The sequence below is a fragment of the Juglans microcarpa x Juglans regia genome, chromosome 6D, assembly GCF_004785595.1.
Source record: "Juglans microcarpa x Juglans regia isolate MS1-56 chromosome 6D, Jm3101_v1.0, whole genome shotgun sequence".
In the NCBI taxonomy this organism is placed as follows: domain Eukaryota; kingdom Viridiplantae; phylum Streptophyta; class Magnoliopsida; order Fagales; family Juglandaceae; genus Juglans; species Juglans microcarpa x Juglans regia.
In genome coordinates, this window is record NC_054604.1 from 1,496,453 (window position 1) to 1,639,006 (window position 142,554).

Consider the following 142,554-nt stretch of genomic DNA (forward strand, 5'->3'; position numbering starts at 1 on the left):
CTTGTGCAAGGCAACTAGAAACAAGATTACCTCCCGGGGTTGAACTGGTGATATTATAAAATTATTTCCCCTTTAGTAGCAGCACCTGTACATGAAGCTTTTGAAGGCTCATTCATCTTTCTTATCAAAGGAATGAAATGGTGCTTTAGATTACCTTTCAGCTGATAACCCTTTTTTTTTTTTTTTTTTTTTTTTTATGTAAACATATACTTCCTTCATTAATAACAAAGATCAGTCATTACAAAGTTTTTCCACAAGAATCTCATTAGCTATTTCTACAGGACTATCCTCAATCCATACCTTTTCATCGCCAACAATAAGAGCTAATCTTGCTAACTTGTGTGCAGTGGTGTTAGCCTCTCTATACACAAAACGTACATCCCAACTCAATCTCCCATTCATGATTTTCCTCACATCATCAATAATACAACCATATTCAGCCCCTATCTCTTCCCCACTCTTAGTAGCATTCACTATTAATAAAGAGTCTCCTTCCAATAATACATCTGAAAATCCCATTTCACTACAAAAGGTTACTGCCCTCCTTAATCCCAGGGCTTCGGCTACATTTGGGTTACTGTTATGAGCAAATCTAGAGCAGAGGCACGCAAGGGTCTCCCCGTTTGACTCCCGGACAACCACACCAATTCCCACGCAATTGTTCTTTGCATCCACAGCAGCATCCCAGTTGGCTTTTATCACTATTCCACCTGGTTTTTCCCATTTAGTCACACTCCTATCAATATTGCTTCTCACCTGGTTTGCCTGTAGTTGGTCCTGGGCCATCTTGTATTCAGCTAGTCCCTGCATTGCAGCACAAAGAATAACTTTCGGGTGATCAAATTTTTTTTCATACAGCAGTGAGTTTCCTCATGATACAAGCTACCATTTCCACCTCATCTACTTTAAGAGCAGCATTGAGTTTCCCCCACAATCTGAAACACCCCATTTATGCACTGGATTGTTGCCTTCAGCCCACACATCTGAGGCAGCTGGGCAACTCCATACGGCATGCATAGTTGATTCAGGTTCCCTCTCACATATTGGACATTTATCAGACTCGGTGATCTGTTTTTTGTACAGATTTTGTTTTGTGGGCAGCAAATTATAAGCTGCCCTCCACAAGAAGTGCTTCACCACATTTGGGACATTTAAACCCCATATCAACTTCCATCCATTCTCAGCTTTATTTCCCCTTGAAGTTTTCCCTTTTCTCTTCCTCATATCTTCATGTTCTAGATGATAAGCACTCTTAACGGAGAACTTCTCAACTTTTGAGCATCCCCATACCAATCTGTCTATTGATCCCCATTTACTCAAAGGAATCCCACAAATGATTTCAGCTTCCTCCCCATTAAAAGTGTAAAAAATAAGATCTTTTTTCCACACGCCTTCTTCGGTATCAATAAGCTGCTGCACTTTTGCATCAACAGGCAGATTGTTAATTATTGATTGTACACAGTGGGAGGTTTTAGTCGGTAGCCATTTATCCCTCCAAACACTTATATTACTACCATCTCCCACTCTCCACAAAAGCCCCTTTTTAAGTAACCCCAATGAAGACCACAAGTTTCGCCATATAAAGGATGACCCATACCCTAGATTAGTATCAACAATTCCCACCTTCTTAAAATACTTCTCTTTCATAATCTTTGCCACTAAGGAATCAGGTTGTTTTAACAATCTCCAGCATTGCTTTGCAAGCATTGCCTTGTTAAAACACTCAAAATCTCGGAAGCCCAAACCTCCATTACTTTTTTATTCTCCCATGTTAAACCAACTTCTCCATTGAATCTTCTTTTCATTTTGTTTATGGCCCCACCAGAATCTTGTCAATAGGGATGCTATTTCCTTGCAAAGTATTTGTGGAAGTCTGAAAACACTCATAGAAAAAGTAGGGATTGCTTGAACCACTGCTTTCAATAGAATCTCTTTTCCTGCCTGTGAAAGGAAGGAGTTCTTCCAGCTGCTCAATTTTGTCCACACCCTTTCCTTCAAACTCCTGAAAGTATTGTATTTTGATCTACCTATCATGATTGGGAGACCAAGATATCTTTCAAAACTTCCACATATAGAAACCCCAGCTGCCCTCTGAATAATTGCTCTAGAAGCTCCAGGAGTATTTGAGCTAAAAAAGATGGAAGTTTTCTGCATATTAAGGCTTTGGCCCGAGGCTTGTTCATACTTTTTCAATAGATTTTTAATTCTCATCCACTCCCCTATCTTTGCTCTTCCAAAAATTACACAGTCGTCAGCAAAAAGTAGGTGGCTGATTCTAGTTCCCCCTCTTGAAACATTCACTCCTCTTATTTCCCCTCTAGCATCAGCTGCATTAACCAACGAACTTAACCCTTCTGCACAAAGGATAAATAAGTAGGGGAAATAGGATCCCCTTGTCTTATTCCCCTTGTGGGTTTCAACATTTTCCCGGGCTCCCCATTAACAAGGATTGAGTAGGTCACTGAAGTAGTGCACCTCATAATCAGAGATACCCATCTATCCCCAAATCCCAATTTTCTCATGACTTCCTCCAAATATCTCCACTCTATCCTATCGTAGGCTTTTGACATATCTAACTTGAGAGCCATGCTACCAATTTTACCTTTTTGTCTTGTCTTCATCGTGTGCAAGGATTCATAAGCTATCATCACATTGTCCTTGATAAGCCTTTCCGATATAAATGCAATTTGGTTGCTGGAAATGATAGCAAGCAGTACCTTCTTTAGCCTGTTGGCAAGTATCTTAGAAGCAAGCTTGTATAACACATTACATAAGCTAATAGGACAGAATTCACTTGGAGCAGAGGGGTTTTTAACTTTTGGGATCAGAGCTAAAAAAGTATTATTCACACCTTCATTCAATGCTCACTCCCCATTTAGAAAATTCAACACAGCCCTACTTACCTCCTCCCCCACTGTGCTCCAATAGGCTTGATAAAAACAAGCGCCATAACCGTCAGGACCCGGGGATTTCGGAGATCCCATATGTTTCAGTGCTTCCTCCACCTCAGGCTTTGTAAATTCCTTCTGTAGCTCTATATTCATCTCCTCAATTACTCTCGATTCTATCTCCTTCAGACACTCCTCAATAGCTTCTGAAGTTGGTTATGTTAAGCAGAAAATTGACCTGAAGTAATCATAAAAAACCTCTTCAATCCCTTCTTTATCTGTCACCATGCTCCCATCAGCATTTCTAATCTCCTTTATCTGATTCTTTTTTCTCCTTTGAGTAGTACATGAGTGGAAAAATTTTGTGTTTTTTTACCCAATTGATACCATGTTTTCTTAGCTCTTTGTCGCCATTTTAGATCTTCTTGTTCCAATACAGACCCCATCTCCTCTTGTAACAATCTAATTAGTTCAGCATTATGTGGCCCTTCATTTTCTTGTTCTCTTTTCAACCTTTCAGTTTTCTGGTTCAGCAACAAAACAACCTCTTTATCTTTTGATTTACTCCATCTAATTAAATCTCCTTTACACCCATTCAGCTTTCTTTGGATATTCCTAACTGGATTTGGATCTAATTCAGTCCTCCTCCACGCCCTTTCTATCACACAAACTCCCTCCTCATCTCTTATCCATTTTGCTTCAAATCTAAACACCCTTCTTTTCTTCTTATTCACATAATATTGTTGTCTCAAATCAAGCATTAAAGCCATATGGTCTGATTGAGCTACTGTCAGTGCTTCCACCACTCTATCACAAAAAGTTTCAGACCATTGGAGGTTAGCAACAGCCCTGTCAAGTCTCTTCTTGGTAAAGGTGCTATCCATATGCTTGTTACTCCATGTGTATTTGTTACCCTTCCACCCCAAGTCAAAAAGACTATTATCTTCCAAGACTTTCCTAAAATCAACCATCTGAGCCTCTGGCCTAGGTCTGCCACCCATTTTTTCATTTTGACACAAAATCTCATTAAAATCTCCTATTACACACCATAACATATCGCTAGAAGAATTTAATAAAGACAATAAATTCCATGTGTTTCTCCTTTTACTAACCTCAGGATGTCCGTAGAACCCAGTGAGCAGCCACGGCATCTTCTTCTCTTCACACATGACCATAGCATTGATATGGTGTTGAGAGTAATTGAGTATCTCACATCCTTTTCCCTGCACCACAGCAATGCCAAACCCCCTTTTCTCCCCAGCGAATCAACAACAAAGCATCATTCCCATCCCAATCTCCTCCTAATTCCCTCAACATTACAAGCAGCTAGTTTAGTTTTCATCAAGAAGACTATATTGGGTTTCTTGTCCTTCACCAACAGGAGAAGGTTTTGAACTGTCCGAGGGTTTCCAAGCCCCTAGCAATTCCAACTGAGAATTTTCATTGTTGTTGGTGGGGCTGACTTGCAGCCTCCACCAAAATCGCATCATTTTTTGAAGCCCCATTTTCCATGTGTACTTTTCCTTTTTTCAATTCTCCCTTGCTGCCATCTTCTGGTTTCTCACTTCTCAATTTACGTTTACCCCCCATAACTGACTCTCCTACATCCTTCTTAACCGCCACTTTGGCCCTGCATTTCCACCTCCTCCTCTCCTCTCCCCCATAATTTTCAGCTGATAACTCTTGTTTGCAACAGCTGAGTACTATATCTACCTTAGTGAGTTTATCAATAACCCAATAAGAAGACTTGATTTTGACTTGGCTACTTGGCATTTTTGTCACCAAGGTAGCAAATTTATAAGGTATACTGTTTTTTATGCCAGTTAGATCAGAAAAAAAAGAAGGATAAACACTATTTATCATCATCCTTGATTTGATATAAAAAAACTACGTATTATTTTTTTTATTTACATCAAGAGAACTGCACATATATAAAGAGATTATACAAAGTAAACCCACAAATTGATATGGTTTTATGAGATCCGTTAAATCTACTTTACGATAAAAGTAACTTTATAATCTGCTATATCACATTAAGCCACATCAGTTTGTGAATTTACTGTTGTGTAATTTCTTTGTGTCTTACATCAATTATCGTTAAAAAATAATTGCCATGGAAAAACAACCTCAAGGCTGCTGAGGTTTGACTAAAATATTGCATTGTCAATTGAGCTTTTGCTCCAGACGCATCATAGAAAGATCTGAGAAACGTATATACAAGATCCAATTACATCAAAGGTAAGGCTACTACTCATATATGACTGGTGAACTAAACATTGATCAAATTCTGGATCCACGCATTCCCAAAACACGTTTCTAATTACAGGAGTTCCTCACAAAATACTAGTCTCCATTTATATAGAATATGAAGCTTGAATCAACTCCAGCTTTCTTTACTTTCGGGCAATTCGGACACCATATATACCCTCCGAGGCCCTCTCAACCCCAAAAACACACTCATCTCCAGGTTGAATGCCATTCGCCTTGCTAAAAGCTTCCCATCCACTCGTCAAAATTGTGAAACCAGACCTCTCATGGTAGAGGACTGGCCATAGTCTCATTGCTGGATCTTGCAGGAACACGACCCTCCTTTCCATTCTTCCTTTTCCATGATAAGAAGATGGCAGACATGTGGGCAACTCCTGCATTGAAGGAGGTGAAAGAAGTCAGAATGGAGAAAAAAATCCAACCCCAACTCCCATGTAGCAAATCACGTTCTCATATGGTTGAGGAACCTAAGTCAAGCACAACTCATCTACTAGAACAATCATGCTAATCAGGAAATGCAATGAATCCCAACTCATCCCCAGACTCACATGAACATTCAACATTTCCTCACTTTACATTCGAACTAGTCATTAATGGTCGGCTTCATTTATACACTTTCAGCATGTTGACCTTGGTTAATGGGGAGTTTCGGGGAAGACCTATAAAACAAGGTAAAAGGGCTAGGTCACTCCCATCCCTTCATTTATAAGAGTTCTTCTATTTGCAAGTTGGTGTGGAAGTGAATATTCCACACCATTTACATGGCAAGTTTTGATTAGCGAGAAATTTGATTTTTAAACTTCTCTTGTAAATCAAATCATACCAAGTCAACAATGCGGAGGTTGTATTTTTCACACCGGCCTAAATTTTTCCATTTATAAATGTAGACTCTATTTTATTTTCAATTATTACACCAAATCAATTTATACTTGATATAACTTAAATCAGTAATAGAACACACAATACACAAACAAATAGAGATACATTTGTACATATATGTTAAACTATATACTACTCTATAAGTAAACAAATACATCCACAGACACAGACTCTACAATCAATGCCATGGAATAAAATCTAGCTTTTAAATCTTCCAAATTAATTTCGAGATACTGTGCCACCAAATAAGTCTTTTGACCATTTCATTTATCCATTACATGGTTCTGTCAAACTAGTATAAGGAATAACATAAAAGGATACAATTGCATGGTGCACTCTCACCAGCAAATGGAATGACATTATTGAGGAATTAATAACCACATCGCTACTGCAACATGAAACAATATTGTTGATTGAGAGAAATTTGTGGTTGATATTAAAGACTGCAAAAAATAATTTCTTTTTTGAAAAGTAAAATTATTTTTTATTGAATAAAATACAAGACTCCAAAAAATGATAACTTAATAGGCTAAGGAGAACTTACAAGAAAACATTGGCTTTCTTTGGCCACCAAACAGGAGAGACAGGCTGTATATGTTGAGGAAGTTCCAACTGAGTCAACAAGTTCAACTTTTGCCACTCGATATTTCTCTCTTGCAATCATATCAGAACTTGGACTGTGACCTTGATTGATCATCTTTGAATCATTCGCTGTATTTGAAACGAAAAAGAAAGGGATGAGCATGCCAATACATACACTTAGCTTTAAAACAGGCAGTGACTGCTTAATTAACAATAATGAAACTTGAGTCCTAGACCACATGTTTCTTGAATTATCTTCTAATGACTGCATAAATCTGAAGTCATGTTCAGAGGCACTTCTTAAATTATTTGATATTTCCATTAATTTCACTGTTAAACTTAGCAAACAATTGGTTTACGTATCAAACGGAATCTATTGAACGACCACCATTAACATTGCCCCAACAAGCATGGTTAGAAACTTAGAATACAGCAATTGTGAAGTACACAAACGAGTCTGATAGTCATGCATTTCAGAGGTAACGGGAACATCCACAAGCTCAGACATCCCCTTAAATTCCTGTTTAGCACTTGAAAAACCGTCAATGAGTGAAGTATTCTCCTTAGGGGACAAGGCCACCTGATTGTTTTCTGACATTGACTCTGAGAGGTCTCCTAGTACAAAACAAATAAAATGAAGGAACAGAGCATAAATGAAACAATAAAACAAGCATGATAGCAATAAATCTCCACAAGAGAACAATTAGAAGCAACTAACTTGACACTGCAGCCCCTGATCCCTCTGCAATTTGGCACTTTGTAATTCCTTTAATTGGTATGTCAGAGATGTTCTCCTTATTTCCTTCAAGTCTCATGGCAGATGTGGTCAAGAGATGCGCAGACCTCGTATTTTTGCAAGAATTTTTACCAGAAGCGGATGCCTTCTTACTGATTTCTTTGGAGCAATGACTTTTCTCAATCGTTTCAAAGTCCAAAGCATCTGTAGCTGCTACTCCACTCACTATCCCTTTGGCCGCTGGGTCTTTGACAACAAAGCAGGTTTTCATTTGAGAGTTCAGTGATATATCAGTATCATAAGGAAACCTTCCATCTTTGACTGCAGCTTTGCTGGTAACATCAGCACCTGAGTTGTTCCACGTTTCAAAGTTAAACAAGTCAAACACAGGATTTCTGTCATACCCTTGGTTGTCTCGCAAGTCTCGGTTGATTAGGTAAAATGGCTCTTCAGTATATTCTGCTTTGGACAAATGTTTGGCCCCTCCATTGCTACTATCACAATGCAGCATATCTTCAGGGGCTCTTAGTATTTCTTCCACATCATTCGGTTCACATTGGCTTTGATGTATTACTGCTTCTGACAAAGACATAGCAGAGGTGCTTGAAGCTTGTTTATTCATCGAACCTTCATTTTTGTGGCATTGGTCATGTTTGGAAGCTGAATTCCCATTAATACTAGCTCTTTTCTTCACATTACTGTTCTCAGGAAAATCTACTTTTTCACACCCAGTTGTATTGAAAATCTTAACAACAAAGCCTGATCCCATAACATAATCAAACACCAAAAAATTTCCAACCTCCAGCCCATGGTCTAATGCAAAGGAACCCCATCCTCGTTCAAAAGCGAGTGAACCATTAAGATTTGATAATGCTACATTCCATTGCCGCCCACTTGAGTCCTCAAGAAAGGTTTCTTGATCAACCAATGATGATACCGTAGCAGCAAACTTTGGAGGCAAAAACTGCAATGGAATGATAGCTTAGAAAGGACATAAAAGTAGTTCATTGGAGTAAAGAACTAAGCATCACTAGGAAGACAAAGTTCTAAAGCATGTCAGAGTCTCAGAGAAGCCTGTTTAGACCCCAAATCAATTTTAGAGAAATAAATAAATAAAGGTATATGCTATAGAAAACATATCAAAAGTTAAGTCTCTATGAATAAGGTTCTTGCATTTTTGCATTATTAATCATGCTTTTGACAGCACTGTAGTCCTTTTGACAGAAAGGAAGGTGGAGTTCAACCATTGTACCCAAATTACTGATAGAAATACTTACCTTCAACCCAAATCCAGAGAACAAAATAAAATAAAATAAAAAATTGAAAAAAAAAATACACAAATTTACAGTATGATGCACTTGGAATAAAGGATAAATAAGGAACTATGAATATTTTTGAAAGGCATCATTCAAGAAATTTCAACAGGATGCAACCACAAAACATAAGATAAATTGAAAGGAAACAGAAAGTAAAATGAAAATAAAGTACCTTGCTGCCTTAAAAAAATAACATTTAGGAAAAAAAAGATTGGCTCTTTGCAACTCAAAGAGAAGAAAGGGAGAGAGGGCAGGGAGTTAGTGGCTACTAAGTCAATAGGATCAGACCCACAAAGTTACTGGATGGGATAAACCTCTCCATAGAACAACCCAATAACGAACTTATCATAGAAAGTTTTGATTTTTGATTGGCACCGGGTGCCCAGAACAAAGTCCCAACTAATCTTGGGCGTGCACAGGCCCTCAACAAGGAATTTTCCGCAAGTGCACCTCGGGTAATTCAAGGGGAAATACCCCCAGCCCAATGGCCCCTAGAAATTGTTTGCATCGAAAGGTTTGAACCTTAGATATGGAGGGAGCATACCACCAAGACCAACGCTCTTACGACTTGAGCCAACCCTTACATGTTTATTATCATAGAAAATTAGGAGTGTATTATTGATCAGACTGCATTCATGGGAATAATGGATCATCTTAATCACATCAAGAACTTTAAATGCAGCAAGACAGGCCTCTCACGTATAAAAATTATGATTCTTAGTTTCAAGCAGCTGTCGATACAAATCAAAATTTCAGACAAGAATCAAACAATAGAATGAAAAAATCCACAATGCATAGACGCAACAATAAACCTATAGAGTGGCTCATATAGAGGAAAAAACCCAAATTCTACTGTACCAAGATTTTCAAAAACTGATCATCAATCATGACTGGAAAGAACACTACTAAGTAAGCTGCAGGTCAGTCATAGTAACCCTACAAAAAAATGCAAGCAGCACAACGAAAGCAAGCATACTCATGCTGTAATGAAGGTAAAAGCGAAAGCAATTAACATATACAGTGGCTTAGATAGAGGAAAATAACCAAATGCTACCATACCAAGACTTTTGAAAACTGATGGCCAATCATGACTTTGAAAAAAGCGGTAGCTCCAATCGTTGAGTTTTTCTTCCTCTGATGAACCAGCAAACATTTCTGGGTGCACTCCTTACAAGCTTCTGCCTTGCAACCCATTGCCCCTACTTTCCTGGCCACTTGCTCCACTGAAAAACTTATTTTGTTTTGACAAGGAAAGAAAATTGATTTGGAAGAAGGGAAACACAAACCAAGAAATCCTCACCAAGGAAAATTTGGAAAATTGATACGAGGAAAAGCCTTTAGTGGCATATTGGCAATCATGCAACCATAGTTAACATGAACATAGATTACAGAATTGACAGACCAGGGAATCTATTTAATATAAGTAACCAGTTTATGATACCAGTAGATTGCATCTTGAAAAGACCACACTAGTGTATTTATAAGCCCCAATATCTAACACTTCCCAAAGCTGGAACTTCATGCTTTTTTTTATTGGTAAACAATATTTTATTTATCATAAGAATAGGCAAGAGCCAAGTACACGGGACATATACAAGAGCAATGCTCCAATGCCTATGCATGATATTATGGTGATACAAGAATTTCATGAATGTTCATGCCATTAAAATCAATTACAATTGACCAATGGAACAAAAGTGTTAAAAAAAGAAAGTTCTAAGCTCATCCATTGAATGCTCATGATCTTCAAAGCTTTTCTCATTCCTCTCCCTCAAAAGACACCACCATAGGAAAATTGGAACCATCTTCCATATTGCTGCAATTTAGGAAGTGCCCCCCCCCCCCCCCCCCCCCCCCCCCCCCCCCCCCCCCCCCCCCCCCCCCCCCCCGGCCCCCGCACGCAAAGACAACACCAATTCATGACAGATTTAAGTTGTCTAACATGAGGATTCCTCAAGGAAGCTGTCCATACAAAGAATGTTGCCTTTAGGGGGGCCAGCTATGGTTACTTGAGTCAACCCTGGTTTTTTATCGATTGATACGATGCCATTTGATCCAACACCATTTACAGGTTATACAAATCAAGCTACCAAGCTAATGGCTAATGAGATGCAGAAAAGGATTAAAAAAAATACAAATGCCATATGCTTCACGTAGAAAATAAGAAACACGTGCTGGCAAAGTATATACTGAATCCGTTCCCAACCATATATTGTCACTATATGCGATGTGTAGCATGTGTCTCAACTAAGGAGGGGAAGAAGAGCGTATGCCAATAGAGATCAGTGACAGAACATTATCAGTTCTGTCGTGTAGAGAGTTCCTATGCTTCAAGGATATTGGTAACGGTGCCTTACTACCATTGCAGGGGCTGAATTTTTTGTAAGCTACACTGCAGTTGAATATGATAAATAATCGCTAAATGAATCACAATTCCACCATCAAATAACAGATCAAAGGCAAAAAGTATGATGCTTCCACATAATACCTGCAAAGTTCAAGTTCTAAAAACTACCTAAGACTTTTGCAACTATAAAATACCAGCAGAAAAAACCTAAAGTCAATGCATTAAGATACTCTACCTCATGGACCAGAGAGATTTATCACCTAAACAGTACCATAAAGAATAAAAACTCAAACTCGATCAAAAAATATTAATCAAGTTTAAAGAGACATTCTTTCACAAAAAAGGCAAATTTAAACGCACTATATTAGATTGTAATCTTGAGAAATAATATGTGCAATACAAAAAAATGAAACTTGGGTTTAAAGTCGCGCTCTTTGTGATTGTGACCGACTCTAGTCGATTTTCAGAGTCCAACAACGAACCACATTAACTAGTTTTAAGCACATTTCCGCTATAAAGCCCACGAATATGATTGATGAAACACTCGACTTCACGCCAAAATTTTTAGTTGAAACCCCAATCAGACGATAAAGAAAGACAAAAGAAAACGAGAAGCAGATGTGATTACTTTAATTGCTCTCGGGGTATGCAGGAATTTGCTCCTCTGCTTCGTTTACGTGAAAGCGTCTGTTGGAATTACACCACGGAGGCCCCCATGCCAATTCCCAAAAGACACTCGAGTTTCAACTCTGTAGCTTTCAAGGTTTCCTTTTATGGCGGGATTTTTTTCCCGGTACTGTTCTCGATAAAGGTTTCCTCTTCGATCACTGCCATTGCTTTTCAATGAAATGAAGAGACAGGAAGATGGAAAGATTGATAAGCTTTTGGGTTCCTTCAGAGTGTTCACCAACTTATTCAACATCTACCTCGATTGTTAAGAGCACTGGCATTCAATTCAAAAATATGCCTCATTGCCTCGTGGTTATTGTAATATTATTTTTTAATATTATAATTATTTAAAAATTTAAAAAAATTATAATAATAATATGAGATAAAATAAAATAAAATAAAATAATTTCACAATCAAAAGAGTCAATTGCTGCATTAAAGTAATTAAAAGGAAGAAGATCAACCGTTGAGTTACAGTAAATCTAAACAGAGGGTCATATTTGGCGTTGTACTGTTCATAGACAAATAATTATTTTATTCCAAATATGTCTCCCTCCAATTACTCCAATTTTATTTCTCTTGTGAATATGCTTTTGAAGTCTAGAAAAATTATTAATTAATATATGATTAATATAATTATAAAATATAAAAATAAATTTATAAAAAAATATTATTATTAAAAAAATAATATTTTATTATTATTTTATCTAATAAATAAATAATTCAATACGGGATAATACCTAGGATGACAAAAGTAAAAGATGAATCACGTGGTTTTAGGCAAATCTCACTTTTGTCTTTTGTTAGATCATTGTCAATACTCTTCGAGGGAGAAACAAGAATAAGAAGATTTTCAACTAGCAATACATTGAGATTCATCAGGCAAATTGGGTGATTAGATCACACAAAGTCTATCAAATAAGCAACCAATTTCACAACTTTAATATTTATTCAAGTCAAAAGACCAACATAAAATTTTGAAAATTCTGAACTCAAAGCTCATGACCAAAGGCCAAAGAACCAAAAAGTTGTTAGTATGTACCTCATTAGATTTGGATAGTCTATTTTTTTAAAACATGATATACCCCATGCGTAGTATTTTAAACCATATAGGAATTGTATGATAGGTCCCAACACAGTTATACAAATGCTAAAGTGAATTGTTTTCTTCTCGGGTGAGAAAGTACCGCACAGTTTGGATAAATATGATTTTTGATGTCTTTCATTGATAATTTTTGGCTATTTAAATAAGCAAAGCCCCGTACAAGAATATCGAAATAAAAGGAGAACTAGTAGCTAACAACTGGAACTCAAATACACATAAAAATAGAGCATGCAAATCTACATAAAAACAGAGCATAACTACGAAAATAAACATAACGTAAAACTGTCAACTACTGATGACCCATTCCACTTCTGCACATTAAGCCATGACCCAGTCCACGCTACTTGCATGCCGCGCACATTCAAGCATCACTCTTTGATACTTGGGTTCGGCTTTGGTTTCTCTTAGACTTACGTGGCTTGTCAATACTCCCCATATTAAGTGGATCTTGTCCTCAAGGTCCACAGTTGGGAACATTTGCAGCAGCTTTTTCGTCTAGCCAATTGTTGGTGGACCTGGACCCATTGGAAGGTCGTTCGCTATTGGTATAGGTGCAGCTTCAAAAGTACCATATCGCCGATTTCGAACAAAACATCCCTCCTCAGTTGGTGGCTCTTCGGTGACATCTTCACAGATAATGTTGTCGTTGCCATCGTATCCTTCCAGCATGAGTAGTTGTGACCCTTGACACCGGTGAACCACAGTAAAATGCTCATTACAATTAAAACATAGACCTTGAGCTCACCTCTGCTGCATTTCATCCCAAGTTAGTCGTCGAACAGGAGCTGTAGGTGCGGCTGGTGATGCTCGAGTTGCTGGTAGAAGATCTAACGAGGCTCTCATTGGTGGTGGAGGATGTACACATGTCCCTTGTCTCGATAGTTGATCATTTTTCATTTGCGCGAAGCTGATTACCTCCTTTAACGTCTGGGGTTTAAACATTTGGATACCATTCGAAATTTCTGACTTCAGACCACCCATAAATGTCCCAACCGGTGCCTTCTAAGTCCATCCTCGTACCTTGTTGCCCAAACGTTCGAATTCACACTGGTAATCACGTAGAGAACCTGCCTGTCTAATTCATAAAAGTGTCTCGTCAAAATCTTCGCACTCCGAAGGCCCAAAACGGGCCTAGAGTTCCTCTTCAAAATTTGCCCAAGAAAGATCACATCCTTTATCTCGAAATGTCTTGCGAATCCACTGCCACCGTTGATTGGCCTATCCTTCCAAGTGGTAGGAGGCCAACAAAACCTTCTGGGTCTCGAAGGTATTTTGGAACTCAAAAAATTAGTTCACACGATTGAACCACTCTATCGGATCATCTCCTGAGAATCAAGGAAATTTAAGCTTCATTGTTTTGGAGGATACAACCAGCCGTCCTCCATTGTTGCCTTCTCGATGATAGTTGCCATGGTTGGGGTTCTCCTGGTTTGCAAGCAAAACATCGGAGAGACGGTTGAGAGTTTCTTCCACATGACGAAGCCTGTCAGCCATGCCGAGCTCCATCCTGTATAACCCATCTTGAACTCCACCGAGCCCAGCCTCCAAATGCTCAATACGTTCTTTATTGGTTCCCATAAATAACCTGGGTCTAAGGCCAATGATAGGTCCCAACACAGATATTCAGATGCTAAAGTGAATTGTTTTCTCTTTGGGTGAGAAAGTATCGCATAGTTTGGATAAATATGATTTTTGATGCCTTTCATTGATAACTTTTGACTGCTTAAATAAGCAAAGTCACGTACAAGAATATCGAAATAAAAGAGGAACTAGTAGTTAACAATTGGAACTCAAACACACGTAAAAGCAGAGCATGCAAATATACATAAAAACAAAGCATAACTACGGAAATAAACATGACGTAAAACTCTCAACTACTGATGACCCATTTCACTTCTGCACGTTAAGCCACGACCCAGTCCACACTACATGCATGCCGCGTACATTCAAGCCTCACTCTTTGATACTTGGGTTCGGCTTTGGTTTCTCTTAGACTTACATGGCTTATTATTGTTTTCCATAACTAAAAGTTTCCTAAACTATTTTCTCCATTTTATTTAGAATTTTCACTATGATCTACCCTAGGGGTATCAAATCTTGTTGATGGATTGTGTCAAGACATGTATATTATATTATATGGGTCAACCTTAATCCGATCCGTTAAGCTTATGATGTTAAAATGTTAAACCCTAACACGACCTATTAACATAACGGGTCGTGTCGTACCAACTTGTTTTGACCCGTTTATGTAAATGAGTTAAACAAACCCAAAATTAACCTGTTTAATTTAATTATGTTTGGTATAATTTTATATAAATATTAAAATTACAATATCTATAAAAAAAATATAAAACTAACTACAAGTCTAAAATTACAATCCAAACAATAAAAATATCAAAATTAAAATCCTAATAATTTACTTTTAGGTATAATAGTATAATTGTAATTTTAACTTTCTTAACGGGTCAACCCGTTTTGACCCAAACATGTTAAAGCTAAATCCTAATCCACTTTTATCGTATCGTATTTATATTATGTTAACGAGTCGTCTCATATATTGACACTCCTAATCTATCCCTTCTTTAGAGCCAATTGGAATTACAAGTTGAATGAGCTCTGCCAAAAAGCCCAAAGCCTCCTTCTCAAAGGCCATGGAGCCCCAAAACCACCCTCTCCTCCCTAAAAAAAAAAGATATAATAAACACAAAATATTTTTTACAACATATTTTATATTATGTATTATGAAAAATATTGTAAAGAGTGTAGTGTGTATTACTACTCATCTATTAATCTAAATTCTAAATCCCGAACCTCTGGAGGCTCTTGATCCCGCCGCAGCTGACCTTAAAAGTGGGACTTGCACCATCTCATCCCATTAATTTAATCAAATAAAAAGATTACATTTTTTTTTCCCATATGGGAAATATAATAACTGCATAATTTTGTAGAATTTGAGGGTTACAATTACGATAGGAGTGTTTTGATTGGAAGGATATAACGACTTTTCCAAAGCAACCTTAAAAAAGCAGTCAAAGGGCAACGTTTGAAAGTCAAAAACTTTAATTTTGATAGGATAAATACAATAAATACGGAGAAATGTAACGAACAAAGAATCAAATTTCAAATAAAACAAAAGAAGAAGAACAAAATAATCTGCGTCTCTCTGATGTTTGATGAAGGTTAGGTTTTGATAACAGGCTGCCACACCCAACCAACCCAACACACACTTCGGAGACTCCTTCAAAGAATTTTCTTTGGGGCCTCTTTTGTTAGTTCAAACGTCCAATAATTCTACTTTAGTGTTTGTGGTACACGGGACCCACCACTTTCTGGGTCTCTCTCTCTCTCTCTCTCTGTTCATCTTCACCTTCACTGCTGCTTTCATATATCCCAAAATCCTAACAAGGATTGGAGTCCTTTGGTGAGAGAAAAAGAGTGGAACAAGAGAGTGACCGAAATGTTTGATAACTATCATCAACTTGCTGCTAAACCCTCTTACCAAGATTCCCTTAAGGTTCTGGAGGCTGATATTCAGCATGCCAATATGCTGTAAGTTCTCTCTCTCTCTCTCTCTCTCTCTCTCTCTCTCTCTCTCTGCCGGTGGTTTCTTAGTTCGATTTGCAAGTGGGGATTGTTCTGGGTGCTAATGAGATTTTGTGGTTTGATGTTGGTTCAATCTTCCATTATATATTACTTTTTTTAAAAAAAAGAAAAGAAAAACACTCTACACTATCGAGGCTGACACTTTGAGAAGATCGGATAATCAGGAAATCTTTAATAGGTCACACTTTAATATATTTTTTTGGCCCCTTCGTTCCTTTCGTTTTGGACTTTCTATTTTCCCTTTTCTTAGTGATACGGAATTGCCACACACATTTAATGCATTTTTGGATCAAAATTGAGTCAATTTGAGTATACGTCGAATGTGTGTCTCATGCCTGTTCGTTATTCCTATTAGCCATGCTTTTTGTGTTGTGTGAATCTGCGGATTTCAACCTTTATGAAAATAACTGGCATGCCTACAAGAAAATGTTTAATTCTTCTGTTTATTATTGTGAAGAAGGTTTGGCTCCGCTTAGATTTATTGTAAATTATTTTCTTTCTGGTCACAAGTGGTTGGTCTCTGTAGACAATGGTTTAGGTCTGCAAAAATCTGTGATGGCAATTGCTGCATGAAGCGTACGCCCAAACCCATTTCACATTTAAAAGTTGTATCATGAAGAAGGTGGAAATCATGACCTCATTTCTTCTTTTCATTGTGCAGATTTATTGTTCTTTGTTATGATACTATTCTGAATTTGCAATTTCTCAAGAATACATTATTGAATTAGTAGACCAAGATATGGTTGGTCAATTAACATGGTCTTTGATTGGTTTGAATTTCATTATTAATGCAGGGCAGCTTCTATTCCAAGAGGCAAAGGCGGTGCCTGCCTTCAAATGAAATTGGTCTACAATCATTTGGCACCCATTTTACTGTTTTTGCTTCAGTGGATGGATTGCTCATGTACTTGTCTACTTTCAAGTTATTTAAACCTTTTTCACATAATTGTATATAAGGTTAATTTCCACTTCCCTGTTTATACATTACTACTGCCAATTAGATGGTTCTACGCACATACACACACGCTTGTGTATAAATATATATAATGTAAATTTGTTTTTTTTTCCTTAAATTTTGCATATTTTTTTAAAATCATTTTTTAGGTGCGTTCTGATGGTAAGCCAAATATCTCTTCATGTGGAAGGAGAGCTACCGTTACAGAATTCTACGGTATGTAAATTATAGTCAATTCCTTTTCCTTTTTCTACCATGATTTGTAATAAGGACCCATGCAAAGCATACATGGTAGAAAACTGCTGCATTTGTCTGCTCAAATTTGAATTAGTTCTTTTTTACTGTCACATTTACTAGCATCCTTTAAGGATTTCTTTGAATTTATACAAGCGTTGCAACCCCTGTGCGTTTTAATAATTATTGCATCACTTAAAAAAATTTCAAGAATTTATAATTGAACCTTTGTATTAGTTTGATGCTATGATATGAGTTCTATTGTTCTTACAATTGATGTTTCTTCCAAATTGTTCGTTTCAAAGACACCTATGTGTTTTTAGAAATTACGTGTGAATTTTTTAGAATGATTTTAATATTAATATGCTGTTTTTTTACCACTTATAAAGGGAATTGCATAATCTTCCTGAACAGACTTCTTTCTTCACTATATCTCTTGTTTATGATGCATCCTGAACAGACTTCACTGTAACTGCAGCTGTTATATTACCATCTCTTCAGCGTCTCAATGGTGACTTGTCAGAGTTGGATGTTACTCAAGAGGAAGGTAGCTCCATTCAGATGGTAGTGAGGAAGAAATTGGAAAAGAAGAGAATGATTCCAGATGTCGACTTGGAGAGAGAAGATGAGTGTGGGATCTGCTTGGAGTCTTGCACTAAAATGGTTGTGCCAAACTGCTGCCATGCCATGTGCATCAACTGTTACCGTGACTGGTATTTATGATCTTATAATTTTCATCCTCTCATTTTCAATTAGCTCCATGTTGATTTGTGATGACAAAGTGAAGCCCTAATTATTAACAGTTGGTACCTTTGCTTTTCTTTTCTATATGTTATAGGAATACAAGGTCAGAATCTTGCCCTTTTTGCCGTGGAAGTTTAAAGAGAGTGAATTCAGGAGACTTGTGGGTTCTGACATGCAGTGGCGATGTGGTTGACACTCAAACTGTGTTAAAGGAGGATATTTTGCGCTTCAATCTTTACATAAAGGACCTACCTAGGGATATCCCAGATGCTCTGTTCTTAATGTACTATGAGTACTTATTTTAATCTGAAAGGCATGAAGAATGAACGATGCACAGAAAGAGAAAAAAACTGTTGACCACCACCTGTAAAGTGCCTGGTGAGATTTTCACATCGAAAATTTTATTTAACTTGATATTTGAGTAGAGCAATGTACATCCTTTGTATAAAGACCCAATAATTTTCGAAATTGCACTTCTTCCAGCATGAGGATTAAGCGGTTGGTGCTGTCTCTTGTGATTTCTGGCATTACCCTTATTTGCATAGCAAACATGTTCTGATCTAATCTCACCTTTTTTTCAATGGTTGATGGTCAAATGATCTTTGCAAGTAGAGCCCCACTTCATGACACGAGCAGGAACCAGCTTGTTAAAGTGCAGAGGCATGTAGTTCGCACATTCTCTAGTGCGTTTTGCGCATTATTTTATTTTTTCTCAAGAGAAATAAACTTCATTGATAACCAAGGTCTTAATAAAAATTACAAAAGAACACAAAACTCGAGGTCTACTTAACAATGATTAATTACAAAGTGAGGAGAATCCTTGCCGCTGTGAAAATCCAGTAGACATGGTTGGATTTTGATCAAGGGTATGATTCCATAAACATTTTTGGAAGCTGCCCATTGCGCAATTGTATGCGCATCGATTCGGAGAATGATATATTTTTTTTGCTTTCCAGCTCTCAAATTTCTCTAGCATTAATTTCATGTCTCTTATAGTGCCCTCTAGAATCCAGTCTTGAAGACTTTTAATCTTCTTGTAACGCTGATACGGTTCTCTCGGAGTCTCCCCCTATTATGATATTTTTTAAGTTTTTGGCTTGGGCTTCATGTACTCCTATGAATGCTGTCATAGCTTCACCTTGGTTTGGATTACAGCTTCCTGAATGCTCTACTCTGATGAATACAATTTCTCCACTTTGTTCTGGTACTGCCATGTGGTCTAACAGCAACTGCCATCTGCGCATTATAAAAGATTGTACCTGTAGTTATAATCAGTTTAAAATTGTAAACAGAGCAAGTAGAAATAAAGATAAGCTGCATAATCTGTTTGTTTTTTTCTTTGGTTCTTTTCCTTTTGGGGGGAGCATAGCCCGTGTGTGCTTCATCTTGATTGATCCGTACCATTTTCTCCGTTTGGAGGGAGAGTAGACTGCAACTACCTTAGCGGGCATAAAAATGGTGCAGATTATGCAAATGGGATAAAAACAAAGAATAATGGTAGGCAGTGCTTTAAGATATAGAAAGGCGATCCTTCCTGGAAAGATTAACCACGAGAGACATTGATGGAGATCGGTTTATTGGATTTAAATTTGTTTCAATCGTGCAGATAACCATTCATAATCGCCCCTTGTACTGCAAAGGAAACATCTATAGTCCCGCTGCCACTCGCTCTGCATTGTGATAGAATAGCAGTCTCTTGTTCGTGCAGTATATTTTTTGAAGACTTGGGCATATACTTTCTATATTCTTCCTAGAAAATGGATTTGTTGTGGTAATCAAGGCAAAAGAATTATTATTCCGAAAAATCTAGCTGAGTTCATTTTGCTTTTTGCAGGGTACACGTGATAAGAAATGACCCCAAGAGGTACTAGAAGGAAAAAAAGAAGTTGATAGAAAGTAGTTGAGAAGTTAATTTACATCACAGCCTACAAACTTCTTGCAATTCTTGTGGAAACAATATTGCCATCTAAGCTGGATGATAGCACTTTGCTTTCTTTTTCACTAGGTCAAGTGTCCACCCATTTGGAGGTTTATCCAAAACCCAAATAGCATGGTTGCCAAGATTTTTAAAGAGAAATATTTCAGATCTGCCACATTCCTAGAAGCAAAACTGGGTCATAGTCCATCTCTTATTTGGCGAAGTGTTTGGAATGCAGTGGACCTGTTGAAAGAGGGATTTAGATGGAGGGTGGGTGATGGAAAAAATATCAAGATCTGGGGGCAAAAATGGCTACCTACTCCTGTTACTTTCAGCATTCAATCTCCAATTTCAGTTTTGGACCATGAGGCAAGAGTTTGTGATCTTATGAAGGGTAGTGGAGAGTAGAATGAGTCGTTAATTGAAAGTATTTTTAATAAGGAAGAAGCTGTATTAATTTGCAGTATTCCCTTAGGTAAAATGATTGTGGAAGACAAGCTGATTTGGAGTCATGATGAAAAAGGCCAATTTTCAGTGAAGAGTGCTTATTTGTTAGAGTTTAACAGAAAAATGGCTATATTAGGTGAAACATCAGGTGAAGGAGAAGTGGACAAAAGATGGAGAAGTATTTGGGATCTGAAGGTTCCAGGGAAAGTCAAACATTTCATGTGGAGAGCAGGAAATGAGACACTAGCCACTAGAAGGAATCTGCTACTCAGGAAAATTACTGATGAATCAATTTGTCCTATTTGCAAACAGGAGGAGGAAACTGTTTTGCATGTTTTATGGCAGTGCCCAGCTGCTAGTGATGTTTGGTCTGTTTTCAGCATTCCAATTCAAAAGTGGAGAAAGGATGAAGGAGATTTGTTGTCTCTGTGGGAGAAGCTACTGGGAAAGGTGGATAAAACTGAGTTGGGTGAGATAGCTACTGTAATGAGGTGTCTTTGGCTGAGGAGAAATGAATATTGTTATGAAGGTTTGTTCAAAAGTCCTAGTCAAGTGCTAAGAACAGCAAAGGAAGGTCTTCATGATTTTCAAATGGCACAACAGAAGCTGCTAGTAAATAGACAAGGCAACAATTCAGAGAGAAGGAATCAAGCATGGAAGAGACCAAGAGAGAACTATGTCAAGGTCAATTGGGATGCAGCAATGGATCTAAAAGGAAGGAAGATAGGGTTAGGAGTTATAATTAGAGATGAAGAAGGGGAACCGTTGGTTGCAGTTGAAGGCCAACAGAGTAATGTCGATCACCCAGCAGTTGCTGAAAGCTATGCTTTGTGGAAGGCAATGGAAATATGCAGGGATTTGAAGATGGAGAGAATGATCTTTGAAGGGGATGCTCAACTGATAGTAAAGGCAGTGAATAGCCATGAAGAGGATAGATCGGTATATGGGAGCATTGTTGAAGCTGCTAAGAAGTTACTGTGCCTGTGGAAAGACTGGAGTGTAGAGTTTGTGTACAGAAATGCAAATGAGGTAGCACACACTTTAGCAAAGGAAGCTTTACATCTAGACACAGATTTAGTTTGGATAGAAGAGATACCAAATTGTATTAGGAATATCATTGAGAAAGAGAGAACTTGTAATGAGTGATCTTGTTTGATTACAGTAATGAATACAGAAGTTCATTTTCAAAAAAAAAAAAATGTCCACCCATTTCTTTTTCTTTTTTTCTTTTTTGTATAAGAAATTAGCAAATTTCATTAAAAAAGGAAAAGATGATACATGAGAAGGGAGTGTGATTCCCCAACAAACACTTCAATACAATAATCACAATGCAAAAGTAATAGAAAAAAGGAAATAAAACGGGTTTTAGGACCAATTTCTTGGTCCTCACCCATGCCTTACAAAGAGGACACCATCTTAAAAGATGGTTTTTAAGTAAGCCACAGTTGGAAGCAGTGTAAGCTGTGGGTGCACTGCAGTTTGTTGTCTTGAGATATTTTTTGGAAAGATCCGTATTCCATTTTTCAAGATCGTCGGTTAGGAAAAACGATAATATAGTAAAAAACGGGCATCGAATGGACTGATCTGCAGTGGATCATCTGTCTTTCTACACCTCTGTAGTGGAGCATGGAGGCCATGCATCGACAGTTGGGAGGTAAGGTGGGGCAAATCTGGAAGATCGTGAGGTGGGAAATCTACTGGTACGACACATGTAGCCGACATAGTCGATCCGTAATCCCTTTTTCAAAGTGCCATCCATTTCATTTGGGTGTTATGTGACCCAAGAAAAAACATTTTGCAGAGGTTTCAATGAAGACTCATTTGTCTACCTAGTTTATAGAACAATGAGGTACCAAGTACAAATTAAGGTTAATACCTTGATCAGTGGTCGAGTGGTGGTCCCCTTGATGGTTATGGCACAAAAGATCTGCCAACCCCATGTTACTTGTCATTATGAATCTAGCACCAAACCAATGAAAGTTCAAATTTTTAGGTGCTCGCCATAATGGTAATGGACTGAGAGGTCGATTCCCCAACTACCGATTCTTGGTATTGTCCTTGTTCCGAGGCCATGTCTACTATAAGTCTATATATATGTTGTTCTTGTCTTATCCCCAGATAAGTTATTTCCTTGGAGAATTACAGGAGAGGATATCCACGCCATCTTATATGTTCTTAACAAAATCTTCCCAAAACAACTACTCCTACGGCCACTTACATGTCAATCTTGGATATTGTTTTGATTTCCCTATCAATCAACTTAATGAGAAGCATCCCCTACACATGCATTTAGAACTTGCAGGCTAAGGCTTTCTGATGGCTGATTTAACAAAGCTGCTAGCAGACCAATCCATCATGTTACCAATACTTAAAATGATCTAACATTCTAAATTTTGGAGAGAAGTAATTAATGTACGTGAGCAAAACTTCTGGCATAATATTTATGATGGCATTCTGTCATACATATTTCCAACTACAACACCGGCTTTTGAAATCACAGCAAGAAGCAATAATGTTATTCAACCGGAAAAATGGTAAAAATGGTTCAACCAACTCTGCGTTTCCTATCCAACAGGTGACTGAAGGGAGGGTGAGTAAGTGTTCCATTAAGGAACATGTTTGAAACCACCTTGTACATAGCTTCAGTAAGGTGAACGCCATCCCAGTTAATGTATTGTGCAGGGTTTTTGCAGGCAGCGGCAGAAGGCGTGCCGCATGTGCTGAAGATGTCAAAGTTGTAGGGTTCCCCAGTTCCACAACAGGCTTTCAACTTCTCCTGGAAACCGTATTTGCTTGGATTCCTCATGACAGTCAGGTAGGCACTCCAGTAATCGGCGTAGGTGATGACAGCATGAGGAAACTGCCTCCTGAGTTGCTGCAACTTTGCCTGGAGGACTAGGTTGTGGGTGTAACTCTGGTTGTTTACGCTCTTCACACATCCTATATCGTCCCTGTCATCTTCAGGAGCCAGATACATGGCCAGCGGCAGGCACCCCGTTAATGGAAAACCTTGTACCACAACATATTTTGCACCCTTCTTCAGCAATGACTGCAAACCAATAACCTCATGACTTCATTGGGTCGGTCATTAATGAATCCAAATCATGCATTTTTATTCAGTGAAATGTCTATGAAAACGTTAACTAAAGAAGGAAAATGCCACTGTAGATCATGTCTAAGCAACTTCTCTCTTTATCATTTATTTCTTCCTGTTACAATAATAGGCCGTTATTTATGAAGTGCATACGCGAGGATATAGCAATGTTAACTAAGCAAATGTACCCTTATAACGGCACAGGACACGCAATATAGCAATCTTAATTGAGCACACCCTTAAGGCATGTCCTGGCCGCAAAGGACACGCAAAAATTTAAAGTCCTATTTGGACACACATATGCTTTCATCCTATTTCATTATTATAATTTTTTCTAAATTTCTATATAAAATATAATAAATAATTTAATTTTTTCAAATCTCAAAATAATAATAATATTAAAAAATAATATTCTAATAATATTTTATTTAACTCATCTAAAATCATCTAATCTTATCTCATTTCATCTCATCATCTAAACAGAGATGTTTATTGGGGCAAATTTTATTTTTTAACGGCGACTTATCCGCCTCAAAAGGTGCAAATTACTCTCTCTGACTCGGTACTCGGTGGAGACCGGAGGCTTCTTTTTGAAAATGCCACAGTGGTGTACGATCAAGATCCAGAAATTAAGCAGGAGAGATTGGTAGGCAAAGACAGGACTCACAACTAAGAAATTTTATTTTTTTATCTAAAAAATATGCTGGACTTGCATAATTGTAAATGTGTTTTGGATTATTTTATAGAAAAATACTTTAATTATAAAAAAATTATATAAAAATAAATCTATAAAATAACATGTATTGATGTGATACGTTATATTATAAAAATATTTTTATTATAAAATAAATTTAATAGATTACATAAAATCATATCACTTTTACTTTCATGTAATCTAATTCCTTTAATTTGCATCTATAACACTTCTCTGCTTTGTGTATGAAGCTGTTGATCTTATCTCGTTCATCGGACGTGTTAATAAAATCTAGAAACCGTAGTAATTTATCTAAATAATTACCATGCACAATTAATAGACTTAAGGCTTTCTAAGTACCATTTGGAAAAAGAAATAAAGAAAAGCAGGCCATAGATTATTCATATACTAGAAGCTGGAAATCCCATCTACATGTTGTTACCTGCAAAAACTGGGTGAAGCTAGCGATTGAAAGCTTTAGGATGGTGTCATCTGGTATGGAAGATCCAACGCAGTATGCATAGTCATTGACTCCGATTTCACCAACCCAGACCAGCGCATCCTCAAATGCTGCTTTGCAATCTGATGTTCCTTTTAACTTTTTACAGTACCCCCGACTCTCCAAGAACCTCTCAAACCAAAGGAGCTGGGTTTCGATAGATTCAGGGGTTATGTCGAGGGTGACGTTCTTCTTCACATAGAATGCATGCTTTATTGCTGTGGAACCAGCAACAGCAAAATTCACACCGGAAGTCGTAGCATTCCCCTGTTTAAGGTTTCGGTAAGGTGGCAAGTAAGGCAAGGACAGAGTTTCAGCCACAAAGTCGATCACCAGCCGGCCATCGGAGTACCGGTTGGTGGGGTGGTGAAAGAAGGTGCTTCCATATGGAGGGTTCGACACGTGGCCAAAACCAGTCGGGCCGGTGATGGATTTCGTGTTGCCGGTGTCGGTGAACGAGTCGCCGAAGGCGTAGATCTTCTTGAAGGGACCCGGCGGTTTTGTTACAGTTGCAGCAGAAGATGGAGCAGCGAGGATGAAAATGGTGGTGAAGATGAATAGGCTGGAATAGGAGGAAGACACGTAGTGAGAAGGCATTTTATTTCTCATTTCTCAAGGCTTCGATCGAGCGAGCTTTATTTTTGTTTGGCCCTTATTTCTAGCACAAGGTGGCGTTGGCGTGGCCTATATTATTTGGGGACCTCTTGTACCTATTTATTAGGCTACAATTAATTCTCAATTTAATCGATCACTAATACCATTATATATGCATGGAATATAACATTAAAAAGCTGTAAAAAGATTATGTACATTAAATTATAAGCAAAACGATTAATGTAACAAAAAATGTGTTTGACGATCTTGAATTCTTTGATTTCTATTTTATAATCGAGTAATGCTAGTTTTGATTCTAGAATCATACGTGTTGATATGACACGTATATTACTAGTCACGTTAGTTGGTGAGATTAAAAATGATAAAATTTAGATTTGATAATTTTTCTAAGAATAATGGGCTTCCAAATTTATTTTGATTTCAACTACGTAAATAATATCTTATCAAAATAATCTTACAAACTAATATATCTTGAATCTTGACGTAAGATATTAGATTTATTTTATAATAACAATAACTTTTCAGTATCAAACTACTTTAATTTATAAATTCAATTTTATAAGATTTTACTAAGAACCTAAATTTAATGTCTCAAGTCAAGTTAGACCAAATATTTGGCATTGATTTAAGCGGCCTAGCTCTCAAAGAATGCATTGTATATGTGATTTTTAATGTCAATCAACATAGAGTAGTTTGATTTGTGATTTTATATATTAAAGTATATACAATTATGAGTCAACCACTCATCCCCTACAAAATCGGTTTTCAGTTTCAGAATCAATGCGCCTATTTATCTAGCGTTAGGACACGTGGTGAGAGTAAATACTAAAAGCCAATAGCAGCTAGCCACATGACTACTCACACCTTTCAGGCACCACTCCAATTATATTATTAGGGAGGCGAGAGTTGGTTGAGAGGAAAGAAAAAAATGAATGCATAAATAAATAAATAAAGTAGATTTTAGTTGAGGCCTTAAATGAGCAATGTCCCACACCAACTCTCTCTCTATCTTTTGATGCAATATTTTTAACATTTTTTTAATACATAATTAATACTTTTGCAATCAATTCTTAATAAGAATTTCTTATTAAGTAAATCATTTTAAAATTTAGAGATATATAATACTATAAATAAAATTTCTTTTTTAATAATACTATAAACACTCTGTGCAGGATTCCAGACTCTAAAATGAAAGCGAATTATTTGTTCAGAGGAGTCTGACGAAACACTTTGTTTTAAAATACCACAATAACCAATATTAAAAGCATCTGTTTCAACAATTTTAAAAGAATCAGTAGTAAAAATGCCAAGATACGGAAAAATTTTGATATGTCTTGATCTGTTTAACACTGTTAGTGTGAACTTTTGACCAAACAGGAAGATTTTTCTGTAGTCGTTGAAATAAATGATGGTTCTACTCCCACAGCTGAGAGCTCCTGTTGATTGATTTTACTTTATTTTATTTTATTTTATTTTACAAGTATTTTTAATAGAGTGAAAATAACACCTAATATGGGTGGTTCAATTTATCACTGGATGTCATATAAAATGAACATGCTTTCTTCAATAGAGTGAAAATACCACCTCATCTGTATAAATGAAATAGCCCCCTACACTCGTGTCAATTTTAAGGATAGTAGTGGGCACACTGATTCAAAGAATGCTGCTCCTACCGCCAGGGTATAGGCGGCTCAGCTCATTGTTCGACAGAGTGCACACATCAGTTTTACGAATTTATTTGTGGTACAAGTTAGGGCATATATGCAATGAGAAGATAAATACAGTGAGGGACCTTGAATTGCAAAACAACAGCAAAGCCAAAAATAGACAATGAGAATTTGATAAAATAAAACCCAGAAAAAAAAAAAAAAAAAAAAAAAAAAAAAAAACGAGAAACAGTCAGAAAATGGCGTTTTGGTAGACTAGAAGTGCCATGACGGCATTTTTTGCCATTCCAGTAACAAACCAACCAAGCCCTTAGCCCCCTCCTCCCTTCCCAAAACAACCCACCACCATGGGGTTTATTATATAATGTATAAAGTTACAAATCCTTGGAACAGTGATTCCTAGAATTCTAGGGCTTCTAGAGCAAAAATATTTACACAGGCTGCTGAAGAGTGGCATCATTTCAGCTTCCACTTCCAAGTCCCAGCCACCCCAGCCTCATCTCTAGTTACAGATCACCAAAAGGAAGATGCTGATCATTCCCAGCCTGAGCCTGGGTGTACTGGATGGTCAAACATACAAGCTTGCCCAAACTTGCAAATGCCATAGCGACTAAATTGTTCACAAATATTATGATCCTGTATTTCAGAGAACAAGAGCATGAAAGTAACTAATCAAGGCAAAGAAAGCATATGGTAACCTTTCCAAGAGCAGAACAAATGTTTAAAATTATATGAGATATTTCCCATAGTTAATAATAATCATAAAAAAAACAATAGTTTATCTGCAAGCTTTTTAACAATGGAACTACTTCCCAAGTTTTTAATTTCATTAAGAAAGCACAGCCCAGAAGAATAAACTTACAGGTCTCAAAGGAAGACCCGTGTCACTGAGAGCCCATGGGGGTGACTTCACGATCCTATCCTTAGGGTGGTGATATCTGCAATTCAATTTAAACTTACAAGCCCCAGTTTTTATGAAACGGCTGCACTCAGGTTGGCCAGGTCGTTCTGGATATTCATCAACTTGAATCTGGTCCTCATGGTACATATAGACGTTGGCTTCAGCCAGTGTTGGATGCATACTCATTTCAGGAATATATACAGGAGCCTTAACAATCCACAAACAGGTAAAATTAATAGGATTCCCCTGCTAGGTCTCGTCTACATGTCATCTATTCAGGTATTAGCAAAAGAAAAGAAATCGCAAAAAAGCATAAGCAGCACAAGACTAGGAACAGCCATAGATTTACCAGACTTTCTCGAAACAGAAGCAAATACATAATTGATCCTTATTTGTTACCTAGCTTTTAAATTCTACAGTAATAAGGCATTTGGAAGTTGGAACCCCTGTAATATAGCATCTTTCATCTGTTCCAGTTGCCCTAGAATCTGTCTTCTGTCAACCCGAAGATCAAAATTAATGATTATGTCAAGGGAAAATGTATCCTTTTTGACAACACAATAAAGAAAAAAAAGAAATGTTTGGTCTACACATAAATCTTACACAGTAAAATTTACACACTGATGTGGTTTATGTGATCCATCATATTGTAAAGCTCTTTTTATTGTAAAGTAAATCTGAGGAATTAAATTAAACCACTTTAGTGGGTAAATTTTCTTGTGTAAAATTTGTGTGGAGACCTAACACTTCTCAAGAAAAAATACCCTCCTGTCTGAGGGCACTTACGGAATTTTAAAATTGTGATATGTGAGATAACCGAGGGGCACAATTGACCTAAAACTGAGTCACTTGAGGAATTTGCCTAATCAACCTTCAACCATTTCACCCATGACACACTTTTTTCATCCAGATGTAAACACTGCTTTTTTTTAATAGGTGACTGCTCTTACTTGTAAAGATGCGCTATTTCTTATTCAAAATCTAAGACAACATCCCATAAGAAGCTAAGTCAAATAAAGCTAACAAATGCCGAGGTAGCCTAGAAGTTTAAATGAAAAGACATCATCAGTAAAAATAAATACATGATCTTGTCAAAAGAACCAGGATTTAAAGAGTTTAGAGTCTATTGAAGTTCCATGACAAGAAACAAATCCAATGCCTCCGAAAGGATTAAAAACCAAAGCAAATAATTTGGGCACTGATTATAGGACAAAAATGAACCAGAAAGACGGAGAAATTGCAAGGACCATATACTTAGATTTTAGGTTTACCGGCCAAAGAAAGAAGATAAAAATACTTCATTTTAAAATATTGACATACAGGATCTCACGTGAAATTTACTTTCTTTTTACTAGATAAGAGTAATGAGAGGTACAAAAAACCAAGGTACCTGATAGCCATAACGATTTTGAGGAGGAATGCCGTGCAAAGGTGAAAGCTCCATTGGTACAAGGGGAGTAGTTACATTCAATGTCCTAGGTGGAGACGAGGATGACATTGATGATTGGGAAGCAACTGATGCAGCAGATCCACCATCATCCTCCTGATCCACGGCCAAAGGATCAGGATGATTAAACCAGCAGTTTGCCCCATACTTGCAGGAGCCAGTAGACATGTAGAAGGGGCACTCTTTCGCTCCCTAAGATGAATTAAAACATTGTCAATTAATCAGACCACTAAGACAAAAAAGAGGGGTAACAGAAGTCTCACAAAGAAATTAGAGGTTGAGAATAGAACATAGAAATATCATATAATATGGACACAAAGATTTGTCAAGAAATTATAATTAAGACAGTTGTAATACTGGTCTAATTGGCAAGTCCAGAAAGTTCAACTCTAGAACTGCGGTTCCTGAAGCTTTGCCTTTTGTGTGTTTGTGTTTACAAGCTCTTCCGTACTTGCACACCCCTGACGTCAAGTAACTCTGAAACAGAGCACAAGATGATGAAAACCATCATTAATGCATCATTCACAAAGCACAGAGTCAAAATGAGGTACAAAAAGAGACTAAATGTAAAAGTCACCAAAGAATCTGTTTGTAGGCAATGTTACCCTTTCAAAAAGGAGAAAGTACTATAACCAAAAAAAAAAAAAACAATGTTACAGAAAAGGCTAAATACTCCAATCCATATTAGTTATACCACAATGTTACATAGAAGCTGTAATCTTCCTTCTTTACACACATGGGCAGTGTTAGTAACAATTCATCCAGGCATTGTGCAAACTATCTCGAGTAAGGTACAAAGGATGACTAATATGACAATATTTTTCCATCAATCGAGTTCATCTTGGGCCATAGATAATCAGTGAGATATATTTGAAATATCACTTGGAAAATGCATGAAAAATAAAATGCATGCTAGGGGGAAACTGCTAAAACTGTAGCCTGCAAAGATGTCAGTTAGAGAGACCATGATAATAAAATAAGACCTTGCATTCTGTCTGGCCTGGCCTCTCTGTGGATTCGCCTGGTCCCTTCACCTTCTCCTCGACAACCTTCAAATCAATAAAATTGAAACACCCAATGACAATAGTCTCAAACAAGAAACTAGAGCTTGAGACTGGAACATAGAAATATCATATAACATGGACACAAAGATTTGTCAAAAAATTATAATTAAGGCAGATGCCATACTGGTCTGATTGGCAAGTCCAAAGAGTTAGGCTCCAGAACTGCGGTTCCTGAAGCTTTGTTCTTTGTGTGTTTGTATCTACAAGCTCTTCCATACTTGCACACCCCTGACGTCAAGTACCTCTGAAACAGAGCACAAGAAAAGAACCATAAGATGATGAAAACCATCATTAATGCATCATTCACAAAGCACATAGTCAAAATGAGGTACAAAAAGAGACTAAATGTAAAAGTCACCAAAGAATCTGTTTGTAGGAAATGTTACCCTTTCAAAAAGGAGAATGTACTTTAACAAAAAAAAAAAAAAAAAACAATGTTACAGAAAGTGGCTAAATACTCCAATCCATATTAGTTATACCACAATGTTACATAGAAGCTGTAATCTTCCTTCTTTACACACATGGGCAGTGTTAGTAACAATTCATCCAGGCATTGTGCAAACTATCTTGAGTCAGGTGCAAAGGAAGACTAATATGATAATATTTTTCCATCAATCGAGTCTATCTTGGGCCATAGATAATCAGTGAAATATATTTGAAATATCACTTAGAAAATGCATGAAAGATACAATCTATGCTAGCGGAAAAATTCTGCTAAAACTGTAGCCTGCAAAGCTGTCAGTTACAGAGACCATGACAGTAGAAATAAGACCTTGCATTCTGTCTGGCCTGGCCTCTCTGTGGATTTGCCTGGTCCCTTCACCTTCTGCTTAACAACCTTCAAATCAATAAAATTGAACCACCCCAATCAGTGAAATATATTTGAAATATCACACAGAGAAAATGCATGAAAGATACGATCCATGCTAGCGGAAAAATTCTGCTAAAACTGTAGCCTGCAAAGCTGTCAGTTACAGAGACCATGATAGTAGAAATAAGACCTTGCATTCTGTCTGGCCAGGCCTCTCTGTGGATTTGCCTGGTTTCTTCACCTTCTCCTTAACAACCTTCAAATCAATAAAATTGAACCACCCAAATCAATGAAATATATGTGAAATATCACAGAGAATATGCATGAAAGATACGATCCATGCTAGCGGAAAAATTCTGCTAAAACTGTAGCCTGCAAAGCTGTCAGTTACAGAGACCATGATAGTAGAAATAAGACCTTGCATTCTGTCTGGCCTGCCCTCTCTGTGGATTTGCCTGGTTCCTTGACCTTCTCCTTAACAACCTTCAAATCAATAAAATTGAACCGCCCAATGAAAAAGATTTAGTAACAAAAAAAAAATGTTATCATATGATGCCAACAAAATTAGATGCTTGAAAGAAAAACACACAAAGCACCAACTGCCTGTTCTGTTCGACTGAAATATTCCTGAATGAGAGAGAGAGAGAGAGAGATCATTGATTGATGGAACTACTTTCCTTCCAAACGAAGCTCAAATCAAAGTTTTGAATACTGTTTCGGTGGCCGTTTCGGTTAAGACATTGGAATGAAATATTTCGGTACTGGTACCGTTTCGGGTACAATTTCGGGATAGTCTATATATAATAAATTAATCATATATGTATAAATTATATTTCAAAATAACATTAATGCAAGTCTTAAAAATTTAAAACACATTTATAAAACTCAATAATACTTCTAAGTTCTCAATCCAACTATTTAAAAAAATAATTACTCATCTTCATCACGAAAAGGGAAGTAGGGATTTGATTTTCAGTCCTTGAGAAAAGGGGATTAAAAAAAGTTAAGAAAATAGTCTTCAAATGTGAGAATTCGAGTGAAAATTATAAAAAAGTTAGAATTTTTACATTAATTACAAAAAAATAATAATTTCAGCCGGTACACCGAAAACCGGCCGATATTGACCGAAACGTACCGGTACGGCTGGTATTTGACCCAGTACGAAACCCCTATCTCACCCATATCAATTACTATCTGGTACGGCCGGTACCGGTACGATATTCAAAACATTGGCTCAAACACATAATACCATATCAAAACCAAGCTACCACAATCCATAGTATCACAACAATAACATTATTTCCCTCTCTACCACGGTACTATTTTTCCCTCGAATATTTTTTTTTTATTGGTAAACAAAATTTTATTGATAATTGGGTTAGGCAATAACCCAAGTACATGTGATATATACAAGCACATCACCTATGATTAATTTCCCTCAAATATTAAGCCTTTTTTTCTTTTTCGTTTTTTTTTTTTTTTTTTGGAAAGGGGGGGGGGGTGTTAGTATATAAGGTAAGTCAAACCTCATCTCTAAAAAAAAAACATGCAATATACGATGCATGTTAACAAAAACATTAATGTTAAAACCGTAGCCTGGAAAGATGTCAGTTAAAGACCATGATAGGAGTAAAAAGAACCTTGCATTCTGTTTGGCCTGGCATCGCCATGGATTCTTCCTTTTTCTTCACCTTCTCCATCATAACAGCCTTTGAATTGATAAAATAAAATAAAAAAAACCCAAAATGGTTAGCACCACAAAAAAATCCTATCATACAAAGCCAACAAAATTTGATGTTTGAAAGAAAAACACACAAAGCACTGCGTGTACATTTTGACTGAAATATTCCCAATTCATTGAGAGAGAGAGAGAGAACATCTATTAATAAAATATATCTGAAGTGGGAAAAATAAAATTCACTTAAAGCAGAAATCCGTCCAAACTTCTCAGAAACTACTTTCCATCAAAACCACTTAAAAAAATTAAAAAAAAAAAAAATCCATCAAAACTATCAAAGCTCTAACAAAAGATACCCTAAAAACAAAAACCGACCAACCACAACTCAAACTAATAAACCTAGGTTTAACCCCCAATATTGAGTCCTCAAATCCAACCTCTATTTATAGTAAATTTCAATGTCTAGCATTTATCTAGACTATTTTTACACTAAAGCCCTCGTTCTCCATCTAAAACATATAAAAAATTCTTAGATAGGTAATGATTATTGATTACCTATCATATAAAATGGAACTCATAACTTTAACAACTACAGCTAAGGAGAACGGTGTTACCCTTCTTTTCTCCAAACCCGGTACATTCCTCTCACAGAATCCCCATAAACACGGAGTTTCAGATATCCATAACAAAAACTAGGTTTCTTCTTTGCTGAAACAAAACTTGGACAAATATATACGTAAAAACATGAATAAACATCTACAAATACACAAATACAATACATATAAACATACAGATACTTTTACACATCCATAACACCCACCCACACCCACATATAGAAATAGATGTACATCTGAATATACCTTGTTTTTCCTTCTCAAGGGGCTATTAAACTTATTGGATCCAAACCCACTCGCCCCAGTCTTGAGGCTCCGATACTGATGGCTTTCGGTGAAAGCACCACCATTTCTCTCACCCCTCTCCTCAATCACAGTTTCATTCTCATTCCAATTATCATCTGTTACGATCCAGGGGACTTGAAGGTTTGTATTATCATCCCAACCGTTGCATTCGCTCCCACCGCCCATCTCTTCTTCCCAATTCGAAGGCCCATTCTCTTTCTCACCCTCCAGCACTTCTTCGGCCTCTTTCAAATCCCAGTTCCCCGCTTTCTCATCCTCTTGCTTCAGAACCGGTTCTGATACCTCTTTGAAATCCAGGTGCTGAAGCTTTTCCTGGATGAGCAGTGTGTGCTCATCTGCTGGGTGATCGGGATCAGACAGTGCACGATCGAGCTCATGACTAGGGATTGGAGGCGATTGAAAACCTGATTCCCAGCCCGTGTTGTTGGAATCGGCAATGAGTTTTAATCCAGACAGTCCCATCCTCCCTCTACATTTAGAATCCTAAATTCACAGGAAAAGAGAAAGGGGGCAGAGTGCCAGAGTGTGCGTTAGATAGAAAAACAGTTTCTGTGCGGAAAGGTGGTTTTTTAAGTTCTGACTAAGAAAGGAGAAATGTCTTTTGAGATCCCAAAAATAAAAATACAGAAAGGGGAAATGTCTTAACGTTTTCAATGTTGTATGCTTGTACATGTACAGGTTAAGCTAACACCGGTACATTCTCTCTCAAACCCTCCCTCTCAACCTCTCCTTCCTACTCCTTCCTCCTCTTGCTGTCTCTGCTCCACCTTTGGTCCTCAACATTTTGTTTTCTTGAATTTTCAAGAACAATGACAATAATGTCTGATCTATAGCATTTGAGCCAACACTGTACTACATGCATGCTGGCACTGAAAAACGTATAGACATTTGAACTTCATTCACCATACAAGCTACACGTGAGTCTCATGTGCTCTATGTCCCAAACCTACAACGACAACATGCATCGCGTTGTTTGATACATTAGCTACTGCTAGGGATGGCAATATGTGACATGACTTGGAAACCCAACATGAATATGATATGGAATTAGCAGATTTGGGTTTTGATATAAATGGATTCATGTTAAAACGGGTTGACCCTAAGACATGATTATAAACGGGTCAATAATGCGGGGGTTGGTATATAAGTCAAACCTCATCTCTGAAAAAATACATGCAATGTGTGATGCATGTTAACAAAAGCAATAATGTTAAAACCATAGCCTGGAAGGATGTCAGTAAAAGACCATGATAGAGTAATAAGAACCTTGCATTCTGTTTGGCCTGGCAACACCATGGATTCTTCCTTTTCCTTCACCTTCTCCAAAACAGCCTTTGAATTGATAAAATAAAATAAAGAAACCCAAAGACAAATGGTTAGGACCAAAAACAAAAATCCTATCATACAAAGCCAACAAAATTTGATGTTTGAAAGAAAAACACACAAAGCACCAACTGCATGTTCATTTTGACTGGAATATTCCCAATCCATTGAGAGAGAGAGAGAGAAAGAGATACAGAACATCTATTACTGAAATATATCTGAAGTAGGAAAAATAAAATTCACTTAAAAGCAGAAATCCAAACAAACTTGTCAGAAACACAGAGTTTCACATATACATAAACACAGAGTTTCACATATCCATAAACACAGAGTTTCACATATCCATAAACAAGATGATGAAAACCATCATTAATGCATCATTCACAAAGCACATAGTCAAAATGAGGTACAAAAAGAGACTAAATGTAAAAGTCACCAAAGAATCTGTTTGTAGGAAATGTTACCCTTTCAAAAAGGAAAAAGTACTTTAACAAAAAAAAAAAAAAATGTTACAGAAAGTGGCTAAATACTCCAATCCATATTAGTTATACCACAATGTTACATAGAAGCTGTAATCTTCTTCTTTACACACATGGGCAGTGTTAGTAACAATTCATCCAGGCATTGTGAAAACTATCTTGAGTCAGGGGCAAAGGATGACTAATATGATAATATTTTTCCATCAATAGAGTCCATCTTGGGCCATAGATAATCAGTGAAATATATTTGAAATATCACTTAGAAAATGCCTGAAAAATACTGTCCACAGACTCGCCCCTGTTCCTATATATGCAACACCAATCTGCGATGATCACCCTACGTTTCTTCAAATTGTTGATTGTGAGTAGGGGTGATAAACGGTCCAGTCGGACCGACCGTTTCGGTCCGGTCGGTCTCGGTCCACGTTTTAGAGGATCGAAAAGTTTCGGTCCGGACCAAATGAAAAATAAAAATAAAAAAAATATTTTATATATATTATTTATATAATAATTGTCCAATTAACAATAAAAAATTTTAAATATGTTATTAACATTTGTTAATATTCTATAAATTAAATAATATATAATATCAATTAGTTAATTATATAGTAATTATATAAATTAATAATATAATTTTCATCTAATTTATTATCATTGACCATATAAAATATTTTTTTATTGAGTTTGATACATAATCCACATTAATAAGTCACTTAATTTAATTTAGTATTTTAAATAATTTTTTTTATTAATTATTTAAAAAAAAAAAAAAAGGCCAGACAGAATGGACCGAACGGACTGATAGCTATCGGTCCGGTCCGGTCCCTATGAGTGTTCAATCTGGTCCGGTCCCGGACCGGACCATTTGTACCCCTAATTGTGAGGATCTTACCCAAGGAAGTTGTCCACACAAAGAATGTTGCTTTGGGAGGCGCCTTATGTCTCCAAAGCCTTCTCCATCGAAACTAAATATTGGGCTCTTATGTGAGACTTATAAAAAGAGCGAACCGAGAATGAACCTTTACTTGCGGGTATCCACCACAACATATCTTCTTGCTAATTGCTCAGTTTTATCGAGTACAAAAGGCTGAAAAAGTCTTCAAAGATGCTCATTTCCCAATTTTGTGCCGCCCGACTAAAATTGATATTCCATTGGATTTGCTCCTCTGATATCACATGACTTCAGCCACTGAAATATCTTTGGCACTTGCAATCCGGAAAAGTGAAGGAAATAAATACTTTAGAGCACTGTTACCACACAAAATATCACTCCAAAATTTAATCTTGGAACCCTCACCCACAAGAACTCTTGTGTGTTGAGTAAAGACCCCCCATCCTCTTCTTCTATGTTTTCACAACCCCACTCAATAAGCCCCTCTCACTTCCTTAGTACACCATCCCCCCATAAGCCTTCATATTTGCTCTCAATCACCATCTTCCATAAGGCTTCTGGTTTCTTATTGTATCTCCATAACCATTTTTCAAGTAATGCCCAATTAAAAATTCTCATATTTCTAATACCCAAACCACCATTGGAGATAGGGCAACATATCTTCTCCCACTTGACTAGGTGGAATTTTAACTCCTCACCCACTCCACTCCACTAGAAATCATATTGAAGTTTCTCAATTCGAAATGCCACACTTGCTGTGATAGGGAATAGAGACAAAAAGTAAGTTGGTAGATTAGATAATGTACTCTCGATCAAGGTAATCCTACCACCTTTCGACAGATACATTCTCTTCTATCCTACCAGTCTCTGCTCTATTTTCTCAATCATTGTGTCCCATAATAAGACGCTCTTGAGGCAGCCCCCAACAGGAGTCCAAGATAAGTCATAGGAAGAGAAACGATCTTACACCCAAGAGTGCTAGCCAATTCTCTTATATGATGAACACCACCAATTGGCACCATCTCTAATTTGATGAACACTACCAATTGGCACCATCTCTAATTTGTCAAAATTCACTTTCAACTCGGCTTCAAAACAAAGAAGAAGGGCCTTCAGTGCTCAAATCTGGTTATGATCTGCCTCACAAAAGATAAGTGTGCCATCTACAAATAACAAATGAGAAATATTAATAATTCCCTTATCCGGGGTTCCAATCGAGAAGCCAGTCATGAAACTAATGTTAACCAATGCTGAGGTCATTCTGCTTAGCGCCTTCATCACAATAACAAAAAATAATGGAGACAAAGGTCTCCTTGTTAGGCTCGGCATCGCATGGCTATGCCCAGGAGGGTGATAGATTTATTGTCTTGTTGGCAAGGGATTAGGGGCAATCGCCAGATCGAAACTGTATGGAAGATGGTGCCTTTATGTTTCAAGAATAGGGAATGCTCTCCGGATGGTTTTAGGGCTTTTTTCTTTCATACTTTGTTGCTTTGGGTTTCTTCTATTATATTGAATGGAACGAGTCTAGACAACTTTTATGCTACTCTCCGTAGAACTTAGTTTTGTAATTAGGCTCTTTCCTATATACTTCATGTGTACTCGGGATTTGCCTATTTACGTGGATCAATAAAGTCTCTTTTATCGATATAAAAAAAATTTAAAAAAAAAAAAAAAAAAAAAAAAAAAAAAAAAAAAAAACCTTGTGCGCTATTAAAAAAGCCAGTTGGGCTTCCGTTTATCAAAAATGAGAATTTCACTGTTGATATGCACTTGCAGATCCACGATTGCCACCTCTCCTCAAAACCACACCTCCCAAGAAAGTAAAGAAGAAAATCTCAATTAACGTGATCGTACTCCTTCTCCATGTCTAGCTTGCAGATGATCCCTGCAGTGCCAGCTTTTAGTCTGCTATCAAGGCATTCATTGGCAATAAGAACAATGTCTAAAATCTGTCTACCCTTTACAAAAGCATTTTGGGGTTTTGTAATTATCTTCCCCAATACCTCACCTAGATGATTCACAAGCACCTTGGAAATTATCTTATATACCCCATTTACTAAACTAATAGGCCGAAACTCCCTAATCTCCGCAACCCCAACCTTCTTTGGAATCAATGCGAGAAAAGTGGCGTTAAGGCTTTTCTCAAATTTTCTAACTGAGAAAAGCTCCTAAAACACTCTCATAAGATCATCCTTTTAACACTTCCCAGCATGTTTGAAAGAAACCCATAGAAAAACCATCAAGACCCGGTGCCTTGTCTTTAACTATTTTCCTCACTACTTCGTAAACTTTCGCCTCCTTGAAATGCCTCTCCAGCCGACAAACATCATGCAACCCAATGGAGTCAAAACCAAGCCCATCAAGTGTAGGCCGCCATCCCACCTGCTAGGTAAGTAACTGCTCAAAGAAATCAACTACATGATTGTGAATCATCTGCTCTTCCTTACAATCAACACCATCAATTTTCAGCATCTCAATGTTGTTGGTTCTCCTGTGAGAGTTAGCTATTCTGTGGAAGAACTTCATGTTTCGATCTCCTTCCTTTAACCACAATGCTCTTGATTTTTTACATGAAGAAGTCTCTTCTAATAAAAAATCCTCTCAAGATTTGCGACCAACACTGTCTTCCGAGCTAATTCTTCCTGTCTAAGAGTCTAATCCTCTTGTACCCTCTCTAACTCCTGGATCTCCATCACCTTGTTTTTCTTGTGTTCCCCTATATCACCAAACGATATCATGTTCCAAAGCTTTAAATCTCTTTTTACAGCTTTCAATTTACTCGCGAGGAGTACCCTATATCAAATATGAGGACCACCACTGTCTAACCTTGTCCACAAAGCCTTCAGATTTCAGCCACATATTTTTAAATTTGAAATACCGACACCTTCTTTGGAGACCACCACAATCCAGCATGATAGGCCAATGATCCGAACAAAGACGAGGCATTCTCTTTTGCCATACATCCGGAAAATGACTCTCATTCTGGTGATATTAAGAATCTATCCAGTCGAGACCACGTCTGATTATTAGACCACATAAAATAACCCCCTGCTAGTGGCAGATCCACTAAGTTCAAATCAAAGATGCACTCTGAGAATTCTGTCATTGCTGGCCGCACTTTTCTATTTCCAGAACATTCACTTGGAAATCTTATGACATTAAAATCTCCACCAATGCACCATGGAAGGTCCCACCAGCTATGTACTTCAGCTAATTCTTCCCACAGTAGTCTTCTATTGTTGTCTAAGTTTGGTCCGTATACACCTGCAAAAGCCCACAAAAAGTTATCTGTCACGCTCTTAAAGGAGCATGCTACCGTGAACACCCCTATAAATTCCTCCCTTTTCTCCACCACCCGTCTATCCCCACATCACCAAAACACCTCCTGACGCCCCATTAGATGCCAAATACACCCAATCCACGTGTACACAACTCTATAAACTTCACACAATTCTTCTAATAATTAATTTCAGCTTTCTCTCCTGTAAACAAACAATGTCCGCCTTCCACTCACGAAGCAAGTTTCTTATTTGGAGACGCTTATTGGCCTCGTTGAGCCTGCAAACATTCCACGATACAATTTTGGGTTTCATTGGGGGGAGGCCAAACCCTTCTCTTGACCTGTCCCTGCTGGAACTATCCTCATAATTCATCGAGCATGTTAACCTCTTAAGCTCTCGCTGTTTTTTTGAGTCAGCTTTCCTATGTTGTTGATGCCCCACTTCAATGGCGGCAAGCAGAGCCATAAATTGTTCCTCGAAGCCTTCACACTCCATCCCCACACATTGTCGTATTTCCTTCACCTTGTGAAATACCAGTCTGAAACACTAGATTGAACTGGTAACATATAATTAAGCGAGATAGGCTCACCCACTCTGAATACCATCAGCAAATCTTGTGTCTCTTCCGTAAAAAAATTTTCACCCACCCCAACAGGCCCACTGAGCACTTGGATGAGTCTCTGTGAATTATCTTCTTCAGAAAAAGGCAGTTCTTCATTGCCAAATTGGGAAAGGTAATCTGAACACACCTCCAAATTTTCCTCTGAGTGTTCATCCACCACAGAATCGTCGAGGAGCCGTGTTTGGGAGTTTGCCATAGTATACCCTTCTCCCCCGCATCCCATCAGCGCTTTCTAGCCACCACTCGATAAGGTTGTACAAGAACCAAGAAAACCGGCTAACTCCAACTCAGACCGGCTGCCGGAACACAAAACCGGCCGAAACCGACAAAGAACCAGTCAGTGTGCAGCAGGAATATATGAAAACTGTTGTCGGCCGATTCGGCACCCGTTTGAACAGGAAAAAAACCACTAATAACCCCCCTTCTTCTTCCCCGCGTCTTCTTCTTCCTAAGTTCACGCCGTTCCCTTGTCTGTAACTTTCTTCTAAACTCCCATGGTAGACGACGGCGCCACACGGCATCCCTCCTCCTTCACAGAAGACGTTGATGGTAGACCAAAGATCGCGCTGACGCACGTCGAGACGGATATGATCGGTTTTCTCTCCCAACGACCGGTTTCAGCCGATTCAATAGACTCATGGCAGACGTCAGTGGGGTCTCGGTTTGGCATCGAAACCGACACCGAACCCATCAGTATACAGCCCTACCACTCGACAATGAAACACCACACGAAGGTGTAGGAATGCCCACTGGATGCTCCACTGTCGTTTTCTGGACACAGCATGTACTGACCACCTACTGACTGTTCCACCGCAGTCACAGGCGTCTTCTGTGTCCTTGTCGATGGATCCTTCATCGTCCGCTTGCTTCGTGTCAAGTTTTCTAGTGGATCGAGCCCCTTTACGCCGTTGGATGGATCCCTTTGGCATTCTCTCCACACAGGTTGGGTTCTTCCGTCATGCTGCCCCAAGGCCAAGGCCCAACCCGTAAGCCCACTTAACTTCAGTGAAATATATTTGAAATATCACTTAAAAAATGCATGAAAGATACGATGCATGCTAGGGAGAAAATTCTGCTAAAACTGTAGCTTGCAAAGATGTCAGTTACAAAGACCATAATAGTAGGAAAAAGACCTTGCATTCTGCCTGGCCTAGCCTCTCTGTGGATTCGCCCAGTTCCTTCACCTTCTCCTCAACAACCTTCAAAACAACAGGATTGAACCGCCCAAAGACAATAGTCTTGAAAAGGAAATTAGAGGTTGAGACTAGAACGTAGAAATATCATATAACATGGACACAAATATTTGTCAAGAAATTATAATTAAGACAGATGCCATACTGGTCTCATTGGCAAGTCCAGAGAGTTAGGCTCTAGAACTGCGGTTCTTGAAGTTTTGCTCCTTGTGTGTTTGTATCTACAAGCTCTTCCGTATTTGCACACCCCTGACGTTAAGTAACTCTGAAACAGAGCACAAGAAAAGAACCACAAGACGATGAAAACCATCATTAACGCATCATTCACAAAGCACAGTCAAAATGAGGTACAAAAAAAGATTAAGGTGCCGTTTGGTTAGTGAGTTGAGATGAGATGAGTTGAGATGAAAGTTAAAAATTGAATAAAATATTGTCAGAATATATTTTTTAATATTATTATTGTTTTGAGATTTAAAAAAATTGAATTGTTTATTATATTTTCTGTAAGAATTTGAAAAAGTTGTAATGATGAGATTAGATGAAACACTTTTACTATCCAAATAGGGCAAAAATGTAAAAGTCAACAAAAACCTGTTTGTAGGAAATGTTGGCCTTTCAAAACGAGAAAGTACTCTAACAAAACAAAACAATGTTACAGAAAGTGGCTAAATACTCCAATCCAAATTAGTTATTCCACAATGTTACACAGAAGATGTAATCTTCCTTCTTTACACACATCGGCAGTGTTAGTAACAATTCCTCCAGGAATTATGCAAAGTATCTTGAGTCAGGTGCAAAGGATGACTAATATGATAATAATTTTCCATCAATCGGGTCTATCTTGGGCCATAGATAATCAGTGAAATATATTTGAAATATCACTTAAGCCTCATTTGGTTATGTAGTTCAGATGAGATGGGATGACATGTTTTGTTGAAAGTTGAATAAAATATTGTTATAATATAATTTTTTTAATATAATTTTTGTTTTGAGATTTGAAAAAATTGAATTGTTTATTATATTTTGTGTGAGAGTTTGAGAAAGTTGTAATGATTATATGAGATAAGAAGAGATAGTGTGATTTTGTGTAACCAAATCAGCCCTAGAAAATGCATGAAAGATACGATGCATGCTAGGGGAAAAATTCTGCTAAAACTGTAGCCTGCAAAGATGTCAGTTACAGAGACGATGATAGTAGAAATAAGACCTTGCATTCTGTCTGGCCTGGCCTCTCTGTGGATTCGCCCGGTTCCTTCACCTTCTCCTCAACAACCTTCAAATCAATTAAATTGAACCACCCAATGACAATAGGCTCAAAAAAGAAATTAGAGCTTGAGATTGGAACATAGAAATATCATATAACATGGACACAAAGATTTGTCAAGAAATTATAATTAAGACAGATGCCATACTGGTCTCATTGGCAAGTCCAGAGAGTTAGGCTCTAGAACTGCGGTTCCTGAAGCTTTGCTCCTAGTGTGTTTGTGTCTACAAGCACTTCCTTCCCAATTCGAAGGCCCATTCACTTTCTCACCCTCCAGCACTTTGTCGGCCTCTTTCAAATCCCAGTTCCCAGCTTTCCCATCCTCTTGCTTCAGAACCGGTTCTGATACCTCTTTGAAATCCAGGTGCTGAAGATTTTCCTCGATGACCAGTGTACGCTCATCTGCTGGGCGATCGGGATTAGACGGTGCACGATCGAGCTCAGGATTAGGGATTGGTGACGATTGAAAACCAGATCCCCTGCCTGTGTTGTTGGAATCGGCAACGAGATTTGATCCAGACTGTCCCATTTCTCCCTCTACATTTCGAACCCTAGATTCGCAGGAAAATAAAAAGGGGCCAGAGTGCCAGAGCGTGCGTTAGATAGAACAACAGTTTCTGTGCGAGAGTTAGCTTTTTTAATTCCTTCCTGATTAAGAAAAGAGAAATGTCTTTTGAGATCCCAAAAAATAAAAATTACAGAAAGTAGAAGTGTAACGTTTTGAATGTTGTATACTTGTACATGTACAGGTTAAGCTAAAACTGGTACATTCTCTCTCTAACCCTCCCTCTCTACCTCCCCTCCCTCCTCTTGCTGTCTCTCTGGCTCCACCTTTGGTCCTCTTAACGCTTTGTTTTCTTGAATTTTCAAGAACAATGACAATGACGTTTGAGCCAACACTGTACTGCATCCATGCTGGCACTCAAAAACGTAGTGACGTTTGAGCTTCATTCACTGTAAAAGCGACACGTGAATCTCACGTGCTCTGTGTCGGTGTGTCCCCACTTCTACAACGACGATATGCATCGAGCTGTTTGATTCGTTAGCTACAGCCTACTGCACTCAGCATTGTCGTTCAATAACAAAGCTAAATCCTAGAACGAGTCACGCAATTATCAGACTTCATTTACCTCCTAAACTTATCCCAATTTATTTTAATTTATAATTATAATTTTTTTAAATTTTAATATAAAATATAATAAATAATTCAATTTTTTTAAATTTTAAAATAATAATAATATTAAAAAATAATATTTTAATATTTTAACTCAATTTAACTTAATTTAATTCAACATCTAAACTCAACCTTAATCAATACTCCGCAGGCCGGCAGCATTTATATCTGGCGTACTGCTGGTCGGGGGCGCAAACATAAAGGGCCATTCAGTATTTTCAAGTGCAAAGGTCCTGTTAGCAGGCGTCCAGTTTTTACCGCTAGCAAACTTTTAGTTGGATTTTTTTTATAATTTTTTTTAAATAATTTTTTTAACATTTTTAATCATTAAAAAAAATAATTTTAATAACTTTCTTAATTAATAAATAAATAAATTAAAAAATATTAAAATACATGAACGATAAGATTGAGAGAACAAACACATAAGACCATTTAACATTTTCCTTATGCAAGGATACTGCTAGCGGCCGCTTAGTCTTTATTGCTAGGCATATTGTTAGTTGAAACTTTTTTTTTTATATATTATTTTAAACATTTTTTAACATCCTTAATTATTAAAAAAATACACAACTTCACTAATAATCACTTCATCAATTATTAAGTAAAAATAATTAAAATATATGAATAGTACAATTGAGGGAGCAAACTATGGGACCATTTAGCAAAGAATGTTGCTAGCGGGTTGCCAAGCCTTTATTATTGGGCGTACTGCTAGTTGGTTTTTTTTTTTGTGATTTTCTATTCAACATTTTTTTAACATTCTTAATTGTTAAGGAAAAAAAAACAACTTTACTAATAGTCATTTTTTTAATTATTAAATAAAAAGATTTTTAAAAAAATGCATGAGCGGTAAAATTGAGGGACCAAAGTTGAGACCATTTAGCATTTTCCTTGTGTAAGGATGTTGCTAGCGAGCTGCCCAGCTTTTACTTCTAAGCATACCGCTTGTTGAAACTTTTTTTTTTTTGTAATTTTATTTTAAACATTTTTAACATCCTTAATTATTAAGAAAAATAAAAAAATAATAATAATTTTACTAATAGTCACTTTCTTAATTATTAAGTAAAAGTAAATAAAAAATATTAAAATGTATGAGCGGTAAGATTGAGTGAGCAAGCTCATAAGACCATTTAGTATTTTCCTTGTGTAAGGATGCTACTAGCGGGCCACCTCGCCTTTACTACTAAGCGTACCGCTTATTGAAACTTTTTTTTTTTTGTGATTTTATTTTAAACATTGTTTAACATCTTTAATTATTAAGAAAAAAAATGCACAACTTCGCTAATATTCATTTTCTTAATCATTAAATAAAAAAAGTTAAAAATGCATGAACGGTAAGATTGAGGGGACAAACTCATGGGGCTATTTAGCATTTTACTTGTACAAGGATGCTGCTAGCGAGCCACCCAACCTTTACCGTTGGGCGTATCGCTAGTTGGTTTTGTTTTTTCTTTGGTGATTTTCTATTGAACATTTTTTTAACATTCTTAATCGTTAAGAAAAAAAAATAAACAACTTCACTAATAGTCATTTATTTAATCATTAAGTAAAAAAATTTTAAAAAAATTAAAATGCATGAGCAATAAGATTCAGTGGGCAAATTCATGGGATCATTTAGCATTTTTCTTGTGCAAAGATGTTGCTAGCGGGCAGCCAAGCCTTTACCGCTAGGCATACTGCTAGTTGAAACTTTTTTATTTTTTATTTTTTGTGATTTTCTTTTAAATATTTTTTTAACATCTTTAATCATTAAGAGAAAATAGAAAAAAAATGCATAACTTCACTAATAACCATTTTTTTAATTATTAAGTAAAAAAAATTAAAATACATCAGCAATAAGATTGGGTGGCCAAACTCATGAGACCATTTAGTATTTTCCTCATGCAAGGATGCTGCTAGCAGGCCCCTAAGCCTTTACCACTGGACATGCCACTAGTTGAAACTTTTTTTTTTTTTGTATTTTATTTAAAACATTTCTTTAACATTCTTAGTCATTAAAAAAAATATACAACTTTACTAATAGTTACTTTTTTAATCATTAAATAAAAAAATTAAAATACATAAGCGGTAAGATTGATGGGGCAAACTCATGGGGCCATTTAGCATTTTACTTGTGCAAGGATGCGGCTAGCGGGCTGCCCAGCCATTATTGCTGGGCGTACCGCTAGTTGAAATTTATTTATTTATTGTGATTTTCTGTTGAATATTTTTTTAACATTTTTAATCATTTTGAAAAAAATTAAAAAAATAAAATATACAACTATACTAATAATCATTTCATTAATTATTAAGTAAAAAAATTTAAAAAATAAAATAAAATGCATAAGCAGTAAGATTGAGGGGGCAAGTTCATAGAGCTATTTAACATTTTCTTTGCAGCAGGCCTTTCAACCTTCATCGTTGGGCATACCACTAGTTGAAACTTTCTTATTTTGTTTTTGTGATTTTCTTTTAAATATTTTTTTAACGTCCTTAACCTTTAAATACAACAAATTAAAATGTATAAGTAGTAAGATTGAGAGGGCAAGTTCACGGAGCTATTTAACATTTTCTTTGCAGCAGGCCGTCCAACCTTCATCATTGGGCATACCACTAGTTGAAACTTTCTTATTTTCTTTTTGTGATTTTCTTTTAAATATTTTTTTAACGTCTTTAATCATTAAGTACAACAAATTAAAATGTATAAGCAGTAAGATTGAGGGGGCAAATTCATGGGGTCGTTTAGCATTTTCCTTGTGCAAAGATGCTGCTAGCAGGTCATCCAACCTTTACTGCTGGGCGTACTGCTTGTTGAAACTTTTTTTTGTGATTCTATTTTAAACATTTGTAAATATCATTAATCATTGAGAAATAAATACACAACTTCACTAATAGTCAGTTCCTTAATCATTAAGTTAAAAAATTAAAAAATAAAATAAAATGAATGAGCAGTAAGATTGAGGAGGCAAACTCATGGAGCCATTTAGCATTTTCCTTGTGCAAGGATGCTGCTAACGGGCTGCTTTGCTGTTGGGCGTACCGTTAGTTGAAACTTTTATTTTTGTAATTTTCTTTTAAACATTTTTTTAACTCAGTTAATTATTAAGAAAAAAAAATACACAACTTCATTAATAGTCAATTTATTAATCATAACTAAAAAAAATTAACAAAATTGCATGAGCGGTACAATTGAGGGGAGAATTCATAGGGCCATTTAGCATTTTCCTTGTGCAAAGATGTTAGCAGGATGCCCAACCTTTACCATTGGGTGTACTGCTAATTGAAACTTTTTTTTTTTTATGATTTTCTTTTAAACATTTTTTAACATCCTTAATTATCAAGAAAAAGTTAAAAAAATATATAACTTCGTTGATAGTCACTTCTTTAATCATTAAGTACAAAAAATTAAAAATAAAATGTATGAGTAGCAAGATTGAAGGGGCAAACTCATGGGACCATTTAGCATTTTCCTTATGCAAGGATGCTGCTAGCGGGCCGCCTAGCCTTTACCGTTGGCCGTACTGCTAGTTGAAACTTTTTTTTTGTGATTTTATTTTAAATATTTTTTTAACATCCTTAATCATTAAAAATAAATAATAAAAAAAGTACACAATTTCACTAATAGTCACTTTCTTAATAATTAAGTAAAACAAATTAAAATGCATGAGCCTTAAGATTAAGGAGGCAAACTCATGGGATTATTTAGCATTTTCCTTGTACAAGGATGCTGCAAGTGGGCCAACCCAGCCTTTACTATTGGGCGTACGGCTAATTGAAACTTGTTATTTCTATTTTTTTTATTTTCTTTTAAACATTTTTTAAACATTCTTAATCATTAAGAAAAATTAATAAAAATACACTATTTCATTAATAGTCATTTCCTTAATTATTAAGTAAAAATAAATTAAAATGCATGAGTGGTAAGATAGGTAGAGCAAACTCATGAGGTCATTTAGCATTTTTCTTGTGCAAGGATATTGCTAGTGGGCCGTCCAACCTTTACTGTTGGGCATACCACTAGTGGAAACTTTTTTTTTTGTGATTTTCTTTTAAATACTTTTTTAACTTCCTTAATCATTAAAAAAATAATAAAAAATACAAAAAATTTTTAATAGCCACTTCCTTAATTATTAAATAAAATAAATAATAAAATACTATAAATTTGTACTAACTGTAAACGCTGAATGGCTACTAGCACCTAGGATGGGCTTCGACTGCGACAAAGTCGGAGTGCCCACCTCCGACTTCGACTGGGGTCAGAAGTCAACACCAGCTCCAACTTCAACTCCGATTGAAAAAATAAGTTAAAAAGATAAGTATTGTAAAAAAAATCTAAAATACTGTAAAAAAAAATAAGTTAAAAAGCTAAAGCTAAATCAAACTACAAATCCATCAAATTGCAAACCATAAATTTAAATTTAAAACTACAAATCACAATAAATTTAAATTTACAGCACCAAAATATTGAATAATGTCATAAATTTCATTCAAATGTAAAATAGCCACAATGACCAATGCCCCACATCAGTCTTGGACAGTCCATGCATTTGAATCGATGACTTGATAGTGATTTCCAATTTTCCTGCATGAAGTTTTAACTTTTATTGATCAGATGTACTATATTTTTTTTAGTCATTTAACTATAGACTTTTAAACCATCAGCCAAGACTCCAAGTAATATTATGAACTCGCCTCCACCTCTAACTCTGATGAGTTTCGCATGATGGTAATTATCCCATGGTGCGTCGGTCTCAGAGTCTCAGTCATCCAAAATTAGTCTGGGATTCACAGATAAGTCTATAAAATCATATAAATTGTAAATTAAATAATGAAAATACTAAAATTATGTAAATAATCATTGAAAATCATAAAGTTACATGATTCAATCATGTAGCTCTTGGCATCAACAATATTTATTCCAATGGGCGTTGAACTTAACTAGTTTTGCGTGCAAACAAGGGCATCGGCGGTAGTTGGAGATAATGAACTCTGATAAGCATCGAAGACACAACCTCCGGTGCTAAACGTCGACTCAGAGACAACCGTAGTGATAGGAATGGCTAGCACATCTCGAGTTATTTGGAAAAGAATTGGAAACTTTGTGGAATTAACATTCTATCAAGTTAATAAATGAAATGTATTATTAGGTGCCTCGACATCTTCCATCAAATAACACTCAACCTTAGATATACACAGTATAATATTCATCAATGTACGAATTTGATGACACCGCCACACCAATGGTGATGAAAGAGCTGCATTTATGTCATCTAAGAAAGATGTCGAGCTGGTCGGGGATGAGAAGCTACGACTACTACTTGTTGGAGTAGGCTGACCATTGTTGTTGTAGTGGTTATATAAGTCATCAATATCATTTCTCAGCTCTCTAATAAACTTTTCAGCCTTCTCTTCCTTGAGAACGTCCCTAATCCAAAATTCTATAATTTCCAACTTATATCAGGTGTCAAGGATTGCAGCCACAAATAATAAGCTATTTATCTTCTTAATATTCCCTCAATATTGATCATATTTGGATTGCATCCTCGTAACCATAGCAAATAACAATCCCACAGTGTCAGCACAACTCTGTTTCAAGTGGTCATGAAGCCTCGAGAGCTCGTCAAAGAAGAAATTTGCAGTACAATATTTGGATCCAAATAGTCGTTGGTTCTTTAGGTTAATTGAGGCCTAATGCAATGGCCCTTTTTGATCAAATTATGAAGAATGAGCACTTTATGCATGTGGAGCAGGTTGACAAATCCTACTAACCCTTTACAATTTGTTTGGTTCATTGCTAAAAGCTTTCATTATAGAGTAGAAGGGAGGGAAAAAAATTTGAGCAAAAGAGGATTAACAAATTTGTCATGTACTCAGCAACATTTCACAATTCACAATTTCATTTTCACAAATACCTTCCATGCATACGCAGGTGCCATTTTACAGTGTTTCACTCTATTGTAATCCATTTCATTTTACATTTACAAGCAACCCAACATGCCAACGGCCAACAATCAACAATTACACCCAAAACAACTAATTTCAAGCAACCCAACATCATGGCAAAAAAGAAAAATTGTGAAAATTAATTAATATATGGCTCGAAGTCTTGGAGTCGGACTACACTTGTGAGTTGCGGCATCGCAAAGGCTGAACAATGTAGACGACGACAAACGAGAACGGAGGCTCAGAGAGGGAACAAAGAACAGAGAAGTGAAAAGATTCAGAGGAGATATTCAGAAGAATGGAAAGTGAGTGAGGGGAAGAAAGAAGAAGGAAGAAAGGGAGGTCTTGCATTTTGGACCCTCGTGTGAAGAAACGACGTCGTTCCACTAATTCAGATGTAAAACAATGTTGCTTTACGTTTGATTTTTTTTTAAAAAAAAAAGTCAAATTTTGGAGTTCGGCGTCCGACAGTCATTCTCGGAATCACTCCGACTCCAACTCCGCATTCCAATTATTCTGACTCTGTCAAAGTCAAAATCAGAGTGGAAGTCGAACATAATTAGAGTGGGGTGGAAAGTCACAGCCCTACTAGCACCACCCTTCTTCTCTTTGTCTTAGGATTTAAACCTTTGCTACTTTCTTATTCCTGCCGTTCGTATTTTTTATTACTCTCTTCTTATTCTTATTTGGAAGAACATTTCGGGTTTTGCAAAGACAAAGTGAAACAATATCACTATTTGTTTTTTACTCTAAATTAAAATAATCCTTCCATCTGGATGGTGCTAATTCTATGCATCGTTAAGCTAACCTACTGTAGATGGACAAAATGATCATTTTGAGTCAATATAAAAGAGTAGTGATAGCTAAAATCTATTTTGACAACTTTAAATACAATAATATTTTTTATTAAATTTAAACACATCAAATCAAAATAAAATTTAAAATAATATTATTTTATTATATAATTGTATACAAATTGTTATTTAGGGGTAAGTTTATCATTTCTTATAAAAGAAAACTAAGAATCAAACTTATGTATTTTGAATTCAATGTTGTTGCTCGGCCACCGAGTATTTATAGTCGGGCGTGCTCTACAGTGCATTTGTATATTTTTATTATTATTTTTTTCATATTTTTTAATTTTTTTTTAAAAAATATAAAAATACACTAATAGTCATTTTTTTAATCATTAATAAGAAAAATTAAAATTATTACAATTATGAGTGATCAATACGAAGGGCAAACTAATATTTTTCCTTTCAAAAATCCGATTTTTTTTTCTCAATAGTACAAAACCCTAGAACCAAATGAGTATTTAACTCCAAATGAAACTATATATATATACTTTCCATCAATAGAGGAGGCAATGACTGGAATTGACTTCAACTATCTTCTTACCAAATGATCATTATGATAATAATGTATTAGATAAACGAGTTAGTCGAGGTGACACATCAGTTATAAAATTTTATTCAAAACTATTATTATTACAGTTCCGATTTGAATCGGTCTGGTTGTTGTTGAGGCTTTAACAGACACTAATAGTATTTTGCCAGGTCACATTTTCCACATAAACAAGAAGAGGTGCATCACACTAGATCAACGAATTCTGCAGAAACAAAACCCATAAGCCCCAATTGTTCCTCTCGTTCCTCGACCTCAACCTCATCACCTCAATCTTCTCTTGCCGCTGTTGCCCACCACCTCTCTGTCACCCTCCAGTAATTTCGCCTTTGCCCACCATCTTCGATGCCCACCATCCTCTCTGTCGTTTGCTATGCTTGTTCATGGCTAACATTAAACTCTTTTTCACTTCATTAAAAAATAAATATTGGCCTCAATGATCCTTTTGCTTCTTACTTTTCCTGTAATCATATCTGCTTTATAGAACTTTTAAATAAAGCCCATTCAAATTTACAATAAATGTTATGGTTCTTTATGTTAGAGTTACATCATTTGGATGATGACCCCAATCAGTTTCTCTTGCTCTAGGATTGGAATTTGAAGCTTAGCTTTGCCTAAAGAATGGAGATTTTCTGGATTTCTTTTTGTTTCTTTTTTCCTGCACTCATTCTTGCCATACTTGCTCCCATTTCAATTGCACAACTGACTTGAAGCGAAACTCGAGTTCTTTTCCAAGTTCAGAAGCTTCTTGAGTACCCTAAAGCTCTTTAGGGGTGACAAATTGGACCAATTTCTATTTCCTCCCTCCCTCACCTTCTCTTAGGATTGTCTACTCAAACAATCGTCTAACTGAATTGTTTATTGTTGAAAACAAAAGCTCCCCTTCTCACAGCCCAAAACATGATTATGGGGAATTTGTTGTTTCTTAGCAAACTCTGCCTGAAAGGTTCTCCATTGATCCTTTCTTCACTATTCTAACAAATCTTTCAAACTTGAAAGTGTTGTCACTTGTTTCCTTGGGTTTGTGGGGTTCGTTGCCAGCCAAGATCAAACGGTTTTGGTCTCTATATTAGCTCGAATTTTCTCTATGGAGAGATTCCTTCATCAGTTGCTTCATTGAAAAGTCTGAGAAGTGTTGTTTTGGCAGATAATTTGTTCAATGGGAGAGGATGGAGGGGATGAGGGATGGGTCACTGTGCATGATCTCCTGCAGTGGGGGCACATGGTAGCTAAGGTGAGAAGCCTACGTGGCACTCACCCATTGAATGGTTGTTATTTGGAGAATAATAGCCTGACCGGCCAGAAGATTAACTCTTACTATTATTAAAAAGTGTGTTGCTAAAGGCAACCGAGCCGCGCACCCTTTAGGGAATCGCCACACACATTAGCCAATTTATTTATTAAAAAACAAGCCCTATTATTTTGCTCTAAGCTACTGGCTAATTTCTCTACAGCTTTCTTTCCATCTATCCATCACTGATTTTTCCCTCTCTTACTTGCACTTTCTCGCATTTTTCCCATTTTAATTTTCTTTTTCTTTGCCATATACACACAAGAAAAGAAAAATAAAAAGCAATTCCTCAAACCAAACAGCCCCAAAAATCTTTGAAATTCTCAAAACCTCCTTTTGTTTTTGTCACATTCTTTCGTCGCTTCCAAAAACTTTGCCTTCTTCACCGCCATTGCTCATAGTTTTCTTTGAAGTTGAGTCTTTTGTGGACTTTATCTTCCATTTTCTACTAAGAGTTAGCTCAAATCCGAGCTCAAACTTTCACTAAATTGAACTTCGAGGATATGTGAATACAAGTGTTGAATTACAGTGATTTTTTGTGTTCTTGGTGGAGGCAACGTGTAAAGGAGTTAGTGTACAAACAATTTGATGCATTGGGAGTGATGGAGGGTAGGGTTTTGTTAGCGAAACTTGAAGCTTGATGTCGCCCTCGGAGAAGATGAGTGTTGGCCAGTCTAAGCCGGGCCCCGTGGAGAGGGACATTGAGTTGGTAACCGTGGGGGATGGGGTCGTCGATGGAGAAGACAATAGCAATTGGAGAGAAGCCTCAGACGTCGTTATCTTTGGCAATTGTGGGGGCATTGCATTCGTTGATGGAGAAGACTTGAGAATTTCAGAAAAAACATAGACAAAGACTCGTGGGGACAAGAGGCCTCTACACTTGTGTTTGAAGCAAAATCGAAATGGCATCGTTTTTTTATTAATGCCATGTCGGATGCGATGCCGTGAGGGTTTCTCAGGCCGGTTGCATTCATCATTTTTGTATTAAAAAAGTCAATTGAATCTGCTTCAAATTAAATCAGACCCCATCACAATCGACACTAACCCTTTAAATCGAATTTGTAGATGATGTGAAGTCCTAGGCATTGCTTAGTTATAATTGATGGTGCTGCTAGAGCCACAGAAGAAATGTACCGAAGATTTTGCCGACTGCAAGAAGTTTTTTTGTTTTTTATTGTGTTTCTTTTAAATATTTTTTAAACCCCTTAAACATTTAAAAAAAAATCACAAATTCTTTAAAAAGTATTTCCTTAATCATTAAGTAAATAAAAAAAAAAATCGATAAAAATTTTCGGTGTATATTTTCTGTGGAAGTAATGTTTTCCTTGATAGAAACCACAATTACAACTAGGAAAATCAAGACACCTTCTGTATATAGGGGGGATTCAAAGAGGGAGTAACTTGTAGGGAGGGCTCATTATTTGGGAGAAGATATTTTGTCTGCATTCGGAATCAGATAGGGCTGTTACAACTTTCGACAAACTCTGAAGACAAACCATTTCATCTCAACCTTGCTTTATTTTTCCTCCACCCAGAAGTCCCAGGAGTCCGTTTACCATAGAGTTCAAGGTAATACAGATACAATGTTTGATTGGGAAAAAGAAAAAGAAAAGAGGATAATACTAAGTACAACCGTGGAGTGTGCAAGCGTTACATAATTCTTTTGAAAAATAGTGAAGTTTACTAATAAAATTAATTTTTTTTAAATGGATCCTATATTTACTCAATTTTTTCAAAAAGACTGAGCGACGTTTACATACCCCACGTCTAAAAATATCATTTCTAAAAAAAAAAAAAAAGAGAGAGAGAGAGAGAGGGACCTGTTATAAAAACAAATAAATAAACAGAGTGGAACCTTAACTTGCAACAAGAAAGCCTAAAAAATCATTCGACCAGAGGAAAAATTGAAAACTAAGAAAAATAAATATGAAATGACATTTTTTTTATAAGAAATAAGAAATGAGATTTTGATAGATTAAAAATTTAAAAGAGCTATGAGGGCTTTTTTGGCATTGCAATTTGCAGTTACCAAATCTGCTCAGCCCCCTTTAAAAAACAACCCCATTCTCGTTTTGTTACATAAAATATGAGCTTACAAATCCTTGGTACTGTGATTCTGTGAATGCTAACATTGCTAGGGCCTCTAGTGCAAAATTTTTTTTACAGAGTCTGCAGGAGATTGGAATCGCTTCCGCTTTGACTTCCAGCCTCCCCAGCCTTGTCATAAGAAAGATGCTGATCAACTCCAGTCATTGGTGAAGAAACTGGGTGTATTGGATGGTCAAATTTACAAGCTGGCCCGTACTTGCAAATGCCATAGCTACTATAATATGCACAGATATTCTGATCCTGGATTTCAAAGACAACAAATCATGAGAACAACAACTCGGGCAAAGGAAGTACATGAGAACCTTTCCAGAGCAACGAAATATTAGATGCAATACCAAAAAACATCCCTTTGATGTTAAAAATAATAAATTGGTTGATGATCAGTTGGTTTTGGCTCCACATCAGGGAAAGCAAATAAGAAAACCCGAAACTACTTCCCACGTTTTTACATTCTTTAAAAAAGCACGGCCCAGAAGAATAAACTTACAGGTCTCAAAGGAAGACCTTTGTCACTGAGAGTGCATGGGGGTGACTTCACAATCCTATCCTTAGGGTGGTGATATTTGCAATTTGATTTAAACTTGCAATCCCCAGTTTTTAAGAAATAACCGCACTCAGGTTGGCCAGGTCGTTCTGGATATTCTTCAACTTGAATCTGCTGCTGATGGTGCATATAGACATTAGGTTCGGCCGCTGCTGGGCTCACAACATAGGCGACAGGAAAATTCGTACTCCTTTCAGATGGATATACAGGAACCTTAACAATCCACAAAAAAAGTAAAATTAATAGGATTCTCCTAGTAGTTCTTATCTACACATCTACCATAACCAGTTTTCGATAGGCAAATGTAGCCACAAGAGTAACATCTTCCATAATCAATTACTTATAACAAGAAAAAAAAGGAACCATTTAGAAGGTAACCTAGCCAGCCATGAGGCACAAAGCATAAACCACGCTTAAATAGATAAATATAGTGTTGTTACCATGGTGTAAAAAGAGCCTAAAACAGCCGTTGATCTACCAGATTTTCTAACTATAGAATGGCAAATATTAAATTGATAATTCTTCCCTTACCAAAAATTTAAATTATCGTTCAAGTAAATTTTCTTCCATACCAAAAAAAAAAAAAGATTAATTCTCAAGTAGTACGGCATTTGGAACCCTTGATATATTCCTCAGTTTAGGATATAATATAGCACTTCTTTATATGTTCCAACTACCATTGAATGCCAACCCCAGTCAAACTCAGGTTCGGCCATTTAATTTCATGAATTACATTAAGAAAAGATATATTTTGATAGGTGTTTAAGGAAACAAATATGGGTAAATACCCTCTGAGCCTGCAGTCACTTTGTTTTTATAAGTGTGATTTATGAGGTGCCAAAGGGGCAGCCTCAAAACTGAACTTTGCTCAAGTCACTTGAGGAATTTGCCCAACAAGCATCTCTGAACATAACATGCACTAATCATATGTAATACAGACAGTTTGCTCTATCCTCCGAAGAACCATGATTTTAAGAATTTTACATCCCATTTGAAGTAAAAGAAAACCATCCATTTGTAGTAAAAGAAAGACTGATACATGGGATTTTTTTACGGTTTCATAATAGATAAGAAATCAAATGTCTCTGCAGCAATGAAAAACCAAAGAAAATACCCTGGGCACTGATCGCAGGACAAATGACGGGGAAATTGCAAGGATACTATACTTACATATTAGGTTTACAGACAATAATTACTAAAAATATAAGGTACCTGATACCCATTCCATTCTGGATTTTTGGGAGGAACCCTGCGCGTTGGTGAAAGAACCATTGGTACAAAGGCAGCAGTTTCATTCAATGGCCTAGGTGAGGACCAGGATCTCATCGATGATTGGGAAGAACCCAATGTAGCAGATCCACCATTACCATATCCGGAAGGATTATTGCTTCCTCCCACGGCTGTAGGGTCAGGATGATTAAACTTGCAGTTTGCACCATACTTGCAGGAGCCAGTACGCATGTAGTAGGGGCACTCTTTTTCTTCCTGTGATGAATTAAAACATTAACTGCTCCACTAAACCATAAAAAAGAAAAATCTCAGAAAGAAAGTAGAGTTTGAGACGTATGAGATGGATATACAAAGATTTTCCAAGTTAGGAAATTAAAGCAATACCGGTCGGATTGGCAAACCCAGAAAGTTAAAATCTAAAAGAATGGTTCCTGAAGTGTTGCCTCTTGTGTGATTGTATCTACACGCATTTCCGTACTTGCACCCCCCTGAACTCAAGTAATACTGAAACAAAGCTCAAGGGAAGAATTATAAGATGGAAAAAACGGTTATTAGTACATCATGCACATTGCACATAATCAAACATAGGGCACATGAGAGAAAAAATAAAATGCTAACTTAAAAAAAATATATATTTCTGTTCTTTAAAAAAGGATGGTAATTTAATTAATACAACATATGCACATGTAGGTGTGGCATGTATCTTAAGTTTATCACAATCTTATAGGTCAGCTGTGATCTTGATTCTTGACACATCAGCAACATTATTAACAATTTCCTTTTTTTTAACAAGGAGTCGTCCCCAAAATCGTGCAATCGCAACATGCCTTTAAACCCGTTAAACCCCAGACCCGTGTAACGTTATTAACAATTCAAGATCATAACAATGCACGTTATTAACAATTCAAGATCATAACAACGCTGAAGAACATGATAACAACAATAACAACCTTGCATTCCGTCTGGCCTGGCTTCTCTGAGGGTTCTTCCCTCTCCTTCACCTTCTCCCTAACAGCCTTCCAATGGATAAATCAAAACAACCAAAGACAAAAAGTTAGAACAAACAAAAAATTCCAATCACACGAGGCCAACACAATCGACGTTTGAAAGCAAAACAAACAAAGTGCCCACTGCCCATTCATTGAGAGAGAGAGAGAGAGAGAGAGAGAGAGAGAGAGAGAGAGAGTAATCCCATCTATTGATAAAATATAACTGAAGTAGGAATAATAAAATCCACTTAAAGCAAAATAAATAAATACAAACGTTTCAGAAACTATTTTCCATCGAACAAGCAAAGCTCTAACAAAAGTTGTTACACAAAAACAAAACGAACCACAATCCAAAAAATCCCAACAATAATACCACTCACCCACCCACCCACCCAAACACACACATGTACATATAAGAATGGAGATTTACCTGGTTTTTCCTTCTCACAGGGTGATTGAACTTGCAATTGGATCCAAACTTACACGTCCCAGTCTTGAGGTAAAAGGCGCAATCTTCGGCCTCGAGCCGCACGGGGTACTGATACTGAATCATTTCGGTAACAGTAATACCATTTCTCTCACCCGTATCCTCCACCTCATCACCTTCTGCTAGTACGAGCTTGTCAATCACAATTTCATTCTCACTCCCATTATCATCCCAACCGTTGCATTCGCTCTCACCGCCCTTCTCTTCTTCCCAATTCGAATCTCCCTTCCGTTTCTCATCCTCCTGCCCTTCCTGGGCCTCTTTAAAATCGCAGTTCCCATCTTTCTCAGCCTCTTCCTTCGGCAACGGCTCTGATATATCCTTCAAATTAAGTTGCTGAAGCTTTCCAAGGGTGACCAGTGTGACCTCCTCTGGCGTATGATTGGGATCAGACGGTGCATGATCGAGATAGGGATTAGGAGAAAGTGAAGACTGAAAACCAGATTCGGCGTCTTTGTTGTTGGAATTGGGAACGTAGATTGATTCAGAGGCTTCCATCCTATCTCCACATTTCAAAACCCTAAATTCGCAGAACCAAAAGGTTTGAGAAAGCCAGCCGGAAAAGGGGGAAGGAGAAAGGTATCGTGCGAAAGAAAAGGTATATAACTTTTGCGTGGTATGTATGTATGTATGTATGTAGTCATTCCTACGTTATTGATATTATTATTATTATTATTATTAAAGTCTTTAATGATTTTGATAAGAAAAAACAAGAATAAATTGTTGAAAGTGAGCCTCCGATCAGATTCGTTAAAGTTAAAATGATATTTTTTTATGAATGTAAGAGAAATTTAATTTTTGATTATTTTATTCACATAAATCTCTATATTAGAATAGTTATTTTTTTATTATATAATAATAAAATAATATAAGATGAATTTGATTTTGATTATTCACATCAAATGTCCATATTAGATTATATATTTATTCATTATATAATAATTAATAATTAATAATTTTAAAAATATTTAATTTTTTAAATTATTAATTTATTTTATTTTATCATTTTTTACTATTTTACTTATTATATATTAATTAATAATCATATTTTTATTAAATTAATATATCACTAACTCAAATTAATATACCAATTGTGATAAAATATGTGATAGAAAAAAAAGAAAAAAGAAATAATTAATAAAATATATATTTGATGTATGTACAATAACCTTTAAAATTTAAAAACAATTTTAAAAATTACTGTAGTTAAATTCTAAATAAATTTAACTAATAATGAGAGTGCTGCAATGTCTCCAAAAAATTATTGGGCCATTGAAATTTTGCACTGAGAAGAAACATGGGCGGTAGAATCTTTATACCATTCATGCATTGCTAATGCCATGGATAGCATTTTTTCATTAAATTAGAAGAGCATGATCCCTGAGTGAAGTGAAACATCTCATTATAACTATTTTTTTTTTACCACTATGATGCATAAAATGAATAATAAAAGAGGTGTGAGATCAATAAATTTGTCTTCACCCATTCTCCAGAAAGAAAGAGTTGTCTGTCCTTGTTTGTTTTCGCAGATCAAATACAATAAATTGAGATAAAAGTTAAAAGTTGAATAAAATATTGTTAAAATATATTTTTTTAATATTATTTTTATTTTAAGATTTGAAAATTTTGAATTATTTATTTTATTTTGTGTGAAATTTTAAAAAAGTTGTAATAATAAAATAAGATGAGAATAATTATGAAAAACAAATGATGCCAAATGACAGTTTTTTATAATTTGTAGAAAAGTTGTGCTACACATAAACCTCACACCCCTACACACCATTTAAAAACATATTTTTTATCCTCATAAATTCATATAATTTATGAGGATAAAAAGGTAAAATCATATATTTTTAAGTGGTGTGCAGGATGTAGAGCTTATGTCTAAAATTTTTCTTTATTGAATGAATCATGGTACAACTAATGGAATCAAGGGTTGGTTGTTTTGCGTTTTGGACTTCAATTCATTACTCGAATCACGGTTCAATCTCATATACGTCTATATATATATATATATATATATATATATTGACGAATTAGCCTTAGGCCCTTAAATGTTAACAATCTACAGAAAGCTAAGATGAGATCATTAAAGCTGATGACATGTATGAGGGCTGGCGCTGGGCATTAGCGCATGGATTGGATTTTCTGGATGAATCATTGAAGTCTCTATAAGAAGCATGAAAGCAACAGCATAGCCCGTACGAGGAAATTAGAATCCGACGGTCATTAAACAAGGATGCTGAACATCCAAGCAATTGCTCTGGTTACAAGTGAATAATAATTTGGTCCAATGAAGACCCAGGCAAACAGAATTGGTAGTAGCTCTGAATAGCAATTACAAGGAAATCCTAAATATCCTCTAACCTAGTCCTAAATTCCATCAATTGAACAACAGGTTATGTGACAATCACAAATTACATCTCTTCCATTCAAATTATCCCCTTCCCTTCTTTGCTGAATGACCGGTCTTCCGCTTGTGGCGACTGAAATCTGACACAAATCGGAATGTCTGCCCACAGCCTGTCTCGCCACACACGTAAGGGCGAGCACCTGTATGAACCCTAATGTGTTCAGTGCGAGCCCATGCCCACTTGAATGTCATCTTGCAGCCCTTCCAAGGGCACTTAAGGGGGCGATCATCCATGTGAACTCGACGGTGCTGCACCAGATATTTATGCGAGAAGAACTTCTTTCCACAACCCTTGACTGGACAGATGTTTCTTTTATGCCAGGTGAGCTCTTGTTTTGAGCCAAAACTCATGGTGCACCCCTCAATGTCGCACAGGAATTCTGCTTCCTCCCCTGCCTTTGCATTATTGTTCCCAGCCAGAGTCTTCACAGCTGAAGCATTCTTCTTAACCTTTTTCCTACTTGTTTGCTGCTTCTCTTTTGCTCTGGCTTCAGACTCTTTTTGGAGCTTTGGGGTTCTCTTCCTAAGGCGTGTGCTAGGTCCGCCTTCTATGCTCTCTTTAACATATAGACCAAACTGGCTAGCATCCTGGTGAGATTGATTATTCCGACGCCGAGAAGTCTGTTGTTTCATTTGCTTAGGGGTCCCCTTTTTCATTACCTGACAAGTCACCTGTTTTGTAGCCCAAGAAGGCCCTTGTTTAAGAAGGAGTGGGGTCTCTTTCTTCACGTTCTCACGAGTCCCCAGTTTCGTTTGCTTGTTTCTTATAATCCTCCGGTGCTGCTGATAAGAATTGCTGTCCAGTGGAATATTTGAAACCAAATCTTCTCTCTCAATTCCTTTGGCTTCCTTGATTTTAGGAACCCTCCTGTGCTGCTGATGTGGAATATCTCCAAATGAATCATCCATAGCTCCATCTTCTCTCTCAATGCATTTGGCTTGATTCCTAGAAAGCCTCCTAATCTGCAGATCAGAATTAACCTCCAGGGAATCATCAGAAAACTCTTCTTTCTCAATTTTGCTTCTACCAATCCTCCTATCATGCTGATGAAGATTATTTCCTAGTGAACCGTCTGAAATTGCATATTCTTTCTCAAAAAATTTGGGTCGCTTGCCACTACAAATCCTTCTACGCTGCTGATGACAACTATGCTCCAGTGAATCATCTGAAACAGCATCATCCTCTCTCTCATCAGAATAGGCTTCCTTACTTTTAGAGGTCCTCCTTTGTGGCTGACGAGAATTAAACTTCAATGAATCATCTGAAACTGCATCATCTCTCTCCATGGATTTAGCTGGCTTGCCTCTAAGGGTCCTCCTATGCTTCTGGTGAGAATTATCTTCTACTGAATAATCTGAAACTGCATCTTCTTGACCAACACATTTGGCTTTTTTGGTAGTTCCACTTTCTACCGTCATCTTTCTCTTCCTACTATACTTTCTAGTAACCATGGTCACCTCACTTTTGGGGTTGCTTTCTGATATTCTCTCAAGCTTCTCATCTGGAATGGTCCTAGTTCGGAAGCTTCTATCTTCTTTTTCTTCTTCTTCATAGTCAGGATCCCCTTTTGCTAAAAGGGGATGAACCTGATGCGACATCCAGACTTTTCCACACCATTTCCCTGACACGAATTTTTTCTGCCTGCCAGACCTCCTGCAGACATTACGTTTTCTGGGCGAGCTAGATGGAGAACTACGACCAAATGCATTATATATAACAAAATTGTAAGGCATCTGCTTACTATAAAGAGTAGAGTGGCTGAGGTTGGCACTGTAAAACAGATTAATCCCCAGCTTTACAGCCCAATCCCCATTCCCATGAATAGCTTCCTGACTATTAAGAGCTGACCGGATCCTATTCTCATCCTCTTTGGTGGCATTCCTGAATGTTGTATTGTTCCAGTGACAATCAATTCCCAACTCTTCTCCAAGCAACTTTGCTTCAGCCTCTATCTTGGCATACTCTGCATATGTCATTTCCAAATACTTTTGAGGATCAGTAGTTGGCAGATGATAACTCAGAACTATATATGGGAAACACTAACGACAATAATCTTTTCAGAGACCAATAAAGCTATTGATGATTGTCCACAGAAAATTATATCCAAAATGAAATTTACTGTGGTAACAGACTCACTTGACCATACAAAAGAGATGACACCCATAACCTAGTAGAGATCTATCTCTTCAATCTAGGAACAGCTTGCTTTCTAGAAGAAATGAACATCAGTGTATCGCCGAGTGAAAGTTATATACTTTACAAAGTAAAAACTTCTCGTATTTCCTATGTTTATAATTAATCTGATCTCAACCCTCAACCCCAAAATAGGCATAATAGTTCATCTCTGCTCTTTTTCCCCTTACCTTTGGCTTTTCATTACAATATAAAGTTAATAAAGCATGTTGAAATGCAAGGACAAATACAAAAAAGTAGAATGGTAAAATGAAAAAAAAAAAAAAAAAAGAGCCCTGAGTCAATAAAGACAGAAAATTGACTCATGGACACATTTCGATACATGTTATGAATGAAGAATTGTAAGAGCATTTACCTGGATGACAAAGGAGCAATATATGTACTCCTCCTATTGGGCGGAGTTGCTGTTCTACTTCTACAGCATGCTCGAGACAGAAGACATGCATTCTAGAAGAGTCTTCGTCCGATCTTGGAGCTAATGACATGTTTGCATTCTCTATTGGTGCAATTGCCTTGCCAAACATAGTTTTCTCAGCATCATGGACATGTGGAGAATGATCTGAATTATTATGCCATATTGTCATTGGATCACTAAATGTACCCACAAATCCATTTAATTTTATGGAAGTAGGATCATCGGTTTTAAACTCAACAGAATGGTCAGAAGTTCGATGATTTCCATCATTGAGATTGGTGCCTCTACGTCCATGTTGAGAATAACAATCAAAAGTATGGGGAGAATGGGTTTCCTCCACACCACCGTTTCCAGATAATGAGAGGCTGAAAACCCCAGTTGCATTATGGGGGCAGTCTTGCATAGGAGGGAAACCAGAGTTATCACCCCGATGCATACTTTCTGATAAACAATTCGTCGACTTAGTTTCATCAGCGGATGTAGGAAAATCTGGTTCAGACTGATCCTCCTCAGAGTCGGATGAATTCCCGTAATTTAAAGCTAGTAAGCCAAGAGCAGAAGTATCTCTCCGTGATTCAGAATTTGAAACTGCTTTATAACTTTGATCTGCCATCTGAATTTGGTAATCAGCAGATTGAAGAGGAACATCACAATAACCACGGGGTACAATTTTCTCCATCCGCTCTGCATATAGAAACAGAGACACAAAAATTTCCAAAGAGAATCATCTTTGAGGAAAACGGGAACAATATAAAGAAATCCTTTGCAAAAGTAAATGAATGAATTATATGCAGGCTACAGGCAAAACTTAGCAACTGGGATAATTGTATTAAGCTTCAGATGCGATTATAACAAGTACTTGTGTCAAAATATAATAAGTTAAATTTATAATAAACAACATCAGACGATCACTTCACTGGTCATCAAAATGAGAGATTTGAAGACCTAAAATGAGTCTTTCCAAGTTGTATTAGATTTTTTTTTTTAAATCGGTAAATAAAAACTTAATTGATGAAAATTATAGGCATAGGCCAAGTACACGGGACCCGAGTTGTCTTAGTTAGAAGGAGAAATCCCACATCAAAACCTCACATAACCATAAATTACAACCATCATCTTGAATGGAGGACTTGTGACCTCTACACCCCCACACCAAATTCTTTTGATACCAATTGATTACTTAGACATATGCAAGAGGAAAAGGTTTTTGCAATAAGACCACTATATTTGTTCTCCATTTAACAAGCTCCACAACCATTATTGGTTTCCACCCAAATACTTCAATCTTTCATTCTATCCCCTAGCATGAAACACAATTTTGCTCCTTCTTATAAAAGTTCAAGGAAAAAAGAAAAAGATTTCAACTTGTTCCTCACTACATGAATGCCAAAATGGTTTACTTTAAAAAAAAAGTTTACTACACCATACATGAATGCCATCTACATATCTACGGGTGTGTGTGTGTGTGTGTGTGTGTGTGGTAAAAGGGGGATACAACTAGAGCTGTTACCAATTTCTAAACTACAAGGGCAAATGAGTCAAATCCAAGAAACGAAAGGCAGATTCCTGCGGCTATCATCAGGGGAAGAGAGATTAAGGCCCTGTTTGGCAACAGAGATGAGATGAGATAATCTTGTCTCAAAACTTCTCACAATTTCCTTCTCAAACATCCCTAAAACACAACAATTTCAAATTTTCAACTTTTCATCTAATCATTACCTAATCATTATCCAAACACAAAACCCTATACAACTTTCCTAAACTTCCAAACAAAACACAAAAAACAACATGATCTCAAATTTCAAAACAAAAATTATATTCAAACAATTTTTTAATTTTATAATATTTTCATTCGACTTTTTCTTTCTCATTTCCCAAAACCCAATAAAACATCTTAGTTTAAACTATTTTACTACTATTCACAGAATTTTCACAATTTATTATCTCATCTCATTACCTAAGCATGCCCTAAGCAATACAAGAAATTTCAACCAATGAAAACCCAAAAGAAGAGCTAAGTAAATGCGAAAAATGATTTTAGGAGCACAATGGTATTTTTTAGCATAAAAGCACCAATTATTAATTGAACAAAGATAATGGCACATGAGGGGGTGGAGAAAAGAATGACACATGGGAAAAAATTCAACCCACCAATCCCAGTACTGGCCAGGCTTATCCAAGAAAAGCCTCAACATCTTCACTCTCAACCCAAAAGAAAAGCAAGAAGACCCATTGACCAGGAAATGATTAGAGTAGTCTCACCGTAACCACACAGACACAACCCAAATAAAAAAAACTAGTTAAGGAATTTTGAAAACGCCGGACATCTCACTCAAAAGGCACATGTTGGTCATAGATACCATGTCCAGTACACAGATCTGAGCTTAACAACCAACAGAATACAAAGAAATCTCTAGGCAGCCACAATGTAAGACCATGTGAAAGAAGAAAATTTTGCAATAGAAGAGATTTCACAAAAAACCTACCTGTACCAGTATTCTGATCAGAAGTAATTGCATCCACACCAGCGATGGTATACCCATCACCAGTTATTCCAGAACCTGCAACCCAATCACTAAAGAAGCTACAATCAGCTGACATAAGGTATCTAGATGCTGGTTCTGTGGGTTGAATGATGGCGACACAAGCAAAGCTTAGAATTCCACATGTGACGCACGAAAACAGTCTCTGATCTGACAACCCATCACATTGAATTGTACTTCCTCTTTCACTGTCTCTATTCAGTATCTTAGAATTCGAGGAGCATATATTACTAAACCTGCTTAATGAGGATAATCTGTTCCTCTCGTACACAGAGACAAAATTTCTTTTCACCGGAACAAAACCTTTCATTTGCCCGATTCCCTGGTTCTTGTCTAGCACAAGATCATCAGAAACTAGACTCGAGGATTTCATGTTCACAACTTCCTTAGAACTGCATAAACCAGGGGTCGAGCTGGGGTTTACCCTTAACTGGGATCCAACACGTAATTTCGAACAAACAGATATGTCAGAAGAACTTTGTGGAAGAAGTACAACTGAAGACCCTTTTCCAAGAATGTAAAGCAGGTCGTTATTCTGTGCCACGCTCTGCACAAATAGCTCTTTAACTACCGTTTCTCCTTCACCTTTTTTCTTATCCTTCAGTCGAGAACTTCGTGGTTCATTGATGCCCACAGGTATTCTACATGGAGAAAATAAGAAAAGTAAGGGGGGGCTATAGAATGCAACCAAAATTTTCTTTTCAATCTAGTGTACATCTAGCATCTTGTTACACAATGTTGGAAACCTTTGTGGCACACTGAAGAATTCTCACCAGGAATTAATGTACTCTAAACTACAAGGAAGAACAATACAGCAATGGGAAGCATGAACAAAAAAGATACCAAAACGATGAATCGACAAAAAATAGTAGATTTTATCAGAAAGTAGTGTAAAGCCCTAACGTGATCAGATTGAGAAGGCATTATGGGGGAAAGGCTGAAAACACAGCTGGAAGATGAAACTGATTATTTTAAAATGAGAAGAAAAGTATACATGGTTGATAAAACAAACCTTGAACATAACGCCAGTGCAAGATCATAAAGTAACTGAAAATGAGACACCATGGGAGGATAATTGATAGAAGCTCTTCGGATAGCAGCATCTTTGGCGACCCTCAACCATTCAGGAGTTGCAATATTAGCTGCCTCCCCACAATTAAATCCTAAATGGAAAAGGTCAAAGGTTTGAAATAGGTCTTCTTAATAAAGAACTGCAACAACAGTTGTCATTATAATCACAACCTAAAACTAATGTAATAAATTGCAAGGCATCTCACCGTGACTGAACCCTGTATGATAGGCTCTCGGAAAAGTGACAACAAATTCCCCAGCATTTTGCACTAACCTAATTTGAAGCAACTGAAAGAGTAAGAGATACATAGCTGCATTCATGCCACTCAAGATACTGGATACATTTCACGAGCAACTGTAATAAAGGATTATGAAGGATGCAGATAATATTTTCTGGTGCAACTAATGATTCACCCTTGCTGATGAGAGAAAAATGAGAAGAAAAATCGGTTATATGAACCTATTTTTAAAAATATTAAGCGCTAACGAGCCCTGGAATGACTAAGTTCCCGTGGAAGAGCATATGGCAGACGAAAACTCCTTCAAAAGCAGCTTTTTTTGTTTGGACAACATCCTTGGATAAGATTCTTACTACAGATAATCTGAGGAAACGACAGATAACTGTGCTGGATTGGTGTTGTATGTGTAAAAAGCATGGGGAATCAGTAGATCATCTGCTTTTACACTGTGAGGTGGCCAGGTTCATGTGGGATGATTTTTTCTCAACAATTGGATTATCTTGGGTCATGCCTCTTAGATTGGTGGATTTCCTAGCAAGCTAGAGAGGACTCCATGGCAATTCAAAGGTAGCGGCAATTTGGAGAATGGTCCCAATATGTATGTGTTGGTGTATTTGGATGGAGAGAAATGCCAGAAGCTTCTAAGATCAAGAGAGATCTATGGATGAGCTAAAAGTTTTCTTTCTCAAGTCATTGTTTTTATGGGCGGGGCCATAGTTTGTAACGGGCCAAGGGTCCATGACCTTCTACTTTCTATTGTAACCTCTAGTTAGGTGTTCTCTATGTATACTTCCTGTGTACTTGGGCTTTGCCTATTTCTATTAATAAAACTTCTTGATTACCTATCAAAAAAAAAATTTAAAACTATGTATCCTCTTTCAACCATTATTTCAACTCTTATATCAATCAGGTTGAATTGCTTACTATAGGAATCAGATCAAAAGTAATTCCTTAACCAGTAACATTATCAGCTCTGCTAACAACTAAAAGCGGTCCACACTTTGATTTTCAATCTAAGGGTGTTCAAAGAAAGCTGAAACGGAACATTGAGAAGCAGAGCAGGACATAAATGAAGAGCTCACCTGCAACATGGCACCCCTGCACTAATAAATACTTCAGGAGACATCACTGTGGTCTTTTCCCCAAGAATAGAAAAGGTAACTAATCAAGGACCAATGAAAATAAGATTAGTATACCACGATGGTATAGAGAACATAAAATCAACGATTATACTCTCAGTATGCAGGAACAATTTAACCAACTTGAGCCCCACAAAGACGGGTAGCAAATAAATAGTGATCTCTTTGTCAATCCACAGCCTTTAAAGTGTTGTTCATCAGTCATAAACAACGAGATGCAACAATATTCAATGAAACTCAACAAAACAAAAACAGGGGAGGCTCAACTATAATAGTACTATGAACTAAATAACTCACTGCATCCCCTGAACTCACCAAGAGGATTGACTTCTCCTCCATAGCCATGAACTCTGACCACCTCCTCGAATGCAACCGCAGCTTCTCTCGGCACGCCATACCAGGTCTTCCCGGCCCCCATATGCAAGTAGTTCAAGCTGTGTAGGTCGTGATCCTCCACGTGCCAAGCAAACCAGCTAAACATCATAGCTACGTACAACATCGGGGATGTAACCCCGGAATCTCCTCCTTCATGAACCTCAACAAAGACCCATTTGACCTGGACACCCCTCTCATATTCCAAGCGGTCTCGCCGAGGCTCAGACCCTCCCACCCTGCCTCCCTGCTCTTCTTCGGACTAAACGGCACGAAAGCCGACCCGGGCATGTCATTGGCGTACTCAACGGAAAAGGGCTTGTCCACGGTGGCTTTCCAATAAAGGGTTTCGATTTCCAGAGCCGAAGGGGAAGTCCCTCTCTTGGGACATTTCTTCAGGTAGCTCTTCTCGAAGGCCTTGGCTTTAGCCTCGAAATCTTGAAACGTATAGTACTCGCCGCTCTGCCACACGGGCCTCTGCACGGGACGGGGCCTCCTCGGGCAGAACCCGATCTGCTGCTGCCGGGTGGTGAATGTGGGCAGGGTTTTGGGGTTGGAGCCAGGGTTCCGGGCGGCGAGGGACCGGTTGAGATTGGCAATTGCTGTCTTCTTCGGGGAGGAAGGTACTGGGGGAACGATTTTGCAGATTCCGAACTTGGAAGCCTCCTTCTCGATCTTGAAAATGTAGGAAATCGGATCTTGGAACTCTGCTAGAGTGGGGTGGTACTCTGGGGCCAAAGGTAGGGTTTTGAGCCATGAAAGCACCTCGTGAGTAGCCTCCGAGGCTCCCATTAATAGGAAACAGAAGTGGAATTCTTAGGTTGAGAGAGATTTTGGTCTCTCATACACATTCAGAACCACCCACAAATCCCATCCATATTCAAAGAAGAAGAAAGCAGAGAGAAGCTATTCAGATTCTCTATGCTCTTCATTTCTTCTTTTCTTTTGCTCTCTCTCTTTATATATATATATATATATATAATATTTATATATGTAAGAGAGAAATTGGTTTCCTCTGTTTTTTAATGGGACATACAGAGGAGTGAGAATGGTGAAAATTTTGTGAGGGTGGGCAGAGGAGTTGGTGACTGTGACTGTGACTCTGACTGTGGCTGTGATTGCGAGTGTGTGCGAGTATACAGCCATTTCAATGAGCAGGGGCTTTCATTCTCAGGGTGGCTTTTCCCAACGGAACGGCCCAACTCCTTGTACATGACTGTCTTTTCCCACACATTTACATAGTGATGCACATACATCTACAAAATAATTCTATAAATTATCGTATTTTCATCTTAAATTAATATATTTTTATTTAATTTATTATATCTATTTTATAATATAAATAATTTTACAATTTGATGATAGTATCAAACCACGTTAATTTTTATACAATACTTTTGTAATTAGAGTATTTCATAAATGCCATTTCTATTTTCCTTACTTTTTCAAAAATATATTTAAAGAATCTATTTACAATTATATTTTTTCACACGCATTACAATGATAAATTTTTTTTTATCAAGTTTGCAATTAATAAATTCTTTTTATAAAATGGCAAAACTCAAAAATCATATTAGAAATATTGACGTGATACATTATAAATAGTTATTTAATATATGAAATTATTAAAAATATGTTATATTAATAAATATAATTTCAAATAATAAAATTTATAACAAAAAATAAGCGTTGACTTTTTTTCTTTTTTGCTTTTGCTTTTTTGAAATTATTAGATTATCCCTCCAAAGTTTAAACGGTATCTTATAATTTATTAGATTATTACCAAATTTTAAAATGTACAAAAGAAGTTAAGACACATAAATGAAATCTTCCAGTTGTGCCTTCTGGATTTTATGTTCATTGCCTAATTATTTTTGTGTTTTTTGTAATTTTAAGTTGTGTTTGGATGGTGAGATATTTTTAGATATTTTATAAATAATAATAAAAAAATAATTATAAAATATTAAATAATAATAAATAATAATAAAATTAAGATATTTTGAGAATTCATGACATGTTTTGTCGTTTTTCCGTTACGCCGATTTTGGTGAAGTGGAAATTAGAATTAATGGAGGCCCAATAAAAGCCGGACATGTCAGCGACTATGCAGGCCCAATCATTAATAAGTCATACATAAAAGCTTCTATCCCCTCTCGAATATGTTAATATTCTGCATTTATTATGATTGCGTTAAAAAATTCTGCATTCATGTTAATATAATTATATAAATTCTCCATTGAATATAAGCCTTTGACTTTTTATCTCCTTGGCTTTACCTTATTTTATCGTTCACTTTTTATCCTAATTTTGTTACTTTTAGTTACGTTTAATAATATGATACATTTTAAGTGGATGCCATTTAATTGGTTGATAAAAGAAATCACTTAAAATATATATTTATCATAACATTTGGCTGGTTTGGATAGTGAGATCAGGTGAGATGAGATAGTTTTAGATTAATTGAATAAAATATTGTTAGAATATTATTTTTTTAATATTATTATTATTTTGAGATTTGAAAATGTTGAATTGTTTATTATATTTTGTATGAAAATTTGAAAAAATTATAATGATGAGATAAGATAGGTTGAGAGTATTTTCTGTATCCAAACAGGACCTAAATTGATTAGTATTGGACATAAATATACATTATTGGCGAGGAATGAATAGTTGGCAGTGCCATAGGTTGATTCACATGATAGATTGTGACTAAATAATTAAACTACAATTACTACATAAAACACATCGTATAGACCAACAGATAAAGTCTAGGAAAACATCATGCTCAGCATAAAATTTCAACCAATTGTATCCCTCTAAGATCGAAATCCACAAAGATAAGTTTGAGTGAAATACCTGAATTAGAAGGACACTATCAACTATAGAATCATGCTCATGAAGATAACATACCATAATAAACACCAATAATCATGCTCCGGAAGGGATCTTGCAATAGTGGAGCACTTCAACTCTTATAAATAACCAATCAAATATGTTTTAGAGACGTTATTCATTCTTTAACGAGAGAATTTAATTTCTCTATAATTTAAATGGCAACTTCTCTACCTCCAACGATTAAATAGCAATGTTATAGAGTCTTAAGGTCCGGTTTGGATATAATAATTGTTTCATCTCACCTCATTATTACAAATTTCTTAAATTTTCACACAAAATATAATAAATAATTCAATTTTTTCAAATTTCAAAATAATAATAATATTACAAAAATAATATTTTAATAATATTTTATTTAACTTTTAATTTTTATCTTAATTTATCTCATCTCAACTTATTATCCAAAGAACACTTAATTATGACTACAAGTTGGTTAAATGGGTTGCTTAAAATTTAAATTTAACAGTATTTATTACTCTCATCTATTGCTATTTGAATAAGTTTATTTTAATATTGTTGTTCATGTCAGTTATCACTTTATTGACAGTTACAAGCTTGACTCCCTTTCAAATTAATTCAAACTAAAGAGCCGATTCTTTGGTCTATGACATGTAAGACCATATCATTGCCATAGAAAGGCCACAAAAAAGGTTTTTTTTTTTTTTTTTAATTAAAAAATACTAAGTTTGATCATGCACTTATGTTAGTAGTCAAAGAAGAGGTTAAAAAAAAAAAAAAAAAAAAAAAAAAAAGGTATATGATGCATATCTTTTTGGGTCTTTTGGCAAAAGAACAAGGTATCTCATGCACTCACTTCTCCACTCAAAATTTTTCTATTTAAAATTCCCCCGCCAACAAAGGAGAAACATTTTTCAATCATAGTGCATAAGCTTCAAAATACTCGGCATCTCTACTTCTTTTTTATACAAGAAGGGTGGTGGATTTCGAACCCAACTTTTTCATTTAAAAAACCGAGTCATATACCATTAGGTCATCAGGTAATATGCCATAAGCATATCTTCTTTGAAAATTCTGACAGAATACTTGTAATGGAATAAAAATTCTCTTCAGTGATCTAATTCTCGGTAGAGATATTAAAATATAATTGGAGTCCTATAACATTTAATGATATATATATATATATATATATATATTTCTTTGTATTTGACCATCAATTCGGTGGAGTAATTAGAGATGATTTTAATTGCTCGTAGCGTAGCGAGAAACTTGAAACATGTGTTTTAAGATACGTGCCAAACAACTAACACCCAACCATTTTAATGACTTATCCGTCATGCATGATCTCTTATAAATATGTTTTTTTTTTTTTTTTTTTACAAATCCCTATTGATGGTCCCTCCCAAAAGTCATCTAGTGTTGCAGGCTTTGTTGGCATTATCCAAGTTGTTTAAAAAAGAACACCTAAAGATAGATATAGCACGTGCGTTTTTTATTTTTTTTATATATAGATATGTATATATGTTTATTTTATTTCAATATTTTCAAGGATAGATGACATCTCGTTTTTAATTCCTCAGCTCACGTAGCCCATGCAACTGGTCCGACTAAAAACCAACACCCAGTAAACATTTATTATTCATACCCTTCAATCACCATCCATTCTCGTGACCCAACTGCCTAAGGAAATCAAAAATTCATTTCATACCTCGGTGTTTTTACTGATAAGATGAATTGAAATTACAATTAAATATTAAATAAAATATTATTAAAATATATATTTTTAATATTATTATTATTTTAAAATTTAAAAAAATGAAACTTTTTATTTTATTTTGTATGAAAATTTAAAAAATTTATAATAATTAAATGAGATGACTTCTGTATTCAAACAAAAACTTGGTTTTAGATCTATTAATATTGTTCAGGTTCTACTGGTTTGAAGGTCGGTGTGAAAACACAACCACTAAGGCTGTGTTTGGTGTATAAATACATGAATTTGCAAAATAAATTGTTTGCAAATTTATAAGTAGAAAACAAATTAATAACCCTTTTTTCTCTAAGGTCAGTAAAACTAACCATTTCTGAAATGAAAGGGTGATCTGATATTATTGTAGTGAAACTTCCCTGAGTGGAGGAGGTTTAAGGTGCTCATGAAATGGCCTGAGAGAACATCCAACAAACATGAGGCTGACCATTAACTTTTGTGACATTTACTTCCCCAAGGGCCAAGGCTTTTGGTTTAACAAGTTCCACTTCAGAAGAGATATTAGCCCAATAAAATAGTCAAGATGCTGCTGATTGATTTTCCATGTGCATATGTAGCAGGTTCTTGCTACAAACATTAGGAAGTGTCGGAAAAAACTACCTTTGATAACCTCACAAAGTAGTCTTCAAGTGCAAGGCAATGACATCATTAAAAAGGAAAAAGGGCACATGCTAGCACTTTTATGCAGAAACTTCATCATGCTTGGAATTGAAGCATCCCTGTGAAAGTTCGAGTGTAACTGGGCAATGATCACTGCCGTAAAATCCTGCAGAGTTGAGTTGAAAATCAGTGTTATGCATTTTTCTATGCTGGAAGCAAAAAGAGAGTAACAGGTTCAAAATTATCCATACTTCATTTTTACTCTTTTGTTTCGAAATCATAAATCCATCCTTTCCAATTGGTACCATTGTAGAAATAAAGCTTGTACATGGAAAAAGGCCAAGTAGCACATATTCACAAGTTAATCTAGGCAAGACCAGATTGAAATCATTTAAGACCCATGAAGTGAAAGATATTAATCGACTGAGATCCTAATTGAAATCACCTCTTTCCCACAAAAACAAAATAAACAAAAAATAAAATAAAACACAACAGACATGAACATATGGGTAAGTATGGCTGTGGAACAGATACCCTCATCAACATCCCATGCATTATCAGCCAGGGTTCATCCAATAAAATGAAGAATATTGTTGAGAAACCACAATTCCTTGTCAGTTATAGCCATGGTCACAGGGTGTTGCGGTCTCCAACAGTTATCAGTCTCAGGTTAATATTTTTAAAGTCAAACAACACTTTTCCTCCTGAAATATAGGTCTCCAACAGTTTGACTTCTCTTTTGTTCAAACTGTTTTAATAAGATGAGGAATCCCGGAGACTGTTTTAATATCCTAAGCCAAACTGTTTTAATATCCTATATTTCTAATGCCAGTTTCAAGTAAGATTAATACAATGCCAAAAATGAGCCTTATTCAAAATTAAATAAGACACACCTTCTAATTCAATCCCTTGCCCATGCATCTCACATGCAACAATCCTATCTTTGAGTTGCTCTGAAACTATGAAATAGTCTATTCTCATCCTTTTTCCACGATATCTGCATGAAAACAGCTCATTATGATCATCATAAAATACAAACCAATCCAAGATAGTCAACCACTCTTCACTACAAAACATAATCAATTTCACATTTTTTTAAAGGTTAATCAATTTCACATTTTAAAAGCCTTTTTAACATGGAAAAGATAAAACGAAATAATAATCAACTATGCTAGCTACAGCATCAATTTCCCAGGCATATAATCCTTAAGATATCAACTTCTTACTTCCCAATGGGATGCCCAGACCATGAGAAGCCACACTCCATGTTCTTCTCCTTGTGCAGGAATCTATATGCATCTATTAGCTTTCCCCTGAAGCACAATCCATATCACTCACTAAATGAAATTGAGAACCTTTTAATGGGGGAGAAAGGAAAAAAAATTATAAGCAAAAAGAATTTAACGAAAGTCCAAGGTCATAAATAGAACTAAAGATAGAATCATAGAGCAAAGTAGCAAAGAGGCTTCATACACTATTCATTAAGCTAGGATCAGGAAAAAGATTTTAAGAACTCATTTTTTTATAAGATTTTGTGAACTCATATCAAGAAGGTGGTGCAACACAAGGATATTTTAGTTTGTTAATTATAAATATAAATTTCTCCATGTATACTTCTTGTTTACTTGGGCTTTGCCTATTTACTTGATCAAATAAAATCTTATTTTACATATAAAAAATTATAAATATGAATTCCATATTCCATTAAAATTGAATAAAATGATCTTGTATATTAATTGAACTTAACCTGAATCCCATGGTGAAATTATACCAAACTATCTTATACATAAATAAGTTCAGATCCAAGCAACAATATGCTAATATTGGGCGATATTCCTGCTCTGAAAACCCAATTTCATTTTTCCAACTCACATCTAGATAAGAGAAGAGGGTCTGTTTTAAAAAAATCACAAAACTATAATGACAATACTGCAAACAACCTTAAAACAAGTTCGGAAGATGCAAATTCTTCAATATTTCGTCCATGGAATATTTAGGAATATGGAAACATTGAAAAAAACTATTAAAGCAATGGAACCACTTCACCATGAGAAGCACTAAAAACAATGGAGCAATGATGTTTCTCCAAGGACACATATGCTATAAGATAAGCATTAAAAATATAAGAAGCATATATGAATCCATGACCTAGAGCCGCTTTTCCACGAGAAGAAGGGTTGAGCAGCCTAATATATAATGAGAAAAACCTGCTCTCCTCTTTTTGATGGAAGGAAAAAAGGTGGGAAAAGAAGATAGGGAAACTAGTAGAAATTTTTTGAACAAGTTGCTGTGGTTCCACTTTTTTTCCTACCAACAACAGTCTCATGGAAAAGCCATTTGATTGTAGGTCATGGTTTCACCATCCCAAATCATGGAAGCAGAGATTTTCTGATGAAATCACACACTCTTTCAATATAGTGCCAAAACGCATCCTTTCAGCCAAGGTAAATCCAGGCTGCCCACAGTCCTGCATCACCGAAAATCAAGTAAAAGCCAAATCATAAGTTAATACATAGTATATTAAATTGTAAAGTGCGTGTTTAGAGGAACAAAATGAATAGCCTCATCTTATTAAAATATTTAATTTGATGCACAAAACATAATCTTAAGCAGAAATGGTCATTGTAAAGAGAAAGGATACTTATATGGCAGCATTTTATTCCTAAACTAATCCTGCTATAGCCTGGTACAATTAGAAGGATCTGTTATAGACGGTGGATTTTACCTTCATAGTTATAAAAATTCCAATGGAGCAGGTGAACACATGACATGCACAAGCATTAAAGAAAAAAGGTGGTTCGTACCTCATTTCTGCAGCTTATTTTCAACTTTTTCATGTTTCTCAAATTACAATCAAAAGGAAAGTTAAAGAAAAGGAAAAATAAAAAAGATGAAGTATTTCTACATACGGATGCAGAAGTAAAGTATCGCATAATTATGTGCAAAAAATCAACAACATACTACCACCTCTTTATTTGGAGGAACATAACCATTGAGCTTTGCTGCACTGAAAAATTCTGGATGACTCACATCGATCTCTTCATGGCTGCAAGTAACAAATTCAAAAGGGTTTTGCAAGTAAGATAAGATTTTATTAATAAGTAAAGAGGATAAAACCCTTGTACACCGGAAGTAGACAAGAGATCCACCTAAATGGCAAAGGGAAAAAAAGAGAAGCAAATACAAGTTTAAGGATCTTGGTATAAATATTGATGCATAATGCTGATATTTTTCAAGTCTAAAAGGGTTGTAAGTCATGTCAAGCTCTACTATAGTCACTAGTAGTCAAACTGTCACTTTCTAGGATATTAAAACAATTTTTTTTTATGATGAGGAATCCCGGAGACTGTGTAAACATAACATGACACTAAGTTCCACACCAATATGATGCACACTGATCACGAACACCGAAGATAAATAGAGTGTGAAATTATACACATCTTAGTAGCACTCAAATAATAAACACTTCTCTCTCTCTCTCTCTCTCTCTCTATATATATATATATATATATGTATTTGTGGTAAAGGAGATGATGACTCAAGCAAAAGCTTGTGAATAAAAGTTAAAGGATAAAACAAATGCATGTAGTTGGAAGATGATATAACAAAATACACCCTCCCCCCCCCCCCCTAAAAAAAAAAACCCAAAAAATAGATAAATAAAGGGTTAATTGCAAAAATAGTACCTCGGTTTTTTCCTTTTTGCAATTCAAGGCCTCAATTTTTAATTTTTGCAAAATTGTTTTTGATGAGTAACAATAATTAGGACACAAGAGGAACAATAGTTTGCCAAATTGATACCTGAACCTCAATAATTTTTTTTGATAAGTACCTAACCTCAATAATTAGGTACCTCCAATTGAAATTTGACGGCAAGATTGCAATATGCCACGTGTCAACCTTCGATTGGATGAAGTGGATATTGATGCCACGTGCAATATCCAAGTCAACCAATCGAAGGATGACATGTGGCCGCCTGTGAATTTCTAACGGAAAATTGATGAAGGCATCTAATTGCAAGTTTCTTGAAGTTCAGGTATCAATTTTGGGAAATCTGGAAATTGAGGTCTCGAATTGCAAATAGGTGAAAAACTCAAGTACTGATTTTGCAATTAATCATAAATAAAAGAGATAAACACTCACCTAACATTCAGATCACCACACCATACAAGAGGCTTATCTGAAGATTGAAGGACAAACTCCAATATCCTTTTATCCCACTTCCTTCTCCTTACAAATGAGTTTACCTCCTCTTTCCAACCATTGTTTGGTACATATGTATTCAATAAGCGAAAGTTGTCGAATTCAGCTAAAATGACCCGGCCATCTGGTTCATGCTTTGAAGCTAGCAGCAAAGACAAGTATCTGATTAAACTGCCATCCCAGTGCAAATGGAGAAAAAACAACAAAATTTAAGTGACATATTTCAAAGATAACATGCGTACACAAGAACGTTCCAAGTATGGACTTAACAATGTAAGAATTAAGAACATGAAACAAGAATTCTTATTTTTTTGCATTGGTTGATATTTCCTTTATTACTATCTAGACATTGTCTCAAACTGAAGGGTCCAACCGGATAATAATGTTTACCAGTGTTATTGTAAACCAAGTTCTGTCTGTTTTTCATCAGATTACGAAAATGCAAATTACAGGATCGAAAAAATGTAGGCTCTTAAATATGATTTTTGCCTAGGCAATGCCCTAATAATAACAAAACAATACAAAATTCCTTTCCATTATTATCACTTGGCCTTAAACCTAAATAGGTCAAACAATCTATATCCTGCGCCAAGTTCTAAAACCAGAAAAGGGATAGAAAAAGAAACAGACCTATGGCACATTGCTCCTTCAAAGAAAATAAAAGCAGTAGAAGTCACCAAGTTGATATTGACATTTCAGGTAGATGAAAAAACATAGATACCTTGTATTGTTGAAATTCCGTATGATAGAACACTCATATAAAATAACACTAAACTCATTGAGGTCCCAGTGGGCCTCATTTAAGATTTCCTCACAAAAAGGGTGTTGAGTATTGAGAAATGCCTTGAATTGGCACTATTGTCTATCAGCATTTGGCTCCAACCAATCCACCAAATAAAATAAAATAAAAAAGACACTGTATTTTCACCTATTATTTCATAACACATAGCCAGAAGATGACCTGCAATGGAAAACCATGTTAACTCAGATTTTTTTTTTTCCTTTTGCCCAATAAAATTCATTTAGATTCCTTAATTTCTGATGTGAGATAAGTCAATGTCTTCATAATTTTCTTGTCTCTTTTATTTATTTTTTTTCTCTTGAATACTTCTTGTGAGCTCGGGCTATGCCTTTTCAGTTTTTTAATAAACTTTATGATTATTTGACAAAAAATATCTGCTGTGAGATAATGTACAGACCATAATTTCTGATGTGAGATAAGTCAATGTCTTCATAATTTTATTGTCTCTTTTATTTTATTTTTCTCTTGAATACTTCTTGTGAGCTCGGGCTATGCCTTTTCAATTTTTTAATAAACTTTATGATTATTTGACAAACAATATCTGCTGTGAGATAATGTACAGACCATATTTTGTGATCGTAAGTAAGACCACCATAGCCTACTCACAATTTAAAAACTAATTGACTTGATGAAGGTTATAAGTCTAACGAGACAACACAAAAGTTATAGTTCAAAACCCAATCACATCTGCAGCTTCCAACCTTCTTCAGAATCATCTATGTGTGTTCATATTAGTAAAAGGATGCCTTGGGAACTGACGTTGCACCACACACATGCACGTGCGCTCTCATACACACAAAGGAACAGAAGAAAATGATCTAAAGCCCATACTCAAGAGATGCCGTACATACTACAATGTGATAATAAAATTATGTCTCGTTGAGTTTAATTCAATTATAAGATTTTATACCATTACATATAAGAGATTGAAGATGATATACCTGTTTTGTCAAGATTGAAGAAGACCTTTTTTGGTTGGCAACACTTCTTTACCAATAGTGCAGTTCCTGCATACTTTGAATCTGCAAGAGACCACCAAACACGATAATTTGCAAAGGGCAGACTTGAAAGGGCACGCATCAAAATCTGCATTGTTATGAGGGAAAAAAATTATCAAACATCGTATACATTCTATAGAAAACTAGGATACTTCCCTAATACCAAAAAAAAAAAAAGTCGCCATTTTGACAAGTGAGAAGAAGAGACATATACTTTCAATTCAATCACATAAAAGCCAGTAGAGGTTTTTAAGTTTTTTCTCTGCTACTGCTGCTGTAATCTTCTTGAGATTGTAATTCATAGAGACAATACATTAAAGGGTTTCAATTGGATGCAAGCAGGCGTCCAAATGCACACACGCTCAGGCTTTTAATTTATAGAGATATCAAAATGATAGGAAAATTTTTACCTGTTTTTCTTCACGTGCTGAGCTTGTATCATCTTTTAGTTCTCCTGGATTTTTCGGTGCACCCTTTGAACCACCCGCAGGCATCCTTACTTCCTAACAGTGATGTACCATACACCATCAATAAAACAGGGAAAAAAGGCATGGTTATTAAGAATCATCATCTACCAAAACAATTATTTAATTTAAAAGTGAGCTAAGCCAATTCACAAAGCAATTTTGAAGCACACGATGAGGTGAGCTAAACCATCCTACAGGCTCAGCTTAACATAGTCTCAATGTCATAGCAAACCCCTTCCCATGTGATGGACCCCCTCAAAATCTAAACAGCTAAACAGAGTACAATAAGGTCAAGCACTTCTCAATCTGAAGCAAGTCAAGCATGTTAAGCCCTAACAATAAAAATAAAACAACACCAAACATGCGAACCTTACTTCAGAAAAATTACCAAATTTCATAAGCCCCATGTATCGAACTTTCATTAAAGACCCAAAGTGTCAAACACCCACGTGTGATCTCATCACAGATACATCCTGCTCAAAGACATTGAATACATGCATCCCACTGCGCACATTCATCAATATGTCAAAGACCCACTTGTCATTACATTTTTATGCCAATATTCATGGCATTCCCACACACAATCGATTCCAAAACCAAATAGGGTTCATCAAAATAGAGAGAGTGTGTGTGCGGGAGTGGCTCATTGAATCACCTGTATTGCAATGACGTCAGGATCGAAACTTGTCACGAACTTGGTGAACTCGGGGCAGTTGTTCTTGACTCGGAGAAGAAAGCTATTGGCATTCCAGGTCAAGAACTTCAACGGCTCTCTCTTGTCCTCACCTGATATGTCTCTATTCTCACCGTCTTCCTTTTCAGAGGAAAGAGAGGGTTTCTTCGATGGCCCGTCCTTCTCCACTGGTTTAAAGAAGCGCTTCATTCTCCTCCCAAGTTTTCAGAGTACTCCGACACTGATCAACTCTGCGCTGTGTTTGTGCCCATAATTTTTGTTTATATTTTCCCTCGAATATCGGATGTTTCTGTGACATCGCTCACGAGCCACTGCAGCCCTTGTAGCATTGTCATTGGTTTATCTACGTGCAAATGCAAGCACATATTTACATAATTACATCATTAAACCTCCGATAGAGTAACGAGAGGAGATGAGATAACTTTATATTAAAGTTAAAAATTAAATAAAATATTATTAAAATATTATTTTTTAATATTATTATTATTTCAAAATTTAAAAAGTTAAATTAAAATTTGAAAAGATTAAATTATTTATTATATTTTGTGTGAAAATTTAAGAAAATTATAATGATGAGATAAGACGAAATGAGTTGAGATAGTTTCTCAATCCAAACAGAATTTACTACCTTAAATTATGCATACGTAAATATTTCTATAAATATGAACAGTATCAATACATATTTGCAATAGCATTGTTCACTCTACAAATACTATTTTATTAATTTTTTTCTCTCCTCCTACTCTCTCCCTTGACATCAACGGGATTATTTTTGCCAACAGAATTTAGATTAAGGACAGATCTTACGTAGTGGGTGCTAATTATAAAATATATAATAATAATAATAATAATTTTAGAAAAAAAGTAATAATAATAAAAATATTTTATTATTATTTTGGCTCAAAGATACATAATCTAATGTGAGAGTTTTTCTCTCTGTTATGTTTGGATGCTGAGCTGAGTTGAATTGAGATGATAAAATATTGTTAGAATATTATTTTTTAATATTATTATTATTTTAAGATTTAAAAAAGTTGAATTATTTATTATATTTTGTATTGAAATTTAAAAAAATTATAATGATGAGTTGAGATAAAAAAGTTGAAATTCAGAGTTTTTTTCATCAGCCGATTTATAAATTCTATACCACACACCTAATGTGGCAAACCAGGTTCATCAATTAAATATAAAAACACAAAAACCGACTTTAGATTCTCAGTATTTTTTGCCTTGTGTGTAGAAAATTTAATAAAAAAATAAAGTGAAAATCAAACCAATCCAAAATTGAGCTCGATGAGAGAGAGAGCTTGAGGAGAGAGAGCTCGATGGGAGAGAGAGAGGGGGGGGATTTGGTGAGAGAGCGCTCTTAATGAGAGAGAGAACTCGAAGAGAGAGAGAAGGGGTTCGGTGAGAGAGCTTGATGAGAGGGAGCTTGAAAAGAGAGGTCAATGAGAGAGAGATGAGGTTCGGAGAAAGAGATTGAGGAGAGATTGAAATCAGATGGATGTGATGGGTCTAACATAAAAAAAATAAAAAATAAAAGAAAAGTGTGCAATGGGAGGTTGATGCGTAGCAATTCTCTTTTCTTAAATAGTAAAGGTAATCTTTAAAATATGTAATTTTACATTTGCATATAAATAAGAAAAATTATTTACATCAGCCTATTGTTGGCTGTAGCCGCAGCACACCTAATGTGTTAAGTAAAAAAAAAAAAAACATCATGTAAGGTGTGCGGAGAGTGTAGCTGATATATAGTCGGGCTCTATAAATAAACCAATGCTAATGCTACAAAACGAAGTTATGTATACAAAGTTAACATACACACGTGTACACTGTGCATGGTAAATAAATTCGTTTGCAATTATCTTTCTTGGCATAACAAATGCATCCTAGTATAAAAGCATCACCACTTAGGTGAAAAAGTGTTAATATTTTAATTTATTTATAAATATAATGAGTAAAAACAAAAAAAGTTATAAATTACACACCAAACTTTAACGAAACAAAAATATTATTGAATTTTAATAAATAAATAATCCTTAAAATCAATATCCTTAATAAGTTAGGGTTTAGAATAAAATCCCTACAGAATGCAGGTGATCACAAAGTCAGTGCAAAGTTAATAGGTGATGTTTGGTATAAATATGCTTTCTATGTGAGAGAAGAGTTGTAGGTGACTGTTACGGTTACTTGAGACTCACGTAATTGAGGGCAATTAAAGGATTAGTTACATCAAACCCATGGTATGGGCTCATGGATAAAGTTAACTACTCCTATCCTTTTAATACTGGGATTGGTCCATAATGAGAAACCCTATAAAGATGTTAGCAACATGAAAATTTTTGCAACTGTATTCTAACGAGATACGAATCTATAAAGATAAGTTCAAGCGAAATGTCCATGCCGAATGAGCAATATCAACGGCTCAATTGTGCTTCAAAATGTAAGATACCAAACTGGCATGGACAATCGTGCTTATTGAGAGGTTTTGCCATAATAGATTATCTTAACCTTTATAAATAATCTACCATATATGTAGTATTGATTCATAGATCGTTATTCGTTAAAAGAGCATAAGAGACATTTTCTACTAGATTTCTTGAGTTTTCGTTAGGGCACGCCGTAGGCATACTTGGAATCAACAGGTAACCTGTTGTATGCTAAAGCTACGTTTGGATGTTGAGTTAAACTCAGTTGAGTTGATTTCTTTATGAATAGTAATGGATTAAGTAGTGAATGAAGTTATATGAGACCCATCTAAACTGAATTTAAAGTGTGCTGGATATTAAGATGAGTTTAATACTTTTTATAAGAAATTGAAAAAAGTTGTGGGTCCCACGTATAAAGATGTTTTAAGTTGAAAAATATTGTAAGTCTCACGTGTAAGAAGGTTTTGAATTGGGATGAGTTTAGTAATTTGAAAGTTGAGTATTTAGATATTAGACTCAGTTTAAAATTAGATCAAACTCAACTGAGTTAGGAACCAAACACAGCCTAAGTCTTATTAAAGGTTTGGAAATTGAAAAACAAAGAGTTAATAGAAAGGCAAAAAAAAAAAAAAAAATCCATCTTTATTATTTGTATTTTTTTTCTTAATTCAGATTTTATTGAATTGTTACTTTTATTTTTTATTTTCCGAAATATGCATGCGACGTGTCACCTCTTGGATCTATGGTATGATAGGAACTCTATTTAAAGTTGTTAATCTATTGAAATAGTTGTGGTGTGGAAAGCTTGATCGTACAGAGTGAATGCTACCAACCATAAGTGCATGCGATGTGAATATACTATAAATGGGCATTAGAAAGCAAAACTGAGAGTCAGGGACTCGCACGATTTGCTTTAAAATCCCATAAAACAAAAGCCACTGACATTTCCTATAGATAGGTGTAATGGTAATGCATAGAAAGGGCAACACCTTCAACGAGAGGCTTATACAAATACCAGAAAGAAATAGCAGATATACAATGTGTCATGGGTATCCAATGGAAATTGCATTGCTTATTGACAAAAGCAGCCATCCAGCAGAATACAAGATCAGACCTTAAACTCTTGATTTCGTGGGAATTTTTCACTTTGGATCTATGATTGTATCTGTAAGCCAGAGAACCACTACCATCTGAAGACCACAGACTATACAGAAGAAAGGACAAAATGGAGCCAACTACATCATCTGACCTTTTAATATATGTTCTTAAACCGGATTACTTGTCCACTTGAATGCAAGCCAGCTGTCCATGGGCATACTGCCATCATAAATCTGTACATCTTATGAGACTAGCTTAAAAGCAATCTAAATTCAGCATACAAATAGTATTTCATAGATTATAGCACTAAAAGTCTTATTGGTAATGCAAGGCCTTTTTGTGCTAACTTTTAAAAGATATTCAAAACAATAGATATGGCCTACTTAGAGCCAATAAGCATTGAAGAATAATATGAGCAGGGTTAAACAACTCCTTACATGACCTAGCTAACGTATTGCTTCTCAAGAAGGCTTCCACAGAATGACAAGTCAAACCGCTCCTCTGGAGGATCTCCAATGCAGTCAAAGACTGCATCTGCATTTAAAAAGTCTTCATCGGCTGTGTAACTGCAACAAGAGATTTAAGCATGAAATGATGGTCAATGATTTGACTAAATACACGAATATTCAGAGGTTGAACAATTAGTGACTATAGTTGGTAGAAGGAAGGAAGTTAATGCAGACAACAAAATTTAACAGATATTTGGAAGTAATGTAGACAGAAATGTTGTACTATGGATGGTTTAAGTTGATATACCTAAGCTTTTATCCATACAAACAAAACTAGTATAAGAGAATTTTTAACGGAACTCCAAATTATGCAAAAAGCATTGATATAAGATTGAGGCATGCTTGCAAAAAGGAAGGGAATGGTAAGCAAAGAAGAAGTAATATGTTACCCGCTCTTGGTAACGATACACTTCATTCCAGCGGCTTTGGCTGCTGCAAGGCCAATGGCACTGTCCTCTACCACAACACAGCTGTGTAGATATAACCAATATATGAGTTCCCCACAAATACAAATATTTCAATCATAAAATAGCAGCATGCGTCTAGTTAAAAGATTATTTCATTTATTGATTTGACTCCCACCATCTAGGAAATATGTACACAAAAAACACTTGTTAATATCGACATTGTAGCATCAGATATCATTTAGGCCTTTATTTATTTTTATTTTTTTATCAGTAAAAAGAGAGATATTATATATATGAATGAAATAGGCATAGTCCTTGTACACGGGACGTATACAAAGGAACTCCTAAGTACATTCTAAAAGCGATAAATTAAAGACAGAAAATCCTGAACATTGTCCCCTTATAATACAATAGTGGAAAACCAACACATTAGAGTGTGGAGAAAAAATTCAACTCAGTCCTTGTGCGTTCCTTATCTCCAAAGCAACGCGCATTTCTTTCCGTCCAAATACACCGCATAATACACAACGGAATCATCTTCCACACTGTTACCACTTGCTTGCAACCTTGCAACTTTGACCAACATCTCAACAAATCCACCACTCTCATAGGCATAACCCAAGCAATATCAACCCTCAGAAAGATCTCATCCCACAACCCCCTTGTTACCTTACAGTGTAGTAATATATGATCTACCGATCCTCCATTCTTCTTACACAAGTAGCACCAATCCAATACTATATATCCTCTCTTCCTCAAGTTGTCCATAGTTAATATCTTCCCAAGAGCTGCACTCCAAACAAAAAAAGCTACTCTAGGGGCACACGAGACCTCCAAATATTCTTCCAAGGGAACGGAATAATCTCAAGTTGTGTTGTCAAGATGCTACAATACGCCTTAACTGTACATGACTTGTGATTATTAGACCTCCACTTCAGACTATCTCGCTGTGTCAATGGGATCTCCGTGGAATATAATAAACTGAAAAATTCTGAAACAATAAGTAATTCCCAATCATGGAAATCCCTATTAAAAAGGATATTTCACAGATGCACACCATGAGAGAACATACGCACTTCAGCCACTGAAACTTCCCTATTAGCTGCAATACGATATTGAAAAAACCCTTTCCAAAGCCTGGACTCCACACCACACATCCCGCCAAAATCTGATACGACTGCCCTCACCAACTGCAAAGCGAACTTGATTTACAAAACATGGTTACCCCTTCCTTATATACTTCCATAAACCCACCTCATAGCCCCCACTTACTTCTTTAGAGCACCAACCACCCCAAGCGACACCATGTCTAGCGTCAATAGTATCCCTCCACAATGATCCCCCCTCCAACTGATATCTCCATAGCCATTTTCCCAATAAAACTTTATCGAAAATTCTCAAATTACATACACTCAACCCCCCGTTCACAGCTGAGGCACATACAGTCTTCCATCTAACTAAATGGAATTTCTTCTGCTCCCCCATTCCTCCCATAGGAATGCCCTAAAGAGTTTCTCCACTCTGTTCACCACTCTTACAGGCATAGGAAACAAAGATAAAAAATAAGTGGGGAGATTAGTGAGAGTACTCTTGATAAGAGTGAGACAGCCCCCTTTGATAAATACACCCGTTTCCAGCCAGCCAGCCTTTTCTCTATCTTCTCCACTACCCCATCTCATATAGTTCTATTCTTGAAAGTTGCTCCCAGCGGGAAATCCAAATATTTCATTAGAAAAGAGGACACCTTACAATCCAGGAGGCTAGCTAGCCTGAGAATATTAGAAACCACACCCGCAGGAACCATCTCAGACTTGCCTAGATTCACCTTTAGCCCCGATACTACCTCAAAGTAAAGTAGCAATGCTCTTAAAGTTTGGATCTGGCTACTCTTTGCTTCACAAAAAACTAGCGTATCATCTGCAAAAAAAAAGATGTGATATGACAATAGTACCACCATCACCATTGCCCACCTGAAAACCCGTTAAGAACCCTCCCCTAACAGCAGCCTGCACCATCCTACTCAAAGCCTCCATAACTATGACAAATAATAGAGGAGATAAAGGATCTCCCTGTTGCAGTCCCCTCGAACTAGCAAAAAAACCAGCAGGTGTACCGTTAACCAAAACTGAGAACCGGGTGGTTGAAATACAATGGCGCATCCATGCAATCCACCTATCCCCAAAACCACATCTCTCAAGCACGTATAAAAGGAATTCCCAATTCATATGATCATAGGCCTTTTCCATGTCAAGCTTGCACAAAACACCTGAACCTCCCTCCCGTAATTTGTAATCCAAGCACTCATTTGCAATAAGTACTGAGTCAAGAATTTGTCTCCCATGGATAAATGCGTTTTGAGACTTGGAGATAATATGTTCTAACACTGAACTAAGCCGGTTAGCAAGAACCTTCGAGATTATCTTATAAACGCTACTAACCAAACTTATAGGTCGAAAGTCTTCGTTGAAACCCCGTGTTTCTTAGGAATAAGAGCAATAAAGGTTGTATTAATGGACTTTTCAAACTTCTGGAAAGAGTGAAATTCGCTAAAAACCTGCATAACATCACCTTTTACAATATCCCAACAAGTTTGAAAGAACCCCATTGAAAAGCCATCCGGCCCCAGCGCTTTATCCTTGGCCATTCCAGATATGACCTTGTAGATCTCTTCTTCAGGAAAAAGTCTCTCCAACACACTCACGCTCCGCAAATCAATTGCCTCAAAATACAAAGCATCAAGCTTCTACCTCCAAATAACCGATTCTGTGAGAAGTGACTCATAGTACTGTACTATGTGATTTTCTAACTCGGAAGGAGAAGATATCACCTGAGAGCCTGATTGAAGTGACTTGATGGCATTGTTACGCCTGTGTGAATTAGCCACTTTGTGAAAGAACTTCGTACACCTATCGCCTTATTTCAACCAAAGTGCCCTAGATTTTTGACGCCATATAATTTCCTCTGATAACAAAACCCTCTCCAAATTTGCCATAACCAATCCTTTCCTCAATAACACCTCCTCCGAATTATCTCCCAAAAGCTCTTTATTCTCAAGTTCTTGCAGTTCCTCCAATAGTGTAGTCTTCTGGTTGTCAATATGACCAAACACCTCCAAATTCCACTTCTTCAAGTCTTGTTTCAATGCCTTCAACTTACTTGCAAGAATGTAACTTGAAGTAGCAAAAAATTGATATGAAGACCACCAACCACTAACCATCTCTACAAACCTATATACTGTTAGCCACATATTTTCAAACTTGAAATACCCCCGCCTCCTGTGAATACCTCCATAATCCAAAAGGATAGGCTAATGATCTGAACTTACTCGAGCTACTCTTCTCTGACTTACTTCTAGATATTTAGCTTCCCACGAAAGAGAGACTAAGAATCTATCCAATCTCGACCAAACCCGCCCATTTGACCAAGTGAATTCATCCCCTACCAGAGGGAGGTCCATGAAATCCAGATCAAATATGAACTTGCTGAATTCTTCCATGGCCATAGAATGTCGACAGTGCCCTAAACGCTCACTAGGGAACCGGATAGTGTTAAAATCACCCCCTATGCACCACGGTACATCCCATAAGGAATATATACCCGCCAACTCCTCCCACAACCTTATCCTATCCCGATCCACGTTAGGACCGTAGGAACCTGCAAATGCCCATTCCCATCCATCAACCACATTTTTAAATAAAGACGCAACCGAAAACTCTTTGACACATTCCTTAATCGACTCAACCACTCTTTTATCCCACATAAGCAATACTCTACCTGAGGCTCCCAAAGAGGCCAAATAGGTCCAACCCACATATGAACACCCCCATAAACTTTGCACAAATTTTCTGTCAATGAAATTCCTCTTTGTTTCTTGAAAACACCCCACATCACCTTTCCACAACCGCAATAATGCTTTGATACAAAGGAGTTTATTACGATCATTAAGCCCCCGTACATTCCATGATAAAATCTTAGGCTTCATAAAAAACTATGTTACCCCTCCCTCTCGACCTATCCCTTTCGACACTCCCTTCTTTCACATCATAATTAATGGAGCAAGTTAGCTTTTTAAGCTCCCTATCCCGCTTTGAGGCTGATTTTGAATGACTAGCCTCAAGTGCTACGAGGAGAGCCTTAAATTGTTCTTCATACCCTCCAAATGAAATCCCAATGACCTCCTGAATTTCCTCTACTTTTTACCCAATTTGACGAAGAACTCCCATAATTAGATCTGGGCGGGAGTGTACACAAGGGTGTTAGAATGACCCCCTCCTCAGCATTACTAGCAGAAGCAAATAATCCCAATTCCGAGCCACATAAAGCTTCTGATTCAACACTGGGTTCCATTACATTTTCAGTAACACTGAAAACTTCCAAATCACCACTGGGTTCCACTACATTCCCCTCATAAACACCCATCTCCAAAAATAACCCCTATTCCGACGAAACAGGCTGCACAGGAGACACCGTTGTACCTCCATCCACCACACACGACTATTTCTGAGCATCCTCCAACACCAACCCACGAGCCGGCAATGTACAAACCAAACTCATAGGCTTCTTATTAATCGGCTTCTCTATCAGAGCCCTCAGTAGGGAGAACCCATGCTCCGACGAGTAGGACTGCACAGGTAACGCTTCTGTGCCACCGTCCACCACACACGGTAAATTCTGTACCTCCTCCACCGGCAACCCACAAACCGACGTCGAAAAAGTGGTATTTAAAGGCCCATGCAGAATTGGCAACTCCCCCTCCTCGATAACCTCCCGTCGAGGTGACTGAGTCGGCACCCCATGATGCTTGTCGACTGCCGTTGAAGCTTTTTGTGCCGGTAAGGGAGCCATTACGGCACTTACCGGCATCGCGGGAGGGTGGACCAGGCTTTGCCCCGAAATATCGAGAGGTGTCCGAAACACCTTCCAGGCCTTCTTTGGGCCTGCGGCCTGGCCTGGCCTGTATCTTGCTAGCCCAGCCTACAGCCCGGCCCGTACTCCATTTGCCAGCCCAGCCTGGCCCATATTCCCTTCCCTTAAACCCAACTCCCACTGATCCGAAGCCTGGCCCAAACAATTGGAACCCAAAGCCTGGCCCAACTCCTTTACTTCCTTACCCTTGACGCAATGTTTAAGACCAACTAATTCTTCCAATAATAACCCTACTTTTATCTACTTAGAACCCTTAACAAATATTCTTCATCTATCTCTTTGCCTCTACATGACCTCTGCACGACCTCAGGCAAGATAGGCACCACTCCACTCACTTCTTGCTGTCGTACTTTCTGCGCATGAAGGACCTTGCTGTACGATCTTGAGGCATCAACCATGAACGCAGGAGCACTGCCTTCTCCCCTGGACACCTTCGGCTTGTCTGCCTGCGATGACCATGGGAGTGCCATCAATTTGTTGCAACCCCTCTGCATCATTAATACTGCATTTCCAGTTCTACGAGTTCTAAGAAACTCTGGGGAGCCCAAAGACGTAGCACAATCCCTCACCATCAAGCCTAGCCACCCCAAAGCTTCATGCTCTAAGGAAATGTATTTCACCACACGCCAACTATTCTCAGTGATTCTCCACCACCTAGCATTCTCCCTTCTAAACACAAATAACTTCTGTTCAATGAAGACCTCTGTGCACATACCCATTGTCACCAACCAATACACTAACACGATAATCACCAGTCTGAACTTAACACCCAACTGGACTACATGCTAATCACCACGAGGAACTACCACCATTGACGACCCAACACCAGAAGCAAAAACACAAGAAAACCAAGAAAAGCAAAAAGTGTACGGAGAGAAAATTTTAGGAGAGAGAATGGTGTTAGCTAATTTCATTTAGGCCTTTATGATTTGGTACCTTGAAGGATCAACACCCAGAGTGCTGGCTGCTAATACATAGATGGCCTGCAAGGAGTAAGAACACAGTTTAGTAGCTAACAAAGAGGTTATTTTTTGACAATCATGGAAACTCATTAAAACTCAAAAGATTAGGTAGTTAGGGAGTTGCTCTAATAGCACGAGAAAAACCAAATGATGTTAAACATAGATGGTGGCCAGACACCATCTCACTATGTTGACACTGAGAGGGATGAAAGGTTTACTGGATCAGGCTTTTTGCGGGGAACCACATCTCCTGCAAATATCTTGATTTTTTCTGCCCGCTCAGGTCCCAACAAACATGATACTATTGCAGAGACCTAAAAAAAACACATACTTCAGCTGTCAACATAAGAACTGGTTCAAGAATCAGTATGATACAGGTCACAAATAGATTAACTTGAATACAATAACAAGGTAATGACCAATCAATCCTAGCATTAAAGTGTAATACATTCATTCTGAAGCATAGATACTGATACAAAAGAATGTGAATGAGACCCCTTAAATGCACTTATCAGTCTCTGCAACAATTATCCAACATAAAAACCATCTGACATACAAGAACACAGTTTCCAAAACTAAGAAATTAAGATCCCTCATAGCATCCTAGTTTGAACTGTTTCAAGCAGAGCACACTGCACACTGGATTTTTGTTATGGGGTTTTTTTTTTTTTTTTTTTTTTGGAGTCATGGAAAACTAATCAACCAATCAATTACAATTGAACCTGATTGTGCATACCGCCTTCTCATTTGAAGTGCTGCACACGGCAACTTTGACTCCTTTTTGTAAAGCTTGATCAATCAGCCTGTACAATTGATAAGAGATATAAGCCAAAGTCAAATATCCGGAAATCTAAAATTTATCTCATAAAAGGTTACTGATCTACTTTTACAAAATCATCTATTTATTATGACATAGACATATTCATTAATATAACTTCAAAATGTGGTATGCTAGAATGTTCTTCTACAATTGATTTTACAAATCTGCTGAATCCCCAACTATATGGCAGCTCTAGGGAACTTGGAAGGAAAGACACGTTTCAGAATAAAATATGGAGTCAACTCCTTATTAGTATCTGTTGCATGCCTCAGATAAATGAGAATAAAGAAATCAAAGATGCAATGTGCCACTACATGTCGTAAGGTCACTGATGATGCAGCTACTGGATCATTAAGGATCAAGATCACAAATTTAAAGGGATATAGATGTCCACTTAATTAACCACAACTACTTACAAGGGGAACAACAAATTGAAGTTTGGCATTCTTATAACTGACTTCACAATCAGAACCAGTTAGCAGGGACTCAACTCTGTTCAGGATTCCTACTTGTAAGTATCAGATTTATGTTCTGGTACAGGCGGAAGATCTATGCATAATCAAAGACAATTATTAAATACAATAGGTGCAAGATAAGCGGATCAAAGGTAACCAACTTTTCAACACCCGGCCGAAGAGGGAGCAGTTTTTTCTCAATAAGGGCCATGAACAGCTCTGTCTTTCTCTTGTGAAGTGAAGCTATGAACTCCTTTCTTTCTTCTTCACCCTTTGGAGATTTTTCCGGCCAACCTGTCTTGTTAAAGTAGGCTGTCATCCTACAAAGAACAGAATCAATTAGCTGCTAGTTCCCTTCACAGTTACGCAACGTAGTATATTTTGGCCTACATGCAAACTACTGAGCAAAGAATGTAATTAGACATGAAAAAAAATCAAGCACACAATCATCTTTAGTTTGTGTGGCATACTTTTGTGACCTACGGAAAATGTTATTTGCACACCTCTTTTACACCGTTGTTCTGGATCATTGAATTTGAATAAACTAAAAATATAAGACAAATGGATTAAGATAAAAATAAAAGGCGCGCACATAAGAAGTAAAATTAGCACTATCCATAAAATTTTTATCTTAAGGAGACATTACCTTTCTTTTCCTCCCCCAATCTTCAGCAACTCCCCGTACAAGTCTACATCCCAGATAACACCCAATTCTCTCTGGACAATGAGTTAAGCTACATAATGTGAGCAGCTAAACCATGGATTCATATGAAGGCATCTTCGGATGCATAACATCAAAACCAAAGCCATATAAAGCTAATCTCTTTACCAAAACAACAAAACCCTTTGGAATAATTCGGTAAATTTCTGAGCCCCCATTTTATTACCACATCATTCAATCACCAAACATTATGTATAAAACAACAAGATAAATAAAAATAAATAAAAATAAAAAAGCAAGAGGATGCATACTTCTTTGAAAGTGTCATTGAAAGAGATACGATGCCCGTCCTTCTCTGTATCGACGAGCACGCCATCGCAGTCAAAAAGAAGAGCCGATGGAAGAGCTGAAGGAGCCGAGCAAGTAACGCCCCTAGAACCTTTTCTCAAGCTCATGGGCCTGCTTCTCAATGTTTGACAGAAACTCGTTCTGGTTGCCAAAAATGAAGACGATAACGTTCTTTCATGGGACTTGAGGCCAGCAATGAAGGTCTTCGTGTTAGAGAACAAAGCTGTTGGCGAAGAAAATGTAGCCAAGGAAAGAGAGAGAGCCGTCGACGCCATCAGAGGAACTTGAGGAGAGTAACGACTAACGAGGGTGTCCTTTAACGGCTTCGTGTCCCAGACTTATCCACCGTGGAGCCACAAATGCAGTCTGGGTGCAGTACTACTGTACATAAGGCGCACTGAGGAAGCATCGGACGGCAGAGAGAAAACATTGGATAAGTTTGAGTTGGGCTGAGAAACTGATCCAAGTTGTAACAAGCCCAAGCCCAACCCATTTAGGATTAAAATGTGTGTTTTGTGTACAAGACCTTTTTTCCTTTTTTTTTTTTTTAAAAAAAAAAATTTTAATCCGTAATTATGGCTTATTATAATGTGATTCATTACAATTATTAAAAAGAAAATTTCTTTTTATCAGCTACTATTTACCACTCCACACTCTATAAAAAACACCTCCAAACTCTAAGAAAAAGCAATAGATGTGGGGTATAGGATTGAATAATGGTTGATATATAGCATTTCTCTTATTAAAAAAATCAAAACAAAGACATTTTTTATTATTTTTTTATTTAATGTTAATTGATGTGGCTGACTTCTTTTCTCATCAGTAATGTATTTGGTATGTCAATAAACACGCTTGCAAATAAATTTTTTTTAGTGCACAAATATAAACGTGCGATGGTTGGTAGTCACTCAACATGTTCATTACATGACTACCAACTATTCACATGTAACTTTCATGAAGCTTCAAGTGTCATCGAGCGATAGACAAAATGACCCTAGTGTGTTTTGTGCATATATGCAAGGAGGTTTTCACGTCTGTAGTGGGTGAAATGGCAGAGGTTTTTTAAGCACAGCTTTCTTTAAAGAATCAATCAGCTATGGGCTTGAAGAAATAGAACCAAAGCGTCAGTATTGATGCATATAACAAAGAATCCCATATACTTGGTTTTAACTCATCATTTACATCAATTAGTTGACTTATATTAGTTATCATCAATGCATAATTACTGAAATAGATGACATGAATTATTGCTCTCTAAATTTCAGAACTCATAAAAGAGTACGAGTTGCAAGGAGAGAAGTGTTACGGCCACAGAGTTATTCTATAAAAGTAAATATACAAACTGACATGACTTTCTATAATACGTTAGATTTACTTTATAATAAAAATGACTTCATAATTTAACGTATCACATTAAACTTTGTCAGTTTATAAATTTACTTTTATGAGATTTTTTTTATGACTAAAGTATTTTTCGTGCAGAAAACATGCCACTACTAGCTAGGGAAACGGATTTGATATTCTGTGAAACTATAACCATCACATTAAGTCACCCAGCTGCATACAGTGCAGCTCTTTTGCCTAAAAGCTGTTCTGGAAAGCCTGAAAATTACCTGCTTTAATCCGTTAACAGCACAATCTTCTACCTCCAACACCTCATTCTGTTTAGTAGCAAATGCCTGCCAAGGGAAGATCAAGCAGAACAGGACCTCCATTTTTAAAATTGAAGCCATTTCATTTACAGCCCAAAAAAGCTGTTCACTGGGATCTTGAGACCTTTCTGCTATTCGGTGTCTTCAATAGCATATCGAGTAGACATACAATTGGGCTCCAATTCCGCCGCCTATAGAACAAAAGCTAGAGGAAAAAGCTTAAGCTAATTGAAATCCACAAGTTAAAAGGCGCTGGCAAGCTCTTATTAAAAACTGAGTTGAGAGACATGTACAAGTAGAAAACTATGAGGTTTTTGCCACTTCAAGTAGGGGTGTGCAAATAAAAAGCCATACGATATTACATTTAGGCCACCAAGATGAAAAGATTTTATGAGTTTAGCAATGAGCCTTGAGCACCTTTGTCTAAACACTTCAAGCAAGTATAGCACAAGACCACTTGTTCGCTACTTGTCAAATCTCATCTGACAAAAAGAGAACCAATTAGGAAACCCGAGGACATGGAATGTCATCGTGGTCGATTGGTATTGCATGTGTAAAAAGAATGAGAAATCCATCGATCATCTATTCCTTCGTCGTGAGGACACAAGAGAGGTCCTAAAGATTTGGAAGTTTGGAGGTTAGCTCCTTCATGTTTGATTCTTAAAGCGTCTGACCATGTTAACTTTTAAAAGGCAGAAAAACAGATTAACAAAAATAAAATAAAAATGGTGATCAAAGCTTTTGGATCTAAAAGCTTTTGGTATATTACCATTGAACTGCTTAGCCTGCTGAATTGCAAAGTATTCGCTTGATAGTAATCTAAAAAGAACAACAACAAGTATACATTAGCACAAGCCGGGGAGGGAAAATTTTTCTTTCATCTCAGTCTGGAGCAAATTTTGGTCTGATACGATGTAAAAGCTTTCAAGGAACATAAAGATATAATCCTAACCATCACATTGCATGCAATAGCAACATCATGTGGAACCCCTAAAGAAGACCTAAGAAGCTGCCGATAATTAAACCAAACGAAAGAAAAAACCAACTTTATACATCAGCTGGAGAAAACATCAGACGGAACCCAAACATTCCACTATCTATAACCCCACCTTAAAAGCACAAGCATTTCATTTCAACAGTGAAATCTGGCAACGGGCAACAACATACATGAGAAAAACAAATGAAAATAAATATGCTTTTCTCAAAAAGCTGCAGCCCGAGTTAGCGAAGCTCCATAGATGGTGAACCGAAGGAAGGTAAGAGCCACCCCTTCTTCTGCGCGTGCTCGACATAAAAGCTGAATTTTTCCCTTGCATTTGGAATGTCAAGGGCCAGATCGTCGAGTCCATCCTTGATCCGGGTAAAGCCTTTTGTCATCTGGTTGATAGTAATCAGCCCTTCAGTAAAACATTCCTGCAGCAGATCCAGCATTCTGTCATTCTTCTTCTCCATAGCCATTACCAACGCCTTCTTCACCACCTCATGGTTAAAGAAAGGCATGCCAAGATCACGAATACATTGGCAGGCTTCGGCAACATCGCCCCCGCTTTCATACTCCTCTAAAAGCTTTAAGATCTTGTCCTTTGCATCCTCCACAGCCCAACCACTTCCTCCTCCCCAACACCTCAATATCCTCTCACCGGCATGACGGGCAGAAAGGAGTGCTCTGGCCATCCGCACGGTCTCACTCCCACTGGAATCCAGTGGCAACTTGCTGCTCATTTCTTCTAAATTATGTGGAACCAAGACATCATCAATCACAGCCCTAGCAAGAAAAAGGGCGATCTCATTTGAAGCATCCAGAATGTCCAGTGCTGTATCTTCAGCAGATTCTAGAAGCATAACAAAACCATTAGCTATATCTTCGCTTGAGAAAATCTCAATATGAAGAGAGGCCAGTAGAACAGACGCCATTTCTTTTTCTCTGTTCTTCCTATCCATGGCGAGGGAGATCAGCTTCTTTAAAAAAATTGGGTTATACTCAGGTGCCCCAAGATCTACAAGGCTCTGGATGAGTTCAGGAATGTCATCTGAGAGAAAATATTCATGAATTATAGTCACAGCCTCTTCCTTAAAACGCCTGACCTTTGCATCATCTGGTACCTCCCCATCTTCTGCTGGGGACTTCACGAATGAAGCATCAAGCCATCCTTCAGAGATCGCCTTTGGGACAAGCGACTGGAACAGAGATTTTGCTGATGGAATGTCAAGAGCAAGGTCATCGAGGCTCTCTGCAAGCCGAGTGAAACCCTTTACCATTTGACTAGAACTGATCAGGCCTTCCTCAGATGCTTCCTTTAATAGCTTCAATATTAGCGGTTCTGCCGTTCTAATCTCCATGGCAAGTACCAAAGCCCTCTTCACAACCTCATGATGGAAGAATGCAACTCCTAACTCCCTAATGAACCTACAGGCCTCGATAGTGTCTCCACTCTCCACATATTCCCTCAACAAGTCGGCAATCTTTTTCTTCACTTCCTCAACAGTGACATGAGTGCTACCACCCCACCTCTTCTCCACAAGTTCAGCATGGTGTGGGGCTGAGAGATAGCTCTTATCAGCAATTTGGATAACCTGAACTCCCTTAGAAGATTCAGGCAGTCCCTTCTTTGCCCGGGTGAGGAAAGCTGGAGGAACAATGTCATCGACCACAGCACGAGCTAGGAACAAGGCGAGGATTTCTACTGCATCCAGTATGTCCACTGCAAGGTCATCAGCAGATTCAAGAAGAATAAAAAATCCATCCTGTATCTGGTCAGGACTAATAACATCAGCATACAAAGCTGAGAGAAGAACAGAAGCCATCTCCTTCTCCTTATCATGTCTGTCCATAGCCAAGGAAACAAGCCTCTTAATAAAGTATGGATGATATTCACTTGAGCCTAGTTCTCTGAGGTCAGATGCTGCCAAATCCACATCTCCAGTGCTGAAGTATTCCTCTATTATGGAGACAACAGCTTTCTTGTATTCATCTAAAGGGTCTGAGACAGTTGATCCCACAAGCTGATATGGTTCCTGTTGAAAGCGAACATAAGAGGAGCAACATACACAATAACAAAAAAAATTACTGATGCTGAAAAACCTCATTCCAGTACAGGAGTAATATTATGCTACCACAAGTGGAAATCTTTATTAATTAGTTAAAAACCCTAATAAAGAAAAGAGGTATTGCTCAAGTACACATTGTGTATACATGAGAACACCTAATAAGAGAATGAAAAGACATAAGAAGTCCTGAAAACTAGAGATAGAGCAACCAAAATGAGAACAAAATCCACTAAGATTTAAAAAAAAAAAAAAAAAACCCCTCAATATCCACCAATGTCTTCTCCTTATATTCAACTCTCTCTCTCTCCAACTATACCTCGCCACTGTCGTAATTTGGGTCATTCCGATCAAGATGGGATTCACCATCAGTGTCGAGGAGTTTTCCCCATGTGCCCTTGCCACCAGCACCATCTGTAACATTAGTGGAAGAAAAGAGAAGCTAATTATTCTACAAGAAAAGATGCATTGAGAAATAACTAGCACCATCATATACCGATGGCAACATAAGTGAATAATATGATAACTAGCACCATCATATACCGATGGCAACATAAGTGAATAATATGATAACTAGCACCATCATATACCGATGGCAACAAGAAAAAAATATGAGTTAACTAGGCAAGCATTTTGGGTAGTTTTTCACGGGCTTTTTCGGTCATTAGGAGCTCTCTAGTATGGGCTAGGTGTTTTCTTGTATACATACAGTGTACTAGGCTACTCCTATTGATATATATATAATATTTTTACTTATAAAAAAAAGTAAATCTTTTTTTTTTTGTTGTGTTGGGGGGGGGGGGGGGGGGGGGGGTAGAAGAGATTCTTGCAACAAGACTTCATAAATAGTCTTCTTCTTTTACTTATCAAGAAGATAGGTAGCCTTTTTTCCGGTTGGGAGGGAGGGGGGCATAGTGATCCGATATCAGTAATAGAACTGCAGACACAATGAAAAGGGAAACAAGTATGAGGCGAACCCTAAACTCTGGTAATTATGTATCAGAGTCCAGAAAAGGAAACCCTATATAAGAAGGTAAATCGAGAACTGAGAGATGAAAATGATAACAGTTGAGATTATGACCCTTGCAATGGATTCAGTACACAGGAAGTACGAGTTATAAATGTTCTTCTCAGTAGGAGATGACATCTTAGCATATGAAAACAGTTATTCTTACAACCTAATTTGGAAACAACTAATGAAAAGAAAAACAGAACAAATACACTATTTAAGATATAAAACAGTTTTTACAGAATATTTAGAAGGAAAAAAAAAACACAGCCAAACAAGTCCCTTACATACAGGGAACAGATGAATGTAAAAACCATTAATCAATCTAAGGCACTACTCCGTACAGAGAAAGTATGCCAAGATGAATATTTAATAAAAGGAACGCTTTAAAACATAATCTTTCCGAAATACAAAAAACAGAACAAAGCTAAGTAAAACATCTAGACAGGCATTAACAAAATAAAGACAGCAACCTATCAAAAACAAAATAAAGATGGCAGTCGATACCAGGCCAAAAACTAGGTATTTGAAGAAATTCTCCTTAACAATGAGAACATTAATTAGTGATCAAATATATAAATAAGCAAGAAAACTACTGTCTCATTGAGGTAAGAGATACCGACCAATGAACCAGACATCATCAACGCAAAGATAAACCTATCCATGTATTCCACTATAATTGTCATGTTTTTAGGCGTGCATAATGTCATCAACCTTTGAATTTATCTTAATATACTGTTGAGCCATTTGGAACAGTTTTACTTGATTTGAAAATAAACGGTATAACTCGTTATCTCCTAGCTCAGTCAAGAAAATAGTCCACCAGCTATGCTAAAAATAACTTATCCCACAAATCAAGCCCATTTGCTCAAAGCTATATAAGATAAAATTATGAACAGCATCAAAGTGAATGCGTACTCACCCTTCTTCACCCGCACAAGCTTCCCCGAGTGCGACCGACGCACATGCCTCACAGCAATACCAGAAGTTTGGGCCTTGCCACCAGCAGGAGCTTTTACAATGTGTTCGGAAAGTAATGATGTGGGGGATTTTGGAGAAGATGACAAACTCTCAACATTTTTGCTCGCTATCTTCAACACTTCCCTCTGTTGATCCGTCAGAAATCCCTCGTTCGACGCCATCTACACTAAAAAATGCTATACACAAACTGAAGAAAGGGGAAAAAAGATATCTTCACAATCAGTGCTAGCAAAGTGAAGCATTAAGCAGAACCTAACTGTAGATGCAATACAAGCTTTGAGCGCAATAATAATGGGGGGAAAAACACGTCCTGAAATCCAAAGAGTCGTCTCACTCAAAAATAAAGCACAAGTTACTGTTTCCTCAAGTTCCAAACAACGAGTAAATCTAAGATTCGATACTTTATTCCATTCTGTTCTCAATTTTTTTTTTCTCAAAATCCAAAACAGAATATTACACCCTCAACAATAAAACACATACAGCAAGAAAGAACAAAAAGATAACCTGTCGATCTTCGCGAAGTAAGAAAATATTGAATCCAGAAACCGAATCCGATTCTTCTGTACTTGGCCCGGATCTCGAGCCAAGACAGGAGAAGCTACCGGATCTCCCCAATCACACTCAAGAAAAACGAAGCCGAAAGAAGGAGAAGAAGAAGATCCAGGACACTAGATCAAAGAGGTCCGGAAAGATTCTGCAGCGGGAAGATGCGTTTTTTGCTCAAGTCTCAATCTGTTAGAAAGAAACAGAACGAGCAAAAGAGAGAGATGGATGAGAATGAAGGAGAAAAGAAGGGATCGGGACGGTAGATCTATTTATATGGAGGCGACGGTTAAGAGTACACGTCACCAGTAGAGAGGGTATTATCGGTTAGGGTGTCCACGTGGCATTGTCGCTAAAGGATGTCGCGGTGGTTTACGGCCCCGTCTTTGGGCTCCACCCGGCTGCCTCACGGCCATCCCATTTAGGGTTTTCGGCTCAGAGATGAATTTACGGATCTGCCCCGATCTTTGTTTTATTGTTCAAGTAGTCATTAATATCTATCTGAGCTGGGTGAAGTAGTCATTACAATTTGGATGAATTTGGGACTCATTTGCGGGAGTCTTTTGTTTTTTTCTCAGGTAGGCCATGATAGCATTAATCAGAAAAATTGGATATTTCTTAAAAAATAAAATAAAATAAAATCTCTGTACAAATCGTAACCAGAAAGATCAAATATACAATGATTGCCCAGTAAAAATATATATAATGATTAAAAAAATAATCATTATATATCACCAAAAATAACTGTTTTTACAATAATAAAAAAAATAATTTAATTTTTTTAAATTGTTATTATTAAAAGAGAAATACTACAGTCATAAAAAGATCTCATAAAAATAAATTCATAAAATGTCATAACTTCATATGATACGTTAGATTTACATTACAATAAAAGTAATTTTATAATTTAACTTATTATAACAAGTCACGTCAATTTATAAATTTATTTTTATAGAATCTGACTAAACATTTCTCTTATTATAAGTATTATTGGTTTATGATGTCTAGAATATAAATCTACAGGGTTTTACTTTTACCTCCCTCCCTCTCTGTACATATTAAGGCCTGAACTGAGAAAATTAACCAGTTCATCGTTTGGACATTAGACACATCGACTAAAAGGATAATTGATAGAGATCTCTAGAAGTCTCAACAGAACTCCAAGGGGTCTAAAGTAGGAAAGAAATGGAGACATGACATAGATCCCACAATATTTATAGTTGTCCGAATGAATTACTTGGACAACATTAAATACTCAATGAATACTATAGAACTAACTCCATGTCTCTCTCCCTCTCTCCCTCTCTCTCTCTAGATCGTGCTCTTAGGGAATCCAATTCAAGGATGAGAACTACTCTGCGAAGGCTTTAATAATAAAAAGATGGCCTGACTAAGCTTCTCCTCTTTTGCAGCAACTGAGGCAGGGTCTTGACATGAAAGAAGTTCTGGAGGAGCCATTGGACGAAAATGTGAAAGATCGATCAACCATACACATGGCCAATGGGCTGATCTTACAAGCAGTACCACCGAGCTCCATAGATAGCCTCATCACTGTCCACCATGATCAGAGTTATGAGTTCTTACATGTCTTTTCTTGGTCTTCCAGAATTCATCTTTCTTTCTCTTCTTCTTAGCTTTCAACAAACCCATTTGGCTATTAATTATACCAAGTATAGCACTCTTGTCTTTCCTGTTCTTTGTTGCGGCTTTTACATCCAAAATTGCCCTAAGCTTCTGATAGGATCTGGCATCTGGAACTTGTCTACTCTTTACCATCTTTTTGTGATAAAAAAATGCCTTCCTGAAATCACGAACACGGACATAAGCATAGATCATGGTTGAATATGTGATAGAATCAGGTTTTAGATTCAGAGCTGCCATCTCATTCAACAGTTGCGGCAACTTTGAGTGTTGTCCTCCCCGTGCATATGCATTCATCAACATGTTATATGTCATAACGGTTGGCTGCAATCCTATCTTTCCAAATTCAGATACGACATCCCTTGCCTCAATGTAGTGACCTTGCTTGGCAAATCCATCAAGAAGAATGTTGAATGTCACTCGAGTCCCTTCAACTTTCTCACTGTTCATCAACTTCCATATTTTCATCAATGTCTGGGTGTCACCAGCACGCCTAAATGCATCCAGCAAAGCCGTATATGTTTCTATTGAGGGTTTTGTCCCTTCCCTTTGCATGTTTTCAAATGCAGTATAAGCTTTCTGATGCCAGCCACTGATCGAATAAGCATGGATAAGAGCTGTATAAGAATGTGAAGTAGGTTTTATGCCAACTTTCTTCATCCTCAAAAATGCATCTGCAGCCATGTCACTCATCTTCTTCTGCCTCCCATATGCACTAATGAGGCATGTATATGATTTGGCATTTGGCTTCAAGCCCGTATCCTGCATTTCAATCAGGAGTTTCTCGATGATCTCAGGCTGCATTCTTCTGCTGTATGCATTCATTAGAGTGTTATATGTGACAGATGTGGGTTTTAGCCCTTTCACTTTCATCTCAGCAAAAAGACCTTCAGCTTCTTCAATTTGATTGGATTTACCAAAAGCATCAATTAATGTGTTATACACTATGGTATTTGGGGAAATCCCTTTCCTCTCCATTTCAGCTTGGATGATAAGGGCTTGTTTCTTTAGGCCCTCATCACAGAATGATTTAACTAGAGCTCCTAAAACCTCTATACTCCATTTGACCCCTTTTCTGTTCAATCTCTCAAAGAACTCCCACGCATCTTTTGCACTACGGCCACTTTTTCTCATGATCGTTATCATAATAGAACCTGTCACATCATCCGGATGCACATTATTTGTTTCCATTGTCTCATACACCTTCCAAGCATCATCGTACCTGAGATAAGTAGGCACATTTCAATAATGAGCTCTGCAAAACTGCAACACAATTTGCAAACACTGTCTTCTATATGTTTTTATAAGTCTTCCTAATTTGAAATATAAAATAGATGTTAAACTCATGTAGAGCATCTGAATGAATGAGCCTTGTTGAAAAAACAGAAGAGGCAAATGCTAGATTCTCAACTCCAGATCACCATTGGCAACGTGCACGTTCCTCTATATAAGACCTTTTCTTTTTGAGTTGTTTTGATGTTAAGATGCTACCATAAGCAACTACATAATCATCTTGAATAAATCTTGATATCTAAATTATCCCAAAAGCAACACTGAAGAGGTGCCTTATTCTGCATGAAAATGAATGGCTTATTTATGCAACTCTTATTGTAACTAGTGTATCAATGCCACCTAGTATTCTTAATTACTAGATACAAACACATTCTTCCCCCTCCAACCCCCCCAAAAGAAAAGGAAAATGCAACCAAGTAACTGGAAGGGAAAATTGCTTGAGTGCCTTTTTCATCACCAACACCTAACCAGGAGTAGAAATGAGTCAACACTGCCAAATAACATGCATATTGAGTCTTATTATTGAAAAACTCAAATATATAAACTGGGAAAGGAAACTGATCCGTCTCTCCTGGAAAATAAAACAAGAAAGAAAAATTATGCATTTTTTGCAATCACTGAAGTAGTGTATCAAGGTTAGGATTGTACCATCTCCAAGCTTCTTTTCCCAAACACAAAATCCCTCCAATCAAATCAAGTAAAGAAGTTGGTCAAGCAGATCAAATACACACAACCTAAGACGAAAAGAACCATTTGAATTATTTTATCCCCTAACAAATGACATTTCAATACAAAAGGCACAAAAATATTCAGCATTTTAAACTAGTAAAAGAACTGTCATCACTAGTGTCAGAAAAAAGCCCCGATATTGTGTTGCATGCACAGCGGTACCAATGGAACCAAGCATGAACTAGTTGAAACTTGGTATTCTTACAAAATTACATCTTTGTCACCGATTCACCAAAAAGCGATATCAGGCGGAACTGTATAATGTCAGAAAAGATTAATCCTTTACTCCTTGTTGGTATGTAATTTGAGCCAAAATCGGAGGATATTACTTGCTGCACTGAAAACCTAGAAGTAATGTTTGACTTAACCCAAGTGAGTTTGTTGACTACAATATATTCTTGATAAGCAAACCAACTGATAAGTATACACCGGTGAATAACGTACCGCATTGACCAAAAATAATAACCGCAGGTAGTAAACTACAGCGGAGTACCAAGAATCCCATACCTTCGACTGCACAAAAGCCCTGAAATTGCTGCATTATAAACATGAACATCCCTGAATTCCTTCTTAGATGGTAAGTTCCTAAACAAGACCATCAGCTCATCGCCCATCCCAGCTCTCCCCATCAGCGGAAACAAAATGGAACATGCCCGAGGCGAAACAAGCGATGGTTCCTGCAAACTCATCCATTCATAGAAATACAAGCAGCCCCTTAGAAGACCTTCCTCACCCATTAGACCCAACACCTCCACACACTCTTTCTCACCAACCCTTTCTTCAAAACCCCCCAATACCTCTCCCATAGTCGTATTCTCCGGTAAGTCCCTCGCAATTTGAAAAATCTCACCCACAACGCCCTCGGGCAATACGCTCGAACCCGAGCTCGCAGAATCTATTTGTTCTTTTTCTTCAATGACAGTTTTTTCAGCATCGAATTCGATTTCGGGTTCCTCTACTGATTCGATTCCGACGGAAAGGTGCCAAGAAGATCGGCGATTCTTTTGGAGGGAAAGTTTACCTTCGGGCTGAGGGTCTTTAATTGAATCTGCAGTGCGAGACTTGAAGAACCTCATCATTGGGTCTTCTGGGTCCTCCTCCTCCTCCTCCTCCTCCTCTTCTTCTTCTTCTTCTACATCATCTGGTGATTCTACGTCATCTTCTTCTTGCTGTAATTTTTCATCTTGGAGAAAAGGGAGAAAAATGAGGTCTGAGGAGTGAGAGGTGGCGGAAGTGGGTGGAGTTGCAAACAGAGAGAAGCGCTTTGGGGTTTTGCAGAGCAGTGAAATGAAAGGTTTAGGAGAGTGGTGGTACGGATGGTGGGAGTGAATGAAAGGAAATGGATGAGTGGGGTGTTGGCGTGTGAAAGACATGGTTTTGGATAGGTTTCCAGCCACTTCAGTACCAAGCTTTCGCCATTACAAAAGAGTTCCTTGTTTCCTTCATTCTCCCGAGGATAATCATAAGCCCGTTCAGTATGGTTGGGTTTGTATGTTGAGTTGAGTTGAAATGATAAAATATTATTAGAATATTATTTTTTAATATTATTATTATTTTGAAATTTGAAAAAGTTGAATTGTTTATTATATTTTGTATTGAAATTTAAAAAAATTGTAATGATGAGTTGAAATGAATTGAAATGAGTTAAGTATCGAAACGAAGTCTAAACATGGAAATAAGCAGCTCGCATCTGGCCGATGCGAGACTACTATTGCGAGTGCGATAATTATTATATTTTTGGGAGTTTAGTTATCTATAAACAAATTTGCATATCAATCTACGTATTAATATTGCCTTTATATTATAAATTTAAATTAATATTATTTTTAATAAAATTTACTTTCTGATCAATTATATTAAATGATTATGTGTATTAGTACACGGAATCGCTTATAATTAGATTTTTCCTATTTTTAGAGGGATGTAATGGGTCCTATTCAATTTTGGACATTTTTATAATTTTTTTATAATAAATATCAGGTTGATTTATTATTGAAATTAAAATTTTTAGTCTTATTATTTCACTTTTATAGATAAAAAAGATCAAATAAAAATTTAGTAAGTGATTGACACATATATCTCATTTTATATTATATTAATTTTATGTTATAAAATTAAAATTTATATGCTATATAAAGTTCAAATATTATATTAAAAATTATAAACTTAATTTATGTTATATCATAATCTAATATTATATTAATTTTATGTTATAAGATTAATAGATATGAATAATAAGATTTTAAAATGTTATGTTATATTAATTAGTAATTTAACATATAATATAATATCAAAAGTATTATATATAAAATATAAAAAATTAAAAATAATATATATGTTCCGGTCAGGTTAGGTTTGAATTGATGTTCTAAAATCCAAAATCGGAACTGGGCAATATGTGTGTTTGTCATTTGATCGGGCGAATAATGATACCCACATAATATTATTCACAACATATTTCACAAAACATGTTATACAATAAGAGTATTTTTGTAAAATAATATTATTTTTATAATATATTTTATAAAAATACCCCTCCTTTTAAAATATTATTGTATAAAATGTTGTAAAAGTAACTTGTATTTATCATTTGATTTGGCATACTTAAATCCCTTTACCCTATTTAAATGAAAAATCATGGCATATATAATTAAAAATAATAAGATAAAAAAAAAATCTCATCATTATCTTGTTTTATGTGATTGTATTTAATAATCAAATTTTCTTATTTTTTATAGCATTTTGTTGGGTCTACTCGCGGCAAAATTTGTCTTGAATGAATGGTGCTTTATAGCCCGATGGTCGGATTTTGACGCACCAGAAAAATGAAATAAAACTTTTCACTGGTGCTGCTGCCTGATAAGTGAGGAGTATTTCGCATACAAACCAGAAATCATGAAGTGAGAATCTTGAATATGGATTGGACTATATAAAAGTCTCACACTTTGCATACCACTTAAAAATATGTAATTTTATTTTTTTATTCACATATTTCATATTTCAAGAATAAAATAATAAAATCATATATTTTTAAATGGTGTGCAGGAGTGTGAGGCTTATGTTTATAATTTTTTCTTTAACTCGAATATTGAAACTCAACTAAGCAGCCCATACCTTCAGATGCCAAGGGAACATGGATGGACAAAAGTCACAAAACAAACGACGCACTCATTAGAATGACTCATTTGTCGAAACTCTGTACAACTTTGACACCCAAAGCTACCACTTCAACCAAAACCATATCAATAATAGAAATAAGCAACTCCCGGCTGCTTTCTTTCTCAGTATCTGTAGTGGGGGGGCTTGTAAGGACCTTCAACAGGGACACTATTGTATGCAGCTTGAGCAGGGGTAAGCTTGGTAAGCTTAGCCCCAAGTTTTCCAAGATGAAGGGCTGCGACCTTCTCATCCAAATGCTTGGGCAGCACATATACCTTCTTCTCATACTTTCCAGTTCCCCTCTCGTTCCACAGTTCAAGCTGAGCAATCACCTGGTTTGTGAAAGAGCAGGACATAACAAAGCTGGGATGCCCAGTTGCACAACCCAAATTCATGAGCCGCCCTTCAGCAAGAACAATGATACCATGATTGGTTTCCGGGAAGAGCCAGCGATCAGTCTGTGGCTTGATTGTGATGCACTTTATACCAGGGTAAGTTTCCAGACCATGCATATCAATCTCATTGTCAAAATGGCCAATGTTGCATACAATTGCATTGTTCTTCATCTTCTTCATGTGGTGAACCATGATGATGTCCTTGTTCCCTGTGGTGGTCACAAAAATGTCAGCTTCTGAGACAACATCTTCAAGGGTTAGGACTGGAATGCCTTCCATAAGGGCTTGAAGAGCACAAATTGGATCAATTTCAGTCACAATCACACGAGCACCAGCCTGCTTGAGAGCAGCAGCACAACCCTTGCCAACATCTCCATACCCACAAACAACAGCAATCTTGCCAGCAATCATGACATCAGTAGCCCTCATGAGACCATCAGGGAGTGAATGGCGACAACCATACAAGTTATCGAACTGCATTAACATCATAAGAGATTATTATAAACTGATAAAAGGTGATAAGAAGCATCTTTCCAAAACTCAAACATAACTATTTTGTCGTCCATCTCCAATTATATTAGGTTAACCTTCAAGGCTTCAAGTTCAGGGCACCATAAAATATTTTCCAGAAAAAATTCTGTTTCGTGCAATTGAAAACTATCAGTCAAAGAAAGGAATAGCTTTTCATATTCAAGAGTCAACTATACTAAAAGAGGTAGAAAACAGCTTCACGCTTAGCTGAAGCATAAGCCAACTTTCCAGACCTCTGCATTTCTTAATGTGTAAGTCCGACACTTATTCCATTTGGTGCGACAGCCACAGGACCTGTCGTCCCAATTAACTATTTGTAACATATTCAGAATGGATCCTCTGTATTTTTTGATTAAAGAGAGCATTAGAGAAGAATCAGTGCCTAACGGTTCGGATTCCATCTGAAACCAGGCCTTCTAGAAATAATAATTCAGTATTATTATAAACATGGGATCATAAAAAAACATGAGAGGTAATCCTGTCATACCATATGCGCTTTCACTAGAAATCTCAATGAACACGTCCAACTTTCTTTAGATCACACTTTAAATATGCCACGTGAAAGTATTTCTCACCACGTTCATTACACGATAACTTAATCGATTGCAGGAAGGAAGCACTACGGTAATAAATTCCAGTGACCATCAATTTCTGAATCCGTGGATAACATGGGGTCATGAGTAGAATGGCAGAGTCAAACCCAGAGGAGCAACTGCATAAACTGAAACTCTACGATATTGTCTTCTCCTTCGTGTTATATCATTAGAAGCAGAAACAGTTATTGGCATGTCCAAGTACTCTTAGCTAATAACATTTTGAATACGTCAACTCGGATTTCAAGACGCAGAAATAACAAGATTCGTATCAAATATCCATTCGCGCTCAATAATGCAGAAAGAAATTTATAACTCTCACCATCATCACTACCAAAACAGACCCAAACGCATACATACCTTGCTCTTGAAAACAGAATCATTGACATTAACGGCAGGGAACAACAAGGTCCCGTTGGCTTGCATCTGGTACAGCCTCTTAACCCCAGTGGTGGTCTCCTCCGAGACTCCGACCAACCTCTCCTTCATCATCCTATACCTCTTGGGGTCCGCCAACAATCCTTCCCTGAGTATCCCCAACACAATCCGAAACTCGGCATTTTCGCCCGCCGACGTTGGGTCCGGCAGCCTCCCACTCCTCTCATACTCCTCCTCGGCATTCAGGCCCTCGTGGATCAAAAGAGTCGCGTCCCCACCGTCGTCGACGATAAGGTCGGGGCCACCGCCGGGGCCCCAGTCGAGGGCCTTCTCAGTGCACCACCAGTACTCCTCGAGGGTCTCGCCCTTCCAAGCGAAAACGGGGGCAGAGTCGCGGGCGATGGCGGCAGCAGCATGGTCCTGCGTGGAGAAGATGTTGCAGGAGCACCAACGGACCTCGGCGCCGAGGGCTGTGAGGGTCTCGATGAGGACGGCGGTCTGGATGGTCATGTGCAGGGACCCTGTGATGCGGGCACCTGAGAGGGGTTGGGACGGGCCGAACTCGGAGCGGCAGGACACGAGCCCCGGCATCTCCACCTCGGCAAGGTCAATCTCCAGGCGACCGACGTCTGCCTGAGACATGTCCCTCACCTTGTATTCGCGGCCGGAAGAGGTTTTGGATACTGCGAAGACCATTTTGGTGGAAAGGGAGGCCTAGAAGAGTGGAGATCAGTTACAGACTGGAAGAGTACAGCATGGACAATGCAAGTTTTTGATCGGTTTCAGTCATAGACAGAAGACACAAAGTCAAACTATAGTCAGAGATTTCGTGTCTTTTTCCGGAGGTCCAAGTTCCAAGTCCGAGTCGGCTGTTCCTTGCACGTGGTGATACGTTTGTGTCGGTTACATTAACGATTTTACCTTTATTCCTAATTTTAAACTGACGTGAATTAACATGCTAAGAGCACTTCTAATAGATTTTTTATCTTATTTTTTAAAATATATTATTAAAATTTATTTTTTTTATTTTATATATTGACTTTTATAATATATTATTTATTAGTTTATTTTTTTATTTTTTATATCATTTAAATATTCTTTTTTATTCTTTTTAAATATTTCATTTCTATCAATAAATTTACAATATACATATATTTTTTTTATATTTACAATTTATTTTTATATACAATGTAAAATAATTCAGTCTTATACACGTAAAACAAAAATATATAAGTTAAATAAAAATTAAAAATCAAATCAAATATAAAAAAATTGGTTTAAAAATAATTCCAAGATATTTTTTAGAAGAAAATTAAATATATGTGTTTGAAATGATGAATAATAAAGAGAATTTACTTATATGATAAAAATCAAAATAAATAAAAATGAGAGAGTAAATGAAATATCAACAATAAAAAAACTTTTACAGGATGAACAGTACCCACTATATGTAACGGGATACTGTAGCTAAATGTATTTTACAGTTCATTTTACATAATCGGATGGAGTTACTTTTTAGAACAATTATTCAAATTATTTATATTTTTTGTATAATACAAAAGCCATTGGGAGTGCTCTAACTACGTAAGTTTATTATTAGGCTGCATTTGAATGTTGAACTGAATTAATTTAAATTAAATTGAAATGATAAAATATTATTAAAATATTATTTTTTAATATTTTCATTATTTTAAAATTTGAGAAAGTTGAATTGTTTATTATATTTTGTGTTAGAACTTGAAAAAATTATAATTATGAATTGAAATAGATTTAGGAACCAAACGAAATCTAGTTAATTTTATCTTTAAATTTTTTTAAAATTATAATAATATTTTTATTAAAATGATACTTTTTTCTATTTAATGAAGAACTTACACATGCAATCTCCATTTAGAAACTACAAATAAAATTTCTCTTATTTTTATATAATCTTTATGTCTCTAACAATTCTCTTAATTTATACCTTCTCCTATAAATAAGAAAATAATAATAATTTAGAAATCTTAATTAGTTTTACTTTTTTTTTTTTTCTAAATTATCATCCCCAAATCACATTATGATTTAACAAAAAATTTTAAAATAATTTTCAAGTATCAAAACATTTAAATGCAAACCATTTAAAATGATTCGTTTAACAGATGCAATTACGATTGATTATGATAAAATTTAAAATAAAAATGCTTACTTTTTCTTTTAAATAATCCTTACAGTTGCTTCTTCTTTCTGTGTAACATGAATAAAAAAAAATATGTTTTTATGGAATCAAAAAGTTGAATAACAACTTTGGTAATTTAAATTCACACTACAAGAAATATAGTCGTAATTATCCCTTGAGGTCATGCAAGAATTGATAACTTTTCAAGTCACTTTATAGATTCATGGTTGTTGGGATCAGAGAGAGCAAAATAACTAAAGATGGTGGCACACTCTCATTTCTTTCAGTGTCAACATGGTAAGGTGGTGGTGGTGGTGGTGGTGGTGTTGGGGGCCCCAACACCATCAAAACCTACTTACCTTTGTTGGGTTTTTCTTTCTTTACATTATAGGGTGCAATTCCATCTCCTGTTATTTTTTTATAAACATATTTTGCTTGCTGCTCCAGAAGTGAGGCATTTACAATATATAGAAGAAGATTTTGCAGCATACACTTGAAAAAAATGGGCAATATATTCATGTCCAAGAAGCTCCAATGCAGCCATCAAAGACTACTGCGATCATCTGGTCCTATATATAGCAGAACTACTTAGCGGAGGCACGGGGAAGAACCCACCCGACCAAGTTGGACCCTTCTCGTGGATGCCTTGGATGCAACTCCTGCAACATCAACACATTTAAGCTGACATGGACTATAAGATACACTAGTATTGCTCTACTCGATTTTTTTTCCTTCAAAATTTTCTTTTAGTCCAAGTCATTCCCTGTTTTGCTATACCTTCTTTTGAAGAAATGTCGGTGTTCTCCAACATAGCACATCCGCATTCTCCCTCAGTCTGCCACACAGACAATAACATCTTCAATCAAAATACATGTAAAGAACATGTGACAAGAAAAAGAGAATTGATCAGTAAAAACCCTGGCTCTATGAGACTATGATACAAACAAGACCCTATAATACACTCAGCTTCACTATGTTGTCAACTCTTCAAGATACTCTCCGAAAAGGTTTAGTTTGATGAGTTTTTACCACAGGCCAGGCCCATTTCAATGCCGTGGATCTCTCTTGCATGTATAAACAAATTACTCTGTAAATTCAATCCACGTGCATCTTTTCACTCAGTTTAGTGGGCATGGATCACCAATTTTCAGTGTTCTCTGATAGAACAATGGCACTTGGAATTCTGCATTGTTTATAATCATATACTAGTAAATTTGTAGGTCATAAGAAGCAATGGTACTGACAGAAAAAAGAGGCAGCAAAACCGTTTACCCATTGTCATCTCTAGAGCTGCTAGCATGGTTGTTAGAGCTGTTGCAGAAAACATAAGGACCCTGGGCAGATATATAAGTTTCAAAAGATGAGGTCTGAGGGATAGAAAATGCTAGCTTGTTTCCTTTCTCGATACCAGGAAGAATTGTCTGAGAATCGTCTGAGGAACACAATTTCTTTTGAAACCTTAGTTTTCTTGGGAAACAGTTTGGCTGATCCCCTGGTTTGTGAATAGATAAATCCTGACTTCCACGGTTGCTTCCCTCTTCAGTTGAAGACTTGACTCCTAACATAGGCATCTTTGGCATATCATTCTCCAATGACCTGTGGGTTAAGGCCGTCCCAGTGCTCAGCACATTTCCATCATTATTTCTCAAGGTGCTCATGACCTCCACTCTATCATGGTATTTATGTTGCTTTTGAGAATCCCCACTCGAGGTAGAATTTAAATTGGGTCTATCTCTTATCATAGCTTTTTGGGATGTGTGTTCAGAAAGGTCTGAATCACTTCCACGCTCGGTGGATGAATGTGACTTCTGCTGCATTCTACGAGAACAATTAAACAAATTGAAAGATGGCTTCCTCACCTTTCTGTGCTTTGGATAAGAAACACAATGTGCAATGTTGATCCTAATTTCTACATTACAACCAAGAATAGACTGAAGTGAACTTGCAATCTGTTTCCATGACTTTTCGGCCTTAGATGCATAGTCAGGATGCTGGAATTGCAATTCAGCTACTGCAAGACCTGAAATTGCATGATCACTCAGCCATTACTCAAAAGACAAAGCAAAACGCATATCAAGTATCCAGAAGCATAAGACTAATGACAAAGATGGAGCATTTTTTTATTGGTACAAAGAAGTGAACAATTTGCATCTACATGTAATAGCTCAGCCTGCAAGAAAGATCTATTTCCATGTAAAAGCGGTGAGATGACAAACCAAGAACTGCTTGGAAACATCCATTTAGTTGAACCCAATTATCACAGACAAGTCATCACAATGTTAATACTCCAGACGGATACACCTCATCATGATGACAAATGATTGGTAGATCTTGGACAGAACACTCGAGGTTTCATGACTACACCTGTGCATCTTAAACATATCACCACATCCTCCATCCCATTTTACTGGAGAGATGCCATTTGAGCTAGAGCTCGCTGGCATTGTGTTACTTGGAAGTCGGTTACTTTGCTCAACATTCTTTCTCATATAGATAAATCGTAAGAACAGCCACTAGCAAGGAAATTCTTGCTTCCTTCTCCTTAATTTTTACAGCCCTTCTTGTGAGTAATATTTTAATATTTCGCAGCTAAGCCACCATTGACAACTTAAACACCAACTATTCGTTCTTAATTATGCTAACTAATGCTCCGTATGGATATAAGACAGACTCATATAACAGACTGCTTTACCTTGATTAAAACGAAGAGAAGACAGCTTCCCACGATTCTTTAGAATGTTCTTGAGCGAATTGGATTGGCAAAAGTCTGTAGTTTTCTTCCAAATGGATTCCAATGTTCCTTCACAATCCTCCTGTATTCCCAATTTATGCAGTTTATAGCCCTCAAACGAACATGTTTCAAGATTTTTTGAGCCTTCCCCTGCGGCAGACAGACTGCAAAAACCACCATCTGCATCCGAACAAGAAGAAACTCGGAGATTAAATTTTCTTTTTAAAATTAAAAAATTTATTGATAAAGTAGGCATAGCCCAAGTATATAGGAGGTGGAGATCAAAATTTCACCCACTTCTCCACCTGTCCCCCTCATCCCTACAGAGGAACTGAAGTGAGAAAAAACAATTTATTAAAGAGTAAACCATGATGATCTTCACCTTGGTGCGGTGTATCTTTTAAACAAAACTTTGAGTCATTGGCATTCACAGAAGAAGACTCCACAGAGCTTAACTGTAGAAGAGCTACAGTGAGCCATGTTGTTTGATTCTTAGACATCCTAAATTGCTTCTCTGTTTCAGAAAGTATCTTTAATGCATGACTCAGTTTCTGCGTGTCCACTTCAGCTGTGACTCAAAATTACAACAACTCGGTGAGCAAGGTTATAAGCAAATGGTAATAGGTAAAACACAAGAGAGGATGGTCGTAAAGATGATACATCCACTATGAGTTATAGAGAAAAAAATCTAACACCTTCAATCAGCATGCACACACACGCGCGCGTGTACTAGCAGCATAAAAGAAAATTGTCACTGGTGATTCAGTCACCCGCAAGGAACACCATGATGCATTGCCATAAAAAATAAGTCACTGACATAAAAAATGTGACATATATAAAGCCCTCACAAGCAGTTTCCCCTGACAGTTTGAAATTTCGCTACATGTTGGAGCAATAAATGAAACAAGACAACGGAGACATTTTCTTCTACAAGAAGAGGGTGACTAAGTCAATATTTGAAGGTCAAGTTTAACTCATTAGTATACTGTGTGCAATAGAATAGACATAGGGCTAGCTCTTGGATTTGTTAACATAGTTTAACCATACATCAGAACTCAAATAATTCTCTTTGGCACTTGTCAAATATAGGACGAGAATGTCAGCCTTGATGCAACTTAGAAAACAACATTATCTCTGACAAGAATTGCCAGCAAAGATGTAAAAAGTACATCAGCAGGGCCTATCTTTAATATCCTTAGCAGGAAATGCCCAATACACGCAACGCCCAACTAAATTTAGTGAGCCCTCAATGCCTGGACCCAGGTCACATGACCAGGTCAGGGTCGGTATGATGACTTACTCTATGATTTTTAATCGGTCACTACCATGATTTGACAATATGACAAATCAACTAAAGTATTGACAAAACAGCATAGTGACCGATTAAAAATCATAGAGTGAATCATCATACTGACCCTGAGTTATCATGCCATGAAAAACAAACGTTTTCATAGCATCTTACTTCTAGTGCATATATTTTGATACACTCCATCTGCCAGATAGCCAAGCATGTTTCATGCAGCAACTTGTAAAGTATGATAACGATACTTACAGGTATGCATAATAGAGAACTTTCTTCTGACTTCAGAGCTACCTTCATGACATTTACCCGCAAGAATGTCCATAATGAGATTCGCTAGCTGTGATATAAGTTGCATAGGATCAATCCTTGATCTCATGAGTTCCCTGGCCTTTATTACAGTGTTTGAAGTGTCAGATGACAAAGCCAAATCCAGCAAATCCAGCAAATCATCATCAGAAACAATCCCAATCTGCAAAACAACAGAGGGAAATTCTATTACAATGTTGAATGAGAGGATGCACTCTATAATTCTATCTGAGAAACAATAGCCTACGACTCACAAGCTCATGGGCCAAGGTCATTGTGATCTTTTTACCGAGCAAACTTAGCTGATCAAGCATCATCTCCGCATCCCTAAGCGAACCATTGGATTTAGAGGCAACAAATTCTAAAGCAGCCTGATCAAAGTCAAGTCCCTCTTGGGTGCAAATTTTCTCCAATCTGTTTGCAATGTCCACTTCTCTTATCGTTGGAAAGTGATATCTTTGTGACCGTGAGACTGCACTTCGGGGCACCTTATCCAGGTCAGGAGTGATCATTACAAAGACAACGTGTCGAGAAAGGCTATCTAGGCTATTCAAAACAGTTGCCCATGTTTCCCCCCGCAACAATTGGCATTCATCAACAATGAAAACCTTGAACTGCGAGGAAACCGGAGGAATGCGTGCATTCTTAATAAGGGATCTAACTCTCTCCATCCGATTAATTCTCACAGAATCCACTTCCTTAACATCCCTGCACCTTCCAGAAAAGAACAAAACACATTCTCGGCACAAACCACATGGCCTATGCCCCTCAATTGAAACGCAATTCAGTGCTGCTGCAAATATCCTTGAAGCAGAGGTCTTGCCTGTACCACGGGGACCATGGAAGAGATATAATGACGCAATCCTTCCTTTACAGATGGCACCCAACAGAGACTTTGCCACTAAATTTTGTCCGACCAATTCACTAAAAGATTTTGGCCTGAATTTCTGACTCAAACACCTAGGAGTTTCTGAGTATGGAGTAATTTCATTACTAATATGTTTCAAGCTCCTATGCTTATAAAATGTGGGGCCATCTACTTCCCCAGATACCAAGGGACGTTCTTCTGTATCAGAAGGAAGATATGACTCTCCAAATTTAGAAGTCCTTGACCAGCAGCAGCTTATACCACACCCATGGTGACTGTGACCTACATCCTCCTCTTCCTCATTTGCCGAAAATGGTGCACCATGGCCTGAAACAGCATTATTTATTGATGCACATGGACTTCCTACATAGCTCGGAACATCACCCAGTGCCCCAGATGATTTCACATGATTTTTGTATCGCAATTTTCTTGTAGACACAATTTGATCTATTTGCTCAGCTCGTGTTGGTCCCATGGTCAGCTCATTACATGAATCAACATCCTCCAAATGATTATTGGAGGGTGTGATGCATGTCAATTCAAATCCAACACCCCCAAGATTTTCACAATAGCTATCACTCAATGGTTTTCTTTCATAAGCCTCTCCCTGAGTTGATGCACAATAGTCCAACCCTTCAACCTGTTTGGTCCTACCAGGATGGCTTTTCTTTCCTACCAAATCCAAGTCCTTACATGAGCTCAACTTGTGTTTTTCCACACCACAATTTAGGTCAAAATCATCAACATAATCCTCTCTAAGTCCATATAAACCTAAATTCTTTGATCTCCAAGCATCACCATTGGAGCCACCTTCTTGGAAATCATTCTTGAACCGCAAAGAAATCCCATTACTCGAATCAGTTTCCCAGTTCACAGTGTCAACCAAAGCAGATAATTTGCCCATAGAATTAGTAGATGGATCCCTCAGTGACCTCACTCTCCTCAGTGCTACAAGAGTCCTTGAGATAGGAATGTCCACAGAATGCCGCCGCCCATCCGTCATCTACAAAACAAATCAAATGCTCCAATCAAAATAAAGTTCTACGCACACTGCAAATTGCACACTCAACATACCTACAAAGAAGCAGAAGCTAGAGAAACATATTAACGAAATAATCAAATGGGACACCCAGCAAACCACTCAATCATTCCAAATAGGTGCAGCGTCTTACCAGCTCTATATTTCCAGCAATAAGGAACCACTAACACAGAGAAACCTAAATAGTTCAACAAATGGTGCGGGATACCACATTAATGGTTCAAATCAATATGTTCCTTTTAAAAAACGACAATGATTAAAAAAAGAAAAGAAAAGAAAAAGAAAGGGCACAGAAACCCAGCAAATTAGGAAACAAACAAGCAATGCAGCACACTTTTCATGAAACAAAAACATTATAAAAAATTTCAAAAAAATACACGCTTCCTCTTACCTCTGGATACCAAAAAACAGAAGGCCACTATACAGAGAAGAAATATTCCCACTCCATTGCCATAACAGAGTTCCAAAACATATATAAGTACAGCTTGTAGAGAGACAGAGAAAGGGTAAGAAAGAATCTAGGATTCACATATTCCGCTATAAAAATATGCAAGTAAAAACACACAATACGACAAGACAGAGTCATTAGAGAAAACACGGACCGAGCGCTTCGAGAATGAGGGAATCTGCACCAGTAGCGTAGAAGGCGGGATACAAAAACCCTAACCCTAAAACAGTGGTGTTGGTGGTTGAATTTCTGGATCCTAGACTGGGAGTGGTAGAGAGCGGTAACGGAGGGCCAAGTGGAAAAGTAGCAAATGTCATTAATGCTAGGGGGTGTAATGCACGCCATTGCTCGTGAGCCAGGCCGACGTGTACACAGTTAGAGAGAGAGAGTTTCAGTTTGGTTCAGATATTCTTTGTTCCATAGCTGCAGAGTCGTTGCAGAGGGGTCTGGTGCAGTCTCGGCCAGAGAGCCAGGCGGAGGGTTTTTTAGTAATTTCAAGTGTGGCGGTTTCCGTTATGTTTTGATTGTACGGGGAAAAGCCCCGCGTCTAGTTCGGCAGGTGAGCTGCTCCCACGCTCACAGTTGGCGCGTGTTGAACATTCGGATGATGTAATGTGCCAGCTAGGCTCGGTTTCTGGGGCTCTCCGTTTGTTTACCGAGAAAACGGAGGAAACGCTGCCACTGGCATTGTTTATGGAAATATTTAAATATTCTTTGATGGTCCCAGAAATAAAATTATTATTGTTTGACCAAAAACTGCTTCATGCGTTTCAATCAAAGATGCTAATAATTTACATCGCTTTTGGCACAAAACTAAAGGCATTTTGAGTAGTAGGGCTTGACCCGTATTTAAAATAAGAATTTCTTAAATTCAGGACATTCACAAAAATAATACTATATATAATGTTTGAAAACCTAGATATATGGATTGCATTTTATATTATCTATAGACCATTAATTATTGATAAAAAAAAAAAAATTATACGGCCATAAGAAATATTATAGGATTTAACTCATATACAAGTTTTTTTTTTTTTTTTTTTTGAGAAGAAACAATTTCATTCATAAGAATAATATCAACAGTTATAATAATAAAACCACGTAATTACACATCAGCATTTAGTAAGACTCTAGACTAAAATAAAATCTAGACATTGAGACCACCACTGAACTGTGTCATCCACCAGACAAGCATGCCTCGCAAGTAGATGAGATGTTTCATTGCCTTGTCGCTCAACATGAAGTACATCAAATTCTTTAAAAAATGAAAGAATTATTTGGATCTCAAATATTATATTCCCCGACCTAGAATAGTTTGGTTCCTTTGCGCTGATAACTTCAATCACAAACAAAGAATCACCCTCCAATAATAATTTAGGGAAACCCAAATGCTAGATGATTTGTAAACCCTTAAAGTAGCCAAAGTCTCGATGTCATCCACGCCAAACAACCCAAATTCTTTCCAATATAAAGCAAATAAAACATCCCCTTTATCATTCCTTAAAATAGCCCCCATACCCCCTTAATCAGAAGAATTGAACAAATCACCATCCAAGAAAGGATGATATCCTTACGTACAATCAACTAATGCAATTTAATGGTAGTGTACCCATCAACAAATACCAAACAATTATCAATCACTTCATACAACGTAAAATTAGAATTTTGAAACAATTTCGTATTCTTATATTTCCAAACACTCCAAGAGACAGTAATAAAACATGAAACTGAAATTAAGTTAGATTGCATCAAAATTCCAACCAAATCAGAATAATTATCCACAATCTCCATAAAAGGTAACACGAAAGGACAACTTATAGCTAGCAATTTCTTCACTTCTAGGCAACCCTAAAAAATATGACAACGATCTTCCCCTCTCACCGAGCAAAGAGAACAAACCGCATTAAAAATAACTCCCTTTTTCAATAAATTTAGTTTTGTAGAAAGACTATCCTTACAAGCTCGCCACCCAAAATTCTTAACTTTATTCGGAATATTTAAATTCTAGAATTGGCACCAAAAGAATGAAGAACCTTGAAGATCAGAACTACCCGCACCAATAGTAAAATCAAATAATGCCACAGCAAGATAACATCTAGACTTTATTGAATATAAAGCATTTTTAGTGCATGACCATACAATATGAGGGAATGTAGATTGAATCAATTCCACATCCCAAGAACCACTAGGCTGAAGCATAAGCATGTTAACTTTTGTATCATCATGAATGACATAATTAGGAGGAAGAGACTTAGACAACCTGAAAATTGGGAGCCATTTATCTTGAGTTATCCGAACATCAACACCATTCCCTATCCTCCAAATACCCACAGCTCGTAAAAGAGATTTAGCAGCACAAATACTCTTCCATACATATTAGGGCTTACTACCCAAATGTGAATGAAAAAAAAAAAAAAAAACCTGTGGTAGGGAAGTACTTAGCTTTATAAATCCTAGTCAACAAGGAATTAAGATTTTGAATCAACCACCAAACTTGTTTCGCTAACAAAACCAAATTAAACAGCTCAAGGTTCTTAAAACCCATACCGCCTCTCATTTTTGGAGAACACATATTTGACCAATTAAGCAAATGAATCTTCAAATTGACGTTGTCCCCACTAGAATTTAGCAATCTTTCTAAATCTTTGCAAAAGATTTCAGTAATAAAAAACAACTCACAATATAAGTCAGTAAAGCCTACACAACCGCATTTATTAATACTTCTCTTCCTACCCATGAAAGCAACTGCTCCTTCTAACCTTGTAACTTGTTCCAGACCTTATCTTTTAAATCTTTGAAGGTATTACATTTTGACCGTCCAATGAAAAAGGGAAGACCCAAACATCGATCATGAGATTGTAAAGAATGCACATCCCAAATGGCCATAATTACATCAACTTCTTCAACTTTTGTGTTAGGACTAATTAGAAGTTCAGATTTGTCCATATTTATCTGTTGCCCCAAAGCTATCCCATAAGCTTGTAATAACTATTTCAAATTTTCATTTTGGAATTGAGTAGCCTGGCAAAATAATAAAATGTCATCTGCAAAAAAGAAAAAAAAAAAAGGAAAAAGAGTAACAACAAGAGCTCTAGGAAAAATCCTGACACCCTTGATTAGATTCCTATGTTCATCAGCTTGAAGTAGAGATGACAACCTCTTGGCACATAGAACAAACAAGTAAAGAGATAAATGATCACCTTGACACAAACCGCGAGTGGTAGCAAATGAAGAAGTAGGCGCCCCATTAATAAGCCCTTTATAAGAGATTAAATTAATGCAAGATAAGACAAGAGTCACACATCTTCGATTGAAACTAAGTTTCAACATGACCCATCTTCGATCGAAACCAAGTTTTAATATGATATTCTCAATAAAACTCCATTCGACCTAGTCCAAGGCTCTACTCATATCCAACTTCAATGATATCACACAACTATGTCCCCTCCTCCTTTTATGGATACAACACAGAGTTTCCAATACTACAAGAACATTATCTGTTATAAGCTTACCTGAAAATTTTTTTTTTTGACTATCTGGCACCACTAGGGATAAAATGGTTTTTAGCCTAATGACAATAACTTTTGCAATGATTTCGTAGATCACATGACATAAACTAATAGGCCTAAATTCTTGAATTTTTTCAAGTCTCTTCTTTTTTGGAACAAGAACAATAAAAGTCTCGTTTAGAGCATTTGGAACTCAACCATGGCTAAAGAGTCTAAAATTGTCCGTACAACCAAACTCCCCACAATATGCCAACATTTTTGCAAAAGCATTGGATACAGCCCATCAGTCCCCGGTGATTTTAGAGGGTGCATTTTAAATAAAGCATATTGTACCTCCTTAGTAGAATAAGGCTTTAAAAGATCATCATTCATTGCTAATGCAACCTTTGGAATGCACAACCATCAGTCCAGCAACCAGAGTCATCTTTTTAAGTTATGAAATAAAATTCCTTGAATGTCATTGAGAAGCCTTTTGATGAAAGAACATAGAATTTTGATCCCCCGAGTGCAACCATAAAGCCTTAGACCTTTGTTTCCACATCAACTCCTTACGTTCCAGTAAAAGATTAATGTCATGTCAAAGGGAGTTCAAACCAGATAGTCAAATTTTTATTAGAGTAATGCTAGATATAGTCTTAGAGTATGCAAGGTTGCAAGCTACGCTTACTCTCTTTGAAAAAAAGCAGGGTACTCTACTATTAAAAAAATTAACTTTTTCATGAGTCTCATATTTGTTTACTTTTTTCAAAATAAATGAATGAGACTCGCACACCCTAGCTAGGATTGCAAATAAAGTCTCTTTTTATCTAATTTTCTTATAGAGAGTACTGCGATGCTTTCACACTCTAAGACTATATCTAACGTTATGATTTCAATTCTTCTATATACCACCAGCATGAATAACTTTTGGGAAACTGGCTTATGCCACGTTAGCCAATAAAAAAAAAAAAAAAAAAAACATAACATAGACGTAAACGAAGGAGGGAAATTTCAAAAAATTTCAAATAAAAAAAAGCTAGAGATTGCGTTTGGGAAGAAAAGCTCTGCTCGATCTCGGGTCTTGAAGAATGAGAGTTCGCCGCCCCCGTCGTCGTCTCCGAGTCTGGAAAAGAAAAACTCATCTCAATCTCGGGTCTGGAAGAAAGAAAGATCGCCACCGCTGCTGTCTTCGTGTCTGGAAGAGAAAAACCTGCTCAATCTCGGGTCCGATTTCTTTAATCTATTGTTTTTCTGAGAAGTATAAGAACACCACTGAGGCCGACCTGTTTTTGTTGGTTTTACCATCCAAACTCAACCTTATCTTCTCTCGTTAATTTGTGTTGGTTTTGTTTGAACAGTACATCCCACCAAAACAGAACAAAAATTTAGAAAAATCAACATATATTCTTTTTCCTTTTTTTAGGTATTTTTGGTTTTAAGACTTTGAAAATGACTATCTAGTTTGAAGCATGATGGTAATTTAGATTTTGATTTGTTCTGTGAAGATTTCATTAAGATAGGTATATGAGCAAAGGGTTAGTGTTGTTGTGAAAAGCTTCAACAAAAAGAGGATAAAAGAAAACTTAGACATATTTGACTAGAAACCTGAGCCCGAATGAGTTACAGAAGATAAGTGGAATTCTACAGTGCATAGGAGGTATTGCAAGTGAATTAATCTCTAATGAAGACCCTTACAAGTCTCTTTTGGAGCTTTGGGATGGAGAGACCTAGAAGCAAGAAATCTTCTTATTCATTTTAAATGTTATCGATCAGCTGACACCTTAAACCACTTTTGTTTGATGATTTATCAATTGTATTCTATTTTAGAATATCTTATATTTAAGTGCCAATTGTATCTCCTTTATTATACTTGATTGTTATAAGACACAAAACTAGTAAAATCAATTAGCAAATATATCAACATGACTATATGGGATGCTTGAATTTTTCACAATGAAGTGAATGGTTTCATTTTGTGTTTCGTTTTTCTTGAAAGCAAAAACATGTATTTTATATAATGTTGTGTTGTGCTAGATCTCATCCATCTACTTTCGGTTTTTTATTCCACTGCATGATTTTATTTTTCTATTCCATATAAAAGATTCATTTGCATGATTTTTGTAATAAGTAGGCTAAAAGCTAGCATTTTTACTATATCGAACCGAAATGCTTTCTTGGCTTTTCAATATTCTCCCAAAAATAAAATAAATAAAAAGCTTGCTCATATTTTTAATGCGAAGAGAACAAAGCACCAGTGAAAGGGAAACGTAAACATGTGCATATTTTTAATATTACATCCTTGTTTATAGTTTATTAATGCAAAAGTTGACTAATGTGTTTTGTTATTTGATTATTAGCAAGATGGACGAGATACACAAGTCGTGTATACTTGCAAGAATTTATTTGGCCCTTCAGAGATAGATATGTCCAACGTTGGTCTCATGCAGGTATATTAATAGTTATATATTTATATTTGAATTACAATATTTTCCAGTTTTCTGACGAGTATTTATTACCAATCTGTTCCAGACAGTGGAACCCAGGACATCAAAATAATACTTGCGAGTCAAGAAAGTGTAAGTTCACAAAAATTTAAAATATTTTAATAGTAATATCGATATCACATTAATATTTGAATATTATTCGTTACAGATGCAATTTAGGTTGGATGGATCACAACTAGTGCAACTTCATTTGAATGGATCACAACCGGTGGGAAAATAAAGTTGTATATGTATTGAATGTAATTCATGGAACCAATGGAATTTCGATATCACATTTTTGTGTATTGTGTATTGGAATTGTGTAATGTGTATTGGAACCAATGGCTATATTATATTAGACAAATAGTTGTATTTTTGGATGGATAGCTTTTTATTTGTAGTTATTTTTGGATGGTATAAGACTTTTTATATGTTGCAATATGATGTTTGTTCCAGGTGTTTTATCTCAAGCATTCATGATTTCAATATTTAAAAGTTGTTCCAGGTGTTTTATCTCAAGCATTCATGATATGCTGTGAAAAAGTAGGTGTTTTATCTCATATGAGTTCCGCTTGATTCGAGCATCTATGATTCCAACATATAAAAGTTGTTCCATGTGTTTTATCTCAAGCATCTATGATATGTTGTGAAAAAGCAGGTGTTTTATCTCATATGAGTTATGCTTGATTCAAGCATCCATAATTCCAACATATAAAAGTTGTTCCATGTGTTTTATCTCAAGCATCCATGATATGTTGCAATGATATGTTGCAATATGATGTTTGCGATGAAAGTTTTTCCTCTTTTATTTGATTCAAGCATCAATGATTTCAACATAATCAAATTTCTGCACAAGTTCCCAATTAACCAGAAAATTCAAACATTGATTTACAAACCAATAAATGAACTTTAGTTATACATTTGTCAGAAACACACAGATGTAAGTTCCGATCTTTTAATAACTTAACGTACTATATCGATCTATTAATAACTTAGATACTGTCAAATACCAAACATATACCAAGTTTCAAATCACTTATATATTACCAAGTAACATGACACAACAACTACAAAAGCCCAATACAGTCGAAGTAGTATGTGTGAACGCCTTATTTCAACTTGTTGCTCCAAAAGCGCCAACTCTTTCTTATCGATCTCAGCCGCTCTCTTACAAAACTCAATCTCCCTCTTCTTGATATCGTCAAGTTTTTTTTCGAGCTCTATCTCTTTCCATAATAGTTCATTGTTTATTTCTTGAAGTTGGTGCTCATTCTATTCATTACTATCTGTCCACTTGAAAAACTTGCAATATGATAATCCCTAATCATATTTTACATATATAACAAATGTTAGATGTATATAATATTAATCATTATATTAAACATTTTACGTTACAAATATAGTAATGTCAAGCAAAAAAAAAAAAAAAAAAAAATCAAATAATGTATAGTTAATAATGTAAAACATGGCATGTGGCAATTTGAAGGTTGTGTAAAACATAAGGCATGTGGCACTCATATAACTTTGCAGCATTTCCTGTAGAGGGCTATATCTAGAATTTCATGATTTTAGTCTTGTTATGACTATTTTCTCAATTGTTTTGATCTAGAATACTGTATAATTTCTAATGCTGGATATTGAACAAGTCCAAAATCAAGATTTCTTACTATTGAAGTACAATATAACATTGGCACATCTCTTTTTTTTCCTCATTTTACACAAGTAGATGGATAGACCTAGGCCTCATTTGTTTTTACAGATGAGATGAGATGAGATAAGATGAGTTGAGGTAAAAGTTAAAAGGTGAATAAAATATTGTTAGAATATATTATTTTAATATTATTTTTATTTTAGGATTTGAAAAAGTTGAATTGTTTATTTTATTTTGTATGAGAATTTGAAAAATTTATAATAATTAGATGAAATGTGATAAGTTGAGAAGCTTCCTGAAAATAAACGAGACCTTAGTCATACAAGTATACAAGCACAAATGCTCCTGAGGTACACAACTAATCCAGTGAAGTTTTCACGTCAATGCATTTCCTTGTCAACATAAATCATAATTTTTTATTTTGGCCCTCCTCTTTCCCCTGTTCAATTCACCGAGACTTCATCTTACATAAAGAAACATGCAATTCACTCTTGTCATCCCCAAAAAGTCATAAGATGGCTATTATCCTTAGAAAAGATCATGAAATACATATAAACATCTCATCGTGAAAAGTAGCGAATAATCAGGATGAATTTGGATAAGCTCTGCCAAATTATTATCTAATATTAATTGAATAAGAGTATACATCCAGTCAACAAATATGGCTGCCGCCATATGTAAAGAGATATCCAGATAGAAATAAAACAGAAGGAACAAGGCTACCACTAGAAAACAAAAGTTTGTCTGAATAGCTTCGTGGACATCAGTCACTATAGGAATGTCATACACTAGTTTTTACCTTCTCAAGCATCTGCAGATAAAGAGTAGAAATAAATAGAATTTTAATCCTGGAATTTTACTAGGTTTTCAATATTAAATCTCAGTGTAATTAATCCATGTACATAAAGAATATAAAAAAAATAAAGAAAACTGATAGGATGAATACTAGAAGATAATTACTAGGGTCTGCTCGATAGGATGAATAGGATGCTGCAGAGTAGAAAATAAGCAAGGCAAACAAAAATAAAGAAGGAATTAAAAATCTATGAAGATTAGAGAAATGCCATGGATCACAGAGTGTTAAGAATATTGTTCAAGAACTGAGTTAAGTTATAATGAAAAGCACATACCAAGCCAAACAATGGACATCCCCCTCTCTCTTAAACCAAAATAAGCACTCGACTTATTGGCCACCAAAGTTCCTCCATTAAGCATCCGAGATATCCTGCACAAAGGAAAATTTCTATGAAAAAGAAGGAAAAGGGAGGGAGAACCGTAGAGCTTGGTTAGGGTTTCTTTCGGCTTTGCTTTGATTAGGATTTCTTTCCGCTTTGCTTTGGTTAGGGTTTCTATCGGCTTCGAAGGGAGAGGCAAAGCTTCGATGTCTTTCGGCTTCGAAGGGGGAGGCAGAGGATCGAAGGGAAGAATCGGCCTTCGTGTGGAAGGTGGGCTTTCATGGGAAGAGAAAAATTGGCTAAAGAAGGTCCTTCGTCTTCGATCTTCGTGTGGTAGATTTCGAGTGGGGATGGTGGGAGATGAATGCTTGAAGATGGAAGGTAGGTCTGGAAATGGGGGCAAGGGGAAGACAGATGGAAGATGAAAAAGATGGAGAAAACTCTCAGATAAAAATGAAAATGGGAAGACTAACAAATGTTTAGAACGACGTCGTATTCTATTTGCCACGCAGGACGCAGTTTCCCCGCGATTCCCCACATCGGTTTCCTATAGAATTTTTGTTATTATTTTATTTTAAGTCCACAATTTAATTTTTATTATATTTTAGCCTGAATTTGCTTTGTTGGTGTAATAATTGGTACAATATATCCCTATAAATTTTTTTAAAATGTCGATCCATAATGTTTTGAGCGCCTAATTTGTAGAATTTCTTAGTTCTTATGAAAGTTTGGTAATTTTGCTTAAGTGCATTTTCATAAAATTTTGAGTTCTTATGCATTATTGGAATGTCGATGGTTTTTCTCCGATGTCAATTTATTTTTCGAATTATTTCTTCATCTCAACTTTCAAATACATTACTCTATCCCAATGTTTTGAATTTCATATTGTACCGGCCGGTATGGCCGAAATATACCGTTTCTGTTGTGTATCCGGTACAAGGAAGCCTGCTGTTTCGTACCGGTTAGAATTTCGACTGTTTCGGCCCGTATCATCCTATATTCGGCCTTTAATTTTTTTTATTTTATTTTTTGACCCCAAATTCATATTAGACTATTTATAATTTATATATATATATATTTATATATAATTTATTCATATATAGACTATTCTGAAACGGTACCGGTATCCAAATATCTCGTTTCAATGTCTCAATTGAAACGGTCACCGGTACGGTATTCAAAACATTGCTCTATCCTTTTAATTTCTTCATCTAAAAAATTAAAAATATAAGATGCCATAGTTTTTCTTTATTTTTATTTTGTTTTCAGTTTATGTTATGTGTGTTACTTGGAACCTCTAGCACATTTAAACCCCAATCATTTCAAATTTATTTTTGAGTTATTTTCTTCATTCTTGATTGAGAAATCATGAACACTTATAACAATTTAATAGAGTTATGAGAAATGAACACTTGTAATAATACTTTCAAATTCCCTACTCGTGTTTTGATACGGAATGTCAAACATGTTACATGCAATGTTTTGAATATTGATTTGGTCGAGACATTAAAACTAAATATTTCAATATCGGTACCATTTCGGATACTGTTTTAAAATAGTCTATATATAAATAAATTATATATAAATATATCAATAAATTATAAATAGTCTGGTTTAAATTAGGGGTTAAAGAATGAGCTTGTAGGTTTGAAAAAATAAAAAAAAAAAAGAAGAAAAAAGTAAAAGCCGAAATCTTGACCGGTACAAAATTATATCATTCTTTATACCAGATATTTCATAAAAATTGTATATTTTGACTTGGTCAATATGACACGAAATTCAAAATTTTGGTTACATGCAAGTGTTTCTTAGAAAAAATAAATAAAAAATAAAATAAGGGAAGTTAAGGGGCTTATTCTAGGCTCTTCAAATGAAATGATCGAGAGACTTCTCGCTAAACGAGGAATTTCCTATTGCCTTGATTTTTTTTCAAAATATTAAACATAAAAAATGTGATCAAGAGAAAATTGGTTGTGCACCAATATCTTTTGATCTTTTTTTTCCAATACCTGACCATCTGTGTTATACCAAAAATGCTGACCTTCTATTTCTCAGATCGAGATTTACTTATTTAATTTGTTAAAGCTATGTAGTTTACAGTGATTGGGAGGTAGAGACTCGATGACTGTGCTCTTGTTAATCAAAAGTGGTCTGATATTTTTCCGCCATTATATCTTCTTCATCTAGAGATCAGATCTCATTTCAGACTATTTTTATTTTTTTTTAAAAAATATCTCATCTCACTTCATCATTATAATTTTTTTAAATTCTTATACAAAATAAAATAAATAATTCAATTTTTTTAAATCTCAAGACAAAAATAATAACCCTAAAATATATTCTATTTTAATAATATTTTATTCAACTTTTTAACTTTAATCTCTCAAAATAAACGAGCCTAAATGTCCTCTTATCTCCAAAGTCTGGGTCATCTTCTTATAAGTTTTAGAGAATGTGGGTATTGTTGCTAGTAATTGGAACTTGTAAAGGTAAAAAAATCTAGAGTTTGCCATACTTATTGTCCCCCGGCTGATGGGAGACAACAATCAAACATATGGGAAATCCCCCTTACTCATCTGACATGGGGAGCTGCATCACTAACAAGTACCTTTATATTTAATACATGCATACCATATTAACAGAGGATTTGCCCTACCCCTTGCTTGTTATTTTAGAATGAATTTTGGAAAAAAATAAAAAAAAAAACAAAGTGTTGGCACTTTCCTAATAAATTCGGAAACCCTCCTTCGCTTGTAAATTTGTAAATATTATCTTTAAACTTGAACTGGAATTAAGGAACTGTATAAATCCTTCCAAATCACTAAAAATAGATGATCAGTTTAGACAAGTGGGCTTTTCTGAAGAAAATAAACCCACGAGGCAGATTGTACATTGTAAAGTGGGCTTTCAACCACTCAGATTGTGGAATATCGAAGCAATATGATCGACATATATGGACTAAAATGGTCAGAGGGATAAGCATTACGAAGAATAAGAGAAATAATAATTATAATCGTAATATGTAACTGTCGTATAATTATTTTTAAATAAATAAATAAATATAGATTCACATAAAAATAAAATAATTTTTTAATAATAAATTTTATTTTTTTTAAAATGATTGTATAATATTTACCCACCCTATTACTTCTAGTACCATTACTTAGAAAAGAAGAAAATGCATGATACATGAAACTTTTAGGTCCGGTTTATATTCGTAATCCATCTCAATTCATCTCATTATTATTTATCAATTTTAATTCATAAATTTTATTACTATTTATAATTTATCTCATTACTATTCACAATTCATCTTAATTTATTTTAATTTATCTTCAAATACAAACGACACGTTCTTTAGGGCAATATGGTAAAAAATACTTTAATTCCTAACTCCGAAAAGCAAAGTTAAATCTGCCAATCTTTGAACTGCGAGGAAGAGAACAAGGAGACAGGAGTGGATGTAATCATGGTGAAAGTTTGACCTTTTTTTTTTTTTTTTTTTTTTTTTTTTTTAACTTAACCTAGAGTCATCACCCGACATAATATTACACTCGATTAAAGCGAAAGACTAATTTCTCTTACAAGTTACATCAAGTCGAGATCTTGCAGCAGCCATTTTGGACTGATCCGCGCGAACCCTCTTCACTCCTAAACTGCTGGCCTTTGCAAACTTCAGAGCATTCGTGTCTGATTTTCAAACATATATAGAGAACATCATTCGATTCCCTTCATATATATATCCCTTAATCCCACCCAGCAAACATTAGCTCAAGATCATAATCTTCCATTATTAAAGGAGCAAGAAATTTGTAAGTGTAAACTACTCTCTGCTGGTCTCAAGCATGTTGCAAAAAGTAGATAGGACTATAAGATTTGAATTAATGAATTCTAAAATTAATACTGCTAATTAATTAAATATCGATATACGTAAAGGCCTATGTACGTACCACTCGATCGACACACCAATCAAACAGCTGCACCCACCCGACACATCAATAAATATTAATGCCATGACATGAGAAAAGCGCCTGTGTTGAACCAGATTGGCTGAAGAGACTACATATATTATTACTGCAGACAAACAGAAAGACATGAGTGTAGTTAGTCAAAGCACATTAAGAAGGTAACATGATGATACTGTAGCATGGCTTTAAATGATTATGTGATATGTCGCTACGCCGGCCTCTGATCTGTCTCATTAATTAGGTAGACATATTAAAGAAGTAGGAGCATTGTTACATTGTTATCGTCATTTGCTTAAAAAAAAGGGCGGAAAAGAAGGCCGTCCAATCCAATATTATAAGTATTTTTAGTTTGAGAAAAGATAGTTGCTGTGTAATATGTAAGCGTTTTGTAATTATTTTAAAAATTTTGAATAAATACGAAATTTATGTAAATAAAAAAATAATTTTTTAATAGTAAATTTTATTCTTTTTTAAAACGATTATACATTACTTATGTACTCTACAACTGTATATAGTATTTTTTTTTTTAGTTTTACCAATATGATTAGGGTTACTAGAAGGCCAATATATGATACCTTCAAAAATATTGATATATAAACTCCTTTTTTAGACCAAGCCAAAAAAGGAGAAAAAAAAAGAAGTAAAAAGATGGATTAATTCAGGAAATAAAATCGTTCTCATCATGTGATCAGAACGACCTGCAATGTTTAGTTCCAAAATCATTAATAATGTATAATTTCCATAACTTTGAAGTGCTCATGAGGGGATGCTTGGCTTGTACTTTCAGCAAGCTCCAAAAGCTAAAGATATATATATATATAGATGATGTATTTGAGATGATTATTAGATTAAAAAAAATTACTATATCTCACACTCTATATCTTATGAAAAATATGCTCACAGGCCACACTCTATTAAAAGTATTGCTACATACTATAAAAAAATTATAAATGTAGATTGTGAAAATGAATAGTGACTGATGAGTAGAATTTCTCTTATTAGATATTGATAGAGGAACTCAATTAATTGCCTTTACAAGTGGTTCATTAATCTGCATCACAGCCATACTATCAGCCGATAAATGATGTAATTTGCCATACCTAAATAGTAAATACACACTTTTATGGGTGTATTGGGCCACCGTCTCGCTAGTTTTTCTTCAATCCAAAGACCCCATGTATGCATACATTACATGGTGGAAATTAATAGCGTTGACGAATATAATTAATGTGAAATATTATGTCGGTGCCAAAAAGTGACTCATGTCCAGAACTTGACTAATTAAAAATTCATCTCCAATACCTAAAAAACTTGACTAAGTTTTATTGCACATTAAAATTCAAGCACAATACATAGAATCACCGGAGAATTTGACTCTTAATCCACAAATTTAGGTAACAAATTTCAGACACTACAGTGAAACCCTTCCCCCCCCCCAAAAGGGATATTCTAAGAGAATTTTGGGACTTTATGGAATTACGAGACCATGCATGCATGCATCATGTGCAGGCACAGATAAATACTATTGGTTGAAAGAGACTTCCACATGGCTTGGTCTCTTGAGTTATAACGTGTGAATTTCATTTGCCTAGTTGAATTTCATTAAATGTTGGGAACCTCTCCAAGGCAGGACCCTTCAGACTCATCTCTATAGAATAAATCTCGATCCCGTGCACTGCACTCTCGAAGGTTTCTCTACACGAAACTAATTTGGCTTTTCATGACCAATCGATTATTTGTATCCAAGAGGTGTTGAATCTTGGACCTTGAAGGGAGTGATACTCTAAGACCAAGATCTTCACCACTTGGGCCAACCCCTTGAGATTGTTTAGAGAAATATTTTAGTCACAAAAGAATTTTATAAAAATAAATTTACAAAGTGATATGATTTCATAAATATATCAGGTTATAAAATAGATAAAATATATCACACAAAACTACCTTAATTTGTGAGTTGATCTATTTGTGGACGTAGGACTTTTCTTTTATTTAATGTCTAATTTGTGTAAAAGATGCAAATTCAATGTTTTAATAAAATGATTATTATTAATAATCACAAATTTTTAATGAGGCAAGTAGGAAATTAATTAAAGACACATGACATTGACCCAAATATCAATGAAAATGCCCATTTTTTTCAATCACCCTCACCACGATCACTACCCAAACGTCCAAACCCATCCTACCATAATATAACATGGCTACGCCATTTTTTTTGTTCCCTACCTCAATATTGGTTGGAATTGCAATCGTATCCAACATCAACGGTTATGAATAGTCCAAAAAAATAGGAATAAATAAAATAAAATCCCCATGTGACGACGTCACTTTCACTAGCTAATAACCACCGCAAATTAAACGGGACTCCACCACGTACGACCTCTAATCGCGGCCATGTATCGTAGGGCTGGGCAGCGGGGCCTAGTACCTTGCCCCGACATGGGAGGGCGGATGGGCTACTCCGCTCCACATATATACAATTTTTTTTTATATTTATATATATAAATATATTGTATATAGATATATATAATTTATTAAAAATTTGAAATTGTATTTAAGTCATTGGATTGTTTTGACTTCCTAAACTAACCTTTATATAGGAGGTCAAGACAATTCAAAATCTAACTCTAATGAGTTGGATCAAAAAAAAATTTTTAGACCTAATGTGTTGGCTTAGGAGGGGGTGAGGCGGATGGACTTTTTTCCTCGCACCCCCGCATGGTTCGAGTCGAGGAAGGATACCCCTGCCCCAAACCATCCAGGTATCAGCCCTAATGTGTCGCCTTCATGCATATCATGGAAAAGTGGCAGCTCCATAAGTCTCCATTTTGCCATGTCAGCCTCATATATAACTATGTGACATGACTTGTTAATTTAACATGAACACGATACGATAATAGCGGATTTGGGTTTAGTCTTAACTGGTTTAAGTCAAAACGAGTTGACTGGCCCGTTAAGACACAATTGCTTAAGGGGTTGATAACTGGTCAAGCCGTTTTGACCCATTATGAAAGTTAAAATTATAATTATACCCTTATACCTAAAAGTAAAATTGTTGAAATTTTAATTGTGATATTTTTATTGTTTGGATTGTAATTTTAGACCTGTAGTTAGTTTATATTTTTTTTTTTATAAATATGATTTTAACATTTATATAAAATTATGCTAGACTTAATCAGGTCAAACGAGTTAATTTTAGGTTTGTTCAACTCATTTACATAAATGAGTTAAAATTGGTCAGATCGGATCGTGTTAACTTATTTCGTTGTATTCACTAACTAGTCAAAACGGATCATGTTGTGTCAATCTGTTATGTTAATGAGTCGTGTTAAAGTTTAAAATTTTGACACAATAAGTTTAACAGGTCGTATAAAGATTGACACATATTATATAATATATATATCTTGACATTAGAATATGATCTATTAATTTAATAATTCTTAAAAAAATTAAAAAAATTAAAATTTCAAAAGAAATAATGGGTCCCTACCTTTTTTTTTCTTGGTGAATGTGAAATCCCGGCGGAGGTTGCGGCTACTAAGATTTCAAATAAAAGCATGAAATTACTGATTTTTTTTTTTGTTTTTTGTTTTGAAAATAAGGGAATAAATGAAGTTTGGGCCTACAAGAATTAAAGGGTTTGACTTTGGAGGGCAAAAGCACGTGGCATGTGTCACGAGGATATGAGGTCCAATCTTATTGTTTCAATTGATCCCATCAAATAATATTATAAATTATAAATTGGTTCACTCCACACACAATATTACTCCAGCCTGGGTACCTACCATTTGAAAGTGAGTGGTGAGCCACTAAGCATAGCAATAATATTGACATTAATTTTTATACTAAGAAGTCCTACCGTCACAAAATAATTTTATAAAAATAAATTCACAAATTGATATAATTTTATGTAAATAATAATATGTTATATCTACTTTGCAATATATGACTTTACCGTTCTAAGTGACCGCTAGGCTTTTATTTTTTTTTCATATTTTTTTATCATTTTAAAACATTTTAAAAAATTTAAAAAAATATCAATACACTAATAGTCATTTTATAAACTATTAAGTAAATAAAAAAATTAAAAAAAATGAGTATCAAAATGAGGGGATAAGTTGAGTGGACAAAACATCATTTTTCTAAAAATAACTTTATAACATAACGTACCATATCAAATTACGTTACTTTATAAATTTACTTTTGTGAAATTCGTTACTCAACTATATTATCATAAAGTACATATTAATATGGTAGTTCATAATAAATATGATGCAAAACAATATCAACTATATCTATATATATATATATATAAGGCCTTTTTCTGGCCATTATGATCAATAATTATATATAATTTTCTCTAGAAAAAGAAGAACATTATGTGGCTTAAGAATTTAAAATTTGATGTAAATAGGGATAAGTACTTACTTGCCCACTTGAATGGAAAAGCTGAATTATTTGTTAAAGATGATGTAAGAAAAGAGATTCTGTACTGTATATTGGCAGTCTGCAGTAGATGATAAAAATAGCTATTGCTTGAGAATTTATTCTCTCAAAACTTATCCACAACTTGCATTAATGTATATGCTTATTAATTTGAGAGCACAAAATATAAAATATGAATATGCTTCTAAACACATCATCATATTCTAATATGATATATATATATATATGAAAAATTTAATTGTAAGTGATTCTGCGTATTAATACGCGCATTCATTCAATCTGATTAGTTAAAAAGTAGATTTTATTGAAAACAGTGCTAATTTAAATTTAGAATATAGAGACAACAATATTAGTATATAGATTAATACGTAAACTTGTTTGTATATAACAAAATTTTATATGTATATATAAGATAAAGAGTAACATTACTCGTCACATTTCTATATATGATTTTAATTTTTGGTGTATTTTTTTTGACTAATTGTGTACCATCATTCAGGGCAAGTTGGACCCACATTTTGAGGAGCCCGAGAGTTCATTCACGCAATTGAGGCCGGCTTTAATCTCTTTATATATATGCACTCCCTGGCCTCCTCCATTCATTACCACTCACCTTAATTACTCTCTCTCTCTCTCTCGCAGGCACATTTCCTAGCAAAAAACAGGAAATGGCAAGCTTTCCTTTGCACTTTATCATCACCTTCCTCCTGTCTCTCCTTCTCCCAACCCTCATTTACTCCTCCCCAGTTCAGGATCCAGAGCTAGTAGTACAACAAGTACAAAGGTAAGAGGCTCCACCACCACTTTAATTACTAGAGTTACTAATAATTACTAAAATGTTTCTAAAAAAACAAAATACAGTTACTCTGCACAAATTGACACACATTCTGTTATTTGCAGGAGCATCAACAATGCCTCTCGGATCAGGAGGAACCTGGCTTATCTTTCTTGCGGGACAGGCAACCCAATTGATGACTGCTGGAGATGTGACCCCAATTGGGAGAAGAACCGCCAGAAGCTGGCTGATTGTGCAATTGGGTTTGGGAGGAATGCCATTGGTGGAAGAGATGGCAAGATTTATGTGGTCACAGACTCCAGCGATGAAGATGCAGTGAACCCAAAACCAGGGACTCTGAGATATGCAGTAGTCCAAGATGAGCCATTGTGGATCATCTTTGCACGTGATATGGTGATAAAGTTGAAGGAAGAGCTGATTATGAATTCGTTTAAGACCATTGATGGGAGGGGAGCGAGTGTGCACATTGCTGGGGTCCATGCATTACTGTTCAGTATGTGACCAACATTATAATCCATGGCATAAATATACATGACTGTAAACAAGGAGGGAATGCTAATGTGAGGAGCTCCCCATCGCACTATGGGTGGAGGACGATCTCAGATGGCGACGGTGTGTCGATCTTTGGCGGTAGCCATGTGTGGGTGGACCATTGCTCACTTTCAAACTGTGCAGATGGGCTGATTGATGCAATTCATGGGTCTACTGCCATTACCATCTCAAACAATTACATGACACATCATGATAAGGTTATGTTGTTGGGTCACAGCGATACCTACACTCAGGACAAGGCCATGCAGGTCACCATCGCCTTCAACCACTTTGGAGAAGGGCTTGTCCAAAGAATGCCAAGGTAAATCTAGTAAATTACTAATCTCAAAAGCACCAAAAAACTGAAAAGATAAAAAGTGCAAGTTGTAAATAATATTCATATATGCCCTTTATTTTCATGCATGTTTTGTTGAACATATTCTTTATATATGCAGATGTAGGCACGGGTACTTCCATGTGGTGAACAATGACTACACTCATTGGGAAATGTATGCCATTGGAGGGAGTGCAGACCCTACTATTAATAGCCAAGGAAACAGATTTGCTGCACCAGATGACAGATTCAGCAAAGAGGTGAAATGAAATACCCATCTTTTAAAAAGAAAAAGAAAAGAAAATGTCCAAAAGTGTCTCATTTTACTATTGTTGCTCACATTTATACACATCTGTGAATTTGTGCAGGTGACCAAACATGAAGATGCACCAGAAAGTGATTGGAAGAACTGGAATTGGAGGTCAGAGGGAGACCTCTTGATAAATGGTGCATTTTTTACTGCATCAGGGGCTGGGGCTTCATCAAGCTACGCTAAGGCTTCCAGCTTAAGTGCAAGACCATCTTCTCTTGTCGGTGCAATTACAACGAGTGCTGGTGCACTTAATTGCCGAAAGGGTTCTCATTGCTGAGTGTGATACCTCAACCAGATTCCTTGCAAGTGCCTTTTAAAAGTCTTGTTGGAGGAGGCTAAAATCTATAGAAAAATGAGTAGATACTGAAGGGAGGGAAGTTAAAAAGAAGGCACAAGAAGCTTAGGGTCAATCTCTATGGTCTACTTTTCTTGTCTTTTTCTTCCTTCCTTATTTTCTCTTTCTACCCATTTATTTTTGCTCTTTTTTTTCTACCTTTTGACTCGACTCTGTTGGTCACAATATGTACAACCTCGGCCTGTTGCTCTTAGAACTCATCTGGGGATTTTGTCTGGGAATCTCGATGGGCTTAGAGAAAGCAAGTGCAGAAGTGTTGCTATACCAAATTATCCTCTTTTTATATATAGATTTTTATATTAAATTAAGCTCTCTCTGTGTCACTCCTTCTCTCTCTGTCTCTCTCTCGAGACACCACACAAAGCTCAAAGAGCCTTGAACAAACAACTCCATTAAAGAGTTAAAAAAAAAAAAAGAAAGAAATGCAACCCCGGCCAGAAAGACAAGGGAAAGAAAAAATGCTAGTGAAGACAAAGGAAAAGGCTTCAAACTCTACAAATCATATTAATTTACGTGATTGTGAAACTTCAACCACCTCTATAACTGTAACCGAATTCACTGCAACAAGAAATTAGCAAAGAAGCACATCATTTGTTATTCCTATATTGAAGAAACAGAGAAAAGATTCCCATATTTCAATAGATCCAAATAGTCCATTCCAAATAGTCTTCATGAGCTCATCTTCTTCCATGGCAGTTTTGTAAACTCTCACCAAATAATATGTCATTACATCAACTTAACTTTACAAAGAAAGATTCGGATCTCTTTGAAATTCCTTGTCAAATTTCAGCCAATTCAAGTAGGATAGTGCCAGAGGGAGTTACAGGATCGTCTCTTGGACAAGTAACCCCTAACACCTATCCAAGCATGTAAGGCCTGCCCCTCACACAAATTCCTATCCGAATTGTCTGTAATTTGTACAGAAAATTTTTTTTAGCAGAAGAAGTACCATGCCAAATGTATTGAGGAAAATGATTTGTGTAGTCTTAGAATATGCAATTCACGAGTCTATTTGAAAAAACATAAGTTGCATCTAAAACCAATATGAAAAACTCAAATTTTCACAGTGGACCTTAAAACTGCAACATTACTAGTATGTTGTGCTACATGTGGCAATTATGATGAATAGTACAGAAAAGAGAAAGCAAGAAAAAATTCATACAGAATTTAACATGGTTCGGCAGTGTGCCTACATTCACAAGAGTGGAAGCTGAATTTTTACCAAGTATTGAATTAGGGTTACATCACATGTACTTATACTAAACCCTAGCCGTACAAGAGGTAGTCATTCCGCTTAGAACGCTTCCCTCACTCCGCTCCACTTCACTCTCGGCATCACCCTGTTTTTTTTTATATACGTGTTCCACACAATATGAGTCACATTCTACAACATAGAAGTAGATTGAACCTTCAAAAGGAGAGGGAAAATAATGTCTGCTCTAATCCCCTTCCATTCTTGTGCAGATGGGTCCACTTGGGAATTATCAACGTTGGGGAATACAATAGGTGGGAGGAGAAAGCACATGCAGTAGCTTGAATTAATTGGAACTCCTTTTGATGGAGCCGTTAGTTGTGGACTAAAATTGGTTACAGCTACATATATGTTTGACAAAGTTTGCAGAAATCAAGGTTCATATATAGGTCTCTTTCTTGATTTATGAGTACTGGAAGAGTAGTTGCCTAGCCATTCTGCAGCAAGGCACATGCACGTTGGAATTAAGTAGGGTACAATAAACTACACCCTCATATTTTGGCTCCATCTTGGCCCTATCCCTATCCAGTTTCCACTTCCCACATGGACGTGACTTCTACTAGTTCTTTAGGTTTTAGTTCTGCTCCAGCTATGGAGCACTCCACTCCATCTTCCCATCCTCTCACATCAGCGTTTTAGCTTGGCCATGCGAAACTTACTTCAGTTTTTTAAAAACTATAAAGAGAAAAGTTGTGTACTGTTAGACCAAACTCATATGATCTATGAGGGTCAGTTTAGCTTGGGCTCGGTTTTTATTGAAATTAGATCTGTAGGATGTGGGACAAGCGCCTGTTATGTCTTGTGATGGGACATGTGTGCAGTTGCAAGTCTTGCCATATCTTTGGGTGCAAACCCATGCATCCTTGTTAATACATTTTTTTCTTATGAGTTTAATTTTGTCAAGTTGATCTCTATGGAGTTTATCATCATTGATAGTCCCCATAGTACCTACAATCTTTATTCATTTCGTCTCAAACTTGCCTCATTATGTAACCTCTGCAATCTGATTCCAATTGATCTTCTTCTTTCTTTTCTTGCCCCCCTCTGTACCCTTCTTTGTACACGAGTTTGACCAACATGAATTCAATGCCCCTGTTTCATGACACAAACTACCAACTGTAGTTTTCTTTTCTTTTTTTCATCTCTAATTTGCTTTGTAATGAAATCTGGCTGATTCTCTGAAAACATATTGATGCAAATAAGAATTTCATGCAGTGAGATGAGCATCAGCAAGAGTCGAAGGTGTGATCATGGGGTCCTCATTTTTCCCAAAATTGATAGGCCCCTCGCACTTTGGTTCACAAGACCTGTTTTCAAGTCAGTCGTTGTCATGGTAGCCTTTATCTTCAGAAACACTGAAACCGATCCCTGATGCTTGCGACTGAAATAATGCTGTATCGACAGGCAAGTATATAGAAGGCAAATGAATAAAGGAAGGCATTTTGGACCACAAAAATGCCCTTCCAGTATTGCATGTGGCTTTTTATCCAAGTAGGTGTAATTTCAGTGACAATGCATTTGGCTCACCTCTATCTTGGAGCAAGCTACTGTTAATGATAAGATTCCCAATCTTGCTGCATCACACTCAAAATGGAAAATGGGACTGTTTTTCAGGTCTCAAGTTTAGCTAAATTCGTGTCACAACCGAAATAAAGTCCATCAAATGGCTTGTTTATTTTTGGATTATAAACACATGTGGGGATCCATACATGTGGAAGACAATCTGTAGAAACAGACCTACATGGAAAACGACCAAGATCAATAGACAAAACATGATCATGAGGCCTAAACCCGAACCATATGCAACTTGAAGATTAGACCAAAACTCTAATTTTTTTTTTTTAACGATGTTTATCCATAATTTTATTGAATAACCCTCACTTGAGTCGAAGGAATATCGTAATAACAGTTTCAGCCATATTGATGAAAACTCAAGTACAAGGTGCTATAAACAAAAACCGAAGTCATAAACTATAGCTCTATATATACAGAGTGACCATTGAACAATAAAATTGTTATGCCAATATATAGTCTGATCTTGTCCCAGTATTCCCTTACTGCCCACTGAACTCCCTAGTTATAAGATCAAACCAAACTCACAGTGCTAGTGTCTATATACTGATAGGATTAATCTTCATGACTTGAAAAAACTGAATGGTTTTAGCTAGATTGAATTATTGTTGATTCAATCTGTACTGTACAGCATTATAATATTAGTGCTCATGACCTACTGCATGCAACAATCAAGCTGGTCAAGCAGAGATTGCGGTGAAAATTGAAGACCAGAGCTAACCGACCCATCCAGTTTTTCAAAGTGGTTTAAAACGTCTTCTGAAAGGGTGCATGCTTTATTGAAAGCCTTGGGGGGGAGTCAATCACGTTCCCTTGAGGAAAAGGAAACTAAAGACTGATTGATCCATATTCCATACTAACTAGCAGCAGCCTTTCTTGAAGAGAGAAACTGGAACAGGATCAAAATAGGACCAACGACATATGTAGAAAAGATTTCCACAATCAAACAAAATAAGTCGTACACGATTTATATATAAGATTTAATGTTTGATATATGTAATTTTCAAAATCTGGTTAATTAATTAAACAAATATCTTTATTTTGCAACCTATTCAACACGCCAAGCCAAAATATATATTATTATATATTATATATATAGGCATTATGTGCACGCATTATCTTAATTAACACGAGATATATATATATATATATATACACATACACACACTTCCCAGTATGATAATAAAGTAGACACGTTATTATGATGCTTTGTTATTATTTTCTTTTTATGGGAATATACTTCCTTTCATTCAATGAAATCGAAGTTACAGTTGTGATATCAATACAGAAAAAATCCAAATTACAAGCTAAATTACGTATCTGTTTTGAGGCACCCCCGCACATAAATTTCTTTATGACGGATATTGTCTTAACTTCTATAAACTTTCTCCTAACAAACCTTCCGATTTTTTCGAGAGAAGAGCGCTATGTAAAAAACAGAACTAAGCGATCCCTCTTCCAAAAGAAGATGAATACTATCACCCTTCGTTCTCCTCGTTAGGAGGACTACTATCTTTACGCCTCCTCTCAAAGGAGGAACGAGACTCTCCTGCTATGGACATCAAGTCCAATGATACTTTGTTATTGATTCATATGAAAAATTAAATAAAATCGATTAACCAAAATATATATAGAGAAATTATCACTTCCAAATTACAGTACTTAGATCTATTAAACGGTAATTATCACCATTGTCATACACCCTTTAGGTTGCAAA

The 142,554-nt window shown here is 36.3% G+C and overlaps 13 protein-coding genes, 1 long non-coding RNA gene and 1 pseudogene across 33 annotated transcripts in view; 4 read left to right on the forward strand and 11 right to left on the reverse strand.

Annotated features, from left to right (window-relative positions):
- Window positions 1-59, forward strand: part of LOC121234539 (F-box/FBD/LRR-repeat protein At5g53840-like) — a 2,169-nt gene extending 2,110 nt beyond the window's left edge. Inside the window, exon 4 of the mRNA XM_041130503.1 lies at window positions 1-59. This exon is cut by the window's left edge and continues 304 nt beyond it. Coding sequence (XP_040986437.1) covers window positions 1-59 — 59 coding nt within the window.
- A 4,966-nt stretch (window positions 60-5,025) lies between these two features.
- Window positions 5,026-22,014, reverse strand: LOC121234901 (B3 domain-containing protein Os01g0905400-like). 6 transcript variants are annotated; one of them, XM_041131042.1, is made up of 9 exons: window positions 22,002-22,014; window positions 12,651-12,671; window positions 11,645-11,834; window positions 11,429-11,527; window positions 9,729-9,900; window positions 7,336-8,317; window positions 7,065-7,232; window positions 6,580-6,746; window positions 5,026-5,530 (listed from the first exon to the last, which is right to left on the reverse strand). In XM_041131042.1, exons 5-9 carry the CDS (start codon window positions 9,861-9,863, stop codon window positions 5,282-5,284), a joined length of 1,701 nt encoding a protein of 566 aa, XP_040986976.1. In that variant the 5' UTR covers window positions 9,864-9,900; window positions 11,429-11,527; window positions 11,645-11,834; window positions 12,651-12,671; window positions 22,002-22,014; the 3' UTR covers window positions 5,026-5,281. The 6 variants fall into 6 exon arrangements, with proteins under 6 accessions (XP_040986976.1, XP_040986975.1, XP_040986973.1 ...); XM_041131041.1 differs by lacking the exon at window positions 11,429-11,527; XM_041131039.1 differs by having other exon boundaries at window positions 9,729-9,892; window positions 11,429-11,834.
- On the forward strand, window positions 15,907-18,827 carry LOC121234903 (E3 ubiquitin-protein ligase AIRP2-like). The gene is made up of 5 exons (XM_041131046.1): window positions 15,907-16,339; window positions 17,188-17,350; window positions 17,498-17,564; window positions 18,061-18,295; window positions 18,421-18,827. Exons 1-5 carry the CDS (start codon window positions 16,248-16,250, stop codon window positions 18,629-18,631), a joined length of 768 nt encoding a protein of 255 aa, XP_040986980.1. The 5' UTR covers window positions 15,907-16,247; the 3' UTR covers window positions 18,632-18,827.
- A 1,084-nt stretch (window positions 22,015-23,098) lies between the features above and the next one.
- On the reverse strand, window positions 23,099-25,663 carry LOC121235702 (GDSL esterase/lipase At3g48460-like). The gene is made up of 2 exons (XM_041132069.1): window positions 24,922-25,663; window positions 23,099-23,740 (listed from the first exon to the last, which is right to left on the reverse strand). The coding sequence occupies exons 1-2, from the start codon at window positions 25,585-25,587 to the stop codon at window positions 23,237-23,239; spliced, it is 1,170 nt and encodes a 389-aa protein (XP_040988003.1). The 5' UTR covers window positions 25,588-25,663; the 3' UTR covers window positions 23,099-23,236.
- Window positions 25,664-27,487: 1,824 nt separating this feature from the next.
- Window positions 27,488-44,250, reverse strand: LOC121234805. Of its 7 annotated transcripts, none has more exons than XM_041130908.1 (17): window positions 43,886-44,250; window positions 43,287-43,786; window positions 43,082-43,147; window positions 42,020-42,139; window positions 41,815-41,919; window positions 35,348-35,413; window positions 34,337-34,564; window positions 34,022-34,279; window positions 33,103-33,192; window positions 31,901-31,966; window positions 31,674-31,739; window positions 31,445-31,510; window positions 30,592-30,657; window positions 29,966-30,085; window positions 29,552-29,800; window positions 28,123-28,368; window positions 27,488-27,896 (listed from the first exon to the last, which is right to left on the reverse strand). In XM_041130908.1, exons 2-17 carry the CDS (start codon window positions 43,665-43,667, stop codon window positions 27,795-27,797), a joined length of 2,295 nt encoding a protein of 764 aa, XP_040986842.1. In that variant the 5' UTR covers window positions 43,668-43,786; window positions 43,886-44,250; the 3' UTR covers window positions 27,488-27,794. The 7 variants fall into 7 exon arrangements, with proteins under 7 accessions (XP_040986842.1, XP_040986843.1, XP_040986844.1 ...); XM_041130909.1 differs by having other exon boundaries at window positions 43,874-44,250; XM_041130910.1 differs by lacking the exon at window positions 42,020-42,139 and having other exon boundaries at window positions 41,815-41,880.
- A 2,061-nt stretch (window positions 44,251-46,311) lies between these two features.
- LOC121234808 lies at window positions 46,312-56,231 on the forward strand. Its single transcript, XR_005934453.1, has 3 exons — window positions 46,312-46,479; window positions 48,517-48,521; window positions 56,219-56,231. It is a non-coding gene; the product is annotated as an uncharacterized LOC121234808 (long non-coding RNA).
- On the reverse strand, window positions 54,876-58,898 carry LOC121234807 (zinc finger CCCH domain-containing protein 43-like). The gene is made up of 6 exons (XM_041130916.1): window positions 58,232-58,898; window positions 57,763-57,828; window positions 57,197-57,316; window positions 56,795-57,067; window positions 55,526-55,795; window positions 54,876-55,278 (listed from the first exon to the last, which is right to left on the reverse strand). Exons 1-6 carry the CDS (start codon window positions 58,784-58,786, stop codon window positions 55,090-55,092), a joined length of 1,473 nt encoding a protein of 490 aa, XP_040986850.1. The 5' UTR covers window positions 58,787-58,898; the 3' UTR covers window positions 54,876-55,089.
- Window positions 58,899-60,493: 1,595 nt separating this feature from the next.
- On the reverse strand, window positions 60,494-69,793 carry LOC121234267 (lysine-specific demethylase REF6-like). The gene is given in 8 exon segments (XM_041130142.1): window positions 60,494-62,665; window positions 63,251-63,994; window positions 65,797-66,494; window positions 66,866-67,016; window positions 67,131-67,198; window positions 68,246-68,324; window positions 68,618-68,812; window positions 68,815-69,793. Coding segments are annotated over 8 exon segments (4,527 nt in total). The 5' UTR covers window positions 69,467-69,793; the 3' UTR covers window positions 60,494-60,725.
- Window positions 69,794-73,712: 3,919 nt separating this feature from the next.
- On the reverse strand, window positions 73,713-81,432 carry LOC121234713 (DNA-(apurinic or apyrimidinic site) endonuclease). 4 transcript variants are annotated; one of them, XM_041130775.1, is made up of 9 exons: window positions 81,021-81,432; window positions 80,309-80,401; window positions 79,842-79,986; window positions 78,039-78,240; window positions 76,863-76,941; window positions 76,301-76,362; window positions 75,122-75,208; window positions 74,789-74,892; window positions 73,713-74,061 (listed from the first exon to the last, which is right to left on the reverse strand). In XM_041130775.1, exons 1-9 carry the CDS (start codon window positions 81,246-81,248, stop codon window positions 73,976-73,978), a joined length of 1,086 nt encoding a protein of 361 aa, XP_040986709.1. In that variant the 5' UTR covers window positions 81,249-81,432; the 3' UTR covers window positions 73,713-73,975. The 4 variants fall into 4 exon arrangements, with proteins under 4 accessions (XP_040986709.1, XP_040986708.1, XP_040986711.1 ...); XM_041130774.1 differs by having other exon boundaries at window positions 76,860-76,941; window positions 81,021-81,400; XM_041130777.1 differs by lacking the exon at window positions 75,122-75,208 and having other exon boundaries at window positions 81,021-81,400.
- A 3,282-nt stretch (window positions 81,433-84,714) lies between these two features.
- Window positions 84,715-94,027, reverse strand: LOC121234715 (CBBY-like protein). The gene is made up of 8 exons (XM_041130778.1): window positions 93,638-94,027; window positions 93,312-93,382; window positions 92,827-92,985; window positions 92,127-92,193; window positions 91,609-91,704; window positions 91,365-91,411; window positions 85,485-85,565; window positions 84,715-85,152 (listed from the first exon to the last, which is right to left on the reverse strand). Exons 1-8 carry the CDS (start codon window positions 93,947-93,949, stop codon window positions 85,029-85,031), a joined length of 957 nt encoding a protein of 318 aa, XP_040986712.1. The 5' UTR covers window positions 93,950-94,027; the 3' UTR covers window positions 84,715-85,028.
- A 2,187-nt stretch (window positions 94,028-96,214) lies between these two features.
- On the reverse strand, window positions 96,215-101,173 carry LOC121234263 (MA3 DOMAIN-CONTAINING TRANSLATION REGULATORY FACTOR 1-like). 3 transcript variants are annotated; one of them, XM_041130134.1, is made up of 4 exons: window positions 100,866-101,173; window positions 100,303-100,522; window positions 98,691-98,785; window positions 96,215-98,341 (listed from the first exon to the last, which is right to left on the reverse strand). In XM_041130134.1, the coding sequence occupies exons 2-4, from the start codon at window positions 100,520-100,522 to the stop codon at window positions 96,548-96,550; spliced, it is 2,109 nt and encodes a 702-aa protein (XP_040986068.1). In that variant the 5' UTR covers window positions 100,866-101,173; the 3' UTR covers window positions 96,215-96,547. The 3 variants fall into 3 exon arrangements, with proteins under 3 accessions (XP_040986068.1, XP_040986067.1, XP_040986066.1); XM_041130133.1 differs by having other exon boundaries at window positions 100,303-100,671; window positions 100,866-101,153; XM_041130132.1 differs by having other exon boundaries at window positions 100,303-100,548; window positions 100,866-101,152.
- Window positions 101,174-102,190: 1,017 nt separating this feature from the next.
- LOC121234562 (pentatricopeptide repeat-containing protein At5g50280, chloroplastic) lies at window positions 102,191-106,308 on the reverse strand. The gene is made up of 3 exons (XM_041130530.1): window positions 106,231-106,308; window positions 105,075-106,042; window positions 102,191-103,767 (listed from the first exon to the last, which is right to left on the reverse strand). The coding sequence occupies exons 2-3, from the start codon at window positions 105,938-105,940 to the stop codon at window positions 102,453-102,455; spliced, it is 2,181 nt and encodes a 726-aa protein (XP_040986464.1). The 5' UTR covers window positions 105,941-106,042; window positions 106,231-106,308; the 3' UTR covers window positions 102,191-102,452.
- A 1,359-nt stretch (window positions 106,309-107,667) lies between these two features.
- LOC121235329 (adenosylhomocysteinase-like) lies at window positions 107,668-110,469 on the reverse strand. Its single transcript, XM_041131678.1, has 2 exons — window positions 109,606-110,469; window positions 107,668-108,595 (listed from the first exon to the last, which is right to left on the reverse strand). Exons 1-2 carry the CDS (start codon window positions 110,317-110,319, stop codon window positions 107,849-107,851), a joined length of 1,461 nt encoding a protein of 486 aa, XP_040987612.1. The 5' UTR covers window positions 110,320-110,469; the 3' UTR covers window positions 107,668-107,848.
- A 1,590-nt stretch (window positions 110,470-112,059) lies between these two features.
- On the reverse strand, window positions 112,060-118,987 carry LOC121235324 (protein STICHEL-like 2). 4 transcript variants are annotated; one of them, XR_005934566.1, is made up of 10 exons: window positions 118,628-118,985; window positions 118,417-118,472; window positions 116,373-117,989; window positions 116,062-116,281; window positions 114,892-115,077; window positions 114,471-114,689; window positions 113,051-113,798; window positions 112,808-112,961; window positions 112,556-112,613; window positions 112,277-112,437 (listed from the first exon to the last, which is right to left on the reverse strand). XR_005934566.1 is itself a non-coding variant. In XM_041131662.1 (9 exons), exons 3-9 carry the CDS (start codon window positions 117,987-117,989, stop codon window positions 112,363-112,365), a joined length of 3,123 nt encoding a protein of 1,040 aa, XP_040987596.1. In that variant the 5' UTR covers window positions 118,417-118,472; window positions 118,628-118,985; the 3' UTR covers window positions 112,060-112,362. The 4 variants fall into 4 exon arrangements, 2 of the variants coding, with proteins under 2 accessions (XP_040987596.1, XP_040987597.1); XM_041131662.1 differs by lacking the exon at window positions 112,808-112,961 and having other exon boundaries at window positions 112,060-112,437; XR_005934567.1 differs by lacking the exon at window positions 112,808-112,961 and having other exon boundaries at window positions 113,023-113,798; window positions 118,628-118,987.
- Window positions 118,988-136,268: 17,281 nt separating this feature from the next.
- LOC121235652 lies at window positions 136,269-138,321 on the forward strand (annotated as a pseudogene).
- The last annotated feature ends 4,233 nt before the right edge of the window (window positions 138,322-142,554 follow it).

Excerpts from the sequence above, each read along its gene's own strand:
- LOC121234805 (XM_041130908.1), bottom strand. The coding sequence starts at position 43,667 with ATGGGACAGTCTGGATCAAATCTCGTTGCCGATTCCAACAACACAGGC. Across the intron at positions 34,280-34,336 it reads AACCGGTTCTGAAGCAAGAG|AAAGAGAATGGGCCTTCGAA; the intron begins GATGAGAAAGCG and ends CTGGAGGGTGAG. Across the intron at positions 28,369-29,551 it reads AAAATCGTTATGGCTATCAG|GCTCCTGTATATATTCCTGA; the intron begins GTACCTTGGTTT and ends TGGATTGTTAAG.
- LOC121234807 (XM_041130916.1), bottom strand. The coding sequence starts at position 58,786 with ATGGAAGCCTCTGAATCAATCTACGTTCCCAATTCCAACAACAAAGAC. Across the intron at positions 57,829-58,231 it reads CTGTGAGAAGGAAAAACCAG|GCTGTTAGGGAGAAGGTGAA; the intron begins GTAAATCTCCAT and ends ATCCATTGGAAG. Across the intron at positions 55,279-55,525 it reads AAGGTCTTCCTTTGAGACCT|GATCAGAATATCTGTGCATA; the intron begins GTAAGTTTATTC and ends TTTGAAATCCAG.
- LOC121235324 (XM_041131663.1), bottom strand. The coding sequence starts at position 117,989 with ATGACGGATGGGCGGCGGCATTCTGTGGACATTCCTATCTCAAGGACT. Across the intron at positions 115,078-116,061 it reads GTTCTCTATTATGCATACCT|CTGAAGTGGACACGCAGAAA; the intron begins GTAAGTATCGTT and ends TTTGAGTCACAG. Across the intron at positions 112,438-112,555 it reads CGACATTTCTTCAAAAGAAG|GAGTTGCATCCAAGGCATCC; the intron begins GTATAGCAAAAC and ends TTGATGTTGCAG.
- LOC121234562 (XM_041130530.1), bottom strand. The coding sequence starts at position 105,940 with ATGTCTTTCACACGCCAACACCCCACTCATCCATTTCCTTTCATTCAC. Across the intron at positions 103,768-105,074 it reads GGGCTTTTGTGCAGTCGAAG|GTACGATGATGCTTGGAAGG; the intron begins GTATGGGATTCT and ends TACTTATCTCAG.
- LOC121234901 (XM_041131041.1), bottom strand. The coding sequence starts at position 9,863 with ATGGGTTGCAAGGCAGAAGCTTGTAAGGAGTGCACCCAGAAATGTTTG. Across the intron at positions 8,318-9,728 it reads ATCAGTTTTCAAAAGTCTTG|TTTTTGCCTCCAAAGTTTGC; the intron begins GTATGGTAGCAT and ends ATTCCATTGCAG. Across the intron at positions 5,531-6,579 it reads AAGAAAGCCAATGTTTTCTT|GAGTTGCCCACATGTCTGCC; the intron begins GTAAGTTCTCCT and ends CCTTCAATGCAG.
- LOC121235329 (XM_041131678.1), bottom strand. The coding sequence starts at position 110,319 with ATGGTCTTCGCAGTATCCAAAACCTCTTCCGGCCGCGAATACAAGGTG. Across the intron at positions 108,596-109,605 it reads ATTCTGTTTTCAAGAGCAAG|TTCGATAACTTGTATGGTTG; the intron begins GTATGTATGCGT and ends ATGTTAATGCAG.
- LOC121234713 (XM_041130774.1), bottom strand. The coding sequence starts at position 81,248 with ATGAAGCGCTTCTTTAAACCAGTGGAGAAGGACGGGCCATCGAAGAAA. Across the intron at positions 80,402-81,020 it reads CTGACGTCATTGCAATACAG|GAAGTAAGGATGCCTGCGGG; the intron begins GTGATTCAATGA and ends CATCACTGTTAG. Across the intron at positions 75,209-76,300 it reads TTTGGCACTATATTGAAAGA|GGGAAAGCTAATAGATGCAT; the intron begins GTGTGTGATTTC and ends ATTGTGCTTCAG.
- LOC121234263 (XM_041130134.1), bottom strand. The coding sequence starts at position 100,522 with ATGGCGTCGAACGAGGGATTTCTGACGGATCAACAGAGGGAAGTGTTG. Across the intron at positions 98,786-100,302 it reads GCTTGTGCGGGTGAAGAAGG|ATGGTGCTGGTGGCAAGGGC; the intron begins GTGAGTACGCAT and ends CTAATGTTACAG. Across the intron at positions 98,342-98,690 it reads CAAATTACGACAGTGGCGAG|GAACCATATCAGCTTGTGGG; the intron begins GTATAGTTGGAG and ends CGCTTTCAACAG.
- LOC121234715 (XM_041130778.1), bottom strand. The coding sequence starts at position 93,949 with ATGGCGTCGACGGCTCTCTCTCTTTCCTTGGCTACATTTTCTTCGCCA. Across the intron at positions 91,412-91,608 it reads CCCGCAAAAAGCCTGATCCA|GCCATCTATGTATTAGCAGC; the intron begins GTAAACCTTTCA and ends TACTCCTTGCAG. Across the intron at positions 85,153-85,484 it reads TGTATCGTTACCAAGAGCGG|TTACACAGCCGATGAAGACT; the intron begins GTAACATATTAC and ends CTCTTGTTGCAG.
- LOC121234903 (XM_041131046.1), top strand. The coding sequence starts at position 16,248 with ATGTTTGATAACTATCATCAACTTGCTGCTAAACCCTCTTACCAAGAT. Across the intron at positions 16,340-17,187 it reads ATTCAGCATGCCAATATGCT|GGCAGCTTCTATTCCAAGAG; the intron begins GTAAGTTCTCTC and ends TTATTAATGCAG. Across the intron at positions 17,351-17,497 it reads TTCACATAATTGTATATAAG|GTGCGTTCTGATGGTAAGCC; the intron begins GTTAATTTCCAC and ends ATCATTTTTTAG.
- LOC121235702 (XM_041132069.1), bottom strand. The coding sequence starts at position 25,587 with ATGAGAAATAAAATGCCTTCTCACTACGTGTCTTCCTCCTATTCCAGC. Across the intron at positions 23,741-24,921 it reads GCTTCACCCAGTTTTTGCAG|TCATTGCTGAAGAAGGGTGC; the intron begins GTAACAACATGT and ends ATTGGTTTGCAG.